Here is a 144,179-nt window from a genome sequence, read left to right as displayed (position 1 = left end):
GATCTTTTGTCCTGAGGTGATTGTGTGTCTATAAATAGCTGTGATATAAGATTGTAGCGGATGGATGAATGGGGATGAATGGAAGCCTGGGCAGAGGCTTAGTGGAGGTTAATCTGTTGGAGTATTTAATCATGTTTATGGTGGAGGCATGAGTGTGTTGCTTTAACGGTATCTGTCTGAGAAACACTCTCTCATCTCGTAGTGAGTTTGGTTAGTTTCAAGGTTACATCAATGGCTAAAGCAGTCTAGTCTTTAGGACTTGATGCTAATTGCATTATTTGCCTCTTTGCTCTCAAGGCTCTGATTGAGAATACTGTTGGGGGCGGGGGGGGGGGTCGTCAATACTCAGAATTGTAACAGACTGCTCATTATTTGCACCTTTTTACAGGCAATTAAGATTTAAAATTAGAATGTTCTCTCCATTTGCTCTGCAGTTTTCTCCTTTTGCAAACACATCTGATAACATAATTTTATGAATTGGACTCATTTCAATCCTTTTCTTTATAGTGGAAAATGCTGAGTACCTGGATGTCCATTAGCATGCCTCCTTGTTTCTATGTGTCAGAGGAGGGCACAGAATGGCTCCATATTAATCCCAGTTTATCCTTTTTTCTTTGTGTTAATCAGAAACTGGGCAGTGGCATGCAGTCAGAGGAGGGCACAGAATGGCTCCATATTAATCCCAGTTTCTCCTTTTTTCTATGTGTTAATCAGAAACTGGGCAGTGGCATGCAGTCGGAGGAGGGCACAGAATGGCTCCTGGAGCTGCTAATGGAGGTCCAGCTGCAGCAGTACTTCCTGCGTATCCGCGATGATCTAAACGTGACGCGCCTCTCCCACTTCGACTACGTCAAGAATGAGGACCTGGAGAAGATTGGCATGGGGCGGCCTGGTGAGTAGCCACAGCCGGGATGAGACCGGCCATGTTCCGGTTTACCGTCTTCAGGACCAAGATCACCTGACATCACACAAGAAAATGAATTGTGGTGAAAAGTCTGGATTTTTTAAGTCCTGACATAAAAACAAGCCTTTTCAGGCTTATGGTTTAGGGTCAAAGTTGGGGTTAGGGGTGTAGGTTTAGGCATACAGGGTTAGAGGTGAGGTTTTGACTTACAAGTTAGCTTATTGAGGTTTAGGGTTAGTAGTTAGGGGAAATTGAATTTGAGGTTAGCCCTGAAAATGAATTAAGTTTTGTGCATGGCGTGCGTACAGGGGTCTTTCTTTCTGAGCGTTATTGTCCCAGGTCATTTAGTCAGGGAGGCCTCGACCGTAGTCTGCCAAAAAGCCCCTATCCATGAAACGGAAGGCCATGCCAAAAAGGGCCATGTCTGGGTGTCGGAGGGCCTCTTGCTTCGATTGCTGACTGGACGCGCCAACGACCCGGGGAATGAATGGCAGCCTCAGACAAGGTAGGAAATGCCAGTCAGGGAAAACGGATGACTAACGCCAGAGTGTCGTAACGAGTCAGTCTGAAGACAAAACCTGGATTTGTTCCTCTGTGCCTCAGCTGTTATGACAAGGGCCTGTGGATGACATGTAGCTATGCAGCTCTACATAGCACAAACCTGGCAGAGTGGTTGTGTGCAGCTTGTAGGAAAATAAACTAAAACATGTAGCAGTGCTTCAGGCTGTCGCCAAATGGTCACATTTCTCAACCTTTTTTCATAGCTTTTCCGGGTACCCGTGACCTTCAAAAATTAAATCTTCTGGTTTATTTTTCTCCAGTTTCGTGGTTTGGTCGAATGGTATTGTGAAACATTGTTTTCCTGATATCAAACTCTCCGTCCCTGTTTTGAGTTATGTGTTCGGCTGGGAATGAACCATCCTCTCCCTCACTCACCCCCTTTCTCTCCCACTGTTACACAGAGCAGCCCCCCCCCTCCCCCCCCCGATGGGAATCGAACCCACAATCCACGGGTGAAATATCCTGTGTACCGTACTTCTAGGTTGTATGTGTTTGTCCTGAAGGTAGGCGTGGTTTTAAAAAATAAAACGACTTGCTTCTTTTGTCCCTTTCTGGACCCTTCCCATAAACCACCCTATTCCCTGTAATGGTTTAGTACTTCTGTCCTGAGATGGTCTCTGGTCTAAAGTAGTGCACAAGTTCCTTTTAAAATTGACTCGATTAAAAAGCATCACCTCAGGTGTCGGGGGGAGGAGGCCCCAGGGAACTCAAAAAACCAACTGCAGGAGAACAACTCCTCTCTTAATGTTCACACTTCTCTACTCTCTGTTCGCGGGGGGTGCAAGTTGGGGGAGAGAGCGGGTGAGGGTGGGGGGAGGTAGAGAGCGCGCCAGTTGCAGTGAGACACAGGACGAGAAAGAGATTCAGAGTAAAAAGGGAAAGAGCGGAAAGCCTGCCAATTTTATTTCCCTTAAGCCAATTTGACACGGCCAAGGGTCCTTAAGCATATTAGAGGGAGAGAAAAACAAACCCTAAAGCTCATGTATTTTCTGTTCCGTTCGTCACACTCCAAGCCCTCTCTGTATGCCTCTCTCCACTCAGATTTCCTGCCACACACTCCGTTTATATACAGTATCTCACAGAATTGAGTACGACCCTCAAATTTTTGCAAATATTTGGTTGTATTTATTCCTGTGACAACACTGAAGAAATGACGCTTTGCTACAATGTAAAGTAGTGAGTGTACAGCTTGTATAACAGTGTACATTTGCTGTCCTCTCAAAATAACACAACACACAGCCATTAATGTCTAAACCGCTGGCAACCCCTAAGTGAAAATGTCCAAATTGGGCCCAATTAGCCATTTTCCCTCCCCGGTGTCATGTGACTCGTTAGTGTTACAAGGTCTCAGGTGTGAATGGGGAGCAGGTGTGTTCAATTTGGTGTTATCACACTCACACTCCCTCATACTGGTAACTGGAGGTTCAACATGGCGCCTCATGGCAAAGAACTCTCTGAGGATCTGAAAAAAAGAATTGTTGCTCTACATAAAGATGGCCTAGGCTATAAGAAGATTGCCAAGACCCTGAAACTGAGCTGAAGCACGGTGGCCAAGACCATACAGCGGTTTAACAGGACAGGTTCCACTCAGAACAGGCCTCGCCATGGTCGACCAAAGAAGTTGAGTGCACTTGCTCAGCGTCATATCCAGAGGTTGTCTTTGGGAAATAGACATATGAGTACTGCCAGCATTGCTGCAGAGGTTGAAGGGCTGGGGGGCTCAGACCATACGCCGAACACTGCATCAAATAGGTCTGCATGGCTGTCGTCCCAGAGGGAGGCCTCTTCTAAAGATGATGCACAAAAAAGCCTGCAAACAGTTTGCTGAAGACAACCAGACTAAGGACATGGATTATTGGAACTATGTCCTGTGGTCACCATGCTGCAGCTCAATTTGGACATTTTCACTTAGGGGTGTACTCTCTTTTGTTGCCAGCGGTTTAGACAGTAATGGCTGTGTTGTGTTATTTTGAGGTGACAGCAAATTTACACTGTTCTCCAAGCTGTACACTCACTACTTTACATTGTAGCAAAGTGTCATTTCTTCAGTGTTGTCACATGAAAAGATATAATCAAATATTTACAAAAATGTGAGGGTTGTACTAACTTTTGTGAGATACTGAACATAGGTTTTCATTTCATTCTCTTATTTCTGTAGAGTGAGCTTAGAGTTGCAACTTGTGAGTAGATTCATATATTGGATAAATATATATATTTTTTGGTCTGTGTCAGTCATTAATATTAATTGTCTCTTCCAATATCCATGTTGGGTAACTGTTTGTAAACGTAATCAATCAATCAATTAAATGTCTGCTGAACAAAAACATGTGACAAAAATATTTTCTTGTGCGTACAGAACCATAACTGGGTTGTTTTCCAGCACTTGGTTTCATTCACGTGGTTAGGAGACGGTGGCATAGGTGTTAGCTGTACAGCCACTGTTTCACCCCAATCTCAATCCTTGCTTTCCTTGCATGGTGTATAAAGGTCAACAGATCTCCCCTGAAAACTAACATCCTGGAAGATTTGGGGCCCCAATCCTCCTTCAAGCTGTCGCTAATTAGGCCTGGCAATTTGACCACGGTTACAGGCCCTCCATTAGCTGAATCATAGGAGTCACAGTGCAACACTTTCGCGGCAAAATTAGCTAAATAGCCAGGTTTCCAATCTACCCTGCATGTAGATTGAAAATGGCAATTAGAATGATACCAATTGCTGCTAGTTTACACTGTTATGTACATGTATATTACTGCCGTACTTCACATATCTACATTTTAAATAATACTACCCAGATTGCTGCTTGTTTACAGTACTATTTTCTTTAAGCTGCTGCTGGTGTACAGTGTTATGTATATATTTTTGCATATATATTCTCAAAGTATGTAGTTTGTCGGGTGCCATAACATAAGAATGTCATTGTGCAGGATGAAGCTGCGTTCGGTGTTTTTGTCAAATAGGGTTAGGGTTAGGGTTGAAACTTCAAACATGCCATGGTGGTGTGAATATTAAGTCGACAGGTTTTGGAGGAGTTTCTGATTGTTGGTCTGTATAGTTGGTTCAATTATTTTGTTCTCTCTCTCTCTCTCTCTCTCTCTCTCTCTCTCTCTCTCTCTCTCTCTCTCTCTCTCTCTCTCTCTCTCTCTCTCTCTCTCGTCTGTCTGTCTCTCTCTCTGTCTGCTGTCTGTCTGTCTCTCTTTCTACTGTCTGTCTCTCTCTCTGTCTGCTGTCTGTCTGTATCTCTTTCTACTGTCTCTCTCTCTCTGTCTGCTGTCTGTCTGTCTCTCTTTCTACTGTCTGTCTCACTCTCTGTCTGCTGTCTGTCTCTCTCTCTGTATCATCCCTCTGTTTCCGGCTGTTGTGTCTCCAGGGCAGCGACGGTTGTGGGAGGCAGTCAAGAGGAGGAAGACCATGTGCAAGAGGAAGTCCTGGATGAGTAAGGTACTGGGCCCCGTCCCACGACAGTACCACACAACAACACACACATAACACACACCGTTCACCATCACTTACCACATCAGTACCACACAACAACACACACATAACACGTACTATCACTTCCAAAATTCCTTTTCAATTGGATTGGTATCACAACTGAACATATAATTTGAAGTGTTGAATTTTCACTTCAAGGTATAAAATGACCTGCATCTGATCTGGTTACTGTCTTAAGGCCTTAGTTCCTCTCCTGTGGTAAGTGGCAGGTGCTTACGTGGTTAAAAGTAGCCATTCAACCATTTTAAAGGACCGTATACAATTTAAAGGACCAACAAAATATTATCTCTGTGTGCTACGGAGTATGTCCTGAACGCCCCCCCAGATTATTTTCCATTTTATTATTTTTAATTGTCAGGAATTGTGTTTGATTGGTTGTTTATGACATTGTGGCGTGTACCAGAGAGTGACTAGGGGGTTATACATAAACCACTGCCCGACCCCTCGACGCCTCACCCCCGCCAACCTCCCATCTGTTGACAGCATGCCAGGGATCACACACCCCTCCAGTTGCAACCCAGCCAAGTGGGCTGACCGTGGGGCGCTGGATATAACAGAGCCCTGGTTCTCCTCAACACACACACTGCAAAAAAATATCTTATCAAGTATATTTATCTGGTTTTCTCTGAATAAAATCTAACCATCCTGAGAATAGGTAAAAAAAAAAATGTAACAAGCTAAAGTTGTATTACATAATACCGTTTGGTTTTAGAAAATGTGCCTTGAATTAATTTGAAGTAATTCGTCTTGTTCCATTGGCAGATAATTTTTGTCATTTCAAGGAAATATCTCCTTAAATTTTGTTACAGTTTTCTTATTTTTTAAAGAAATGTTTTGCAGTGCACCTGCCACCACACACACACACACACACACACACTGACTGACAAGGAGGGGGTGGTGGAGAGGGCAGAATGTGGGGGAGGAGGGAGACAAGAAGAGAGAATTTCAGTACCTTACTTCTTATAACTCCCATCACTGATGTCTACAGAGAGAGAGCCTTAAAGAACAAGAGAAAAGGGGGGGAGAAGGGAAAAGAGACAGAAGGGGGGGGGGGGGAAGGGAAAAGAGACAGAAGGGGGGGGGGAGAAGGGAAAAGAGACAGAAGGGGGGGGGAGAAGGGAAAAGAGACAGAAGGGGGGGGGGGAGAAGGGAAAAGAGACAGAAGGGGGGGGGGGGAAGGGAAAAGAGACAGAAGGGGGGGTGAAGGGAAAAGAGACAGAAGGGGGGGGTGAAGGGAAAAGAGACAGAAGGGGGGGGGAGAAGGGAAAAGAGACAGAAGGGGGGGGGGAGAAGGGAAAAGAGACAGAAGGGGGGGGGAGAAGGGAAAAGAGACAGAAGGGGGGGGGGAGAAGGGAAAAGAGACAGAAGGGGGGGGAGAAGGGAAAAGAGACAGAAGGGGGGGGGGAGAAGGGAAAAGAGACAGAAGGGGGGGGGTGAAGGGAAAAGAGACAGAAGGGGGGGGGGTGAAGGGAAAAGAGACAGAAGGGGGGGGGAGAAGGGAAAAGAGACAGAAGGGGGGGGGGAGAAGGGAAAAGAGACAGAAGGGGGGGGGTGAAGGGAAAAGAGACAGAAGGGGGGGGGAGAAGGGAAAAGAGACAGAAGGGGGGGGGAGAAGGGAAAAGAGACAGAAGGGGGGGGGGAGAAGGGAAAAGAGACAGAAGGGGGGGGGAGAAGGGAAAAGAGACAGAAGGGGGGGTGAAGGGAAAAGAGACAGAAGGGGGGGGGAGAAGGGAAAAGAGACAGAAGGGGGGGGGTGAAGGGAAAAGAGACAGAAGGGGGGGGGGTGAAGGGAAAAGAGACAGAAGGGGGGGAGAAGGGAAAAGAGACAGAAGGGGGGGGGGAGAAGGGAAAAGAGACAGAAGGGGGGGGGGAGAAGGGAAAAGAGACAGAAGGGGGGGGAGAAGGGAAAAGAGACAGAAGGGGGGGGGAGAAGGGACAGAGTTAAAGGCACAATCAGACACTCCTCCCCCTCTCGGCAGCCCAAGCCGCTGTCTCCCCGTTTACAAAGTGCCTCGGCAGATAGCACGTCTTTCAACTTCAACAGTCCTTGAGCTATCTGAGCTCCACGAGGCGCTGTGATCCGGACGCCCCGTGTGTCTGGAAACTGTGGTCGGATATCTGCTGGGCCGACCTAGCGACTCGGGGTGAATGGAGAGGCTCCCTTGGCGACGCCCCCCCCCCCCCCCCCCCATCCCCCGCCCCCACTCAGTCCTCTCGTCTCTCCGCAGGTGTTCAGCGGGAAGCGGCCGGACAGCGGGGACTTCCAGCAGGCCCCCCCCGCCTCCTCCTTCCGCAAGCTGTCCCCCACACCCCCGCCGGGGATCGACGGCGGCCCCCTGGCGCTGACCCAAACGCCCCGGCAGCAGGCCCTGACCTGCCTGATCGGCGAGAAGGACCTGGCCCTCTTCGAGAAGCTGGGCGACGGCTCCTTCGGCGTGGTGAAGCGCGGCGAGTGGTTCACGCCGGCAGGGAAAGTGGTGAGAGAGGAGCGGTGGTGGGAGGAGTGGTGGTGGGAGGAGCGGTGGTGGGAGGAAGGAGGAGGTCCACGCTCCTCGTCGACTGTGACAGCGTGGAAATAACGAGCCAAAAAAAAGACACCCACACTGGAACATCTGCTCAGGTCAAAACCCCTACCACTCGCCCAGCGGACTTGACTCCCTGTTGGAGGAGTCGGGGAGGAGTCGGGGAGGGACGCAGGGAGAACCTTGTCCAAACGTTCTCCCACCATTGACTTGAGTGGGATTTGAAGGGGATGAGATTAATGTCAACATCTGTTCAGCTACGCTGCGCTGCGGGATGGTCGTTAATAAATGCTAAGTCACATACCATGAACGCCCAGGGAAAACGTGGACCTTTCTTTATTAAAAAACGTGATTAAAGGTTGCGGTTAGGAATGTGCTAAACCGTGTTGTTTGGGCTAATGTCAGAGTAGGCTGCTGTAGACACGGATGACAACCTCGTACGGCCTCCATGTTCTCATCATCCTTCATAGTTACATAAGTTAGTACACCTTACATTTAGATTAGCATGCAGGGGCCAGCATGCTTGTGAACAAATCTGCCAGGCTGTTAGTTAGCGCCGTTGCTTCCATGTCTTGACCATTTAGCCAGCTAATCGGGTGTAGGACGTACAAAGGAAATGTGCTTGGCTGTGTTCACCAAGTGCCTGAAGGACCTAAGACCTAAATTAACGTCCTTCACCCGGCAATTCAGGCCTTCATTAGGGACTTCCCCTTGACCGGACGGACACAGCCAAGCGCTTTTACTTTGTCGGTTTTGACCTCTGGAGTTGATGTTATATGCTAATATACACCCCCCCCCCCTCGGCCCAGGTGGAGGTAGCCGTCAAGTGTCTGAAGACGGACGTGCTGAGTCATCCGGAGGCACTGGATGACTTCATCTGTGAGGTGAACGCCATGCACTCTCTGGACCACCAGAACCTCATCCGGCTCTACGGCGTGGTGCTAACACACCCCATGAAGATGGTACGCACACACACACACACACACACACACACACACACACACACCCCATGAAGATGGTACGCACACACACACACACACACACACACACCCCATGAAGATGGTACGGACACACACACACACACACCCCATGAAGATGGTACGCACACACAAACACCCCATGAAGATGGTACGGACACACACACACACACACCCCATGAAGATGGTACGCACACACACACACCCCATGAAGATGGTACGCACACACACACACCCCATGAAGATGGTACGGACACACACACACACACACCCCATGAAGATGGTACGCACACACACACACACACACACCCCATGAAGATGGTACGGACACACACACACACCCCATGAAGATGGTACGGACACACACACACACACACCCCATGAAGATGGTACGCACACACAAACACCCCATGAAGATGGTACGCGCGCACACACACACACACCCCATGAAGATGGTACGCACACACACACACCCCATGAAGATGGTACGGACACACACACACACACACACACCCACCCCATGAAGATGGTACGGACACACGCGCGCACACACACACACACACACCCCATGAAGATGGTACAGACACACGCGCGCACACACACCACATGAAGATGGTACGGACACACGCGCACACACACACACCACATGTCGTGTTTTGCGAGAGGTTTGTGTGTAGACGATGTGGCGCTGCCCACGTGTTTTGTCATGTTTGTCATCGTCAGGCTGACGAAGCTGGAAGTTTCCGTCTGCTTTTATGTCATATTATCAGCGTCACCAGCTGACCCTCGAACCCTGTTGACCGTCAAAGCTGACCGCGTCGAGTAAACAAACCGCTTCCTGTCCATGTGGTTCAACTCATATCAAAGTCAGAAATCTGGAGACCTCTGGTCCAGACCCGGCAGGATGATGGAGACAGAGGAGTCATATAAGGAGTTGGTGTTTCCTCAGTGCGCCATCAGAGTACCTCCCTGTACCTCCTCATTGGTATTTCTGATTGACACGGAGTACATGGAGGTTCAAGACAACTCTATGTTACATGTTCGTTCCCTCCCAAGGGCAGGTTTTTCCCCAAACGTCCCCCTCTTTGACGACGCCGTCGTTACCCCGCAGCAGTCAAAGATGTGAGCGCCACGGCGTCGCTGTCGCCCAGCTCACGACTCTGAGGGTCTTGTTTCGGGCTCGGCTCTAACAACAACCCCCCCCCACCCCCACAGGTAACCGAGCTGGCCCCGCTGGGCTCCCTCCTGGAGCGTCTGCGATGCGTTCGTGCGCAGGGCCCGCTGCTCATCCACACGCTGTGTCAGTATGCGGTGCAGGTGGCCTGCGGCATGGCCTACCTGGAGCAGCGCCGCTTCATCCACCGCGACCTGGCCGCCCGCAACATCCTGCTGGCCTCCGCGCAGCGTGTGAAGATCGGCGACTTCGGCCTGATGCGGGCGCTGCCCAACAACCACGAGCACTACGTGATGCAGGAGCACCGCAAGGTGCCGTTCGCCTGGTGAGAACGCACAGGGCGGTTGGGTACGGAGGGGGGAGGTGTCGCGAGTAAGGGGCTGGGGGGGGGGTGTGTGTGTGTTTGACCAAGGGAGGGGATCTTGTTCTCTTTGTGGTGTACAACCAGGAGCACATTGTTGTTGATAGATAGATGTTCTTTATAGAGCCAGGATTATTCTGTGGTCAGGAGTCTGACCTGGGTCTGGGTGGGTCAGGACTCTAACCTGGGTCTGGGTGGGTCAGGACTCTAACCTGGGTATGGGTGGGTCAGGAGTCTGACCTGGGTCTGGGTGGGTCAGGAGTCTGACCTGGGTCTGGGTGGGTCAGGACTCTAACCTGGGTATGGGTGGGTCAGGAGTCTGACCTGGGTCTGGGTGGGTCAGGAGTCTAACCTGGGTCTGGGTGGGTCAGGAGTCTGACCTGGGTCTGGGTGGGTCAGGAGTCTGACCTGGGTCTGGGTGGGTCAGGACTCTAACCTGGGTCTGGGTGGGTCAGAAGTCTAACCTGGGTCTGGGTGGGTCAGGAGTCTGACCTGGGTCTGGGTGGGTCAGGAGTCTGACCTGGGTCTGGGTGGGTCAGAAGTCTAACCTGGGTCTGGGTGGGTCAGGAGTCTGACCTGGGTCTGGGTGGGTCAGGTGTCTGACCTGGGTCTGGGTGGGTCAGGTGTCTGACCTGGGTCTGGGTGGGTCAGGAGTCTGACCTGGGTCTGGGTGGGTCAGGTGTCTAACCTGGGTCTGGGTGGGTCAGGAGTCTGACCTGGGTCTGGGTGGGTCAGGAGTCTGACCTGGGTCTGGGTGGGTCAGGAGTCTAACCTGGGTCTGGGTGGGTCTCGTCCCCTCCAGGTGTGCCCCGGAGAGCCTGAAGACACGGACGTTCTCCCACGCCACAGACACCTGGATGTTTGGAGTGACTCTGTGGGAGATGTGTACCCATGGACAGGAACCTTGGATCGGTCTGAACGGCAGCCAGGTACAGATACACACATACACATATACACACACACATATACACACACACATATACACACATATACACACACATATACACACAGAAACCTTGTTCCAGTCAAGGTTTCAGTATTTTATGTTTCTGTCAAGGTTTCAGTATTTTATGGTTTCTGTCAAGGTTTCAGTATTTTATGGTTTCTGTCAAAGTTTCAGTATTTTATGGTTTCTGTCAGGGTTTCAGTATTTTATGTTCCAGTCAAGGTTTCAGTATTTTATGTTCCAGTCAAGGTTTCAGTATTTTATGTTCCAGTCAAGGTTTCAGTATTTTATGTTCCAGTCAAGGTTTCAGTATTCAGTCCTGTGTTTCAGATTCTCCACAAGATCGACCAGGAGGGTGAACGCCTGCCGAAGCCAGAGGACTGTCCCCAGGACATCTACAACGTCATGCTACAGTGCTGGGCCCAGAGACCCGAAGACAGACCCACCTTTGTTGCCCTCAGGGAGTTTCTTCTTGAGGTACACTGTGTGTGTGTGTGTGTGTGTGTGCGCGTGCAAATGTCTGACGCACGTTTACATCCGTGTTTACATTGCATATGGAATTGGATGTGCTTGCATGGGTGTTTTTTTTATGCATGTGATCCGTGCGCAGGGTTTCTTGATATTTCGGGAGCCTTTCGTTTGGCTCAATTGCCCCACCTAGTGGATCTTCCTGTAATATAATGATTGTCATTCAGCAGACACCAAAACCACTGAACTGAAGGATCTGATTGGCGATCTAGAGAAGGGTCAGCTGGTGTACTAATGACGTCATTCTGAGTTTTAATGACTGGTCTACGTCCCCACTATTCCATCATGGAAAACCACTGCTTTAAAAAAATAAATATATAATAATCCTACATATTGTTAGTTATTGCAGTCGGGAAACACTGTTCAGTCACTCTTAACTGAGTTTATGTTCGCTACACATTTCAGTGGAGTGTCTGTAATTACATTCTAAAACCTCATGCCGCACCGTGTTGGAAATGTACTCAAAGTGTGTGTGTGTGTGTGTGTCTGTGTGTGTGTGTGTGTCTGTGTATGTGTGTGTGTGTGTGTCTGTGTGTCTGTGTGTCTGTGTGTGTCTGTGTGTGTCTGTGTGTGTGTGTGTGTGTGTCTGTGTGTGTGTGTGTGTCTGTGTGTCTGTGTGTGTGTGTGTGTGTCTGTGTGTGTGTGTGTGTGTCTGTGTGTGTGTGTGTGTGTCTGTGTGTCTGTGTGTGTGTGTGTGTGTGTGTGTCTGTGTGTGTGTGTGTGTGTGTGTGTGTGTGTGTCTGTGTGTGTGTGTGTGTGTGTGTGTGTCTGTGTGTGTGTCTGTGTGTGTGTGTGTCTGTGTGTGTGTGTGTGTGTGTGTCCGTTTCAGACAATGCCTACAGACATGTGTGCCCTTCAGGACTTTAAAGAGGCCGACAAACTTCATATCGAGGTGGACGACGTGATCACCATCATTGAGGGCAGGTGTGTGTGATCCGCTCATCAACCGTGTGTCCGTGTGGTCATTGTGTTTCCACTCTGCACGCACGTCCTCTCGGCGTCCCGCCTCACCTCCCCTTCTCCTCCTCCTCAGGGCGGAGAACTACTGGTGGCGGGGTCAGAACCAGCGCACGCTGAAGGTGGGCCAGTTTCCCAGGAACGTGGTGACTTCGGTGGCGGGCTTGTCGGCCCACGACATCAGCAGGCCCCTGAAACACAGCTTCATCCACACGGGCCACGGCGACACCGACCCGCACCGCGGCTGGGGCTTCCCGGACCACATCGACGAGTAAGACTCCCCCCGTGGCTCCTGGCCCGGCTACTGCAGCCGCGTGCTTATGTGCGCCAGCCGTTAAAAGATCCGGTCCGGGGGTTTTGGCCACTTGTGAAAGTGGTGCTGTCGAGACAAATATGGGTCCCTGACAATTGTGGTCAATATGCGCCCTATGTCACTTGAACCGCGAGTTTCCAAATCCTTATTTCATGGCTAACGGGGCTACGACGGTGATTGTGTTTATAGATGATGCGCATTATTACACACCCGGCCCGAAACCGGAGGTTTAAAAACATGTGTTTTGTTAATCGCGAAGTTCCAAGACCGTGTCTTCAAGTAACTGTGTGATACGACAGTTGAGTGAGAGCGCACGTTTTAGGTTTATTTTTTGTGTGTGTTTTTCTGCGCCACGCTCGTACCGTAACAGCTGAGATTGATTAGTTTGGCGCTTGACAAAAGTCTGTTTGCTGACCACCAGAGGGCAGTGGAGCGCTGTTTGTGTCGCTTGCCCGGTCCGGTCAGTAGCAGACAGGAGGGGTTCTACATAAGCAGTACCTGTAGACATTGTACACCTGATTTAAGCTAGCCTCGGGTAGTGACTGTTTTGGTGTAGAATGTGTCTCTCACTCTCTGTCTTTATGTCTCTCTCGTTCTCTCTTTACATCTTTCCTGTCTACTGTTTTTCTGCGTTCTCTCTGTCATCCGTGTTCTTTCTCTCTAGCCTGTACCTAGGAAACCCCATGGGCCCCCCTGACGTCTTGGGGTTGGACCTCAATGCGACCCGGCCCACTCAGCTACCGGGTCGGGCAAAAAGTGAGTGGCACCGTTTTCCAGTCCCCCCATCAGTGACTTTGGGGGGGGTGACCTCAGGATGTGTTTCTTCGTGGCTGAGCATTTTGTTTTGTCCTTACTTTGTTGTTAGTCATTGTTAGTTAAGTTGTATTCGGGCTTCCATAAGCTGTTCTGCTCAATGGGTCTGTTCTCCTCTCTCACCCACTGTCTCTTTATCTTACCTCTCTTCTTCTCTCACCTTTCTCTCCTTTCCATCTCACCCCCCCCCCCATCTCTGTGATGGTGGCGTGTTCAGAGGACCCTCCTCCTCGCCCCCCACAGCCAACAGGGTTTGTCAACAGTAAGTCACTCAGCCTTGTCCCGTTGCTCCTGTTCTCTCCTAGCTCCTCTCCTCAAAGGAACGCTGTGTACAATCGCTCTTCTTCTCCCACCTCTCCTTCTCCCCGTCTCCTCCTCTGTCCGTTGGCTCCGTTTCCGTCCACCCTCCCTAAACGCTGTCTTTTCACCTGCTCTCTTACTACTCAGGGTTTCTGTGGGCGGAGAGGCCTGTTGTGTCCAGAGGGTTGATATTTTTTTAAATAGTTATTTTAATAAAACGTGAATCCTGAAATGGACACACTGTAAAGCCTCCGTAACAGCTGTCTGCTTGGATGTTGAGGCCTCTCCTGGGGACCAAGGGGGATTGTGGTCAATGCCTGTACACTATTTCCCACACTGGAGTAGTTTATTTATTTTTTATTAAGTTAATTATTTGTATTAGGTTTTTTTTCCTACAGTAGGCTTTTGCTAAGAGTAGGGAAGCGTAGGCAGACAGATGAAGTGGAGACAGAGGCCCCCCCCCCCGTAGCACTCAAGATTGAACAAACAAGGTATTCTGTCAGCCCTTGGGGACTGTCGTCCTTAGAATAACTGCAGCACTACACAAGGAATTACTTTAGGGAGCTGACGCGTTGCAAGAACGCCCGAGTTGTGAAACCCGTCTGATGTCAAACGTCGTAGTCGTCGCTAAAGTTAAGTTTGTGTTTTTCTTCCTTTCATTTGTCCAGAGCCGTGCTATGACCCGGTCACCGAAGACGAGGACCTGACCACCTCAGGCCTCAAGAGGTTATCTCTGCGTAAGGCAGGCTCCATCAAAGGCCTTAAGCTGAAACCTGCTGCCTGGGTCTCCACCTCCAAACAGGGCTCCCGGACTGCGGGCCCAGGTAACACCCCAAGCGATGTGTCGCTTATCGACTTTGGGGAGGAGCATCTCCCGGCCACACCCTCTCCCACTCCGGTGGTGGAGCTTCAGGTTCCCTCATTGGCCCGGCTGGCCCTGGAGGCGGACTCTCTCCTGGACCGGACACCGCCACAGAGCCCGTGGCGCTCTCTGCCCCGCCCCCTGCACCCCACGCCAGTGGTGGATTGGGACGCCCGGCCCCTCCCGCCGCCTCCCGCGTACGACGACGTGGCGCAGGACGAAGACGACATGGAGGTGAGCTCTATCACCAGCCTGGAGCCGCAGGTGGAGACGGGCGAGAGACGGAGCCCCGCGGAGGAGGCGCCGGCTGGGCAGGAGGTGGCCGCGGCTGAGGCCGGTGACAAAACCCTGGAGGACAACCTCTTCCTCCCCCCCAAGCAGGGCCAGGCCTCGTCGTCCTTCTCCCAGTCGGCCGAGATCTTCGAGGAGCTCCAGCAGGAGTGCATGAGGAGGCTCAACGTGCCCACAGCGGGCGGCCCGCAGCTTTCGTCCCCAAACCCAGGCTTCCGCCAAATCATCCCATCGTCGGAGGACAAGCCCCAGATCCCTCCTCGTATCCCCATCCCGCCACGCCCCGTCAAGCGGGGGGACTACGCCCGCTGGTCCGCGGACCTCTCTCTGTCCCCCACGCCGGCGTCCGGGGACGTCCGGGACCGCCCGCCCCAGATCCCGCCGCGGGACCCCCTGTCACAGCCGGGCTCGCGCACCCCGAGTCCCATGGGTCTCCAGGTGGGCTCCCCCCAGCAGAGGACGATGTTGGGCCCCGGCGCCCTGTCTCCGCCCACGTACGGGTCGTACCTCTCCACGTCCCCGGGGAAACCGATGCCCACAACGCACAGCTTCGCCTCGGACCCCAAGTACGCCGCACCAAAGGTGGTCTACGCCCAAGGCCCCGGCAAGGACCCCGCCAAAGGGCCCTGCATCCTGCCCATCGTCCGTGACGGCCGCAAAGTCAGCAGCACCCACTATTACCTGCTACCCGAGAGGCCGCCGTACCTGGACCGCTACGACCGCTTCATCCGGGAGGCGGAGAACATGCCTGGCACCGGCGAGGAGAGGCGGCCGGCCAACACGGCCACGGTCAGGCCCATGGTGGTGAACCAGCCGCCGGCTGGGGAGCTGAAGGCCAACTTCTCTTGCAACAACAACAGCAGCCTGGATGTCCGGCCCGGCGGGAAGGCCTCCCTCTGCCTGCCCAGGGGCAGCTCGGACGGGCCGGCCGGCAGGATGGACGGGGTCACCACGGCGGGCCGGGTCAACATGGTGAGTAGTGGCACAAGAGCTGCTACAATCTGAGTAAAACCAGAGTAGTCGTGTTGCTGTGGGACATGAAAGAATGTTGTATTACTACCTGAGTAAAACCAGAGTAGTCGTGTTGCTGTGGGACCTGACAGAATGTGGTATTACTACCTGAGTAAAACCAGAGTAGTCGTGTTGCTGTGGGACATGACAGAATGTGGTATTACTACCTGAGTAAAACCAGAGTAGTCGTGTTGCTGTGGGACATGACAGAATGTGGTATTACTACCTGAGTAAAACCAGAGTAGTCGTGTTGCTGTGGGACATGACAGAATGTGGTATTACTACCTGAGTAAAACCAGAGTAGTCGTGTTGCTGTGGGACATGACAGAATGTTGTACTATTGTCTACGTAAATCCAGAGTAGTCATGTTATTTGTGAGACATGACAGAATGTTGTACAAGCAGACAAAATTGACTGCTGACTCAGGGAACAAAGAAAACATTAAAGTAAGAATGCAAAAAGAGAAAGTAACAATAAACGAGATGTGGCAGAGGATATAGAGAACAATTTATATTTACCATGTCATTTTTTGCTGGGTTTGTCATTTTGCTCTCGTGCTAAATCAAAACCTTCAGGGACTAAGGCAGTCAGATGTCATCCTCAGATGCAGATATGCCTTAACATTTTGCAACAATGCACAGAACTGACTACCCGATTGATCAAAAATCGCATTTGACGCCTCAACTGTCAGTCAAAGATAATATCACAAGATGAACATACACTCTGGAATGGGTTTTCATAATAAAATACATATTTGTCCCAACTCGTGTCATTGAGATTACACATTCTCTCGGCAGTAGCATGCAACACCTGGAAGATGTTGTGGGATAATTTGCAGTCAGAACTTAGATAGAACTAAAACCTGACTGAGGTGCCCTTTGAGCACTTGGAAGAAGCAGATCAGTGTACCCAATTCCCTCTGTGGTGCACCAATGATGGCCAACTCGAGTCAAGAAGTAGCGCCCTCTACAGGTACGTGGTGTTGAGCGCTGTCATTGAACAGCAGGGGGCAACAGAGGGAAGTGCTGGACTGTCTTTCCATACCGCTGACCGCTGGGGAATAAATGGCGTTCAGACACTCATTGGTTTCAGGCACTCACTCATTAAAGGAGCCATAAAGGCTAATTATTTTATAAAGGTCATAGGGAAGAGACATTATTTGACAGGGAATACTTACAAATGATTTGTTATTGTCACATATTCACATTCGTAGATTGTGGGTCCTCCTTGGGATTTTTCTCAGAGACATTGGGATAAAGCTCTAGAGACAACTCAAATAAATGTAGACTATTGTTTCATGCGATGGAGGAATACACAGGATCATATGGAGCTGATGTGGGCTGTTGGCCATATTTCTCCTCCAGTCACAGTCTCCACCTAAGTAGAAAGCTAGCCACCTAGCAGTAGTAGGATACTAGCAACACTAGCCTGGGACAAAGGTACATGTTTACTCTGGCATGACTGGCTATAAAAATTGGAATTCCTAACCACGTTGCATAACGTGTAACTTTTAAATGCCAAGCTAGCTAGCCGTAATATAGTTAGCTCGTAAGGCAAGGCTTGAACATGCCCTGTCTGTCCTTTGCCACTAGCCTACAACAGTTTACAAAAATATTTTATTAGCTTGGTTATAGGATAGGCTAAAAATCCCTGAATTCCTAACCAGACGTTATAATTAGCTAGTTGTTATTAAGCTAGCTGCTAAGGTATCTAAAGTTGTAAATACAAATGTTCTGCTATTCCCCATTGTAGACGCTGGAGGGAGGAACTTAGCAATTTCTCTTTTAAGGAACACATGCTTGGAGCTTGATTGGTTGAGTTTGAGCGCCGTGGGTTGTTCGTTGTAGCAGCAGCAGTGACCTGATAGGTTGTTTTGTGTGGCGTCCACAGGTACAGGAAGCAGTCCATGGTGTGACAATAGAGGAGTGTCAGACAGCCCTCCAGAACCACAACTGGAACGTGAAGAAAGCTGTGCACTTCCTCAAGGTGGGATCCCCTGGGAGCTATTGGCCCAGTCCCGGGGTGGCCGGGTTGTCTATTGGTTGGTGCACGTGGCCTGGGACTCAACGGGTGCTCGATCAAATCCCAAGGGGAAAGCACAGCTTGACCTGCTACTGAAATGGTTGTAACTGGGGCTTGAAATATTGAAAGAAATGTATCGGGACCAATGATGCTTCAAACGCAGGGATCACTGATGTCTAGACAGGTCACAAAATGTGTGTAGATTATACCAGTAGCTACTTCTAAAGCAACGTCATCCCGGGATGAGTTTATAGGTTGCCCTGAACATACAGGGCATTTGGTTATTATAAAAAGCTACAATGTTGATGGAAATACTGCAATACAAAGATACATGGTGTTGTTCTCAGGTTGAGCAGCTGTTCTGTCTTGGCCTGAAGACCAGGACAGAGTGCCTGAAGGTGCTGGAGATGTATGACTGGAACCTGGAGGTGGCCAGCACTCAGCTTCTGGACTCCTACGGCTCTGTCAGGCAAAGGTAACAGAGGGACCCCAGAGATCTTCAAGAACTCAGGGAACTCGTACAGCTCAGAAAACTCAGGAAACTCGTACAGCTCAGAAAACTCTGGGAACTCGTACAGCTCAGAAAACTCGGGGAACTTGTAGAGCTCAGATAACATTTGTATGTGTCTGCATGCAGTATAAAGGACATTGGAAGTAATTTCACACTAGCTGGACAATAAACTTCTCTAATGCTAATTACAAACTGTCTTGTAAAACTACTACCATACTGGACTCAGAGATTAATCATGTTCTGCATTTTTGTCTAATGAACCAAAGACTGATTTTACTAATCAAGAATCAGATGGATGTGTGTTGCATTATCCAAACTTATAACTAATGATTTACTCTGCAGTTCAATTAATTCAGCACCAAGTAACTTGAATTGAATTAAAACCAATGATATACTCTGTCTCCACAACTTAACTATGTTTTCTGTTGTACAGTATTGATGTTTTTCATTGCCGTTTTAAATGCATCTTCTATGGGAAATGTGCATTTCAAATCAAATCAAAAAGATTTTTTTGTGTAACGCAGGATCGTAATTAATGCCTCTTCTGATTGCAGGCGATGATGAACGTTGCTAGGAGCGATGATGAACGTTGCTAGGAGCGATGGCCGAGTCCGTTCAGGACTCTTGTAATTCATCAGCGGTCTTGGAAGGGGCGGAGTCTGCTCCCGTCTTTTTTATGACTCACCGGTCACATCCAGGAGGAAGCGTGGGATTTCGGCGTGGACTTGGGGCACATTTGATTGAGTTCTTGGCCATGACTGCGGTATTTCCCACCAGGGGCCTGGTCTGCCTGTGAACAGGATTGGAAAGTGTATCAGGAATGCAAATAGTGGACCTGTTCTCTGGAAAGAACCACACACCTGCTGGTCCTGGTACAATAAATCAGCTCTGAAGAGGAAAAGAAACAACACGTTCTTTCTTCGTGCCGGTCTAAACAATCCAGCTACATACCTGCCACACTACACCTTCGACCAACTAGGCCAAGAGGACCGTTTTGAAACCAGCTGAGACCGCAGTCCTATGAAACACGTGTACCGCTCTCTTCAGCCAATCCCTTACTGCTTTACAGTGTGCGCGCTTTGCTCGGGTCCTCGTGACAGGCTGGTTCTAGGGAGGACGGCGTCCCCCTGCTGTGCCATCTCCGACTCCCCAGGGTGCTCTACTGCTTTTAGGCAGAGGTCAATGTTCTAAAAGCCCACCTGGAACAGGAAAGAGAAAAACAAAATGGAGCCTGTCCACGTTTAAGTTGACACAATTATTTGTGTTGTTTTGTTACCATTATACAGATTTTTATTTGATTTCTATTCTGAGGATCAATTAACAGATTTAAAGGAAAAAATGCATATAAAAGCAGAGTTCAGATGTTTATACATTATATTTGTGACAAATATGCACAGAAAGTTATTTTTCTATATATTTCGCGTTTGTAACCAGGCGTTTTAAAACGGCTAGATGTGGAAAGCTTTGAAGTCTTCATCGGTTTAATCCATGTTCAGTGTGTCACGCTGCCTTGAGTTAGATTACGGCTCTAAGTACCATTTACACAATCCCCTCCAAATGTCAGTTTGCACAGGCGTGCTATACGACTCCCGACCAAGCACAGTGCTCCTCCGTCATCCACTTCACTGTACAGTAGCTCTCCAAGCTCCCCTCATGGCGGTGCCGCTGTTCCATTTGCTCCAGAGCATCTGACTGACGTTGTCAGCTGACCATAGAGTCTTTGACCAGTTCAGTCTGTCGAGGCAGTTGTCGGGGCTACGACAAAGCGACGCACATCCTGGTGGCCTTCGCGCTTTGAGAACCATCCGCCACAGTAGATTGGACTTTCCCTTGTTGCGCTCATGCCGTCGAGCGACCACCCAGTTGACAAAGCGGCCATCGGAAATGAGACAGCGGCTCGCTGATTTCAGAGCACATTGAGCTTAACGCATTCATTCAGTCCATTGCCAGCTCTCTGAGGACGAGTCGTCAACAAGCATTGATGACGGGCCCCGGTTTTATAACAAAGAACCGTCTGTCAGGTTCTATAGGTTCGTCAATAGGCCGCAGGTCATTTAGTGGGAAAGGAATGATGGCCCCTGATTGGTTACTCACGTCAAGCACACACAAGATCTATAGGTCACAATACTGGACATTTGTTTAGGCCTTTCTATACCTATAGCACAAGCTGTTTTGTAAAGTACTGTATGTCTTCAATACTGTTTCATCCTCTATATTCACCATTGACCAGAGCAACCCAGGTTCTGTGGTTGTTTGCCGCAGTCTGCTGCTTCTTCTTGGGTTACTATTCAAATGACATTTTTGGAAAAATGGAACATTAAACCAGAGACTTTTTATTGTGTGATCGGTTGCAATCAGGAAAATAATTCTTACATCGGAAGGGCTTTAACTGAGCAAAAAATCGGCACAAATTCAAGTACATACCGACGTGGTAAAACAAGCTGACTCCAAACTTGCAGGCTGAACCTTTTCCTGTCTTTCTGCTGCCACTATACATTTGGAGTTGTGTGTGTGACACCTGCCTGTCCTCTCTCCCCCCTGGAGAGTAGTTGTCATTGGTTTGGATCAGAAAAATGTCCAGCACTTTGTCAGAAAATGCACTGTACCGTCTTGTAGGCATTTTGGAGACATGCCAAACTCAAACTGTCTCCTTTTCCTCAGTCAGTTGTTGGACTCGACAGACGGGAAAGTTCTGGATAGGTGAAAACTATTTGATAAAACTGTCACACAGTCTTTTGCAAGATTTAGTGCACTGGAGCTGTAGGTCTCGACCATCTGCCGCTTAAGATTCACTCAGATTCTCAAAGGGCAGAGGTAAAGGGTATTCGTTTTTTGGTTTGGAATCCTGCCTCAGCTGAGCTTTTCTTGTATCCAATAATCAAGGCACATGTAATATCTTTCGGCAGTCAAGGCCAATTTATCCATGACAGAACAATAACACTTTGATTGCTGTAAACTTGATGCACAGAAAAATCTATGTAGCCAAGTGTTGAGTGACGTCGTCGGCTTCAGTCACAACATGATGGTTCTGTCCCCATGACTTGTTTATTTTATTCCAAGCTGCTGTAGTTTTAGAAGGACTGAAGCAACTTTGTGGTATAATTACTCAAACCCCTGTTCTCCCGTTACTTGGTGTTTACACACGTATGTCAACAAATATCTTTTTTGTTGTTGATTGAATCCAATGTACCTGTAACAATGTACTTTCCCAGGAAGTGTTTTACATTTTATTTCGTGGTTGTTCAGGGTTGAGGTTAATTGTTCCCGTTCCGCTGGGTGTTCTAAATATTGCAAGGCTGCAAAAATGAATGCTGCCGATCTCAAATGTATAAATGTATTTTTTATTAAAAAAGTAACTATTTTTTACCTTGTTCTCATTATGTATTTTTTTCCTCTGCGTGTCCTGATTAGGTTTGATTAGGTGACTGCCTAACGAAAACTATAACTACATTATCATTTTTAGGTTAGCGCAGATGGAGCTCTAGCACTGGGGTGTTTCACTTATGGCCATCATTGACAGGAGAAGGACAATTAACAAATAGAAATCCAAAGACGCGTTTTAAACTCTTACTTTAAAAAAAGTGACAAATTAGGCATATGATATAATTTAAACGCCATTTCCCAATTAGCTAATATCCACAGCATTCATTGTAAATGGTAATCTTTGTCAAATAGCCGCAATGCCTGTAATTCTCTTTTGGATTGAACTTCCCTATGCAGTAGCGTTTTTATATGTAAGAAATTGGTGGGGCACAAACCATTTATAAATATAGGACACATACCAGTAAAGCTACAAAACTTCCTCTTGCTACTGATGTGTTTATTTAACAGCGTGGCTCCACAAAACACGTTTAATGACAGAGCAGCTTGCTTCTACCAGGTGTTGTAGTACACATACTGGAGAGAGAGAGAGACCTTCTTGTGTAATTGCTCTCCTCTCTCACACACGTAAAATTACCACTGTCACATTTCCAAACTAAATTAGGAATGCAACCAAGCTCAGAACCAATGTGCCTACAGGGCCATACATGAACAGCAATGAGCTCAACACCACTGAAGGCCACAACGAAGCAGAAAGACAACATTTTAGGAATACAGATCCATTCTATGACAACAACCTTAATAGATAAGCATGGACACACTGACACTCGTCCCTATCTAGATCAATCGATCCAGCACAAAAATATGACCAATGCACGGACCAGCACCACAAAGGCAGGATGATAAAATATGCTTTCACTCACCAAGGCTGAGGGCTCACTTGAAGAGAAAGGTGGCACGGGGGTTCTTCCTCTGGGCAAACTTTTCGATAACTTTGGGAATTAAGTCATGTAGCTGCTGAATCAGCTGGCTTTCGATGGAAAACATGGCCAATGCGTTGAGTCGCGGCTGTCCCATGGTATTGCGAGTGAAGGTTTCTACCCCCTACAAGGTGGAAAAGTTCCTCTCTGACTCGGATGTCATCATAGGTGTTGTTCTGATAATTTTCAGCAGAGTGACGGTCTCAGCAAAAGCCTCCTCTAGGTTGTTCTCATGGATGGATCTTAACAGAGACAGGGCCGTCTTACCAGTGTGAAGCTCAGTGAAGTGGTACAGAGTGGTCATCTCAGACTTAAACTTTTCCTCATTTCCTAGAGGCTATAGTTTCAGCGCACAGTCAAGCTCAGATGTAGGGAATGACAGGACACATTGTGGGAAGAGCGAGCTGTCAACCATCTTGGCAGCGATCAGGTGGTCACTTTGTGAAGATGACCGTGTCGCAAGCCTCCTTCATCCCCGGTGTTGGTTACTCGTTAGCCTGGCTCGTCTGTTCCTTAGTGAACAGTGGCAGCCCATTCATCAGTTTGCTTCCGCATATTCTGGACATTCTCCTTGTAACGGGTGAGCGCACTGCTAATCCCAGATGCATCGATGCTCCGTTTTTGCAGAGTGTTGTATAAAACATCAACTTCTGGCATAAGGAAGAAATAAAATTCCAGCAGCTGCAGAAAGGCTTGGTCCCGGAGTTTTTTTGACAGGCCATATGCCTCATTTATGGTGGCCTCATCCCATCCTGGTTGTGTGCATATGTCCTCCATACGCAGGAGCAGCGCAACGCGGTTTTCCCAAACTGCATTGACATCGTACAGCGGGTGGCCTTGGAATGCATCTCTGTGTTGCCTCAGCAAGTGCCGCAACACGTTTTGGAGCGCCAGAGAAAAAGGTTGCGAAAGCAGTTAAAGCAGTTAAAACACCTTCAGGATGTTCATCCTTGCTGAACAAAGTTGCTGCAAGGTCAGGTTCAGCTGGTGAGCATAACAGTGAACAAACTGGGCATGTGGGCATGTCTCTTTCATTAGCGTCTGTACCCCTCGGACGTTTCCACTCATTAAAGCCGCACCATCATAAGTCTGAGCGATCAGCTTTTCTCCCAGCTTCAGTGGTTCCAGCACACCCTTGATGCTATTAGAGAGGCCTAGTCCAGTTTTATCTTTGACTTCCACAAACTCCAAAAACCTCTCTGTCACTTTATGGTCAGGTAACATGTATCGCAACACAACCACCATTTGTGATTTACAGGAGACATCAGTCGTCTCATCTGCCTGTATGGCAACAAATGATGTCTTGTTCACTTGCTTGACTATCTCCTATCTGTACACTTCTCACATATAGTTTAACAGTTAGTTTTGTACAGTACTAGATGTCCCATTAAAGATGGGCTGGGCGTCATAGTGCCTCTGAAGTCTCAAATTGCCCTCACACAATCTTGAAAATGCATCTGAATATTCAAGGATTCAGGGAGTCCACCGACTCTTCGTGTTTCACATTTTCCACACAGTTTAATACAGTGGGGAGAACAAGTATTTGATACACTGCCGATTTTGCAGGTTTCCTACTTAAAAAGCATGTAAGTATGTATGTCTGTCATTTTTATCATAGGTACACTTCAACTGTGAGTGACGGAATCTAAAACAAAAATACAGAAAATCCCACTGTATAATTTTTAAGTAATTAATTTGCATTTTATTGCATGACATACGTTTTTGATACATCAGAAAAGCAGAACTTAATATTTGGTACAGAAACCTTTGTTTGCAATTATAGAAATTATACATTTCCAGTAGTTTTTGACCAGGTTTGCACACACTGCAGCAGGGATTTTGGCCCACTCCTCCATACAGACCTTCTCCAGACCCCGAGGGCTGTCACTGGGCAATACAGACTTTCAGCTCCTTCCAAAGATTTTCTATTGGGTTCAGTTCTGGAGACTGGCTAGGCCACTCCAGGACCTTGAGATACTTCTTACAGAGCCACTCCTTAGTTGCCCTGGACCCATCTTCAATGCTCTTACTGAGGGAAGGAGGTTGTTGGCCAAGATCTCGCGATACATGGCCACATCCATCCTCCCCTCAATACGATGCAGTCGTCCTGTCCCCTTTGCAGAAAAGCATCCCCAAAGAATGATGTTTCCACCTCCATGCTTCACGGTTGGGATGGTGTTCTTGTTGTACTCATCCTTCTTCTTCCTCCAAACACGGCAAGTGGAGTTTAGACCAAAACGCTCTATTTTTGTCTCATCAGACCACATGACCTTCTCCCATTCCTCCTCTGGATCATCCAGATGGTCATTGGCAAACTTCAGACAGGCCTGGACATGCGCTGGCTTGAGCAGGGGAACCTAGCGTGCGCTGAAGGATTTAAATCTATGACGGCGTAGTGTGTTACTAATGGTTTTCTTTGAAACTGTGGTCCCAGCTCTCTTTAGGTCATTGAACAGGTCCTGCCGTGTAGTTCTGGGCTGATCCCTCACCTTCCTCATGATCATTGATGCCCCACGAGGTGAGATCTTGCATGGAGCCCCAGACCGAGGGAGATTGACCGTCATCTTGAACTTCTTCCATTTTCTAATGATTGTGCCAACAGTTGTTGCCTTCTCACCGAGCTGCTAGCTATTGTCCTGTAGCCCATCCCAGCCTTGTGCAGGTCTACAATTTTATCCCTGATGTCTTAAAGAAAAGGAGGGGTTCTTAAAGAAAAACGAACAGGTCTGTGAGAGCCGGAATTCTTACTGGTTGGTAGGTGATCAAATACTATGTCATACAAAAAAATGCAAATTAATTATTTAAAAATTCATACAATGTGATTTTCTGGATTTTTGTTTTGTCTCTCACAGTTGAAGTGTACATATGATAAAAATTACAGACCTCTACATGCTTTGTAAATAGGAAAACCTGCAAAATCAGCAGTGTATCAAATATATGTTATGATCCGACTGAGAACGTAGCTGTTTTCCTCCACCTGTTTGTTATGCTGCTCAATGGAGTGCCTGTATGCACTGTCAACTTGGGCTGCAACATTTACCCTTCCAAGTAAGCCCAATGTCACAGCATTGTCCTGATGACTCCCGCTGCTCTCATGTTTTGCAATCCTCTCAGAAAGATGTTTCAAATCTTTGTAACCCGTCCTCGACCAAGTCCCATTTCCACCAAATTGCAGACAAGGAAAACAGAAGAGTGCCTTCTTTTGTATGCTAACCGTTAGCCACTTCAAAATCCACTCCATGTTAAACCTGTGGTTACTTTTACCAGCAGTTTGAGTGATGACAATATCCTGTGGCTGATGGGCACCAAGTCGCTTCACTTCAAGTTTCTCCTCCAAATAAAGGGTTTCAAACCAGTGCTCGAGTATGAAATCCACTTTATTTGTTTTCTCAAGTTATCTGGCGTTTGTGAAGCTAATAAGCTAGCTAAGACAATCTACCCTCCTCGCTCTTCTTGATGACTAATGTTGGCGCTAGACAGACAGCCAATCAGGTCTGAAATAAGAAATTACGCTGTAGTGGGGCTACCAGCTGTCAGCCCCACTTGGCATCAAATCCTTGTGATCTACATTGATCACACTAACATTCTGAGCATGCATATTAATATTTTCACACATACAATGTACATTGCATTGTGAGAGAGGGGCTGGCCCCACATTCACGCTTAGCCTACGGCCTACTACTGCAAACCCGAATCGGCAGAACGCAGTCTGAAGCAGCAAGGCAGGGGCCAATGAACATGAAATAAAATTCTAACACAAATTATATGCAATTTAAGATGATGCTATATTCATAGATAATGAATTATAGATAATAAAGATAATAAATTATAGAGTTAATAAAAATTCTGTTGCAATTCTTTCTGTTGACAACAGAAGGCTGTGCCCCAACTACCCCTAATGACCTGTCACCCCTGCCCCTAATGACCTGTCACCCCTGCCCCTATGTAGTGAGCTTTGTTCGCATGAGGTGTGACAAAAAGGCTTTGACTAATGTCTAATCAATGTTCCTGGTTTGAACCGGAGATCCCCGATGGGCAGGAACAGCTGTCTCAGGCAGATAGCGATTGCTTTTGTTTTGACAGAAGAAAATCCAAACATCCAAAATCAGGCACATTTTTTCTATGAGAGTGAATAATCTGCAGTTCTATCTCGCCTGCAAAAGAACAAGTAAAACCTTTTTTCCTTGTTCGAGGTAAGTCAAGTCACGTTTCAAAGGGATGAGTCAGTTTCACTGCCATTGATTCCAGCTGTAATTTCAGTCTGCATGAAATATGTGCGGTGTTGTCCACATGTTCCTTGTTCTATGTTCCGTGTTCTATGTTCCGTGTTCGGTGTACGTGTCCACCTTCGTACGACCTTGGTGAATCAGTTATGTGGGTTTCTTTTGACGACTGACTCAACCTCTTGACGGACGGCCTCTATACAAGGTTTCCCCTGGACCTTGGGTCTATTGATCCAGGTTTTTCTATTATAAATTAGCATTTTCCTTGTTGTAAAGCTGACACTTATAATGAACGTGCCTTCATGTACTCTAAAACATGTGCGGTTTTTGACGGAGTGAGATTCCTAATGATTATTTAAAACGAAGTGGTTACATTTCATTGCGTAATAAATGTCAACGTTCTAGCAAACCAATTTGTTTCTTATTAATATCGGATGTTAACGCATCCAAGATGGAGGAGCTGAAAATACGTTCTCCTTTACTAGTGCATTATCTAATCCCCCCCACACACACACACACACAAACACACACATCTCTCAGAACTCCTGTTCGGGTTGCCAAACTTTTGCTAACTAATGAAAAGTCCTGGACCTCCATTTGTCTTTATGATGGGTCTGCACCGTATGGTTTCTGTTCCCAGGCCAAATTATTAATATCTGTCTTTCCGATCATTATGGGATAGGGGAAGCGTCAGCTTCCCCAGAGAAAAATAATTTTTCACCGATAAAAAGGACGGAAGGAAATGGAGGGAGTAAAAAGAAAAGGTTAAGAACTGCCACTTTGTGTGTGTGTGTGTGTGTGTGCGTGCATGTGTGCGTGCGCGTGTTGGACAGAGAGATAGGGCTAATCTATGGGTAATTTCTACCCTGTTTGACGCAGGCTAAACTCAAAATGGCTGTTAAGTCTATACCAGTAACAATAGAATCACCTGGCCGTGCCTTGATATATAAAGAAGGCTGTCTGGCATCGCGGGATTCAGTTACTATTTCACTGAAGGTCAAAATGGGCCACACAAGTGACCCAAGCAACTTTGACTGGGCTTTGACCGCCGGTGCCGACATTTCGTTGATGAGAGACGTCGAGGGAGAACGGCGAGGACTGCGCACGCCGGCAGACGGCGCATGCCGACAAACAACGGCACGGCTTATGAACACCAGTGCGGAACCCGTGAATGGCGTGTTGGAAAGCACAAGCCCACATCACGGACGGACTCTGGCGGGCGGTGACCATGTCGGGCTTGACTCCTGTCAGCGCTCCAGAGGGCACGCTTTCAGCAACACTGGACAAATGAGGAGTAGAATTCAGACCAGGGGTTAGACTGCGCAGGAGCCAGCAGGAGCTCCCGTATTTCCACTGGCCAGCAGTTTAACATTTGAGATATAACTGGAAAGTGGACAGTAAGGCTCCCCAACTTCCCACATCATAGAGTAACCCTGATATAAACTAGTCTGGTGAATGCAGGTCCAGTGAACTTGAGGGGTCTGGAGAGTCCCCAGACCGCATGCCAATCTTTGGGATATGAGTGAAAGGAAAGTTCTGCAGCAACTGTGCGACACACTCACATTGGCATTGGGACAATGTTCCTGTGGAACATTTCTGACACCTAGAATCCACAACCCTGGAGAATTATGTTTGTTCTGGAGGTAAGGGGTTATGAGCTGGCGCTAAATGAGTGGAACTGATTAACTGGCCACTTCCTTAGATCACGTTGTTCTTTTCATCCTGTTTCTTCATCCCTCTGTCATTTAGGGCCTTGAGGATTTGGCATCTCCCTGAATGGTTGATTTAGTAACGAAGGCCGATGCTCATAAGTCAGGCTGCTTCCCAATCCCCAAAATGAAAGCAGGGCTTATGGATTATTTGGAGATACACAAGTTAAATGTACGTATCTCTTAGTTGGTCTTTGGCCATGGCATGAGAACAGCTGGCATTGCATTTAACCAATTTACTGTAAAGATACTTACTCTGATTGACTTGTGAGTCGTTGCACTTTTTTTTTTAATACCATTTCCCCTTAGGAGATTCATCCAAAACCCTGACTTTGTAGCCACTGCTTTACCAAACGAGGCACTCCGGGTACCACTGAGCCATTGGGTCGGTAATGACGCTGATGAAATAAACTCTTCAGTAGTCCATGGATACGTTCCGTATCCGACAGGCATGGTCTGTCAGGTGGCCACCGTGCTGCTGGTCCCGTCTCCCGTCATCTGGGCCAGATCTGTCTGTATCATCTCATTCATACTCCAAAGGCAGTGTAATAAGCCATCGCGTTTCAATTTGCCTTGTCTTATTTTGATTGCATTTACTTTCTTAACTCCATTTGGTAGTTCTGTATTGTCTTTTTCTTCTTAGTATTTTTTCTTTATCTCTGCCACCTTTTCTCTGTCCTTCCCCTCTGTCCTTCTGCTCATTACATTTGTCTTGTTCCTGGAGGCCTTCGCCATGTCAACCAATCGCCTTGGGTTGTCAGCCCGTGAGCCCTCGTCTGAGGATCGTGTTGAGAGAGCGACAAATGGCTGCAAAGTGGACTTTCAAGTTGTCAGTGCTATAAAATAATGTTTTTCTACATACGCATATACAGAGGGAAACCAAGGATTTACACATCCAATCCTACAGTAACGATTACCCTCTTTACTGTGAACATCCAGTCCTGCAGTGTCGTCTACCCTCTTAACTGTGAACATCCAGTCCGTCAGTATCGACTACCCTCATTACTGTGAACATCCAGTCCTATAGGGTTATCTACCCTCTTTACTGTGAACATCCAGTCCTGCAGTATTGACTACCCTCTTTACTGTGATCATCCAGTCCTATAGGGTTGTCTACCCTCTTTAATGTGAACATCCAGTCATGTAGTATTGACTACCCTCTTTACTGTGAACATCCAGTCCTACAGTGTCGTCTACCCTCTTTATTGTTAACTGGCTGTTCTCTCTCCCTCACTGGCTGTTCTCTCCCCCCTCACTGGCTGTTCTCTCTTTCCGTCACTGGCTGTTCGCTCCCCCCTCACTGGCTGTTCTCGCTTTCCGTCACTGGCTGTTCTCTCCCCCCTCACTGGCTGTTCTCTCTTTCTGTCACTGGCTGTTCTCTCCCCCCTCACTGGCTGTTCTCTCTTTCTGTCACTGGCTGTTCTCGCTTTCCATCACTGGCTGTTCACTCCCCCCCCACTGGCTGTTCTCTCTTTCCGTCACTGGCTGTTCTCTCCCCCCTCACTGGCTGTTCTCTCTTTCCGTCACTGGCTGTTCTCTCCCCCCTCACTGGCTGTTCTCTCTTTCCGTCACTGGCTGTTCTCTCCCCCCTCACTGGCTGTTCTCTCTTTCCGTCACTGGCTGTTCTCTCTTTCCGTCACTGGCTGTTCTCTCCCCCCTCACTGGCTGTTCTCTCTTTCCGTCACTGGCTGTTCTCTCCCCCCTCACTGGCTGTTCTCTCTTTCCATCACTGGCTGTCTCTCCTCCCTCACTGGCTGTTCTCTCCCCCCTCCCTCTCTCTTTCTGTCTCTTGTTCAGTTTCGCTCTTACTCCCCTGTCTCTCTCTTCCTTTCTCACTCGTCTCCCACCTCTCCATCTCATATTCAGACTCGTTCTCTCCCTCATTTACTATCTCAGTGTGTGTAGATCCAAAATCAATATTGGGATTGACTGTACCCAGGGGAAATACTATACAAACTAGCATAAACTACAGGACTTTGTGGATCTAAAGGCAGTACTGGTGGGTACGCGTGCGTGCGTTTCTCTATGTGTGTGCTATCAGTGTCTAAGTTTATGTGTGTGTGTCTGTGTGTGTGTGTGTGTGTGTATATGTCTGTTGGAGTCCTCGTAGAACCCTCTCCAGGCCCAGAAATTGTCCGCGGGCCAGCCCCAAGTGAGTTGCAGTGGCAAGGGAGCCAATCAAGTGGACCACAGCTTAGGTTTCCAGTCGGCGCCAGAGGGGAAATTCAACAGAGATGTTGTTGGGACTACATGCTGCTGCCACTGCTGGTTTATTGATCAGGCACATGGTCAGGACCTGGGCACCCATTACTGGCCACAGAAACTGTCAATTAATCTTTGGGTACAAGAAAAGGTGAGTGAATCCCTTCTCCTGTAATCACACAGATCCCATCCAAGGACTGTTTCGCAGCTGAACGTATCGTAATGGGCTTTGTGGATAACAGTGACTGATGACTTAATCACCTCTTCATGCTGTATTAGGCATAATTTCCTTGTTCATGTTGAGCTAATTAACCGTTATAAATACCAGAGGTGTTGCTAGGATCACAAAACATTCGGGGCTTAGCCCACCCACCTGCCCCAGGACTGAAAGTACAGGGTTTTGAATGTACACGCGACAAATTTCCATGTACATGCTATCGGCCTACAGGTCTACATTGTCATAATGCGCAATAGGATTTATAGATGAATAGATCAGCGGCTATTATTATTTTCTGTTGGTCCATTTGAGATCCGGGGCTATTCATAAAAGATCCGGGGCTAAAGTGCCGGACGCCCAGGGCTAACGACACCACTGCTAAATACTACAGCTCCTTTTATCTGTGCTCAGAGGTCCCATGACCTGTTATTTAATATGAACCTGACACTTCCCCGCGACGCATGACTGGATGGGAAATTCTTTGTTGGATGGGATAATATCTCACGTAAGATTAGCTAGCTACAACACTTCCCTGCAACGCATGACTGGATGGGAAGTTCTTTGGTGGATAGGATATAATATCTCACGTATGATTAGCTACCACACTTCTCTTCTGTATCTGCCTGGATTCCTGCATGCGAGTTCCAGTGTAATGTTCCGCGGCCTGGATGTTTTCGGTGAAAAGTGTCTGGAATGTTCCCCGCGGATGCAGGTCGTGGTCGCTAGATGTTTTTTCATGTTTTTCATTGACATGTATGACCCGGGAGAGTGTGTCTGTTGTGTATGACCCGGGAGAGTGTGTCTGTTGTGTATGACCCAGGAGTGTGTCTGTTGTCTTCTCCCTTAATGAGCCCTCAGAGCGATTTGTGGCCAGTCTTGTCTTTGAAATGCAGATGGGGATTGTCCACCCTGATTTACCTCGTGAAGAGCCCTGCAGGCTGGAGGAGACACGGCCCCCTACGCCCCCCCCCCCCCCCCCCCCCCACGGTCCTCACGGCCTGCCACTGTCCAAGAAACTTTTTTTTTTCTTCCTGGAGTTGGAAATGTTCTTCCAGTCGGTTGATATCCACTCTGTAGTCTAATCACAGCAACTCTCGACAGGCTCGGGTCAATATGATGTGGGGACATGCACAGCAGGAGAGCGCTCTTCTAATTACTGACTGTACTCCCCCACCCCTAGAACAAGTCCCGAGAGTGTGATGTGACATGGAAACTCCAAATGGCCGTCTCAGGGTTCGTGGGACTCCTGGTCACGGCCGGTTTGGCACAGCTGTGTGGTTGATTTCCAGCTGCCATAGAGGAACCTTATTGCTGTGGAGGAACCATACTGCCTGTGGATGAACCTTACTATCCGTGGAGGAAGCTTACTGCCTGTGGGGGAACCTTACTACATGTGGGGGAACATTACTGCCCATAGAGGAACCTTACTACCCATAGAGGAACCTTACTACCCATAGAGGAACCTTACTACCCATGGAGGAACCTTACTACCCGTAGAGGAACCGTACTGCCCGTAGAGGAACCTTACTACCCATGGAGGAACCTTACTACCCGTAGAGGAACCATACTGCCCGTGGGGGAACCTTACATCGGCAGTGTATCAAATACTTGTTCTCCCCACTGTATTTTACATTTAAATGTCACTCTGCTGATGCTCTTGTCCAGAACAAATTACTGTATCGCAGTGTACCTGTATTTTCATAACGGTCCCCTGTGGGAATCGAACACACAACATTGGTGCTGCAACCGGAGCTACACGGGGGAAAACCATTAAATAAATATTTAGAACGATTAAATGGCGTACTGCATTCAGTGGTGAGAAAACAGAGAACATGGGAAACGCTTAGCATTTTCTTTCTGTATTCCACATGACCTTGTAGCCCTGACCGTACCCACCCAGATGTACTAGAAGGGCATAAACAGTGAAGACAGTGGCAAAGGTTCCCAGACTTCCTCTCACCAGTGTCTAGTTTCACCCCTGTCTCAGTTGTCGAAGGCCTTTCGCTGGAGATGAACCCAGCTCATCCGAAGATGGCGACTGGACCGTTGAGAATGGCACGTTTCATGGGATAACCCTTTTCCCAGTGGTCTAATTCAAGTTGTACGGGCTTAAGTGAACTAGCAACCAAAAGATATTGAACAGTGTGGTTTTGTTGTCCCGTGCGTTCACGCCTTCAAAGTCCCCTCGCGTTCACGTAAGCCTCGCCTTTGAGTGAAGTCATAGCCATGTGAGATGGGCTAGTTTCTGAAGGGATACCCACTTCGTGACCGGTTTTGATGTGCACCTTTTGTCCTGACGTTGCGCTGATAGTTTCACTCACCGCTAAAGAGATCTGATGATAGTGTTGTTTGTAAAGGATCCGCGCCAGCGTGGACGCATTCAGAATGTGGACACCAGGTATAAACGGGGGCCAGAGTGGAGACACAGGAGAAGGATTGAGTTTTTCCATGTAATCGGTATAAATGATGATAAGGCTGGATCTGATTGTAGTCAGCAGTCTTATTCTGGACTCATTCCTGAGGTAATCTTATTTTGCATATGTGTTCAATAAAAAAGATATGAAGCAAAAAAAAAAAAAGCAAAGAAAGAGGTATATTTTAGGTGTATTCACACCATGAACTCAGTCAGTGTGTAAAGAAGGCTTGCTGCAATTTCCTCATTGAGGCGAACCGTTTCTGGAAAAAGTTAATGAAACACTCAGATCCTCTGGCCATCACCCGCTACATCATACCACCCTGATAAGTTGTATAGTGGACTGTCAGATGAAATCTTAAAAGGTGCTAAACGTCAAGGTCAGAGGTCAATTATCAGATCCTAAGGCAGTCTTCCAGCTATTGCCCCTTTGGTGGCGATGCAATACCCAGCGAGCCCTGGTATCGATCGCTCGCTCCTCTCCCCTCTATAGCGCTCTCCCTTTTCTGGCTGCCTTCCCTGCTCACCTCTTCCTCTGTGCTCCGTTAAGGCTCTGAGATCCCCTGGGAGCTCCCATCAGAGTGGCCCACAGGCCGGGAGCAGACAGGGAGGGAGGGAGACTGAGCGGGGGGCAAGTTGAGCATGTGCTCAGTGGACCAGCTTTTCGGGTATTCACAAACAAACAGAAACAGATGGAGAGTGAGACACACACACACACACACACACATACAAACAATTCTAGTAGACAGTGAACAAAGATGTTGCATTGCTGCACCCCCACACTGGCGCCTCGCTCCCCCAGGAATACATTCTCTTGGGAAGTGCAGGCTGTGCTGATTGGGCGTTCCCTTCTACCGTTTGTCTATCTGACTGGCATATTGGTTAACATTTCTGAGAGGAGCCGAGAGAGAAAGAGTTCTGGATGGGAACTGTGTCATTCTAATCCAGTCATTGTTAATGAGTTCTCCTGGCTTCACTCCATATTGCAGTAAAAATGTCAAAAACAGTATCTTGTATACCTCATCTCTCATTTCTAATCTGTACTATCCTTTTTAGCTCTACTCTTGCTTATTTGACCTTGTGGTCTTTTGAATTTATCGCTGCTAATCTGGTTGATCTATAATCTCTGTCATATACTGGATAATCTATATAATCTCTAATATGTACCACCTCAGTCTCTAATCTCTATTATTACTTATTTCTAACCTCTTTATCATTCATGTCTATCATCTTTAATCTCTTTCACTTTTGACCTCCTTTTCTCCTGTTTCTCAGACTTCAGATAATTACTTCTATAACTACTTCTCATTACTTCTTTCTACCTCATTTTTTTAGACAATCTCTGACCTTGTCTCTCTCTCTCTCTCTCTCTCTCTCTGTATTACTCTCCTCCTCTCTGTACCTCTCTGTCTCTGTTGGTCTCTCTCCCTTTTCTTTTTGCCTCTCTCTGTCTGTCTCTCTCTCCCTGTCTCTCTCTCTCTCTCTGTCTCTCTCTCCCTTGCCCCTCTAACTCTCTGTCCCTTCCCTCTGTCTTTCTGCAAACCAATCATTGCTTCCTTTCCCTTCTGAGTTTGCCCTCTGAGGCCCTCACCCTGGGATACATCCCAAACGGCATGTTCTTCTTCTCACCAGGGCCCAGAGGGCTTTTGGTCAGCCTTAGTGAGCAACATCTAGGGAACACAGAGCCGTTTGGGATGCGGCTCGGCTATCAGAACGCTGCTCAATTTCCCTTCTTCTGTATAGAGAGAGAACATTTGTCTCCCTGTCAGATTAGCCAATACAGAGCTGAGAAGGGCACTTCCACTGGGGGTATAAGTAAGAAAAGACCACCGTAGCCCAGAGAAGACCACAGTAGCCCAGAGAAGACCACCGTAGCCCAGAGAAGACCACCGTAGCCCAGAGAAGACCACAGTAACCCAGAGAAGACCACCGTAGCCCAGAGCGGAGCACCGTAGCCCAGAGAAGACCACCGTAGCCCAGAGAAGACCACCGTAGGTCTAGAGACAAGCCCTTGACTCCATCTACCAAACCATGAATCCTTGACCCCATCCACCAAACCATAAATCCATCCACCAAACCATAAATCCATCCACCAAACCATGCACAGTCACATAAGATAACCGGTAGCGAGCAGTAGAGGATTTTAGTAAAGGTATATGCTCTATGGTGCTTGATGTTGAATGCAGGCCAATGTGATTTATTTACCGAGCACCGTTGTCGCTCTTTTTCATACCAGGATAAATAAACACAATTAGGACAATTCCAATGTCTTTAACATTGGTAAATATGCTGTTCTTTAAACCAGTTTATTTAACATTCACCCAAGGGCCTCCCATCCTCAACAGCTGCTTCATGTAGCCTGGGCACATATCATATAGCCTGGGTACATATCACATAGCCTGGATACATATCATGCATCCCTCTGCTATCTTGTCATCACATTCAGCAGCATCTTCTGAATATCTGCAAATTCAGTGTCAATCTGGGTGCTGTCTATTTCTTTCATTGTTTTCTGGAAACTCGCAATTCCTAAACAGGTGAACTCCTCTTGAATTCAGCCTGTTCAGCCATGTTGTATGGAAGGTGTACGGAAAGCGTTTTATGGGGCAAGTGTCGGCCGACTCGTCACAGATGAGATGCAAGGATGTGTTGAGGATGTGTTGAGGATGTGTTGAGGATGTGTTGAGGATGTGTTGAGGATGTGTTGAGAAGGGCTAGAGAACACATGGTTGTGAATGGGCATTAACATTCCCCACCAAACGATCCATACTGACAAGGATGTGTTGAGAAGTGCTAGAGAACACATGGTTGTGAATGGGCATTAACATTCCCCACCAAACGATCCATACTGACAAGGATGTGTTGAGAAGTGCTAGAGAACACATGGTTGTGAATGGGCATTAACATTCCCCACCAAACGATCCATACTGACAAGGAGGTGTTGAGAAGTGCTAGAGAACACATGGTTGTGAATGGGCATTAACATTCCCCACCAAACGATCCATACTGACAAGGATTGTTCTTGAAACGTTAATCAGTTATTTTTCTAGAATCGTTCATCAGTTTTATTATTCTAGAATCATTCATCAGTTACATTATCCTAGAATTAATGATTTATGTTGCAGATTTGGCAAGGGTATTGATGAGTAAACTGATTTGATTTGTCCTTGCTTTTGAGAGTATCGATCTAATCACACTTGTGGGGTTGAACGAGAGGGCATTCCCCTGGGAAAAGACCACACAGAAACTAACCAGACATCTGGAACTCTTCTCCATGAAAGCAAACCTCAGTCAACCTCACCTAAAAAAAAAAAACATGCAATCAAAATCAAACTCAAGCTAAACCTAGTGTTTGAATGTACTTACGTGTGTGTCTGTGTGTATATGTGTGTCTGCGTTTGTGTGTGTGTTTGTGGGCCCATACCTGACTGTGTGTGTGTGTCTGTGTGTGTGTCTGTGAGTGTTTCTGTGACTGTGTCTGTGTTTGCTTCGTAATCAGAAGATCCCACCAGTCACCTTAGGAAGTAAATCCTTCTTTTTGATTTTACACTTCAAATGGAAAGCAATTTTACCATGGTGGAGTCGCTTTCATGTGTTAAAAAAATATTGGAATATTTGTCTGACGGTTGACTCCGGGAGCATTGCCCTTTCCCTCCTTTAAAGAATGCCTTTCATTTGCGCTATCAAAGATCATCGTTTTAAAAGAGACGGTTGACTTTAAAGACTTCAGCGTTTAGGGGCGATAACTCATCAAAGACCTCAACCTGCTGAACGGATGGTTGACTTACACATTCACCTACGATATATGTTCATTTCAAATCAAGTGGGAAGCAGTTTTCTGAAAGTTATTTAGATCAAATCTGAGGTAAGTCAGTTCGCCAAGCTAAAATGCTGCTCATTATCATATTTCTGGTCATAAGCAAAAGTGTAGTGGGCTTGAATGATTCCTGTAGCAGGCCTATAGAGTCGAGGACTCTACACGTTAGTGCTGCGGCACCACTAAAACCTGGGTTCAATATGATCCAACTATACTATTTTTCCCAAATACGTCAAATGAGAACAAATCCTCATTTTCAACAACTCCAGTCGCCACGAGCATTAGAGTTAACTGCATTACTCAGGGACTGAATGAACGAATGACTACTATTAGTAATAATAACAATATTGCTCGAACCTGCCAACCCGAAAGTGGGATTTTCTTTAAAATTTAAGAACCAAATATATTAAACAATAATACATTAATCATACGCCAGATAGACTTAATTATTAAATACATTAAATAGCAATGATAACCAGTGCAACAGCTATAATTAATTAATAGTTTAGACAATAGTGGTCATGACAACAGATCAGGTTGATGTAAACAGGCAAAATGTAGTATTTAACAATGTGATAAAGTAGTCCAACAGTTAATCTGAACGCTTATCTGAAGTGATAAAGTAGTCCAACAGTTCATCTGAACACTTATCTGAAGTGATAAAGTAGTCCAACAGTTCATCTGAACACTTATCTGAAGTGATAAAGTAGTCCAACAGTTCATCTGAACACTTATCTGAAGTGATAAAGTAGTCCAACAGTTCATCTGAATGCTTATCTGAAGTGATAAAGTAGTCCAACAGTTCATCTGAACACTTATCTGAAGTGATAAAGTAGTCCAACAGTTCATCTGAACACTTATCTGAAGTGATAAAGTAGTCCAACAGTTCATCTGAACACTTATCTGAAGTGATAAAGTAGTCCAACAGTTCATCTGAACACTTATCTGAAGTGATAAAGTAGTCCAACAGTTCATCTGAACACTTATCTGAAGTGATAAAGTAGTCCAACAGTTCATCTGAACACTTATCTGAAATCTCGATAAAAGCTGGACCTTTGTGTGCACTGGCCTAAATTCAATGGAGGTCTTTGAATTAAACACTCAACAAACTAATGAGAACTTGCATGTCTGAATGTGTGTGTGTATGTGTGTGTGAATGTCTGTGTGTGTGTGTGTGTGTGTGGTATCCAGGGAGGATTTTCGCTGGCTGCTCTGTCTGGGGTGCTAAATTGAACGGTAAATGTCTAAACAGCAGTGCCTCTCGCTCCACTGTACCTGTCCTCGTTTTGACAAAGAGACTGGGGGTATTGAGATTTGGGCCCCCCAGGGGAAACCGCCTGCGATTTAATGAAAAACAGGAAAGAAGGGAAGAAACAAAGGAGTGTCATTGATGAAGTGCCTCGGGGAGTCATTGAATCTGGAGGCGCTCTGCCTTGGAGAAATCTAACAAAAACACTCTGGCTTGTTTGTGCATCTTTTTAAGGGCGACCAATATTAGTCACATGGATAACAGTCATGGAAGAGGTGTGTGGATCAGTGCAGGATGATGATTATGTTGAGGAGAAGCAGGATGAAGGTGAGCGGGGTACCTCTTTCAAATCCTCCATCAATGTTCCGGTCCGGAAGTAAACCAGACGTCCTGTCAGAACCACTGCCTGTCTGTGGCGTTCCCTTTGCTTATCATAAAATCCTGGTCCAGTACCGGCCCAAAAGCATCACAGACCCCTACCTCGATCGCTTGCAGTTTGCCCGCAGAGTAAAACCTGGGCCTCCACTACTACCTCAAATACTTATCAGCTGTGGGTTTCAAACCACCATCCCAGGAGGACTTCCAAGGCAAACGCTGGGTAATAGGTGAACATGTGAGCACACTTTCAGACTCTACATTTCACCACTGGAGTCCCACAAGGATTTAAGTGCTCCTCCCTCCTCATCCGTCCTCAAGTCACTCTACCCTGTACTTCCAACAATGCGTCTGCCATAATACTAATGGCTGCAGGTGAGTAAAAGCAATGAATCCATTTAAGGCATAGAGGTAGACTGGCTGTTGGCCTGGTGAACTATGACCTGGAACTTAATCTGGACGACAACCTGGAACTGAACCTGGACGACAGACCGCAAATGTGATGGTTGACTTCTACAAATGACAAGTGCCTGCCCCTCTTGCGATAGAGGGTTCGGCTGTTAGTTTGACTGAATCAACGTTGCAGCTTCAAACATCGGTCGCTGAGTCCCTTATCTCCTCCAAACTCATCTCCTCCATCCTCATCTCCTCCACCATCACCTCCTCCACCCTCACCTCCTCCACCCTCACCTCCTCCACTCTCACCTCCTCCATTCTCAATCATCCACCCTCACCTCCTCCATCCTCAGCTCCACCACCACCATCTGGTTTGGGTCTTCATCTGCCTGTCGGAGGGGGACACTGCAACACTTTGTTATATTCAGTAGAAATGGTGAACGGTTGCCACCTGCCCTCCATCGAGGACCTGCTTGACTCCAGGGTAAGGTAAAGTCCTCCTACCCTGACAAAGTATCCTCCGACAGGCAGAGGGTAGATCAGCAGTGCTGGTCAGTCGTGACCAAAAAGATTATTCAGTATGAACAGTTTCTTTCCACGCGCTGTGGACCTCAGTAATCAGCTGCCTGGCCTGCAGAGACTAAAAAGACTGTATGAACAAGACTATATTAATGTCCTTTACTGCACTCAAAACTCTGCTCGTCTTACCGAATCCAGACCGCTCTCATCACACATGATTCTTAACTCTATTCCAGCTCCGTTAACGTCGGATCACAAAACAAGCTGACACCTGTTATGTAATCACACAAGTTATGGAAACTCATCAGATCAAAAAAATATCAAAAAAATATTATTGGAATTGGGTCAAAACCCCCCGGGCGACTCCAAAAAGACCCGGGGCTGAAGTCTCGGGGGCCCAGGCCTTAGAACTCCATTGTATCACAGCACAACAATCCTTCAATTCCCATAAGTAGATAACTATGTAACAAAAAGTATTATTTTTATTATTTTTATTGCCACAAGAAGGATTGTTTCCCAATTTAAGAAAAGCTTGATCTTGGAGACTAGGGAGTCATGCTATACAGTTGTTGTGCTGTTATGCGTTAAGGTTATATTTTAAAGTTGTCGTGTCTGTGAGTTTACCTCTTTTTTGGCAATAGGGTACACTGGTGCAGCTATCAAGCAGATAAAGAAGTGAAATCCCATACTGTACTGCCTAACTTTAAGCATTCAATTTCACACAAAATAACAGATAGATGTACTTGTCAACATCTGATTTTGAGACATGACACATGTGTTTAGTAAACTGTGAGAGCCCTTCTCTTACTATGCCTCACCATCCCTCATCACGGTAATATCAGATCCATGTTCCCATTGCTAATCAACCACCCACAAACCCTAGGGATCCACAGTAATCCCATTAAAATCAATAGCATCGCACAGCCTAGACTAAATAAAATTGCTGAGTGCTGATCTAGAATCTGTCCATGTGATCTTATTGATTCTTTTTATCAGCTGATCCTAGATCCCATGGGGGGAAATGTCAGTGCACAATCTACTGCAAGTTGGTCTGTGTAATGGACCACTTCTATGGACTCTTAGATGCTTCCTGAAAAGAAGCACTGACCGCACCCTTAAAGGGGCAATGCACAATTGTCTCTCTAGACAGGTCGGGTGGGTAGGTAGCTTTTTACTTCAGTGGCTAGGGAGCTGGCAAATGTATTGATGCCATACACTCACCTAAAGGATTATTAGGAACACCTGTTCAATTTCTCATTAATGCAATTATCTAATCAACCAATCACATGGCAGTTGCTTCAATGCATTTAGGGGTGTGGTCCTGGTCAAGACAATCTCCTGAACTCCAAACTGAATGTCAGAATGGGAAAGAAAGGTGATTTAAGCAATTTTTAGCGTGGCATGGTTGTTGGTACAAGACGGGCCGGTCTGAGTATTTCATAATCTGCTCAGTTACGGGGATTTTCACACACAACCATTTCTAGGGTTTACAAAGAATGGTGTGAAAAGGGAAAAACATCCAGTATGTGGCAGTCCTGTGGGCGAAAATACCTTGTTGATGCTAGAGGTCAGAGGAGAATGGGCCGACTGATTCAAGCTGATAGACGAGCAACTTTGACTGAAATAACCACTCGTTACAACCGAGGTATGCAGCAAAGCATTTGTGAAGCCACAACACGCACAACCTTGAGGGGATGGGCTACAACAGCAGAAGACCCCACCGGGTACCACTCATCTCCACTACAAATAGGAAAAAGAGGCTACAATTTGCACGAGCTCACCAAAATTAGACAGTTGAAGACTGGAAGAATGTTGCCTGGTCTGATGAGTCTCGATTTCTGTTGAGACATTCAGATGGTAGAGTCAGAATTTGGCGTAAACAGAATGAGAACATAGATCCATCATGCCTTGTTACCACTGTGCAGGCTGGTGGTGGTGGTGTAAGGGTGTGGGTAATGTTTTCTTGGCACACTTTAGGCCCCTTAGTGCCAATTGGGCATCGTTTAAATGCCACAGCCAACCTGAGCATTGTTTCTGACCATGTCCATCCCTTTATGACCACCATGTACCCATCCTCTGATGGCTACTTCCAGCAGGATAATGCACCATGTCACAAAGCTCGAATCATTTCAAATTGGACAATGTGTTCACTGTACTGAAATGGCCCCCACAGTCACCAGATCTCAACCCAATAGAGCATCTTTGGGATGTGGTGGAACGGGAGCTTCGTGCCCTGGATGTGCATCCCACAAATCTCCATCAACTGCAAGATACTATCCTATCAATATGGGCCAACATTTCTAAAGAATGCTTTCAGCACCTTGTTGAATCACTGCCACGTAGAATTAAGGCAGTTCTGAAGGCGAAAGGGGGTCAAACACAGTATTATTATGGTGTTCCTAATAATCTTTTAGGTGAGCATATATAATAAGTCAGTGACAGCATGTGAAGTAGTTGTAAAATCATAAAATCATGTTAACAAACTACACTATCAACTTAAGAGTAAAAGAATTGACCATGTACAACTTGGCGAAGATCACATTTCTTATTTTAATCTGGGTTTATTAGGAAGCTGTAGAAAGTATTGCTAGGTTCAGTACAAATTACTTTCCCAATGCCCTGTGAACTTTTAGGAATCATACAATTTTGTCATGACGATAGAACAGTTTGCCCACATCATCTACTGGCTGATTTACTAATCTGGAATGCAGGACCGACTTTCTCTCAAAGTGGTAGGAGTTCAATGATTTCAGTTTCTCTGTGTGGATTGCCCCTTTAAGCATAACTAATTTGTAACATTTCACACAAATTGTAAAATGATTAAGAAAACGTTACGTGTTATCTACCACAAAAATGATGTTGTTCACCCATAAAAAGTATCCAGTTTTGGCTTGTGAGCTCTAATTTCAAAACTAATTTGCTGTTATTATGCAAAGGTGTGAAAGTGCATCTAAAGGGTAATTGGAGAAAGAAAATGGTATTGTATTGTTTTCAGGAATTCAATTAACCCCCCCCCCCTATAGTGTTAAGACAATCAAGTTACCAGTTGATTTAAATACTCCAGGGTTTTTTGACTCAGTGGTTTCACCAAGTTTCCCAGTGCAAGCGCTCCTTGTCATTTTACACAGTCAATTAGCTTTGATAAATCAAACCGATTCCTGTCAACATCCAGGTTGTGTTCATGAATACAAGCATGCTAGTTTTCGTTCAGCTGAATTGTGACATTATCTTTCTCTATGGTTACCTGGATTTAGTGTTACAGATATATTCTGGTTGCCATTTTTCTTTACTCGCTTGAAGACAATTTGTTTCAGTTACTAATGCCTGTTTTTCTTCACAGTTTTCCACCCTGTCTGCTGGCTGATATGTACTCCAGCTCAGTGGTTCTCACACCTCTCCCTTAGGGACTCCCAGCCAGCGCACCTCAATCCATCAACTAAACATCAAGCCTTTTGACCAGCTGGTTAAAGATGCCCTGCTTCAAGGCCACAGCAACCCTGTAAAACGCCTGGAGTGATTTGCTAACCACTAACTCATTCGCGAACTGCTAGTTAAGATCCTATCCTGCCATCAGGCAACAACCAGAGAGATCTCACCCATGAACACTGTTTCACATGAACTCTGTGACATCATTATGAATAACGTTGCGTTAAAGGTACCGGGGACGGGTGTTCCTCTGTACCGAGGTGGTCTTCTCATCGCCACCAGACAAGGTAAGGCTCCTCCCCTGATGGGACGGCCTAGCCAACTCTTTAACTCATCTTCTGAGGAGAGTTCCCCCCCCCCCCCCCCCCCTCAGTCTCTCTCTAGGCTGATGAGATGTGTCATAAAAAAAACAATGGGTTTTGGGTTTCTGCTGAGAGAGGCACATTAGGAAATGGAACTTGAGGCAGGGTACTCACCCCTGCGCGTGTGTGCGTGTGCGCGCACGTGTGGGTACATTATAGCTAATGGGTACCAGGCTTCGTTCTCCAAGTTATCTGCCGCGAGCAGCTGACTAAACCAATCCCACTCCAGAATGGCAAAATAACACGTTGTGGAATGTGGGGGTGGGGTGGGGGGGGGCAAACGTCTAGGAGCTTATTCCAGTTCCCCTCTGCCTGTGTTCGTTAAGAGGTGGCCCTAGCGGAGAAAGATTAACCATCTGTTTGCCAATGTGCATAACCATCCCCCCTGGAAAAAAAAGGTAATGGAGAAATTAACAGCAAGGCTGTTTAAGACTTGGGAACCATGTGACATTATCTTCCCGGGCCAAAAATAGGGAATGTTGAGCGGATTTGTAAAGCAACCCGACTGACCCCAATGCTGAACATGATAAACAGGGAGGATGAGACCGGGAGTGAACCCTGACCCCCATGCTGAACATGATAAACAGGGAGGATGAGACCGGGAGTGAACCCTGACCCCCATGCTGAACATGATAAACAGGGAGGATGAGACCGGGAGTGAACCTTGTCTAAGGGTCTTGACTTGACAAAGGCGTAGGTCTCACAGTCCACAGACACTGAGGACAACTTCCTGGGCTTTAGGAGGAAGGCCCATAGAAAACTAACTCTGTAATATAAGCCGTGCCTCCATGATCCATGCAAACCGGACCAGAGTGGTGGTGAGATTGGCATGTATTGAACAGAACTGACCGGTGCAAAGCCTCCTGGGCTAAATATCACAGTGTCCAGGATTTCCCCAAAACGTGTTCCCTGAATTACAGAGAAGCAAAAGTTTGTATATTCTGAGGACACAAAACCCTGACACAATCGAATACACACAAGGAATGGTAATGGATGCTGTTAGAATGCCGCCCAACACAAATTCACAGCACAAACACGTCCCTTGATGACACTGCTTTCATAAGCATTCAAAGCGTTAGATCTCCTCTGATCAAAAGGGAAAGCAACAGTGCATCAGAAGCAGCACTGAAATAAATATGTACACGTTGATGAATACAGGTCAATACATTTAGCTGTTTTATATGTAAATATTGATATGGACCAAGGTAATGTGCTCTTATAATCTTCACCCAGCACAATTAGGAGAGTCCTATCCTGTTTAAACATTCTAAGTTAACCCTTCTCATGGACCCTGCCTCCATTACAGTTTGAAGGTCGAACAGAGTACCTGTGTCCCCAAACCACCAACACGCACACACACACACACACACAGAATATACACAAAATATGTGTTATGTAGCAAACGGCGACCACGGCCCTCAGTGAAGGTGACAGGCATCTGAACAGGGCTGTCAGTTCGCCCGGGAAGTGTCTCTCCAGGAAGTTGGTGACAGGGACATTAATCGTCAGCCACTCCACAGTTGTCATCCCTCCACAGAACATGCCAATGTGAATTACGGTGAGGAAGGTCGTCCATTAATATTTCAGTGTTCGTTTTACACGTCCTGTTCTTAATGGGACTGATGGAAAAACGACACAATCATCTGCGCAATCCGCCGGAGGCCGGTGCGAGAGAAAGATCGCTCACAGTAACGACTGGGGTGGAGAGAATGGAATGGGGTCAAACAGGCCAAAATCCCGGCGTGGGACGTGTTTGACACCATTCCAGTTATTCCACACCAGCCCCTTGCTATGAACCTGTCCTGCCCAATGTAGATGATGGCAAACTGCTGATCCGTTTATGTTTTCTCAAATTCAAGCACAACGTTTTCAGGGATGTCACTTGTCTGTGGTGAGCCCTCTGGCGCAAGATATCGTTCTTACAGGGGACTGCGATTAAAAACATTGTACATAATGACTGGCCCTGGATTTTGATTTGCTTGTGAAGTTGCCCTGCACCCCAACCAAACTTTACCTGAGATGTGAATCAAACTACCCCAGCCCAGACCAACAATGTGTTTTAATATCCCTGGCCCCATGTCTGGTCAAGTGAAACAAAAAACACAGAGTTTGCAACTAGGATATGGTCAGATGTTAGCTAGCTATTTAATCCACTGGCTGCTGTAAGCAAACTAGCTAGTTAGCTAATGTTAAATGAAGCCTGGTCCTCAACAGCAGCATTTGACTCAATTCCAATATAGGCTAGTTATAATCTGATCAAAAAATAGATGGCTATATATTCTCATAACAAATGACTTTGCTTAACAGGGTGCAGAGAAGCAGACACACACACACACACACACACATATACACACACACTGAGAGGAATCAAGCAGAGAAAGAGAGGTTAGTAGGGCAGCAGAGAGAGGGTCCCCTGAGGAAATCCGTAATCCTATGAAATACATAAACAACTACATTTCATTTCCAAAGAGCTGTCCTAACACAAAAAGAAAACACTTCATAAAGAACAAAAAAATACGAATCTAAGCAAAAAAACAGGTGTCGTCAGAGACAGCAGGCCAGCACCTCTGCATTTCTGCCGGTGAGTATAATTGCAGTCCATAGCCAACGAGCCACACAATTCAAAGTCCTGTCATCCATAGATTTTAGTCTGCCAGAGGGACGGGACAATTTTCTAGGACCATTTCAGACCTTGGGTGTCTGAACAAAAGGTATAACATCACAGACCGAGAGCGTGACATGTCAAAAACTTTTCAGTGCCTCATGTCTTCAAACAAACCGCCCAGACACTTTTTATGTAAACTTTTGGTTTGCTCTGGGGGCCTGTGGCGGAAGGAGGAGAAGAATAGTGGCTGAAGGCGCAGATGGAGGTTCTGAACTGAGTTTGATGAAAAAGATAATTTTATATAATTTCCCAGTCTTTCTTTCTCCCTGGGGAATTCGTTGCAGTCAGTGAAGTTCCGTCTCGCTCCCAGCCCAGGAAAACATTATGAAGCGCGCCAATTTTCTGTTGAGGGGGAATTAATTTCATCCAAAGTACACACATCTCATCCCAGGCGAATGGGAGCCTGTTCCATATGCATGGCTAGAGACGGCGGAGTTCTGTGGCGTTGTCAGCACCTTTTACGATATCGCTGTGCCCGTGTCCTCGCTAATATCGTAGTGCCTCATTACCTGTTAAAATGACCTCCTGCACACACATGCACAGACCCGGAGAGATGCATCAGTCTAGACTGATCCTGTCATTGTGTTGCCAGCGCATTAGTGGGGAACGCAATTAAAGGATTTCATCCTGGGTTCCGGTCCCGCATCGTACTTTGAAGGAGTGTCAAAAAAAATTATTTGTTACGTTTTGCCGGGAAAGTATGCTAAGGACAGATTGCTTTTTTACGGCAATGACCCGGGAGCAATCAGCGTTAGCTGTCTCTTGGAAACAACACGGTTTTTCACCTCGTGGTCTCTGGGATTACAAAAAGCGACATTTCATTAATGGGCAATGCTCCTGACCACTAGGATATATTAATAACCCTTCATGGGGATGAGGTCTAGTGTGGCTGAGAGGCACGTGGGTTGTCTTGTCTGAGAGGAAACAAAGGCAATTCATACTTTCTGGCTCTTTCTATGTCAAACATTATTTTATTTTTTTGCCTTTTCCATCTTCCTTTCTTATCTCTGCTTCTCCCTTAACTCCCTCCATTCCGAGATGAGTAATGGCCTTTACTGCAGACTTATCAGAGCTCCCTTCATGGACCAAATGTACCAATGCATTCCCTCTTGCACTCCAGTTAAAGCCAGTGGGAATGGCTCATGTAGTGCCCCCAGTTGCCGGTTGGATGGTCTTCATGCTGACGAACCATGTCTTGTCTGTTGGATTTGGGCTTAACTCCCTGCCTGACTCCCTAGGGAAGCTCTCAGAAATGTAATGTGTAAAACCCTGTATTTGGCTTGACTAGTGTTTTATAATCAACGATTTGCTCAAAATTTTCCTCTGCAGATTAAACCCAGTGTCCATCTCCCAAGTTTTTTCTAATTAGTTTCTAGGACACAGATCGGCATAAACGCAGACATGGAGTAGGAAATTTTTCAACTGGGCATTTTGGTCCTGGATATAATCTGTTTCTGGGAAGATCGAGACCAACTTAAGGAACACCATTACAGCGGGGCACCGGGGGCAATATCTCAATCGACATTGAAAGGACCAAAACCAAATCAAAACCTGTGTAGAAATGATAAAAGACCTACATTCAGAGTCTGGTCACGCTGTCCAGCTTGCTAACAGTCAACAGTCAGGGAGCATTGGACATACCAGGAGTGATTGCCTGGGCATTTAATCGACAAATATTGACGTTGAGGAAATATAATCAGTTTTAAGCGTATCCCTCCGGACCTTTGCGAAGAGGGAGTTTGGCCGGCGAGGCAAAAGGAATTTGTCACCACCGTATTCACCAATACTGTGGCTTCTACAAGTCATTTTCAAACTTTACACGGTTATTATGGGATACATAATTACATACATCGACTCTGGCTGACTTAGCGTTCTTCCACCTGCTAGCAGGCTGTCGGTAATTGCCTCGTTAACCCTCACCGGAAGTTCCGGCAAGAGCGTCGTAACCAGTGGCCTTGGCTGCCCTGACAGGAAGTGGAAGTTCCTTTCCTGTCCGGCTCGTGCTCGTGTGACGTCTGCCAGCATGAATTACCAAGCTAAAGTTCATCTGAGGAAGGAGTCACCTTGACCTGCTATTCTTTAGACAATATGACTCCAAGCTAATCGACAGTTGTTTTATTCCAGGTTAACTTCAATTCTACTGGAGCTGCATTTCATAATCGGTTGGCATTTACCTCGACTATCAGGTAACTCTTCCACACGGTTACCTATTTAAAGTAGTCTACAAGTGTCAAATGTTTCTCCTGCTCACCATTAGCTCACTGTTTTATATTTTAATATTTTAGCAGATTCTCTTATCCAGAGTGACTAACAGTAGCAATTAGGGTTAAGTGCATTCCTCAAGTCTTTTCAGGAAATAGAACCAGCAACCTTCCACTTGACCTACTACTTAAAAGAGCAGCAGGAGCAGGAGCATAAGGCACCCAAATTAACAACTCTTTCCAACTATTCCAGTAATTTACCAAAAAGGTCTGTTAAAATGGGAGCAATTTTATTATGAATAACCTGTCACTAATTCAGAACAAGCACAGGCATTTGCCTTGTGTGATGAATACTATTCACTATCGATTCAGAAATGTTGTTTCCCCTTTAACCTAACTTCGTCTTTTGGGTTACGTTTCTAAAGTCATTCTTGATAGACATGACAGAAAAAGACGAGACATTGCAAAGGTCTTTGAGCTCTGGGATGATTGGCGAGAAATAAGGGACACAAAACACTTCATACGAAACTCTGTTGCAATAACAACACAACATCCTTATCAAGAACTAATCAATAATAGTTCACAGCAGCTGTAAGCAAAAAAACAAAAAAAATACTCTGTAATATGACAAGGCCTTCATAGATCTTCAAAACAAAACAAAAAAGATGACAAGGTCCATTACCATGGAAATAGATATTATTCACAATAGATTATGAATCATCCCTTTGCCCTTAGATAAAACCCATTTTGTGGTTTCCTTGTGTTTTTCATTTGCAGTGATGGATGGCCATGAACTGTTGATCTGATATCTGTCCCTGGGTTAGATGGGGTGTCATCCCTAGCATGGAAGACCTTACACCTTCCATGGCTAAGGGGTAATTTGCATAAGGTTAGAGAGAGTTTGATGAATGTCTGTGCGGTAGTCTGATGGCCCAGGGAGATCGTATGCGCAGCCTATTCTGGCCCTAATATATTCTAGGCAGAGTAACCTGTCTGAGGTGGGAGTCCCTGGAGATACTGTGAAGGGGCTGTCTTCGAGTTTGATAAACAATAGAACTGAGAACCTGTAATTTTCCTGATTCAGGTAATGGCCTGTATTTTTCCTGTAAGAATGTGTTTTCACACAAATATTCGGTGTGTAATGTAAAGATAAATTACAGCAATGAGGCATAAGGGGGTGTGGTACATGGCCAATACACCACAGCTAAGAGCTGATCATAAGCACAGCATCACAGAAGCCCTGCACACAACGAGCCGTGGTACATTGACACTGTATTACAAAATACAAAACCTCCAAGATGCCTCATTGTGATTATAAACCGGTTACACATGCAATAAAAAAAGAGTGAAAGGTAGCATGTGCTGTGATGTCATACATGGGGTATTAGTCTTACAGACCATGGCTATCTGCCAATCAGCATTCACAATATAAAACCACCTGGTTCATAATTGAATATAAACTATATACAACGGGGGACTTCCATTTCCAGTCCTTCCTAGCTACAGTGTGCAAGTTTTCTTTTCAGCTTGCTACGTATAAAATACAAATCTGTAAAACATTTACAACTGTTGCTTTACAATTACAAGTGTTGACTTACATTTACAAATCTTAGGTATCTTTTTTTGAATGTTATATTTACGCATTTTTAGACACATTTTCCTTCGTTCTCGTGTGCGTGGTTTCAGAGGGCTCGCTTGGTTGGATTTATGGAATATCCGGACTGGAGCCTGGTAAATTGGAGGCTATAGATACCTAGGACACGTTTTTCCTGAAATGTAGGTATAACATTTATTTGTATAACAATGTTTGACTGCATCACCAATGGGTAATACAACGCCGAGCGTGTTTTCGACTTCAGTCAACTAAAAGCACACTTCGTTATGTCAGCCTACATCTGGTTGGCTAGCTAGCCAGCTAGTAGGCTACTGTAGCTTAACTAAAGTAATGAAGGTATCTAACTTAGGGTAGCCACCCGTCCCGTATAATACGGTATTGTCCCGTATTGAAAAATAAAATGCACTGTCCCATACATAATCAATACGGGGCGCGATTTGTTTCGTGCACACCCTACTTTCTGCTTGGATTGATACGAAAAATAATAAAACCGAAAGAGTTTCATGAAACATAGCTGAGAAGTATTTAATCAGACTGACAGACGACGTTCAGTCGGTCACTGAACATCATCGTTGCCCTGGTTACGGAGACATCAGCAGTGCGGTTCTCCCAGATACACAAGTTAACAGTTCTGTAAGCAGAATATACGACCTTTAACCAATAGAAATGTAACCCATAGTCCACTTGGTGGAAAGTCAAGTCGCTTTTATTTATATAGCACATTTAAAAACAACAGGAGTTGACCCAAAGTGCTTTACAGTCGAGGCAGATGGATTAACATCTGCCTCAAAACAGGTATATGTGCAGGCGCTAGAACAAACGCTTTGGTCGGGCTTTTGATTGCCATGGACGGGCACATTTGTCCTACTTATCAACATGGAATAGTAGGTAAAGCACTACGGACGGAAAGCAAATAATCTTTGCATGCATGGCTTGCTGAGGCTATATACTAGCAAAATACACAGCTGTCAATTAAATTTGAAAGCTTTAGTAACTGCAGTAGTTACACATTTTCTGTAGCTTAGTGATCACATCACTTAAAGCACATCTTCGATCGCATTTGCAGATTAAGTCAAGAGAGCTTGCCTACATACCCAACATTAATTAGTGAAGTACAGTATTGGGAAGCATTTTACCCAAACTATTTTTGGGGGGCAAAGAATTCTTGCTGGGAGGTAATGCCGGGTCAAGTATTTGATACACTGCCGATTTTGCAGGTTTTCCCACTTACAAAGGATGTAGAAGTCTGACATTTTTATCATATGTACTCTTCAACTGTGAGTGACGGAATCTAAAACAAAAATCCAGAAAATCCCATTGTATGATTTTTAAGTAATTCATTTGCATTTTATTGCATGACATAAGTAACCTCAGACTGAACTAAAAGCAAGAGAAAAAGTTGGGTCTTTACATTTTATTTAAAATTGCAATGGTGGAATGGGAATGCATGTGTGATGGGAGATTATTCCAGAGCATGGGAGCAGCAACATACAAAACTAGGCTACCCCATCATTCCTGGAGAGTGGGTTCTTTCTTCTTCCAAATATACCAAATCGTTTATTTTGAAAGACCAAACATCTTGCCCATGTCTATGATCTGATGTTTTAATCCTTAATATAATTGATGAAACTGTTCTTTACTCTTATTTCCTGTATTTCCATTACATTCATGTTCACAGTAGCAGAGTACTTTGAAAATGATGCATAAAAGAACAAATTGGTGCATAGAAATTCACCAGAATGCAGGAAATGAAGCATCTGACTCTCATTGGGGAGAACCCCCAGACCTCGCTTTATTTGTGTCCCCCAGGTTTGGGGCCACTGGCAAGGTGTCCCTTATTTTTCCAAACTGAAGGTGGCAACCCTAATCTAACCCCACAGCGTGATATGTTGTTGACTTGCACAGCTGCATTTGGTTCATTCAGTATGTCTTGCACATCTAGCTAGTGTTAGTGGTTATACAATTGTGCTCAGAAGTTTGCAATTTCAAGGATAGTGATCATATGAAGCCATTTATTATCACATAGTTGTTTGGCTACTTTTTAAATCATAATGATAACAGAAATCATCCAAATGGCCCTGATCAAAAGTTGACATACCCTTGAATGTTTGGCCTTGTTACAGACACACAAGGTGACACACACAGGTTAAAATGGCAATTAAAGCTTAATTTCCCACACCTGTGGTGTTTTAAATTGCAATTAGTGTTGAAAAAGGTGAAGGTCCTGGAGTGGCCATCACAGTCTCCTGACCTTAATATCATTAAGCCAATCTGGGGAAATCTCAAATGTGCGGTTCATGCAAGACGAACAAAGACTTTGCATGACCTAGAGGCATTTTGCCAAGACAAATGGCCAGCTATACCACCTGCAAGAATTTGGGGCCTCATAGACAACTATTACAAAAGACTGCATGCTATCATTGATGCTAACGGGGGCAATACACAGTATTAAGAACTAAGGGTTTGCAGACTTTTGAACAGGGGTAATTCCATTTTGTTCTTTATTGCCAAGTTTTGTTTTATGATTGTGCCATTCTCTTATAACCTACAGTTGAATATGAATCCCATAAGAAATAAAATAAATGTGATTTGCCTGTTCACTCATTAAGAATGGTACATACACTCATCTAAAGGATTATTAGGAACATCTGTTCAATTTCTCATTAATGCAATTATCTAATCAACCAATCACATGGCAGTTGCTTCAATGCATTTAGGGGTGTGTTCCTGGTCAAGACAATCTCCTGAACTCCAAACTGAATGTCAGAATGGGAAAGAAAGGTGATTTAAGCAATTTTGAGCGTGGCATGGTTGTTGGTGCCAGACGGGTATTTCACAATCTGCTCAGTTACTGGGATTTTCACGCACAACCATTTCTAGGGTTTACAAAGAATGGTGTGAAAAGGGAAAAACAGTCCTGTGGGCGACAATGCCTTGTTGATGCTAGAGGTCAGAGGAGAATGGGCCGACTGATTCAAGCTGATAGAAGAGCAACTTTGACTGAAATAAGCACTCGTTACAACCGAGGTATGCAGCAAAGCATTTGCTGCATACCTTGAGGCGGATGGGCTTGAGGGGATGGGCTACAACAGCAGAAAATCCCACCAGGTACCACTCATCTCCGCTACAAATAGGAAAAAGAGGCTACAATTTGCACGAGCTCACCAAAATTAGACAGTTGAAGACTGGAAGAATGTTGCCTGGTCTGATGAGTCTCGATTTCTGTTGAGACATTCAGATGGTAGAGTCAGAATTTGGCGTAAACAGAATGAGAACATAGATCCATCATGCCTTGTTACCACTGTGCAGGCTGGTGGTGGTGGTGTAAGGGTGTGGGTAATGTTTTCTTGGCACACTTTAGGCCCCTTAGTGCCAATTGGGCATCGTTTAAATGCCACGGCCTACCTGAGCATTGTTTCTGACCATGTCCATCCCTTTATGACCACCATGTACCCATCCTCTGATGGCTACTTCCAGCAGGATAATGCACCATGTCACAAAGCTGGAATCATTTCAAATTGGTTTCTTGAACATGACAATGAGTTGACTGTACTGAAATGGCCCCCACAGTCACCAGATCTCAACCCAATAGAGCATCTTTGGGATGTGGTGGAACAGGAGCTTCGTGCCCTGGATGTGCATCCCACAAATCTCCATCAACTGCAAGATGCTATCCTATCAATATGGGCCAACATTTCTAAAGAATGCTTTCAGCACCTTGTTGAATCAATGCCACGTAGAATTAAGGCAGTTCTGAAGGGGAAAGGGGGTCAAACAGTATTAGTATGGTGTTCCTAATAATCCTTTAGGTGAGTGTATATTACCAATTCTTCAAGGGTATGAAAACTTCTGAGCACAACTGTAATAATTGCTCATTGACAGTAGTGAATGGAGGATCACATCAGGCATTTTTAAAGTATTTTTGGATACATTTCTGTAGGAAACATTTCTTAAGACAACAGTGAATCTTATGACAATAAAACATATACCATTATATGTACTGTAACAAGGATACTCTAGTATGTAATTACTAATTTGCATTCATGAGTATTTAATAAATACAGCTTATTTTGTACAATCATACTGACAACATGATGTCAAACAAAGGTTCATAACAAAAAATTCAAATAATAATGATAAAAGCAATATTAATAACTATACAGTATATTTTATAGTCTCCTCTCTGAGAAAGAATCCTTAGTTTCAGATGACTTGGAGACAGATACATTTAGGAGTTCAATGAGGGGCCATAATTGGATAGTGGTGGCAAAGAGGATGGTCGTGGAAACACGTTGCTGAAAAAAGCAAGATAGAGAAGCAGGTTAATGCCACATGATTGATGGATATTTTTTGTGCAGTTAAGTGAGAGTATCAAATCAATGGTAAGAACACTGAGATTCAGGTACCGTAGAAGTCAGCAGAGATCACTACATGCACTTAGTAACTTTAACACTTTGAATATTAGGGAATGTCATTCTGAAAATACTGCAGTGAACCGAAGACTGTTCACCTATTTCCTTGAGGTTTGTGAGGGACATTGAAGGACATTGTGAGGGGACATTGACCCAAGCTACAGTAGAAGGGCAAAAAAAGAGAAAGACAAACACATTATATTAAGGGTTACCCTTGATTTAAAAAAAATCCAATATTCCAGTTTGTTTTAAACTTGAAGCATCATGGGAACCCTTTTCAAATAACCTGTGTGAGCCAGAAGTGCACTGAGTGAAGTCTCTGAAGTCTCTGATTGGATTTGTGATGAAAGGTTGGCAAGTGGCCACCAATACCTGCCAAATAAAAAGTACATACACTACTAACAAACAAAAGATGTAGTTGGACCATGATGTTGGTGTACTTACACACATTCTAAGGACTAACACCTGCATACAGTTTTCCTTTTATAACCACTAACGTTCAGACTTATACTGAATGAACTGAATGCAGCTGTGCAAGTCAACGACATACCGTTATCTAGTCAGTTGCGTTGTCGGGATAGATACCTTCATTACTTTAGTTAAGCTACAGTAGCCTACTAACTGGCTAGCTAGCCAACCAGATGTAGGCTGACATAACGAACTGTGCTTTTAGTTGACTGAAGTCGAAAACACGCTCGGCGTTGTATTACCCATTGGTGATGCAGTCAAACATTGTTATACAAATAAATGTTATACTTACATTTCAGGAAAAACGTGTCCTAGGTATCTATGGCCTCCAATCTACCAGGCTCCAGTCCGGATATTCCATAAATCCATCCAAGCGAGCCCTCTGAAACCACTCACATGAGAACTTGTGGACTCAAAGGAAAATGTGTCTCAAAAGTGCGTAAATATAATATTCAGATCCGTAAATAAACTTAAGACTTGTAAATGTAAAGCAACAGTTGTAAATGTTTTACAGATTTGTGTTTTATTTGTGAAATATGAATACATATTTACAGAATGTTTTTATTTACAAAATATTTTTTCACATTTAGAAATCCTAATATTATTTGTGAGTTGTGATGAATATACACACAGATTTTCTAGATATATTTATGAATATTGACACATCTAACTCCATACCAACTTGCTACAATGTATCATTCAGGTGAATAACCAAACCATTTTTCTGTGTTTCCAAGTTGCTAGTAAAGATCCAGGTTTCTCCACAAACTCTTGTGCGACTTGATTATTTCACTTTGTATGCCGGCTATGGCTTAGCCTATGCACCAATTGATAATAAGTGGAGAAGTTGTCAGTTGTTTGCCATGAAACAATTCACCTCACGCTCAAAGTAGAATCACAATGAACCAACAGTGACTTATTTTCTGTTTCCTTTCTGAGAGGTGTGCAGTGCTGTGAACAAGGTTAGACAGGAGAGGTCGCACCTCGCACTTCACCTTCCAGACTCCTCCCTAATCACTGTCATCATGCAGCTGATTGGGCAGTTAATCTATCATGGATAAGTTTCACAGAAGCTGCATTCACAATGAAAGCAGGGTGTGATGTTGTGGTGCGAACGTGCCCACACCTGCGTGAGTGCCGCAGCAACACCCCCAGGAATTAGCTGGCGGGTTCCGAAACCTTCCAGAGGCACCCAGCAGGGCTGGCCGGATGCCTCTCATCGGGGCCTCCACACGGGAGCTATGTGAAGGCCACTGCAGAGCAGTTTTGGGAAGAAGCCAAAAGAGGAAAAGAAGGCAAAAGAAGATGCATAAAGCTATGTTGCCATTTATGCCGTTCTGTCCTAACAACATGGGAGCTGGGAAAGTAGGAGGAAGACAGCCAAGAGAAGAAGGGTGTGGAGCATGTAGACACTGCAACCGCTCGCACCCAGTCCTCCCAAACCGCCACTGGATGTTTGCCGTTCTGTTTTGGAATATTTGCTCATCTCCTCCCCTGCTGCCACTGTTCAATAAAACACCCTCCAGGAAAACTGTTCAATAAAAACACCCTCCAAGGAAAACTGTTCAATAAAACACCCTCCAGGAAAACTGTTCAATAAAAACACCCTCCATGGAAAACCTCCCAACTGATACTTTAGAATGAATTCAAACATGTGTCATTCACTAATTTATTGCCTAGCCTAGTATAGAAATATCCTGGAGCGAGAGCCTTCTTTTTCAGAGACATTTGTGCTTGTGTTTCAAACACATACAAGTGGAGTCCATCAGGTGTTTGAATGCTTCCTTATTATATATTTTTTTATATATAGTTTTGGGGGGTATTTTGTTATTTGATTGACCAAACAGCAGGAAGGAGAGTCTAGGGAGACATATGTAGAGGGAGACCGAAAGGCCCAGAAAATCGGGCAGAGTCGGGGCTCAAACCCTTGTCATCAAACTGATTGTGCGGTCCATATTATTGACCAGACAAATATCCAGAGATTAGGTTTCAAGTCAGAATTTGACCTCCACAAGTATTGGATTCATTAAGTTGATATAAAATGAGGATGCATTATATTGTTGGAAATTAAGTGACTGGCAGAGGCAACCAATCAAGCAATACAACTTAAAAATCCCATTGTGAAGGTCACTACAGCGGTGAAGCATATCGCTTAATACCGTTTTCAACAAACCAAAGTTATTCACAAGAATATTCTGTTGCTGTCCAGGCACTGACAATTGATCTAACAGCCCGGTTCTCTTTCTCCGTTACTGGGCCCGTACTTGCTTTCCCCTTCTCTTCCTCGTTCCCTGCTTCGTTCCCTGCGGACATGATTAAAAGGGTAGGCTTCTCCCTGTAGGATAGCCGAGTTACTGGCTGGTGTGACGCCGGTGGGCAGTTTCTCCGGCACACAGCTGGGTAAATCACTGAGCAGACTAAACCGGACCAGGACGACAGATGCCATTTCAATGTCCTCAGAGTAAAATAACCTCTTCCACCTTTTCAGCTTTATGAATAATTGCTTCCGATTCCTCTCGTTTGCCATGGGGTGGAGAGAAAGTGCAACAGTTTCTTACTTAAGATAGTTTATCTTTACTCTTTACCACATGGTGGAAAGATATTTGCTGTGTTGCTACCATGATATCTGACTAACAAAAGGGACAGTGATCCCTGCAAGCATACTTACCTGGTTGCTAAAGCTAAACTAATTTACCAACTGAATACATTCAAATGTGAACACACAAAAAGAAACCAAATGCACGCGCACATTGTACATCCCGCTATTCAAATGTTGATTCCTAATTTTTTCTGGGACGCAGGTGGGGAGCGGTGTTGTATTTAAATGTATTTATAGATGTGTATTCCCTACATGTTACGCTTTATTAGATAGACGAGAGGGAACGAAAGGTAGAGAGTGCGCCGAAATAGTTGTGGGCTGGATTTGAATCCGTTCTGTTGTGGTAGCGGGGTCAATGACCATATCACACAGGGCCACGTCTTATAGCCTAATCAGCACTCGACTTGGGACAAAACAAGTGCCGGGACTGACATATCGCAAATTAGACTATGTTCATGAAAAGGCATGTGTTAATAAGGCTTGCCTAAAAGAGGAACCGGAACGCTGTTCCGGCCCAAGTCAAGCGCTGGTTAAACTTTGTTTTAATTCCTGCTCCCTACCCAGCAGGAGGTGTCCTGGGCCTTGTCAGGAGTCATTGTAAGTAACTATTTGTTCTTAACATCAGCTGCCTGGAACAATTAAGGTAAAATAAGAACATTTTGTCAAAACCCTGACAAAAATGTTCAGCAGAGCAGTGAATTCTGGGAACACTTAGACATCTGAATTGCTGTCTCCCAAACAAACTTTTACTCTCAAAGGGGAAGTTGTGAGAACTGCTGAAGGAATTTATAAACTTCATATTTCACTTACCAGGCCCACATTCTTGTAATTCATGGGATTTAGTGGTCCTGAGACAATTTTATTTTTATTTCCTTTGGCTAGACAAAAGTGATCGTATTGAAAACCCCCAACCGCTGTAAAGTGCCACACAATCCGTCAGCTCAACTGACAAAAGAAGCAAAATGGCTGTGTGGGTATAAAGCCTTCAGTAAACAGTGATTCCAATAGCCACAACTTCCAGGGAAGGCTGGGGAAGCAGTCGGGTTGGTTCGAGGGCAGGAGCAGGTGCAGAGTAGTGGTGGAAGGGCAGGGGGTCGCTACACAGGCTGGCGGTGGTCGTTCTGGTGGAATCCTGTGGTCGCAGGGGAACAAGTTAAGCAACAGACACAAATAAGGGCTTAAGGCATGAGGGCTGTCACCAGGAATCCTATGACCCCCTGAAAATATATGAATGCCTGTGCCCTCTCACTTATATACGAAATCACTAAATCATGCTCCTTTCCGCCTGTTAGCCACAGGGTTCAAGCCATGTTCCATTGGTAATTCCAGTATGTCCACTTACCCAAATGACATTCAAACATCCATTGGGTTTCTAAAACAACCACTTATGAAAGGGTGTCATGGTTTTTTATTCCCGTAAGACTTGATGTACTCCTTTAAACATTTAATTTGTTAACTCCCTCACAAATGGTGCCTTCCAGTGAAATACTTCCACTAGGTATTCCCGCCGTCATTTTTATCACGTGGCTCAAGCATGATATTTAGTCCTCTCCGGGGTCACTTGACAAACAGCCCACCAAGCTGTTAATAAGTGAGCTTGTATAACACGCATGCCCAGATAACCTGGGCGCAGTGCTTGTTGTTCGGAGCTTGATATTAAATCTATATGCTCTGTGGAACTTCATCTGTACATGTTGGGCCCCTGTAGCATATCAAGTTGCAGGATAGCGGGCTCTCGCTCAAGGTCAATGTCACAAAAGTGTTGTGACGATTTTTCAGGAGAGGGATAGAAGTGAGGCTGTCAGAGAGAGGGAAACGTCTTTTGAAATGGACCGTCTGCCTGCCTTCGTTCTCTCTTCCTAATGAAATATACACTCACCTAAAGGATTATTAGGAACACCATACTAATACTGTTTGTCCCCCTTTCACCATCAGAACTGCCTTAATTCTACGTGACATTGATTCAACAAGGTGCTGAAAGCATTCTTTAGAAATGTTGGCCCATATTGATAGGATAGCATCTTGCAGTTGATGGAGATTTGTGGGATGCACATCCAGGGCACGAAGCTCCCGTTCCACCACATCCCAAAGATGCTCTATTGGGTTGAGATCTGGTGACTGTGGGGGCCATTTCAGTACAGTGAACTCATTGTCATGTTCAAGAAACCAATTTGAAATGATTCGAGCTTTGTGACATGGTGCATTATCCTGCTGGAAGTAGCCATCCGAGGATGGGTACATGGTGGTCATAAAGGGATGGACATGGTCAGAAACAATGCTCAGGTAGGCCGTGACATTTAAACAATGCCCAATTGGCACTAAGGGGCCTAAAGTGTGCCAAGAAAACATCCCCCACACCATTACACCACCAACACCAGCCTGCACAGTGGTAACAAGGCATGATGGATCTATGTTCTCATTCTGTTTACGCCAAATTCTGACTCTACCATCTGAATGTCTCAACAGAAATCGAGACTCATCAGACCAGGTAACATTCTTCCAGTCTTCAACTGTCCAATTTTGGTGAGCTCTTGCAAATTGTAGCCCCTTTTTCCTATTTGTAATGGAGATGAGTGGTACCCGGTGGGGTCTTCTGCTGTTGTAGCCCATCCGCCTCAAGGTTGTGCGTGTTGTGGCTTCACAAATGCTTTGCTGCATACCTCGGTTGTAACGAGTGGTTATTTCAGTAACTGAGCAGATTGTGAAATACTCGTCTGGCACCAACAACCATGCCACGCTCAAAATTGCTTTCCCATTCTGACATTCAGTTTGGAGTTCAGGAGATTGTCTTGACCAGGACCACACCCCTAAATGCATTGAAGCAACTGCCATGTGATCGGTTGATTAGATTATTGCATTAATGAGAAATTGAACAGGTGTTCCTAATAATCCTTTAGGTGAGTGTACATCCATGGGATAGGATCACTTAACATACACATTTTCTGTAGATCTTCACAGTTGCCTCACTCAAATATCGACATAAGTCTTATTCTCTTTTGCGGAGAACAATGTCATATTCCTATGTATTTTGCTGAGGGGCGAAGTGTCTGTAGGACTGCATTTCCCCCTCGGAGACATAAAATGTCATCCTATCCCATCCTGCCATAAACTTTGAGTTACTCCGATGGATTTAATGATCCACCCGAAACCCATCCAGATCGTTCAGCCACAAACTCTGCTGTACTGGAAGACTTAGGACCTGAAACAACTCTTAAAGTGCCTACCCAGTGACAATGAAGGTGAACATACTCCTGCGCGTTCTGCCACCTCCGCTTGTCACCTAAACAGCTCAATCCTAACCACATTTGTTGAATGAGAATCTCGGCTTCGTTCGGGAGTCTTTTTTATCACGCCCAAATTTAGATTAATGGCTGTGTAGTCGTAGTGTTGACGGTAGAACCAAGGACATGGCGGGGATGAACAGGGCTGTGAGATTAGAAATGCAGGGGCTGCTCAGACGACACAATAAAGCAAAAGGCTGTATTTAGTGTGCGTGGCCCGGCTCATGCAGAACTCCAGTCTCTCTCTTTCCTTTATTACGTCAGTGTACGGCAATATATCAGTGTTGTTCTTTAATGCATGCCGTTCTGTATTAGGTACTGCGCCTGTTGATCAAAACATGTGGCTATAGTGTGCATAACACGAGTAGGTCTGAACTACTGTATTAGAAGAAGGGAAGGGAAAGTTAGCATTGTTTTAAGCCTCAAACTGAACCGCGCAGTTTTAGCAGGGGGAGAAGGTTGGTCTACGCAGGGAAGATGAGCAGGTCTTTCGGTGGTAGGCAGGCAGTTCGCCCTCCATTAAAGGCATCTCTCTGGTATCTTTCTGCTCCTGCCGTCTGACTGAAACTTCCCCGTATAGTCGCTGCCTCTGTCATGTATGAGATGACGTTCATTGGTAAGTTCCCAGTCAATTATGACAGCCCCGCCAAGCTTTAGAGAAATCCCTCAGGCAGAATAGGGGCTTAATTAGGCAACTGTCAGTAAAATGTTGAATTATTTCATCATTATGCTTACTGAAATTCTGTTGTTGATGGGATACACACCATTCAGCACAAATACTGCTTTTAAAAAAAAATCTATTTCTGGAAGGAAAACAATGTCACTTAAACTGCGTGTCTGACCACTTGGCCTTCAGCCAGAATTATTCCGGGGAGTGCCTGAAACGTTCGGCAGCAGTGTTTGTCGGATGATGGCATCCGAGTTTCTGCTGATTGGACAATGGTCTATTCCGTTATGCTGTCTTGGGTTGAGATGTGAGGATTCATCCAACCAGTCCATGTTTATTTCACTCCCCATTTGTCCGGTGTTTATGATGGAGGGGGGGGGGGGGGGGGGGCGTAAAATACATACGTTGAACTTTTAATGTTGTAGGTATAAGGCAGGACACAGGTGCAGGGAGAAGGAATTTAAACAGGTACAGGGATTAGGGACACAGGTGCTGGGAGAAGGAATTTAAACAGGTACAGGGATTAGGGACACAGGTGCTGGGCAGTGACGACAACCAGGTGGTCGTGCTCCAACTGAGTGAGAGAGGAAGTTGGATCTCCCCGCAAGCCTGCCGAGCCGGGGTGTGTCACCACTGACGCTTATAGATGTTTAAGTACTCACTACTCAATTACTTTAAAGAGTCAGTCAGTTATGTTTGACAGGGCATTAAAGACAGGGTTTGTACTTATTTTTTCCCCCTGTAGTATGAAAATGCATTTCTTAAAAAAGAAAAAAGAATAATTGATTGCAGAATATAACCTTAGCCTCCCTGGGAAAGTCTACTCAAAGGTACAGGAAAGGAGGGTTCGGCAGATAGTCAAACCTCAGATTGAAGAGGAACAATGCGGATTCCGTCCTGGTTGCAGAACAACCGACCAGCTCTTTACTCTTGCAAGGATCCTGGAGGGGGCCTGGGAATATGCCCATCCTGTCTACATGTGTTTTGTGGATCTGGAGAAGGCATATGACCGGGTCCCCCGGGAGATACTGTGGGAGGTGCTGCGGGATTATGGGGTGAGGAGGTCCCTTCTGAGGGCTATCCAATCCCTGTACGTCCAAAGTGAGAGCTGTGTTCGGGTTCTCTGTAGTAAGTCGGACTCGTTCCAGGTGTGGGTTGGCCTCCGCCAGGGCTGCGCTTTGTCACCAATCCTGTTTGTAACTTTTATGGACAGGATATCGAGGCGTAGTCGCGGAGGGGAGGGGTTGCAGTTTGGTGGGCTGGGGATCTCATTGCTGCTTTTTGCGGATGATGTGGTCCTGATGGCATCATCGGTCTGTGACCGTCAGCACTCACTGGACCGGTTTGCAGCTGAGTGCGAAGCGGTTGGGATGAGGATTAGCACCTCTAAATCTGAGGCCATGGTTCTCAGCAGGAAACCGATGGAGTGCCTCCTCCGGGTAGGGAATGAGGCGTTACCCCAAGTAAAGTACCCCATGTATTCGCTTTACTGCCCTGTTGTGACGAAAAGAGAGCTGAGCCGGAAGGCAAAGCTCTCAATATTCCGGTCAATTTTCGTTCCTACCCTCACCTATGATCATGAAGGCTGGGTCATGACCGAAAGAACAAGATCGCGAGTACAAGCGGCTGAAATGGGTTTTCTCAGAAGGGTGGCTGGCTTCTCCCTTAGGGATAGGGTGAGAAGCTCAGTCATCCGTGAGGAACTCGGAGTAGAGCCGCTGCTCCTTTGCGTCGAAAGGAGCCATTTGAGGTGGTTCTGGCATCTGGTAAGGATGCCCCCTGGACGTCTCCCTAGGGAGGTGTTCCAGGCACGTCCAGCTGGGAGGAGACCTCAGGGTAGGCCCAGGACTTGGTGGAGAGATTATATTACGACACTGGCCTGGGAACACCTCGGGATCCCCCAGTCAGAGCTGGCAAATGTGGCTCGGGAAAGGGACGTTTGGGGTCCCCTGCTGGAGCTGCTCCCCCGCGACCCGATACCGGATAAGCGGATGAAGATGAGAGAGAGAGAGAATATAACCTTTCAGTGGTATTTATTAAATTAGTTTATGAAGTGTTATGTCCTTTCAGTGGTATTTATTAAATTAGTTTATGAAGTGTTATGTCCAAATAATGTAAAAAAATACACATTTCCAGGTGGTGTACTTACTTTTTCACATGTACAGAAGTTAATAACTAATTATATGTGGTATAAATTTGGTAAATCTTGGAACAATGGGCAATCATTGTGATTTTTTTAATGTACACTATCTCTCCCTTCGCCCTAAAATCACGTTCTTCGTAGCTGTAACCATCTCGTCACAGAACAGGATTCCGGAGAGTTGAAAATCGGGGGCATGATTTCCTCATAGGCCTCCACGGCAAGTCATTATCGTTTGGCACATGCTGCTCCTCTTCCAACCAGGAGGTCACGTAGATCACAGTGTGCAAGTCCAGCGTCTCTAATCGAACCACGTCAGTCACCTGAGTTGCCTGAGGGACTCCACTTGGCTCGATTTGGATTATGACTGAATTTCTGACTCAGTTGATGGCCTCATTGATCTATTTCAATAGTCGGCCTACTAGCCTACTTGCACAGCGCAACTAGAGTTGGTCTGACTGCGAATGATCTATGGGATTGAAATAACTTAAACTAGCCTTCATGTCACCATTTCTCATGTAATCTTTCACACACTGTGGATCTCCATTGCAGGACAGTTTATTTTGGGTTTTCTTCAGCGACGTTTGAATATTCTCGCCCGGCACTACAATGGCACTGTCCATCTTATCGTGCAAGGATAAGAAAGTAAGAAAGCAATGCACCACATTTAAATGCGGCCTTCTTCCAAGTAACGGGAGGTTGAAGTGAAGCTGTTCTTGTTTTAGACAGGAGAGGTTTGTCCGACATCAATTTCCCATGTTGGCAACAACATGACATCTGGAACCACTTCCATGTTTCTTAATTGCAATCTCAAAGCACTTCAAGCAAAGAAAACGTTAAAAAGAAGGACATGCAGAAACAACCGACCAGTTAGTGTCAGAAGCAAGGCCAGAGTAAAGGGAAAGGGGAAAGAGAAAAAAATGTAATGGTCACTTCCAGAGTCTTCCGACAGGTCCAGAGTCTTTCATCAGGGCACCCTATCACAGCCACCTACCATGGGAACCTCACTGCTGCCATCAGGGCACCCTATCACAGCCACCTACCATGGGAACCTCACTGCTGCCATCAGGGCACCCTATCACAGCCACCTAACATGGGAACCTCACTGCTGCCATCGGGGCAACCTATCACAGCCACCTACCATGGGAACCTCATTGCTGCTATCCCTGGATCCCGGTTGCACATGTTACCTTACTCCTTCAATTTGACATTTAGAATGCCATTTTGAATTGCAATTTGTACCCGCAGAATAATTTATAACATACACTATATATGCCTCGATTGCACATTTAGTATTGCCATTTGTACAGCATTTGCCTTCATTGCACATCCATACATTCCACTTGTAATATACATATATTTAATACTTGTACATTTTATGCCCTTTTCTATTTGCACTTCTGGTTAGATGATAACTGCATTACGTTGTACTGTACTTGTACTTGCTCAGTGACAATGAATCTAATCTTATCCAGTCTTTGTAAAAGTGTTTCTCAATGTCAAAGGCCTGGCCTGCTTTGCCAGTAAAATCCAACACCTTCTCTCCCTCACTGGGGACACCTGTTTGTGGTGGATTTCCTCACCTGTGTTCCTCATCTCTGTCCCTATTTGCGTTCCGTCTTCCCTCTTGAATGTTGTTGGTCATTGTTTGTTTTTCTCACACCTCTGTAGCGTTGTTTCTGTTTTTGTGCGCAGTTTCGGTTTTTGTCATTCCGCTCTCCCTGCGTTTGTGTCATGCCTCACACCTGTGGTGTTACGCTCAACCGTAGGGGACAGCTCCTGAAATCAGTTTCCATGGGTGGAACTCCGGTGTGAGGCCCCCACCTGTGAAGACATCAGAAAAGCACAGTTCACATCAGTCCAGCAGGAGTACACCTTGAAGACCACCACTGGAGAAAACGACTTATATGAGAAAAAAATCTTATATGTAGGACATGTGAGGGCTGTCGATGCAATTTTAAACGTTAAACTTTATCCACTTTGTTCTTACTTTTCTTATAATAAATTTTTTTTACCGCCTGCAGATTCATTATATAAATATTTACATTACCAGTAAAGTTTTTGACACCCAAGAGTGTTCAAACTGATTGTCCAAACTTTTGCCTTGTAGGCTACTGTATCTATCTATCTATATATATATATACACACATATAAATTCAAACACACCCACGCACACTCTATAGGCAACATCTTTTTACATGTGCAGTGTACACTGAAAGGTAATTAAAGGATAACTCGATTTTAGTCATTGCAAGAATTCCCAGCAACTCTCTCCAACTCGTCAAATGTCTGCTCCGTGCAGCCCGCCTAATGACGAATTCGGTGGTAGCCAGGCAACCATCCAACCTAGCTGCTGATCTTTCAAGAGAGGCTGCTTGTTTTTACGACATACAAATCATGTCTTGTGTGGATGTAATGTGATTCCAATCAGAATGTCATTACGGCCATGTTCGAATCAGTGTCTATGCAACAAATCATCCGAAGTGACGGTTTAAATCATGCCGGGAATGCAAAGTTTTCAATAGCCTATGGCATAGGCCTATCAATAGCCTATGTCACCATGGACAGATAACTTATCGGGGGCTAGTAGCCCAGTGGTTAACAGTGTCAGGTCAGAAAACAAAAGGTTACTGGTTCTAAGCCTGTGTTGACACAAATACAATTGCTGTGCCCTTGAGCAAAGCACTTAACCCTAATTGCTTCAGTGAGTCTCTCTGGATAAAAAAACATATGTTTAGTGACTTATAAGTGTATATAAAAAAGCCAAGAAAGTATTCAGATAGAAACAGTAGACGGTGTATGCAACTTTTGGGATACAACCCCGAAAGAAAAATGTATAAATTCAATAATAATTTCAGTGTAAAACTGTAATTAAAACCATGACAAGTCGGTGACATACGATGTATGTAAAATTCTGGCAATACATTTAAGTTGATTTTGACTACGATTGGAATAATCCCAACATGTTTACTAGTAGGCTATTGGTGTCGATGCATTACTTTCTCTGACTCTGTAAATAAGATCAGAGGTCTTAGAACTAATTAATAGACTAGTGGATTTACAACGATACCATTCTTTTATACAGAAAGTATCAATGAAGCTGACACACTGATTAAGCAAAAAAACAAGCATAGACTAACGAACATGGTCGTGTCATTTAAGAGTAAGTAACTGCACGTGAAAAAAAAATACAACCAAAATATGGAAAAAAAGAAGATATTTTGGGCACATTCATGAAGCTAAACTCATAAAGGGGACATTTGCAACAAAGTATCTGTCCAGTAGATTGGCGATATTTAGAAAAGTTATGTAATTAAAATGTCAAGGACTTCAGCACCATGGACAGCGTCAGCGCGTGTCGCCGTCACAACTGCATAGAATAACAGTAGCCTAGTACAGAAAGTATCAATCAGTAAATCTGCAGTTGCGGTTGGATTACAGTCTCCTGTGAATACTTTTACTCCCTCGCTTGCTTCTGCGTTGTGGTAATAACCCGCATCGCATTCTCAGGAACTGTGTCCTTGTGAGGATGTGCTCAGTTCCATGGCGCAGACGTCAGTTGTGGAAGTGGTAGGCTACAATAATATATAAACAGATACGGGGAATCTAGTCCGGTTGGTGTGTGTTGATTTTAATCCCGCCCGGTTGAAGACTGCCTCTTCAAACTTAGTGTTAGTTTCAAACCCTCAACTGGGAAACCAAGTTCTACATTCCCAACGAGCGCGTAGACTATATTGTTCCACTTTCGGAATTCATATTTCTCAAAGCAACAGTTGACTCTGCAATACACTTTAATGGATTGTTACGAGGATTCCCACATTTTTCGTCTCTCCTAACAATGCCAACCACAGGTTAGCCGTCGTTCAATGCACAGCGCGCGCTTGTGCGGCGAAAAGAGATCGCGATGATCTTGTCTAACGTGAGTCTCAGCGGCTGCACGAGGGCCAATAGCGCGCTGTGTTCGGGCGCGGGAGACGTTCACCTGAAATCTGCACGCGGTACCACCCTCAGTCCGAACGGGAACCTGATAGTCGCTTTGTGTTTAGGCCTTATTAGCACATTTGGAATTCTGAACAATCTACTTGTTCTCATGCTCTTCTGCCGCTACAAGGTGCTACGCTCGCCTATCAACCTGCTTCTGATTAACATTTCCTTCAGTGATCTGTTGGTGTGCATGGTGGGAACTCCGTTCAGTTTTGCGGCAAGTACGCAGGGAAGATGGCTCATAGGGAAAAGTGGATGTGTATGGTACGGCTTTGTCAATACACTATTAGGTAAGTTTACTGTGAAGTTGATTTATTTATGCGCTTGATTATGTTACACAAAACTGGTTGGCTACCCTTGATCTAGTGTGTTCTTCTGGAATCTGTCAAGCACAATGGGTAAACGGATATGCTTTGTTCTAAATTGTTAGCCAATATTTGGAAACTATAAGTTGATGGGCATTGCCTGTTATCGTAGCATGCGGGTCTGGGTGAATGACAGGGTCGTCTTTATATAAGAACGTTCATATAGGCTCACGCCTATAACAACTTAACCATACATCTTGGTTTCTACCTCCCTTCAGTCTCGGTACTAATCGCCCGTTTTGTGCCAGTTTTCAATCAGTTACACTATTTTGTCTTAGACATATCTAAACATTCTAATATACGTGTCGCATGCGGGGAGTTGCAAATGTATCTCCGGTCGATCGATCAACAATTTATGGCTTATATTGCAAGTTAACTGCATGAACATACTGCAATCCATTGACATTCAGGCGCATCAAATGACTAATCTTGTTTGAAAACAGTATTTATGTTGCTCAGTCTTTATGAAGCGCAAGACCGCCCGTGCCTTAAGTCAAATGGGTAGCTGAATCTGGTCAGCTAGCTCAGTAGTTCCTAAACCACAGAGAGTGCCCTTGGGGACCCATTGTGTTTCCATACATTTGATCTATTCCACAGCGAGCACACATTCAAGATATGGGTTTGGTGATCAGTTGAACTTGTCCAGGACAACAACAATATAGTTAAACACCTGAGTTTCCTCTGGATTCTTTTAGAACCAGTGAGTTAGCTATGACCTACTATCAAAAATAGCTGTGAATAATAAGGAGCCGTTGGAGACCACTCATAGGTCCGCAGTCGTGTCACCTCTGTGAAGTCCCGCATAATCATGCTTTTCTACAAATGTCGTAGTGTATATTGCATGGTGGCAGTAAGGGTATGCTTCAATGAACTGGGTGTCGTAACTGTCCATTTATTTACTAAAATTTCCATGTGTAAAATGTGTGGATCAATAGGGGACTCGTAAAACGCCTGCGTGAAGTCTGGTCATTTACGGTGTAGCTGGTAATCAATTTGCGTGGACTGATAAAGCACTTCGGTAGGGCTGTCTGGCGTGCAGGGTTGCCATATCCGCGATTTTTAGGCAGAATTGGGCTACATTTCAAACAACGTCGCGAGTGGTGGTTTTTTGGGCTACTTCTGAACTTCCCAGTTGTCGCGCCATTTCTGTCTTTGTATTCTGCATCGTGTGTTTCTATGATTCAACTGCTGTAGGTAGTTTCTTCAAATTCGGATCCGCGGTTTCAAATGAGTTTATACCGCATCTTGAAGTTTGTTCCCGGGGGGAGGTTTCAAAAGTTGGACTCGTTTTCAGGCATTTGGGTCTAGTTTTGAGCAGTGGTTGTGCTGGAAATATTGTTTAACAAACACTGCTGGCGTGCTAGCAGGCAGATGTTCTCGGTTCGAGCTCCGTTATAAACCGAATCAAGTAGAATCGGAACTAGCTAATAATATGGCATCCGTAACACATTCATTGATATGCTCACTGCCCTCGAGTCCAGAAAATCAGGACATGCTTGACTTATTTTTATCTTCATTATTTGATTTAGAACTATCCCACGCTGGCTTAGTGTCAAAAGATAAATTGCCTGAGTGTTTCTGTTGTTTTTGAAATACCTCCGCCTGGCTATTCTGAAATCTCGTAGAGCACAGTCCAAACCTTTGGGGTTTTTACCGTGTTTTTTTGGAGTTAAGGCACCCTCTTTAATTATCCTAATCACCCGAAGCCCAGCTCAAGCGCTAGCTTACTCATTGATTAGACCGAAGTGCAATTTGTCCATAAAACCTCAATCGGCTGATCTGTCTCTGCGATCTGCTTGCTGAAATATACACGGCATTATGCCAGCTTGTGTGTGCCATAGCCAAGGGAAGCACAATCCCACTGACTTAACACGGAATGATAATTGTCCAAGGAATTGTGAATGTGGGGCCATAATAAACTCATATCAGAATCCTTTTTATGGACGATGGTAGGGGGTGTGTCAGAGCATCATTATTCCTGTACAGCTTGCCTTTGGGTGCAGATAGCAAAGGAAGTTATTTGCGCTGTATATCTCTCTGACCTTTAATTCATACACAGAAGAAATCTGCACAGCTTACGTTAGGCTTTGGGATTTTGTTATCTTGTCAATGATCAATCAATGAATCAATTTTATTTTATAAAGCCCTTTTTACGTGAGCAGTTGTCACAAAGTGCTTTTACAAAACACCCAGCTTGAAATCTAGTTCACCTGTAATGCCTTTTAAATGCGTGCACCTCTGCTGGCCTTTTAAATGCGTCCACCTCTGCTGGCCTTTTAAATGCGTGCACCTCTCCTGTCCTTTTAAATGCATGCACTTCTGCTGACAATGCATGACAGATAATGCACCTCTGCTGACCTTGTGACAGATAATGCACTGGTCCCCAGGACTGGCAAATGCTTTGTGTTCCTGGTCTACACTCACCTAAAGGATTATTAGAAACACCTGTTCAATTTCTCATTAATGCAATTATCTAATCAACCAATCTTGAACTGCAAACTGAATGTCAGAATGGGAAAGAAAGGTGATTTAAGCAATTTTGAGCGTGGCATGGTTGTTGGTGCCAGACGGGCCGGTCTGAGTATTTCACAATCTGCTCAGTTACTAGGGATTTTCACGCACAACCATTTCTAGGGTTTACAAAGAATGGTGTGAAAAGGGAAAAACATCCAGTATGTGGCAGTCCTGTGGGCGAAAATGCCTTGTTGATGCTAGAGGTCAGAGGAGAATGGGCCGACTGATTCAAGCTGATAGAAGAGCAACTTTGACTGAAATAACCATTCGTTACAACCGAGGTATGCAGCAAAGCATTTGTGAAGCCACAACACGCACAACCTTGAGGCGGATGGGCTACAACAGCAGAAGACCCCACCGGGTACCACTCATCTCCACTACAAATAGGAAAAAGAGGCTACAATTTGCAAGAGCTCACCAAAATTGGACAGTTGAAGACTGGAAGAATGTTACCTGGTCTGATGAGTCTCGATTTCTGTTGAGACATTCAGATGGTAGAGTCAGAATTTGGCGTAAACAGAATGAGAACATAGATCCATCATGCCTTGTTACCACTGTGCAGGCTGGTGGTGGTGGTGTAAGGGTGTGGGTGATGTTTTCTTGGCACACTTTAGGCCCCTTAGTGCCAATTGGGCATCGTTTAAATGCCACGGCCTACCTGAGCATTGTTTCTGACCATGTCCATCCCTTTATGACCACCATGTACCCATCCTCTGATGGCTACTTCCAGCAGGATAATGCACCATGTCACAAAGCTCGAATCATTTCAAATTGGTTTCTTGAACATGACAATGAGTTCACTGTACTGAAATGGCCCCCACAGTCACCAGATCTCAACCCAATAGAGCATCTTTGGGATGTGGTGGAACGGGAGCTTCGTGCCCTGGATGTGCATCCCACAAATCTTCATCAACTGCAAGATGCTATCCTATCAATATGGGCCAACTTTTCTTAAGAATGCTTTCAGCACCTTGTTGAATCAATGCCACATAGAATTAAGGCAGTTCTGAAGGTGAAAGGGGGTCAAACACAGTATTAGTATGGTGTTCCTAATAATCCTTTAGGTGAGTGTATATAACTGAACATCAGTCAGATGTTTATTTATTCAGTTGGACAGCCATCATCGTCATCATAGTTATAAATGTGTAGCTTCTCTGTACATTTCAATTCTCTGCCTTAACTCAAATTGTTATCCACGGGGCTCCATTTGTTCTCTTTCTGATGCTTTGTGGAAATTTTTCAGGAACTTACTGAAATATGAGCCAGTTCAGATAAGGGTTTAAGTAGGGTGTATGCAATAAAACTTTATGGTGAAATATGTTTAGCTCTTAAGTATGTATTTTATAGGGAAAGTTCTCCAAGACTTTGCACTGATTAAACAACTCTAGATGTTTAGGTATTGGCTGTAATGGAAATCAGAAATGGCAGTCGTTATTCAGCAAGGTATCTTTCCATGCTGTGTTTGCTTTAATTTCATTTGGCTAAGTGGAACAAACTAAATCATGTACTTTATTAAATTTTTCTGTGTAAGACAAACATGACCTGGACTAACCCAAAAGGAGGGAACTGCTTAACTGGATTTGATGTAATACTCAACATTCAGCTTAGAAACAACCAGAAACAACCTTTAGCCCTCAGGACATTACGCAAATCTAACAGTATTTAATGAAAAAAATAAAATAAAATAAACAAACCTATGACCACTGGACGAGCCTATTCCTCCGACCGAGTTGGGGCAAGCCGCCCAAGTGGTTTTTAGCTTATTAAGTAAATTTGAAAACGTTTCAGATTGCATTTAGCTGAGCTCTCTGATCACACAAAAAGGTCCTACTTGAAGTAAGCCATTCCTTGCTGAATACAGACTCGCCAGCCTGGTCCCTCTTGGCCAGAGGGATCTGCCTGACTAACTTACATAATCTAGTTCAGCCATTTAAAAGAAAAATCAACCTTAAATAAGATTATGTTAAGCCCCGAGGGGCCAAGGAGCGGGCCTACTGCCTACTGCTGGGAGTAATAGATCTCAATCTGTGTGAGTTACGGAAGAAGAGCTTCTATTTGATTTGAGTAATTCAGTGTACAGCTTTCAAACAGCGGTGTTTTTCGGCTTTATGTGATGGTTTGATTAGATGTTAGGTTTCACTGTTTCCTGGGATCCGTGCACAGAAAAGTTACAGTCAGGACTTAATAATCTGGACCATCTATTGAAACCGTGACTTTTAATACATCACAATATCAGAACTCCAGAAGCCACGCATCTTACCGCCAAATTTCTTTAAAGTGTCGGCACAAGCGAACGGATTTGAATCCAGTAGCCATCGTATGGTGAACCTCATATTTGTAAGATGGTGCAAGTCCAACATATTTGAAAAAAGAGATGTGCATCAGATCTAATGTGATTGCATTGTATTCAGTGGGGAGCCTGTTTTTTTTAACCCTGTCTTATGTGTCTGACCTCAGACAGTAGGTCTGAAGTGAACCATGGGTTGGAATTTTGTTTTTTTGTTTAAAGTGACACGCTTATCTGCAATAGCATTGAAACCCTTTGAGGAGTTGCTTAAAGTGAATTCAGGTTCTGGTACGGATGAGGTATGTTCCATGTCACTTTGATACATTTTATGCACAAAGACTTGTTCACTGAAGTTTTGGTCCATCCATCCATCTTCTTCCGCTTATCCGGGGCCGGGTCGCGGGGGCAGCAGTCTAAGCAGGGATGCCCAGACTTCCCTCTCCCCAGACACTTCCTCTAGCTCTTCCGGGGGGACACCGAGGCGTTCCCAGGCCAGCCGGGAGACATAGTCCCTCCAGCGTGTCCTAGGTCTTCCCCGGGGTCTCCTCCCGGTGGGACGGGACCGGAACACCTTCCCAGGAAGGCGTTCCAGAAGGCATCCGAAAAAGATGCCCAAGCCACCTCAGCTGACCCCTCTCAATGTGGAGGAGCAGCGGCTCTACTCTGAGCTCCTCCCGGGTGACCGAGCTTCTCACCCTATCTCTAAGGGATCGCCCAGCCACCCTGCGGAGAAAGCACATTTCGGCCGCCTGTATCCGGGATCTTGTCCTTTCGGTCATGACCCAAAGCTCATGACCATAGGTGAGAGTAGGAACGTAGATTGACTGGTAAATCGAGAGCTTCGCCTTGTTCTGAGTTCAGAACACATACTGAGCGATCCCACACACAAATCATGTTTCTAGCATCAGTTGCTGATCAGGTCACTTAAACACGTATTGACTCTAGGTCAGATTTGAAGTGAGGTCTGTGTTTCTGTCATTTTGAGGGAGGTAGCGCAATTTAATAAACTGTTGGATTAAGGTTAGAGTTGAGTCAAGGATGATGGCCTTAGGGCAGTGTTTCCCAGTCCTGGTCCTCGGGACCCAAAGGGGTGCACGTTTTTGTTTTTGCCCAAGCACTCACACACCTGGCCCAAATGAAAGACTTGAAGGTAGGTTGATTATGTCAATCAAGTGTGTAAGTGGTAGGGAAACATTTGAATCAGGTGTGTGAATCTCTGTCTGTGAGAGTATATGCCATTCTGTCTTTCTGTGTATGTCTATCTGTCTATCTGTCTACATATGTATGTCAATATCCCTGTCTCTCTGTTTGTCTGTCTCTCTGTCTTTCTCTGTATGTCTATCTGTCTGTCTGTCTGTCTGTCTGTCTGTATATGTCTATCTCTCTCTCTCTGTCTGTCTGTCTGTCTGTCTGTCTGTCTTTCTGTCTGTCTGTCTGTCTCTCTGTCTGTCTGTCTGTATGTCTATCTGTCTGTCTGTGTATGTCTATCTCTCTCTCTGTCTGTTTGTCTTTCTGTCTGTCTGTCTTTCTGTCTATCTCTCTCTCTGTCTGTCTGTCTGTCTCTCTGTCTGTCTGTCTGTCTGTCTGTCTATCTGTCTGTGTATGTCTATCTCTCTCTCTGTTTGTTTGTCTTTCTGTCTGTCTGTCTGTCTATCTTACTCTCTGTCTGTCTGTCTTTCTGTCTGTCTGTCTGTCTCTCTGTCTGTCTTTCTGTCTGTATGTCTATCTGTCTGTCTGTCTGTGTATGTCTATCTCTCTCTCTGTCTGTTTGTCTTCCTGTTTGTCTTTCTGTCTGTCTTTCTGTCTGTCTGTCTGTCTTTCTGTCTGTCTGTCTGTCTTGTATATATCTATCTGTATATCTGTCTGTAAATGTGTCACTGCTGTTCATTCATATCTATACCTCAGAACCCTGACTGTGTAGGTGGAAGATTTCCAAAAATATGGAAGGGAAGGATCAGGTGAAGAAGGGGGGAGGAGAGAAGGAAGGGAAGACAGAGAGAGAGAGATAGAAGAGAGGGATGGATGGAGGGGGTTTAACAGTCATACGGTCTCAGACTGTTGAGGTGGGAGAGAGAAAAGAGATATAAATGGGGAGGGCAGAGAAGAGAGAAAAAGGGAGAACTTGAAGGAGGGAGGGAGAAAGAGATAGATGGAGGTGGAGAGGAACATTGAAGATGCTCACACACATGCGCGAATACTAACTTAATTTGAATATTAGAATTAGAAACAGCCATTATTAGAAACAGAAGGCAGGCAAAAGGAGCGAGGGCAGAGAGATGGGACAGAGAGGGATAGGTTGGGATAAGAGAAAAGAGAGAGATGGGACAGAGGGATAGATTGGGATAAGAGAAAAGAGAGAGATGGGACAGAGAGGGATAGGTTGGGATAAGAGAAAAGAGAGAGATGGGACAGAGAGGGATAGGTTGGGATAAGAGAAAAGAGAGAGATGGGACAGAGAGGGATAGGTTGGGATAAGAGAAAGAGAGAGATGGGACAGAGAGGGATAGGTTGGGATCAGAGAAAAGAGAAAGATGGGAATGTCTGGGGGGAAAAAGCAGTGGTAATTGAACGGAATACCAGGTATTTAATTATCCACAATTCTCTTAACACTCCAATTGAAGACAGCGCACTCATACCATCCTCACAAGGTTTGAAGCATATGTTTCTGCAAAGTTGACTCTTTGCAGACTGACTCTTTGCAGCAGGATATCATGGTGGTATGAGGTAAACGTGTGACTGGCGGCCCTGGGCTATACAGTATCTCCGACTGCCCTTCAGAGCTTGACATGGGGAATACAGCACATATGTGAACGGTCATGGCCCGCACTTTTATATTAAAGTTCTGGCTGTGTCTATTCCATTTGAAATCAACTCATGTGAAGGGTCGTATCATTGATAAAATTCACTCCAAACAGTGAACAAGAAACAGGTCAAAACCCCCAAGACTGGGTCAGGTTTCAGATAGCAGAGACCGGATTATGGATACACCTTGGTCAACACCGCTGGGTGTTTGTGTACTGGTTTGCCTTATGGTTATCGTTGTTATATTGGAATGTCCCATGGCAAAAAAAAACACTCTTAAGTGTTAGGATATTTGGGGTAGTGTTATTTAGTGGACGCTCTCATCAGGAGCGACCTACGTGAGCAGTTGGGGTTAAGTTTCTTGCTCAAGGGCACCAGAGTATATTTTTAACCTTGCTCAAAAAGGGATTAGAACTTGTCTGAGATTTCCCGGCTGCATTACACAAGTGTGCTGTGTGCATGCATGTGCTGTTTGTACCAGCTGTCTTTCTAAACGCATAACAAAAAATAAACATGGTGGAAGTAAAGCGCAAACTCTCCAAGGTTGAGCTTTGACAAATTATAAATGAAGTGAGGAAAAGGCTGCCCTGTGGAAAGGTTTTGATTTGGTTATGACTTAATTAAGATGCCAACTGGCCATATTCAATTTTGAACTTGACCACTTGACCCGTTTTTAAGAATAACTGTGAGACAATTGGCATCCCTGTGGCGTCAGATCGATGCCAACGGCTGCTTGTATGGCAAGATTATACATCACAGAGAGAGAAGAGAACATGCTCATTGGTGCCAAGTTATTGTGAACTTGGCAACAAGATTATATCAGTTGAGTTAGGGACGATGTGTCAGTGTTCTGAGTGTTCTGAGTTTTCTGAATGTCAGTGTTCTAAGTGTTCTGAGTGTCAGTGTTCTGAGTGTTCTGAGTGTTCTGAGTGTCAGTGTTCTGAGTGTTCTGAGTGACAGTGTTCTAAGTGTTCTGAGTGACAGTGTTCTAAGTGTTCTGAGTGTCAGTGTTCTAATTTTTCTGAGTGTCAGTGTTCTGAGTGTTCTAAGTGTCAGTGTTCTAGTTGTTCTGAGTGTCAGTGTTCAGGTTTTCTGAGTGTGTGTGTTGTCATCCCCAGGCATTGTGTCCCTCATCTCCCTGGCTGTGCTCTCTTACGAGCGCTACTGCACCATGATGGGTCCGACCGAGGCCGACTCCACCAACTATCGGAAGATAGCACTCGGCATTGCCTTCTCCTGGGTCTACTCCCTGGGCTGGACCCTGCCGCCACTGTTCGGCTGGAGCCGCTATGGACCCGAGGGGCCCGGCATCACGTGCTCCGTGGACTGGACGGCCAAGAATGCCAATAACGTGTCGTACATCATCTCTCTGTTTGTGTTCTGCCTCATCGTCCCCTTCGCGGTCATAGTCTACTGCTATGGCAAGCTTCTGCACGCGGTTAGACAGGTGAGTATGGAACCGCCATGCTCACTTCCTGCCACTCGTTCATTCCCCTGGTCGTGTCAGTTGTCATCGTGGTGGCCTGTGCTCACCAGCCCCCATTACGGTGAAAACTACGAAATGAACAGACTGCTTTCACCCCAGACCTGTTCCTCTGCACTGGCAACGAAACCACAAGGGCAGATTTTAAGGCTGAAGTCCTGTTGCCGACACACAACATGTGCATAACAATATCTATGGACATTTTAACAAGTGCTTTTATCCAGAGCAACATCTTTTTTTATAATTTTTTTTTTTTTAAAAGAAGCTGAGACCGAGGTCTCATTTACAGTGGAGCCCTGTATTACAACAAAAAAACAATAAAAACATGAATATGAAAAGATTTTAAAACTTACATAAAACAATGAAAAACAGCAAGTACTGTAAAAAAGGTAATTCAGACACTTTTTAAAATGTGCTATATAGCATCGTTCAACCTAAGGTCATCCTGTAGATCATCACAAGTTTCGGGGGCACAGAAGGAGAATTATGTTGTACCTATCTGAGACTTGGCCCAGGGTGCCCTGGGAACTATCCAACCTTGCGATCGTGTTTGATAAGATCTGTTTTTCAATTTAATTTTGGAGGTAAGTTTCTGCAGGATGGCTTAATAGTATATCAACATAGTCTAACACCAGCATAAAAGTGCCCTGAACAATTTCATTTCTATGTCGAATTGACAAGCATGCTTTATTTCCATAGAAGAACCCAATTCTGATCTTCAATGTATTTTTAGCAACTCTGTTATGTGGGTTTTAAAAGAGAGTTTATTATCTAACAAAACCCCAAGATACAGTATTTATATGGAGTAACACATTCTGAAACCTTCTGTCAGACATACAGAAGAGCATCGATATTTAATTCTTTATGGAGACTCTTTCTGTCCCTCCTCTATCTATCTCTTGTGGTATCTCTGTCTCTCTTGCTCTGTCTTTCTTTCTTTCTCTCTCTCTCACTCCCTCTCTTGGTATCACTCATTTTTTTTCAGGACTACACCTCACTGAACTCTTAGGGATTATTGACATTACAGTACATTTTCAGAGACACAGCGAATTCTCTATAATTTTGTTGCATGTATCGATAGCTTGACACACCACCTTCTTAAGTAGCGTGGAGACCCCCCAGAGGATTGCATGTGTGAGACAGTTGCGTTGGAACTGTATAAAGTTCCTGTGCAGTACGCACGCATATCACCCGGTTTTCCCTTGATTGATGGCCACAATCCTGCATGGTACGTCTCCAACATGTCGGTGTAAATTCAAACGCCACGTAAATGATTATGCAAACTAGATAAGTCTATTTAGGGTTTTATTCTCTCTCAAGTAATGTACATAAGCTCTTAGTGCTCATGTACGAAAGTAAAAAAACATTTGGTGGCTTGTCAACAACCATTAGGAATTTGGCCAATCATTCATCCAAGTTCAGTAAAATCCGACTAGTTACTATGTAGACACATTCCAGAGCATGTGTGCCAAAATCTATTATATTCTAAACCGAGTCAAGAGTTGTAAATGCATGATACATGTGGCAAGATTTATCATCCATTCCAGTTTTCTCAATATCTTGTTATTGGTGTTTGACATGTGATTAACTTACTATATACATTCTGTCCTCTCCACTTGCTGATTTTACTGTGCCGGGCAATAACCAACTTTTCCCAACAGATCACACCTTTATTTATTGCTTATATTTTCTCCTCTTTTCCTAGCTGGCTTGGTACTTGACCGATAATGCAGAGAAGCCGACAACATTGAATTTCTCACTCTAACAAAGTGTAATTTAAATTAAATTATCTTCGGCCTGAGCTACATAGGGATGGAACAAAATCAATGAACAAAATCAATGAATCTGCTTTAAGCTTTGACAGACTCCACAATCTCTAATTTATCAATGATAGATAGGGAATTAACGAAGGTGAAGAGTGAGAGGGAAGCCTAGGATGAAGGAGGTTCCCCTTTGTGGGCGCTATCTTCTTTTTATTGACTTGTATGAAGTATAGGGGTGTTTATCAGTTGGGTATTTTTGATGCTGGGACTAACTCCCTCCCTTTGTACACACATGAAAAATACTTACTACAAAAGCTTCTCGTAAACCAGGCTGGAAAAGACCTGACTGTTCCAGTCCTCGGGACTAGAAGCTCCTGTCTCTAAAAAGCCTAGTTCTGAGGTATTGAGCATCAAAGATTTCTCATCTAAGATGTCAGAGTATTTTCTATTGTGAATTTTTCTTTGATAATCCAATAAGCTTGTCAAATGTAACTATAAGTTAATGGTTAAATACAATACCATGTGTTCTTTTTAATCACATCTTTAAATAAATTAATAATGCTTGAAGCAATATATAACTTAAATTACATATTGATTAAATACACTTTATCTTATGGAAAACTAACATCTGTCACGGTCAGGGGTAGACAGGACATTGAGCACTAGTGGGAAGTCATGACTAGAGACACCTCTGCGGTCAGACCCTGACTGTGGCCCCCAGACACATAGAGGTTCCTAGAGGCCCCCAGCCAGAACCTGACAACATCACTGCCAAAGCTTTTCTCTGTAGGAGTCACCTGGTAGATTTTGTTGAGCTCTGACACCCAAAGTAGGTCAAACAGGCCTACTTATTTTGTAATAATAAAATGTGGTATTTGGTAAATTGTGAAATTCCCATCTCAAGAATGAATTCAACACAAGGTTGAACTGACATTTGATACTCACTTTAAACATTTATGTTAACTACACATTTCTATATAACATACCATATAGGCAGTATATATACTTTTCAACACATTATTTCCTCCTGCATTTAAGCTGCAATGGTGTTTGCAGCAGCACAGGTTTGTATGGACCTTGCTGTTCCCCACTCCGACTCTCTGAACTGGGTCTCCCGCATGGAGAGTTAAGCTTGGATCAGACTTCAGCTCTTGTTCTGGCGGTAGAAAACCTGCGGCAGCATCATTAATACATACATGTCAATACTGAAGAGGAAGAAGAAATCAATCAGGATGCCGGTCGTGTTATTATCTGAACAAAGGAATCTACTGGTTCCTGTCCTGCCTTTATGGAGCAGCATGTCCATGGCGTTATCCTTGACAATCACTGATCCTTTCAAACATATGTTTTGATGGATAGTGTGCTGCCCAGGGGATGTGGAGGAATGATTGCTGAGCGAAAGCCTGCTGCCACAACACTAGACTCCAGAAGGAGAAAAGTAGACTGAACAGATTAGACGTTAAGGTCCACATTGGTAGTTTCACTGAGATGAACAACACTTGATACAAGATTCTGGTCGCTATACAGCATTTTTAGAATGTCAACAGGGAAAAGAATATGTATCCTTTTTGGCCATTCACCCAAGTTCAAAAATCGAATCAAAAATCGTTTTTTCTAAAGATAGCCCCAGGGTTAACTGCATTGCATCGCCAGGTGTGTATTGTAGACACCAGACAAGATTATGAAATTCATTATTACAGTTTGAACGCTATACTTTTTACATGAAATTCATTCACAGTTATTGACCATGTTGTCAAACAAGGCTTTTCCATAAGAGAGAATAGACTTGTAAAGTACAAACGATATTAATAGTACCAGCAAATGGCCCGTGCATATAAACATGGGTTATATATTAACAGTTTGTTAGCTAGTTTTTGGCGGAACATTTTCAGCAACGTTATGTGGGCTGCACTTGGTAACGTTATTTTAAAATGCCAATTAGTTACCTTTGCACGTGATCTCTGGGAAGCTCTTGTACTGTTTTTTTCACCCTCATTGTATCTACTATCTTGGCTATTCTCTCAATATATTTACCACCTTTTCTGTGTTTGTGTCTCTATCATTCTCTTTGTCTCTCTGTGCCGCTCCATCTACATAAAGATGCTTCTACCCACACAGTGACTTCTTAACCTATAGCTAAGAGGCCTTGAATCAGATTCAGCCACTAGTTCTTGATTAGCAGAGGGAAAATGTGGGTGTTTGCACCAGGGGAGAATTATATGTTTTCTAAGAAAACATTGAGCAGCTGGCAGAGAAAGGATTCACATCTTTGTTCATTTTCGAACTAGTGTTTGTCAGTCGCTGAAGAAAAGGCAACTGCCAACCACGGCCTACCAACTGCCCACCACGGCCTACCAACTGCCAACCACGGCCTACCAACTGCCAACCACGGCCTACCAACTGCCAACCACGGCCTACCAACTGCCAACCACGGCCTACCAACTGCCAACCACGGCCTACCAACTGCCAACCACGGCCTACCAACTGCCCACCACGGCCTACCAACTGCCAACCACGGCCTACCAACTGCCAACCACGGCCTACCAACTGCCAACCACGGCTTACCAGTTTCCAACCAGGACCTGTGTGGCCTGTTGGCTCTCGCCTCGTTCCCTCTGACTATATGTGAACATTGGTATTCAAAGTCAGGGCTGTAACCACCTTAGGGGAATTGCTGTGAGGGCGCCAACATTCCATAATTCGAGGGGCAATATGCAAAGGTTTTGTGAGAGAGGGATAACTAAAAAGAGCCAGTTGAGTAAATGTATTTGTTATTTAATTTGCCTTTGAATATAATTGAAATCTGAAGTGTTGTCCTGGGGGTCAGTGGCTGATGTAACCAGGGGTCAGGAGGTGCTAGCGCGTGACAGTTTGCTCGCCGCCGGGCAGCCACGTCCACCAGACACGCACGTCCGCTATCAGCGTCCCGCCAGACCCGGCCAAGGCTGCCCCCCTAATGCAGCAAGTGAAAAAAATTAAAAATAACCGTAGCTTTATTAGTCGTTGTTATTTGTTCATATCACAGCCTCACGGTTGGGGGAAGGGTAGTGAGAAATAAATTGGTCTGTAGCTTTCAATGATTTCAGTTAATTTGATTTTGATTTGCAGCTCTTGTTTAAGCCCTCTACTGTATTTAATCGGTGACATGCTGTATAATGATTCTCCCATTTGCCTCTGCAATTACGCCATTGCCGGCCCTTCCACCCTACATATATTTTGCTAGCACTGCGCCCAGTCAGGCTGCCTCATTTGCGGTAATTGGCCTCCACTGACTGTATTCACTGCTGAAGGGTTCAACCCCCTCCCCGTTATGTGCAGAATAATTGTATATTATGGCTGTTATAAAACTCAAAAAAAACCTGGGTGTGTGTAATATTGGTGTTATAAACAGAATGGATCCCTGGGTGTGTGTAATATTGGTGTTATAAACAGAATGGATCCGTGGGTGTGTGTCATATTGGTGTTATGAACAGAATGGATCCGTGGGTGTGTGTCATATAGGTGTTATAAACAGAACGGATCCGTGGGTGTGTGTCATATAGGTGTTATAAACAGAACGGATCCGTGGGTGTGTGTCTTATAGGTGTTATAAACAGAACGGATCCGTGGGTGTGTGTCATATAGGTCTTATAAACAGACAGATCTGTGGGTGTGTGTCATATAGGTGTTATAAACAGACAGATCTGTGGGTGTGTGTCCTACAGGTGTTATAAACAGACAGATCTGTGGGTGGGTGTCACATAGGTGTTATAAACAGAACGGATCTGTGGGTGTGTGTCCTATAGGTGTTATAAACAGAATGGATCCCTGGTTGTGTGTAATATAGGTGTTATAAACAAATCGGATGCCTGGGTGTGTGTGATATAGGTATTATAAACAGAACGGATGCCTGGGTTGTGTAATATGAGTGTTATTGAAGGGTTATCTAGATTAGGGTTATCTAGGATAGGATTATCTAGGTTAGGGTTATCTAGATTAGGGCTGTCTTGGTTAGGGTTATCTAGGTTAGGGTTATCTAGGTTAGGGTTGTCTAGGTTAGGGTTGTCTAGGTTAGGGTTGTCTAGGTTAGGGTTGTCCAGGTTAGGGCTATCTAGGTTAGGGTTGTCTAGGTTAGGGTTTTCTAGGTTAGGGCTATCTAGGTTAGGGTTGTCTAGGTTAGGATTGTCTAGGTTAGGATTGTCTGGGTTAGGGTTATCTAGGTTAGGGTTGTCTAGGTTAGGGTTGTCTAGGTTAGGGTTATCTAGGTTAGGGTTATCTAGGTTACGATTATCAAGGTTAGGGTTATCTAGGTTAGGGTTGTCTAGGTTAGGGTTGTCTAGGTTAGGGTTATCTAGGTTACGATTATCAAGGTTAGGGTTGTCTAGGTTAGGGTTGTCTAGGTTAGGGTTGTCTAGGTTAGGGCTATCTAGGTTAGGGTTGTCTAGGTTAGGGTTGTCTAGGTTAGGGTTTTCTAGGTTAGGGTTGTCTAGGTTAGGGTTATCTAGGTTAAGGTTATCTAGGTTAGGATTGTCTAGGTTAGGGTTGTCTAGGTTAGGGTTATCTAGGTTAGGGTTATCTAGGTTAAGGTTATCTAGGTTAGGATTGTCTAGGTTAGGATTGTCTAGGTTAGGGTTGTCTAGGTTAGGGTTATCTAGGTTAGGATTGTCTAGGTTAGGGTTAGTGTTGTCTAGGTTAGGGTTGTCTAGGTTAGGCTTAGGATTAGGGTTAGCTTTACAGTTAAAGTTGGGAAAATAACACGTTGTATAATAATGGTCCCCACAAGTATATTAAAATTGTGTGTACATGTGTGTGTATGTGCGTGTGTATGTACGTGTGTATGTGCGTGTGTATGTACGTGTGTATGTACGTGTGTATGTACGTGTGTATGTGCGTGTGTATGTACGTGTGTATGTGCGTGTGTATGTACGTGTGTATGTGCGTGTGTATGTGCGTGTGTGCACATGTTGGCATGTACGTTTTGGCATGTATTACTGTACTAGACTCAGGTCCAGATGTCCTCAAAGGAATTATCCAAAGGCAAATCATCACTGAATATTTTGCCTGTCCTTAATTATATAAAAGTGTTTTTAGGCTTGGGGTTGAGGTTTGGGATATAATGGGTTTATAGGGGTTACAGTTAGGGTGAAGGTTTAGGTGTTAAAAAGTATTTTTTTAAGAAAATGTATTGTGATCTCAAAAACGTCCTCACGAGTACAGTATAGTAAAACAAGCATAATCTGTACTTGTATGTATATGTGTGTGTTCCTGTCTTAGGGGACTAAACAAAAAGAAGTGGAGCAAAAACTGTGTGTGCATAACTGAGTGAAATTGTACCTGCTTTGTGGGGCTGTGCAAAGTGAGCTCTTTGGAGGGCCGTGTTACGTGAAAATCACACCTACTTTTGAACCTAATTAGTTTGTATAAGCCGAAACATGAGCAGCGGGGAAATTGCCTGTGCCGTTTCAAAGATGCGAGTGTAGGCGGAGAAACTGTCCTTGTTTCCTGTCACTGTGATTTACACAAGCACACACGTTTGTCTTTCTATCCTGGTGGGGTCCTGGGACCTAGCCCCAAACCCAGCATCCCCTAACATTAACCGTAGCTGCCTCTGCCTATCTCTATCCACAGCTGTCAGGCTGATTCCACGGTGGGCCTAGGGTATGCCTGTTTTGTTTTTTTCCTTTCAGTTTGTGCCCAACTGAGACCTTTACAACCAGGTGAGGTGAGGGGAGATCCTTACTAATTAGCAATATAGTTAATTAATTAATTAATTAATTAATTAGGGGAAAAGGTAGAAGCGAATACCTGCAAACACTCAGCCCTAACCTCAGCAACCTAATCAAGCAAACCCATTCATGCCTGAACTTAACCTTGCCCTAAAACCTAACCCTAAACAGTAACACCTGAACCTATTATTAACCCCAGTTATAACACTAATTGTAAGTTGTTCCCTAAACCTAACCAGAGAAGACATTTTCCCTAGTGAAGACCTGGCGTAAAACCTTGTGACGACTTCAGAACGGGTACATATGCTAGTTAGCAATTATTACCAAGAGAGACTCTACAATTTTCATTACTTTGCATTGTAAAACCCCATTTTAGAGAAGAATTCAGCTGCAATAGATTTCAATTTGTCCTTCTGCTTTGTAACAAGTGAGTAGTTTCCAAAGGGGCAAACTTGGTTTGTCGTAAGGCATCCTGGGAACCGTGACACAACCTCCTGACGTTCTGGCAGCATCCTAATGACTCATTTGTGTTGGCAGGCTTATTTGTATATCATAGTAATAAAATTCACTATTCTCTGTAATCTACATTTAACTGTCCCTTATTTGGGGTCTGTAATTTCCCAGAGAGAATTGCTTTTGTTTAGTCATTTTGTCTGCGCTACCTGATTATACTCTATTGTGTACACATACAGAGGGAGGAGAGATTGCTTTCTCTGTCTTATTCTGTGGTATAATTACTTAATTTTGTGATAAATAATGTTCATGAAACCTTTTAGGTACTTTCTCATTTAAATGAATAATAATGATTAAATAACAGCTATTTTTCCTGTCCATGTTGGCTTACGTTTAAAGGTTATCAATTAATGACTCCCTATCCAACCAGCACTTCCTATAAAGTATCACCCCAAAGAAAATGTCTAACCTCCATCACCCAATCTCAGGTCAGTTTTCACCATGGCTTGTTTCCAAAGGCATGCAACATATGGCTTATTCATAATTGATATCATCTAGAATATTAAAGGGGAAATGTGTAAGATTTTCACTATACTACTAGCGTACAAATAAACAAAAATGACCAGTAGACATATGCAGTTATTGTTTTAAGTTAGTGTTTCAAATAATCCTTTTATACAAAATGTGTCAGAACAATTAATCAGATTAACCCCATTTAAACTTTCTCGACTGTCCGTCTATCAGTTTTCAATGACCTGTAATTGCCTTATACTCGCTTTAGACACTCGCAGTAGTATCTGTTATTGCCGGAGTTCACGCGCCCATAGATTTGGCTTCACAATGTTTTTCTCTTCTTTATGTTGGTCTGGATTCTGTGCTTTGCCCGTCTCCTGTAATTCATTGAGGAATACGTCCGTGTTCGATTGGATTTAGGGAATGTGTTGATGATTGAATTCAGACTTCAGAGCTGCAATTATAGTTAACAATTTGATCAATTGTGCACGTCCAATCAAAATCGTTTATTTAGCTTTATACCAATCTGTTCAAGATCCAGTGATGACATCTAAACATTTTTGCCACAATACCTTTTTAGGATTCAAATGAACAACACTCATGTTTCTGTCCAGCCTCTCTTAATGCTAAGTCACTTCACCAGGTGACCCTCCAGGTATAAACCCTGGACCCATTCATTATCTTTCAGTGGCCAGGTTGCAATGGTAACAGTGCATGCATCTCATTTTAAGCTTTGTATTGTGAGTTTTTGGAAGGAGCCATTTATATAAGAACAAATTCCTGATGCAAAGTTTAATCTTTTGAATTCATATTTTTGCTATTTTTGTTTATCGGTCTCTCTATGACTCTTTCACTGTCCTTCATTCCCAGCAAGTCTTTTCTTTCTCCTCTCTGTGCTATTGCATTACCTGTCAAGTCCTAATTTTGTGTGGATCCGGAAACCATTTTGTCTGGATGGAGGGTTATGAGAGGAGCTCGCAGCTGTCAAGATGACACCACAAACTGGTTGCATTACAGCACAGGATCTTTCAGTACTGACACCAAATTATAGTATTTCAGATTTTAATTACACATTTGAGGTAAACATGTCACTCTTTACAATGACACCTCAATAATTATACTTTTAAGGTGCCAGTGTGTTCCGTATTTCTGATGAATGTCACATCTAACTGTGCGTGTGTGTGTTACATGTAACGCTGCCGTACGTGATATGATGGTAAAAGCTTTTCCATTCACCCCCCAACACACCGATGATGACACTGTGGACAGCCAAAACAAATGTGCAGTATATGTTCACTTTTTGCCAGACGGGTTTCTGTAAAATTTTAGTAAGAGCAGCTTTGAGGCGAGGGACATGACACACATTTATCCCGTAGCAGTGAATATTGTTTTAGATTTAGTCCGCCGGCCTCTCAGATTAAGGAGATCATCATCTCTGCTTTGACACATCTAAAGTGGCTGTGATGTCACTTGGCAGGGCCTGCCACATCTGTCCGGCCCGCGGGGAGCACTGAAATACTTTGCGCTTAGTTCCAAGTTTTGCCGCCAGATGCTGGAGGGCTCTGGCTTTCGCCAGTCGCTCGGCGCTGTACACCTCACTGCGGGGCTTGGCCTCCGAAACCAAACGGGGTCGGTCCAGGTTCGAAGACCCGACACTGCTGGGCGACGTGTTTCAGGGCCGGAGAAAGAGTCCTCTGGACTTAAGAAAGATCCCGGAGTACCAAGGCAATCATGGGGAACCTGGCGTTTCTATGTTTCAGAGTTCAGGGTTATTGTCCGGACTCTGAGGTCACTGAAGGCCCATGGCGTATGTTTGAGGAGAAGGATGTCAACCTTGCTGCGATGGCAACGTGTCCAATCTGGCCCTCGTACAGTAGCAGTGTGCCCACCTAATAATCCTCAGCCACCAGCACTTTCAAAATGTTCTATTGAAGATTGGCAGACTGTTATACAAAATGAAAAAAAGGTGGGTCAACTGTCTGTGACTATGCCCCAGGTCACTACTGTAAATGAGAATGTGTTCCCATTTTGGTACATTTTGGTTTCAATAGGAAATCCCAGGACAGTGTCTCTAATACTCTGTCAAGTGCACATATTGTAGTCCCAAACTCCAAACTCTACACTGTTGGCGCTGATTAGGTGGATGTTTATTTCAGAATCTATTGTAGATTATTTCTGTATCTATAGGATTTTTTTTTATAGTTGTTTATCACATTGTTCATTTTTCATTAGACCCCAGGTCAAATGGTTTCATATTCTACTTTTAGCTTGGTTTGTCCCAAGAAAGTGGTAAAACTCTTGATTCTAAGGCTAAACATAAAGGAGGATCAAAGAACACTTTTTGTCTCTGGGACTCAGTTTTAGTCTTGTGACTTGGTCCTCCAAATCAGCTCTTCATGTCACACCTTTCAAAAGTCAATTTTACTGTTTGGTATTGTTGAGCAAAATGTTAGCCGTGAAGTGTTTCACATTAATATCTACCCTCACCTTTCCATTTTATACTTGCTGTCACGTTATTTTGTTTTTTAAATGGATGTTTTATCTATACATCAGATCCTTATGTCTTCTCCAATTGAACAATAGCAACAAAACCGAAGAAATACAATTGAAGTCAACACAAATAACTTCTATGGGAGAAGTCTTAAACAGATATATGTAGGGAAGAACACAGCAGCAGAATATTTTTGTTTCAGTCATCAGACTGACTGGTGTTATGCTTCAGTTGGAGTCTCTATAAGCTAAAATAGGAGGTCCTAAATCAAGCATGAAAGTGCTTCGTTGTATTTGAGTGGGCAAATATGGTGAATATGGTTGTTTTACTGGTCCAATAGCATTGTAAATTGTAGGAGTTGTTGGCAGAGAGGTTGGGAACACTTTATTATTGTTCTAGTATCCGATTGACAGCATGGTGACATCAAAATGATAAGCATAAACCCCAGCCCATGCAAAGGTCCTGTGTAGGTTGCATTTTCAACCAGAATCTGTCAAGAAATATCAGTAGTAAAAAAACATATTTTTACAGTGTTCATTTAGTCAGCTGTTGTACAGAATGATACAAAACAAAAACAAATAATATTTTTGGGCAAGTTTTCAAAACAATCTTTTTATGATAATGACTTGAACATTTCGGTAGGCCGTTTATTAAATGCGTGATTCACGTGTTGATTCACGCTAACTCACTTACTTCCTGACTCTATGACAACAATTGCAAACATTGCCAAAGAAACTTTTAACATTTCCTCTTGACCTACAAAAATCTAATTGAACAATTCGGATCTTGTCCTGCCCTGCTTTAGCCTTTATTCGTGCAACGCGTAGCAGCTCATTGAGTGCTCTTACATTCAGTCAATTACAGCCAGGTAATGAGCGGATTGACCCACAAATACAATCTACAATAAGACATATCGAGGAACACTAATGCGGCTCTCACTCTCGACTACACCTCTGCTGTCTTATAGGAGTATAAATCTTCATCCCCCAGATGCTTCTAAATTGGAATTGGAGCACCGGTCTAGCTGATCATCCGATTTTTCTTGTCAACCTATTTTCATCTGTACGCTTACATCTGCCCTGTTTCATGCCTGTACAGCTGAGTGTTGCCTGCTTTTCATATCCCAACTCCCACTAAGATTCCAAAGATTCCAAAGGGTCAACCATTATTGGTGATGACCTCTTGGAGACCTTTGTCCCGAGACCACCGATGTCATTAACTATGACAGCCATGGAAAATTACGGCAAGCTATTAAATGAGTAAACCCTAAAGATTTGCGTATTGTTCTCAATACACGAATAGGCTGATATCTACCAAAAGCAACTCTTCAATTATTTAGGGCAGATGTTTGAATCATTCAAAGATTTGTTTCAATGTACCGTACAGTGTGTGACACTACCAGGCAGTTACAGCATTGTCGGCAAAGAAAGCTTTCTTAATTCTGTGGAGTGTTTAAATGTCAATTAAAAAGTGCTTTACATGTATAACAGTGCTTATAATGTAGTAAATAATTAATAGGTAAACATCTGCAAAACATGAAAACCTCAAAGACAATGTGAAATCTTTATTTAAATCTTTAGCTAGCCAATGGTCTCTAGCAAGCTACTGATCTATAGTTTGGTATTGATTGTTAGCTAGATACTGATCTTAGTGTTTTTGCAGCAATGTCTATGATAAAAACAGGCCCCCTGAAAACAACTAACAGCTAAAAAAAATATGTTGTTCCAAAGCTCACAATGGGTCTGATTTATAATTTCACACCTGGATTTGGTCTTGCTAGATTAGTTTAAATATTCCTGCATGTAATTAATTTGCTGTTGGAATTTAGCATCTCTACAGTTCTGTACCCAGATATTTAATAATGATGAATCACTGATTTAAAGCTAGATGACAGAGATTCTAATAGGTATCCTTGGCTATATTTAGGTTTTCTTGTTTATACAGCTCCAGAAAAGAAATGGAGACCACTGCACCTTTTTCTTTCCTTTCCAAAAAAGTTGAAAAGGATAGTTTTGAGTGAGGAACAGAAGTGTTCAATTTGCAATGGTCTCTTAATTTTAGCCCTTCTGTTCCTCACTCAAAACCTTCCTTTTCAACTTTTTTGGAAAGGAAAGAAAAAGGTGCAGTGGTCTCTTCATTTTTTCCGGAGCTGTGTATTTATGAATGCATTTATTTTCGTGTAATTAGAGCAATATAATCCACACCTTTAAAGAACATAAAGACTTGGCTTTTGTGTTAATCAGTTCATAAGCTTTTGCCCTACGGAAGCTCTTGAAGACCACTACTCATCAGGTTGAGAATATTTTAAACAGCAACATCGGGCTGGTGAAATTCAGAGTACATTTCATCTGTGAATGTAAAAGATGTAAGACCTTCAATTATTATTAACAGCTATTTTATTATGAACAGTAATTTAAGATATAGGAACATAGTACATTACAATGTCAATCCTCCAAAAAGTTATTTTTTAACATTTATGAACTCATCAGCCACCTCTGCTCAGCGCGTGGATACGGTTGGTGCTGACTCAGGCTTTAACACCCAAAGACCCCTTGAAGGTTCCTAGGTGCTTTATGAAAGTGAAATGGCATTATCCAGATTTTTTAATCTCCCTGCTTTTTCAATATGTCACTTAAGCCTTTTCAAGTATTATAATAACTTTATTGGCCGAGAGCTGGCATTCATGGGGCCAGAATACATCTAAGCTGTGTTTCATCCTGTGTGTTCTGGCTGCCTGATGGTGAGAATTCAAAATCAGAACCTTCTAAGTGATTTTCGCTTTTTAGATGAAGATAATAAAAGGCACCTTTGCTTCCTGGTGCAAAAAAAACCTGAACCGCCGCCCCCAGGTGCCTTTAGACTTCCGACCTCAAGCGTTTCTTTGCCTCAGCGTAATTATTTAATAACATCTGGCAATTTCTATTCCCCTGCGTTCATTTTCTTGCCTCTCTTTTGGTAAAAGCAACAATCAATCCCCGTGTGATTTTGCAGAGCCGAAATACTCTGGACGGTGTGAAAGGGATGGGAGGAAGAATTGGAGAGGTTTGTAAGCATTTGTGGCTCGAGGGCAGTGGAGCGTTCAGGCTTCTTGCTGAGAGGGCCCTTTTACCGGGCGACATGCTAGTCTTGGCAGGCCACTGGAGCCTCATGTAGGCTAATGCGGGAGACACAAAGTGTACGATCAATCACGTTTAGCCCTGGCAGCAGCTCCATGTGGACTCAGAGGTTGGAGTGCTGAAAGGAAACAGGCAGTCGAAAGTGCTGCATGCATGCCTTTATGAGGTTCGTGGGAATATTGAGTCTGTGGTGTGGGACACTGTAGTGTGTGAGTGTGTGTGTGTGTGTGCACAAACAACACAACAGTATGATTACTTAATTTGTTTAATAAGTGCTGTACAACCCTCAGTTCCCCTGTCTGATAGGTTGCCAAGTTACATGTGCAGTATAACTGGTTGCAACACCTTTGAGGTGACAGCAACCAAAACGGTTCCTTTAGTTTTTAATCAGTCTCTTGTGAAGATATGTTGGCACAGTCTTTCGTGCCGTAGTGCTCTAAATTATATTAGTGGGTTTTCCAGCATGAACAGGGTGCCAGCCGGCGCAGCTGTAAGAGCGTCTGTCCAGAAACCGAAAGGTTTCTAGTTTGAATCCCAGAGAGGTTTCCAGTTTGAATACCAGAGAGGTTTCTAGTTTGAATCCCAGAGAGGTTTCTAGTTCCAGGTCACTATTGTAAAGAGCAGGTGTTCTCAGTCATTCTTACCTGGTAAAAAACATTAATCACTTTGACTAGGCCTTTCTAAAATGTTCAGCCATTATCTTGTAGAATTGTTTGTGTGTTTCCAATAATTTTCTCACAACTTAAACCAGGCTTCTCCGCTTCATCCCACTCACAGATTGTTTGACATATTCTACTTTAGAATTCTCCAGCAGAGCAAAACGTATGGTTCCTTCAATGGTGCCACGTCTTCCAGGTCCACCGCAAAGTGTCCCTTGAATCACACTCGCCACCATTCCTGACCATCAGTACGTAGTTCTCACTGTGGAATGCAGGGTTTTCACCAAACACAACGCAGCCTATGGCATCCAAAAACGTCTACTTTGGTTTCATCTGTCCGTAGACCATTCTACAAGGAGTATTGATCCCTGAACATTCTACCGCAAGTTCTTGCTTTCATTTAAGATGTTAAAATGCATCTTGTCCGATTCTTATCCACGTTCTGATTGTACCCACATTGTAATCGATGCGTCCGCTCAAGTGGATCTTTGAAATGTGTTTGTGTGTGCGTGTATGTGTATGTTTGTATTCACACTTATTTTCAACACATTTCAAGTATTTCAGTAGTATTTAAGTATGCCAAAATACGTATGACTTATTTCATATCAACTTTACTTCTTAGCAGTATAAAAGAATTGCCACATTTTTGGGGGGGCACAACCAGAAGCCATCCAGCAGTACGGGTGACCGGTTTGTCAGTTGTTTAGCAAGGCGTGCAGCAATGTCCCCAAAGGTGGAGGAGGCCTGTTTGTCTTTCCTTGGCAAACTGTACAGTTGATTTGCTCTCGCTTCACTGCCCGGTGACAGAGTCCCACCCCCTCCAAGGCTGGTGAACTGGCGACACAAATCTCAGGCAAATATCACTCGCTCCATCGTCTGGGTTATATTCACCGCCAGGCCCGGAGTCTGTTCACCGCCAGGCCCAGAGTCTGTTCACCGTCAGGCCCAGAGTCTGTTCACCGTCAGGCCCAGAGTCTATTCACTGCCAGGCCCAGAGTCCATTCACCACCAGGCCCAGAGTCTGTTCACCGCCAGGCCCGGAGTCTGTTCACCGTCAGGCCCAGAGTCTGTTCACCGTCAGGCCCAGAGTCTGTTCACCGTCAGGCCCAGAGTCTGTTCACCGTCAGGCCCAGAGTCTGTTCACCGCCAGGCCCAGAGTCTGTTCACCGCCAGGCTCAGAGTCTGTTCAATGACAGGCCCAGAGTCTGTTCACCACCAGGCCCAGAGTCTGTTCACCGCCAGGCCCAGAGTCTGTTCACCACCAGGCCCAGAGTCTGTTCACCGCCAGGCTCAGAGTCTGTTCAATGACAGGCCCAGAGTCTGTTCACCACCAGGCCCAGAGTCTGTTCACCGCCAGGCCCAGAGTCTGTTCACCGTCAGGCCCAGAGTCTGTTCACCGTCAGGCCCAGAGTCTGTTCACCGTCAGGCCCAGAGTCTGTTCACCGTCAGGCCCAGAGTCTGTTCACTGCCAGGCCCAGAGTCCATTCACCACCAGGCCCAGAGTCTGTTCACCGCCAGGCCCAGAGTCTGTTCACCGTCAGGCCAAGAGTCTGTTCACCGTCAGGCCCAGAGTCTGTTCACCGTCAGGCCCAGAGTCTGTTCACCGTCAGGCCCAGAGTCTGTTCACCGTCAGGCCCAGAGTCTATTCACTGCCAGGCCCAGAGTCCATTCACCACCAGGCCCAGAGTCTGTTCACCGCCAGGCCCAGAGTCTGTTCACCGTCAGGCCCAGAGTCTGTTCACCGTCAGGCCCAGAGTCTGTTCACCGTCAGGCCCAGAGTCTATTCACTGCCAGGCCCAGAGTCCATTCACCACCAGGCCCAGAGTCTGTTCACCGCCAGGCCCGGAGTCTGTTCACCGCCAGGCCCAGAGTCTGTTCACCGCCAGGCCCAGAGTCTGTTCACCGCCAGGCCCAGAGTCTGTTCACTGCCAGGCCCAGAGTCCGTTCACCGCCAGGCCCAGAGTCCGTTCACCGCCAGGCCCAGAGTCCATTTACCGACAGGCCCAGAGTCTGTTCACCACCAGGCCCAGAGTCCATCGTGGTTGACGAATCCATTCAGGTTGTCCAATCAGTAGGAGCATGTCCTTTGTGTCATCGATGCATTGTTACAACCCCATGTAAATGGCCTGTCAAACTCAGTCAAATGTTTGTGCACACTCAATCAAGGGTATTTCTTTTGTTTTAATATTTTCCGCATTGTAGAATAGTAGTGAAGAAATCAGAACTACATAATAGCGGTTATTGCACAATGTGGAATTGTGCAATAACCAAAAAACATCTCAATTGGTTTGCGTTCGGATGATTGGGGAGGCCAGGTCACCTGATGCAACACCATCACACTCCTCCAGACTGGGACTGAAGTAAAGTTTGTCTCATAGTGAAATATGACACCATGGGCCTTCAGACACAACCAAAGGTCAGGGGGATTCCACTCAAGTTTAATTTTAGATTGACTATGCATTTAAATAAAAATGTGTTTGGATATAAATCGTTCAGGGCCACTGAGTGTCTGCAATGGTATGCCCTGTGAAAATCATTTGTTCCTGAATAATGGTTTTGACTTGACCCACGCTCACGTTGGAGGCAAAATCATGAGTTAGAGAAACAGCACTTCAAAAACTTCATCTCAAACATTGAGGGATAAGCTGACCAGTGACTGGTCTATGGTTGACTGAGCTTGCCAGTCAGGGTTCTACTCACGTGACAGTTTTTAATGACCACTATACTGTTGATGGGTAATGTACGCACCATTCCAACACAAAAAAAAAGGAAAAACATTTCACTCCAGCAATTATATGTCGTGTCGCAAATAAATCTGGGAACAATGGGCAGTTACTTTAACATGGGACAACATGCTGTTATTAAAATGAACAGCCTTGGTCACCCACTGACATTCAAATTACAACTGTCAATGCGACACTGAAGACCACCCGCTTTCAGAGCTTTTTGTGACCAGGATCACTTGTTGAACACGTGCAAATTATCTAGTTTAATTCAATTAGTGTCGACAACAGTGAGACGGAGCCCTTCTACTTGGCACACACGGCACAAACAAACAGCGCCTGTATTATGTTTTACGTGTCTGTTGGCATTGACAGTACTTCTCTACCTGGTTGAAGTGTTTGCTTGGAGACATCCGCTTGGGGTCAAATGGGAAAACCAGACCCCTGGTACTGAATATGATATTTCTGCTGTGTGGTAGTGTTTACAGGAACTGGTAAATATCTACAAAGTATTTCCGTCAGTTTGGCTAATGGTCCATCTTTTTTCAGAATGGGCTAATTGTTTTAATGGGCCTAATGGACATCCACCTTGTTTTACATTGGCTAATGGTCATTCATCTATTACACATGGGCCATTGGTCCTACATCTTATTTTGTTGCCATTTCATCACTTTGGCTAATGACCCTCCATTTTGTTTCATGTGGACTATTGGTCCTCCTTTGTTTCACATGGGCTAATGGTATTTTGTTTCATGGTCTAATTGTCCTCCATCTTGTTTCACATGGTCTAATTGTCCTCCATCTTGTTTCACATGGTCTAATTGTCCTCCATCTTGTTTCACATGGTCTAATTGTCCTCTACCTTGTTTCACATGGTCTATTTGTCCTCTACCTTGTTTCACATGGTCTATTTGTCCTCCATCTTGTTTTATATGGTCTAATTGTCCTCCATCTTGTTTCACATGGTCTATTTGTCCTCCATCTTGTTTCACATGGTCTAATTGTCCTCCATCTTGTTTCACATGGGCTATTGGTCCTCTCGTTTCACATGTGCTAACAGTATTTTGTTGCATGGTCTAATTGTCCTCCATCATCCAGCAGTTTAAACATTTGACCTATCTTGCACTCTTCCTTTACCCCACTCTTCCTCTACCCCACTCTTCCTTTAACCCACTCTTCCTCTACCCCACTCTTCCTCTACCCCACTCTTCTTCTACCCCACGCTTCCTTTACCCCACTCTTCCTTTACCCCACTCTTCCTCTACCCCACTCTTCCTTTACCCCACTCTTCCTCTACCCCACTCTTCCTTTACCCCACTCTTCCTCTACCCCACTCTTCCTTTACCCCACTCTTCCTCTACCCCACTCTTCCTTTACCCCACTCTTTCTGAGTGAGACTGCAGCTCACATCGACAGATGGCCCGATAACACCAAGTCAGAGATGTTTAGTCACATAGACCGGGTTCCAAAATATGTTTTGCTCCCCTTTGAGCACATGGGATAATCGTTTCTAGCTGAGTGCAAAGATGTTAGGAGGTGCAATCCCACGAGGACACTGTTTAACGGCTGTTGTATCTCAGCCTTTGGCTAAATCGGCCCCTACCCCGAGGCAGAGCTGCTGAAAGTTGTTTGTAATGCAGAAACCTGAACAATATTGTTTGGGGTTTTTACATTTTCGAAATAAAAGCACATTAAAATGACATCATATTGATCAGAAATACAGTGTAGAAGTTGTTAATGTTGTTAATGATCGTTGTAGCTGGAAACTGCTGATTAGTTATGGAATTATCTACATGCCCATCAAGCTAATCAAACTTGCGGGAGGTGCTTCAGGAAGCATGGGATGAAATTGCGTTAGAGATCCTCAACAAATTGCCAACTAGAATGACAAAGGGCTGCCAGGCTGTAATTGCTGCCCATGGAGGATTCTGCGATGAAAGCAAAGTTTGAAGGACACAATTATTATTTCAATTAAAAATCATTATTTCTAACCTTGCCAATGACTATATTTCCTATTCATTTTGCTATATTTCCAATTGAAACTCATGTCATTTATGTTTTCATGGAAAACAAAGAATTTACTAGGTGACCCCAAACCTTTGAATGGTAGTGGACAGTCCCAAGCAGTGCAAACTTTAGTCGATAGTCCAATTTCTTCAAAATTCCCACTGTAAACAAAATAATGAGATCAGTAGTAATTGATTGTTCATTAGTAATTGATTAAGAAATCTGGAGTGTGATAGCAGTCCCTGGTGAGTAGCTTGTTCTCCCACAGACATTAACCCACATTACAGAGCGGAGCTGAAAAAGAGCTGCAACACGTTTTAAATAATCACTAAACTCTTTGTGGTAAAACAAGGGGAGAGAGACATCAAGTGAATCTCTCCGCCAGAATGGTGATTGACGGCTAAAACCTGCAAATTTTTTTGTTCAATAAGTGGTTTCCGTTGTTGTTTGGGAGGGAGGAACTCTTGCGATTCCCTAAGCACTGTAGGCTTTTAAATCTAGGTTTCTGCCCAAGTGTGTTTTTTTTCACAGGCAATATGAGTGACGGGATGATGTGCGGCCCTGGGGAAACTCGTGTTTGTGCAGAACAAGAAGCCTGGCAGGTTATCTCTGTATTAGATATGTCTGAGTGTGTGTTTATTGTATGCGTGTGTGAGCGGTTTCCTCAGATTTCAGCCGCGTAGCCCAGGGTGATGTAGCGGTCGATGAACGTGTACGGCTGCAGAATGGGTTTGGTTCTGGCTTACTTCTGTTGCAGCATTCACGGTGGTTTTGGTTCTGGCCTACTGCTGTTCCAGTATTCACTGTGGGTTTGGTTCTGGCCTACTGCTGTTCCAGTATTCACTGTGGTTTTGGTTCTTGGCTACTGCTGTTCCAGTATTCACTGTGGGTTTGGTTCTGGCCTACTGCTGTTCCAGTATTCACTGTGGGTTTGGTTCTGGCCTACTGCTGTTCCAGTATTCACTGTGGTTTTGGTTCTGGCCTACTGCTGTTCCAGTATTCACTGTGGTTTTGGTTCTGGCCTACTGCTGTTCCAGTATTCACTGTGGGTTTGGTTCTGGCCTACTGCTGTTCCAGTATTCACTGTGGTTTTGGTTCTGGCCTACTGCTGTTCCAGTATTCACTGTGGGTTTGGTTCTGGCCTACTGCTGTTCCAGTATTCACTGTGGGTTTGGTTCTGGCTCGCTCTCCACACTCTTTCGCACCTCTTTAAGGATCCACCTGTGAAAACACGGTTGACGTTTCGCCCCAAAGTCTTTCGGTCTTTCGGTCTTTTGGTCTTTTGGTCTTTCGGTCTTTCGGTCTTTCGGTCTTTCTGTGGCTTCAGATAGAAATGTGGAGATTCTGACATTGTTTTGTTAAAAAAAAAAAAGAAACGAGGACCGCTGTCACACACCAGTAGCTAAACAGACAATGCCATATGTGTTTATTTGTCAGGAACGGAGGTCGGCTATGGCCTCTTACAATGATCCATGTTACCTTGTCTCTCTAGTGCAGAGTGATTACTGTTTTGATTTCATCCTTTTATTGTTATATTTATTCAGTTTTTGATGAAATGTGTGTATTTGGTTGAGGTCGTTACTGCAGTGTTTATTGTCCAATGTATTCACATTATGTTATTAACATGTTTTAAAGTTGTGCAATACAATTATATAACATATTTAAGTAAGCAATCATATCCTCCCTGCTCACATTGGCAGCCAGACAGAGAAAGGTTCCGAAAGGGTTCCTCATAGGAGAGCCCTTTTTAAAGAACACTGTTTGGTTTTATTTGAAACTGTTATGGAAATGTTACTCCTCGGATGATTATGTATGTAAGCGTTTGACGCGTCTCTCTTATTTGCAAATAATAAATGAACTGTTACTTTGTGCCGAGAGTATTTCGTCTCTGTACTTCCTTCTAAAAGAGTTCTGATCGATAAAATTACCGTCACAGAAACCTTATTTGGTTCCATGTTGAATCCTTTCTACAGAGGATTCTACATGGAACCCAAAGGTTTTATAGGTGGGTCTACGGGGACAGCATACAGGCTAGGTAGTAACTAACAACCCAGTGCAACAGCAGAGCTCCTTACTGCATGTTGTCTGAAAAGATATTTGCTACCAATAACTACTTCAGTTTAGTAGACTAAGCTTTTATTTAGCTATTAATTGTGTATTCGAGCGACCTTTTGGGTTCTATCTCACCCTCATACTTCTTAAGAATGATTATTCCAGGCATTTGATGGGATGTTGTTACCAATGCGTGAAGGGCCCCATTTTGTTGCAGCTTTTAGCATGTCTCTATTACCCGTTACTCATCTCTTTTTCTCTCGCCGACTTAATATTTATTTCATGAACTCCTCCCCTGCTTCTCCTCCCCTTCTTCTTCCATCCCCAGGTCAGTGGCATCAACACGGCTATGAGCCGGAAGAGGGAGCAGCGTGTTCTCTTCATGGTGGTCGTGATGGTCCTGGTGTACCTGATTTGCTGGTTGCCCTACGGCGTTATGGCCTTGCTGGCCACCTTCGGGCGCCCCGGCCTGGTCACCCCCGTGGCCAGCATTGTGCCCGCGGTCATGGCCAAGGTCAGCACGGTCGTCAACCCCATCATTTACATCTTCATGAACAAGCAGGTGAGAAAGACATTTGTAGCAAGTGGCTTATTGCAACAGTCACATTTCCCCGGTTTTCTTGAAATCCTGATTGGGGGATTCCTTAAACATTTCTGAGAGAATCTGTGAAATGTTTTGCTACCCAGTACTACTTTGGTGTAGCTGGATCACCATACTTCAGGGCCCCCTGCAAGACTGTCATGATGTTGCATTTGCCCAAGTTCTTATGCATCTTCAAAATTGTGGTGACAATTGTCCATGAAGGAAAACTAAATTGAGAGGAACCCCCACAACCATTCAGTGTACTTAATCTGTTCCAGAGCTGGCGTCTGACTCAACTTTGTTCCCTGATCATGAAGCCTAGTTGCCTAGTGTTTAAAGCATCTGACCACTACACAAAAGGTTACATTTATGTCCTCTCCAATTATTTTTCAGGCCAAATCTACTGAGGCATTTTGTCTACTTTGTTCAATCATTCATCTAAGCATTAAAGCTTCTGAGAAAACAGTGTATCCAAGACAGTCAACACAAAAAGAGGAGGTTCTTTAGATCCTATGCGAGAATGATTAATTGGACACTAGTGTACACTTTTATTTATTTTTTGGGATCACTTTGGCTTCATTTTCATGCTATCAAATAAGTCCTATTTGTTCCCTTATTAGTCTCTTAGTGATTCAGATAATCAGCTGGTCTTACTGTGCACAGTGAAGGTAAACCATGACGGTAAACTGAGCGGTTTAATGTCCCGGCACAGTCGGCATGCCCACGGTGTGCAGGGGTCTATCAGCGTTTTGGCTCCAGCACGGGAACCCTGTGGAGTTGGACCCGGTCGTAGGAGGAGCCTGGTACATCAGGCGAGGGGCCTCTGGTACATCAGGCGAGGGCCTCTGGAATTTGCACCTCTGCTCCCTGTTCTGTTGTATTGTTAACTGCATTCTCTTTGGACTGATCACGCCCCGTCAGTCTGTGGAATTATTCCATCAAAAGGTTTTTACTTGCCTCCAAACACAAATCAGGATCAAAAGTAAAAAAAAAATGAGAATAGAGCAGGCAGGTATATCCATATCAATGCCTTTTTTGTGTGAGTTGGATAACAGAAAGGCCAAAGAAGAGAACAGCGTTTCCATTGCTAAGATATTTAAAATGAGAGGCGTTTTCACTGCAGGTGGAAACATCCCAATGTCCCTCAGGGAATATGACCCTTTGCCATTCCCTGTTATTAATAGCCTCGGCATGACAATACCTCTATGTGCTTTACAGGGTTATTCATTATGTTAAACAGCTAATCCTCAAGAACTGGATCATGGTGCCATAAATTCAGACTACTATTAATCAAATCTTTTTTCACAGATATTTTTTTTGTCTGAAGCATCTGAAAAACATGTGAGAATGGCGCTGTCAGTGGGTTTTCGGTGTGTTAAAATCTGAAAAGCTATTTATCTTATGGAATATGGTGGATTGCCAAGGCAGAACGACAGAACAAATGTCTATCGGGCACTAGCTTGTCAGGAGTTGTGATTGGACAAGTTTGTGTTGTTCAAACGTTGTTTAGTCAACAAGCGCATGTTGTCTTGTCCTTAAGGGAAGATGTCACTGCCTGATGAATTTTTTTATTTTCAAAACCCACTAAAAAAGTTTTTCCTAATTATGAAACTTTATAAGCTATTTCGTGTTTCTCAGCATATCTTCAAGTATTTACTGAACTAATCATTGCCTTATGTAACTGTGGTCTTATCATGTACCCCTTGAAGGCAACTTGTTCTGGCAATAATATAATCCGCAAAATGACTGAAAGATGCCCCCAGGTCAGAGCGTAAGATGCCCCCAGGTCTAACTGACTTTGTGGTTGTTCAAGATTATTGTACAATCTGAAAGTCCCCCCTGCTAAATTATTAAAATGTTTTGTAAATGTACGGAGACGACCGATAAAAAAGATAATTGGCCATTCCAATCCCAGGTTTCTGGGAGAAGTCTGTCAGGAAGTGAGCTGCCCGGAAGAGTCTTGAGGTCTGGATCCTGGCCTCAGTCCAGAATTCTCTGTATTATTTGGGTATTAAGCCACACTTACTCAACACTGAAACAGTGGTGTTGGATACCCTCCCTGTTCTCTGTGGATGTACTTGTTGTTCACAAGTTCGACATCAGTCCAAGACATATTTAGGTACTGTGAACTGCTGTTTAAGGGGATACAGTCAGATGCTGCGATGGCCCATCCTGCCACTGTCAATCGTATGCCACCAGCGGCCCACATTTCAGGACATTTTGAGGCCACTCGTCGGAGACAAGGACATCCTCCTGTATGTCATTTTCAGTCTTCAATTCCTCCCAGCCCGTTACTATGGAAACTGTGAGTTGAGGCGAGTTGAAGACTAAAAATGCTGTACAGATACAAGTAACGACATGCCTGCCCCTGCCCCTGCCCCCCCAACCCCCGCTGAAGGACTGTGGTAACAGGCATCAACTGAGACGTGTACAGTAATTGCCCTGTACACTCCGCTAATGGTGAGTACAATTTTCCCAGTACTTTTGATTTCCCTTGTCGCAGAGGAGGGGTTTGTTAGAAATGAAAATCAGAATTAAGGTAGACTAGTGGCACGGCTGGACCTTTAGCCAGCGTCTGCATAGCAGTGGCTCTGATGATGTCCAGGGAATTGCGGACACGACCATTGGATGCGAAAACAGAGGGCAAGATCAGGACTGATCAAACAAACACTACACCATTAAGTTGCTTTTAATTTCAAAGATCCCAGCTACCACTAGAGGTGTAAATGAATTCATAGTTCTGGCCTTTAACTATAAACTCTCTGGTGCTTACATCTTTGTAATTTGTGCGGGCCCGTTAATGCACAGTGTATTAATCTAGGTAATATTAGATCAGCCGACCGAGTTCTTTAACAAAAGGTGGGGGGTCCCTGGGTGGTAACGGTGGTGGGGGTCCCTGGGTGGTACTTAGATCAAGACTGTCCAAAGCATAGTCCTTAAAGCAGTTCAACTTCCTGTCACGCTGGTTGCTTTAGCAGGCGGTCTGGCAGTGAAACTGGGGCCATGAATGGAGCACTGGTGAAAGTACTGTTAGTAAGCTGTGTAGCTGCATAATTGTGAGACCAGCGTCTGAATCCTTCTGCGCTGCCTGCTGTGTCACTCCCGGACATGGTGTGCAGACAACAAAACAGGAGCCCAGTCTGCAAAGGCGCAGCGGCAGTGAGATGCAGCGATCCGGACCCCCCAACATTATAGTTGGCAGGAGGGATTCGAGGCACAGCTGTAGAATGCCTCACTCATTCAAGTGCTGAAGCGCGTTAAAAAAGAAAAGTAGCTGACTCTGTAGTCATTACGAAAATACGCGAAGCCACATCTCTGCTGCCCTGGAGAGGCATGGGAAAGCATGACATTATTAAGGGCCTAATGAATGTTCAGGTGGATGCTGTGTTAGTGGGCCATGACATTATTTAGTTTTTTTACCCGGGTAAATTGACTGAGAACACAGTCTCATTTACAGAAAGGACCTGGGGAACAATTACGGGGGGGCGGAGGGGGGTGAATGAGCCAATAAGTGCTGTGGGCTCTTCAGAGACCGCATAGAGTCAGGATATACATTTCCATCCTACCTGAAACACGACAGCGTACACAGGGCATGAAACAGTGCTGTGAGGTAATCATTTAAGTTGTGTGACGACCTGTCATGAAACAGTGCTGTGAGGTAATCATTGAAGTTGTGTGACGACCTGTCATGAAACAGTGCTGTGAGGTAATCAATTGAAGTTGTGTGACGATCTGTCATGAAACAGTGCTGTGAGTGAGATAACGAGGAGTATTGTTTCTGACTGAGAAAAATCTAAATTCTGCAGGTGGTCGTGTCTTTTGAGTTTCAATAGGGGAGGGGATGTGTGGCCTATAGACTTGCTCAGGGAGAGGGGTGGAGCTCATGGTTCCGGTTCGGCTGTCATAATGTATGGACGCTGAATGTAAATGAGAATCAGAACCATTATCAGCACTGTCGATCAGGAACACAATCCCCTTCCTGCAGTGTCCTGTACTCACCACTTTTCTCTAGGTTTGCGTCGTTATCTTTACTCGCAGTGCTCTCTTCATCTGTACTGTGATTGTAAATGTATTGAAACATTCGTTCTGGCGGCTTACCCGACTCTTCTAGAATGACCAGTATGTTAATGTGTTGGCGTCTCGAAGAAAATGGTGAGTAAAAATGTGTGTGTAACGGTCCGTACATTGTTTGTCCTCTTTGCTGGTTAAAAGGTGAAATTCGAAACAGTCTAAACACTGCTTCAAACTAAATTGTATTGCAGTGTAAAATTTGCAATCTTTAGTAAATCACTGTGTACTTCATCTGCAAATAATAGCTGTTTGTGCAAAAAAAATAATAACTAAGAAAATGAAGGAGACAAATGAATGGCTCTTTTCATCAATGCGATTCACTTCCCAACATTCACCAAAAAGTTGTTTATTTGTGAACAAACCATCACTGCTCTAAACTCTGTGGAAATATTGTTAAATTTCTCTATGTCTTCACCTCATACAGGTTGTATGTTTTCATCCAACCAGAAGTCAAAGTTCGTGACAAAAATCTTTCTAATTCTCATGTCTCACTCTTCACCCTGGACTGGCTTTTGTGCAGCCCTACATGAGCTGTGCCTCCTGCTGCCTTCTCCAGGTCTCAATCCGTCCGACCAGTCCACACATCCCCAGTGCAGAGTTGTTTTTGACGGCTGACAAGAACCTGGAGACGCTCAGCAGGACCAGATGTTCGGCACACCTCCGTTTTCTGCCCAGTTGTTATGGGATGCGGATAGTGTGTTAACCCAACCAACGTGCTGCAGTTTAACACCAGGTGGACGGGTCTGTGTGGCCGCGTCTCCATCCGCCGTCTCAGTGGATCCCCAGCAAGGAGGCGATTGGCGCCATAGGGCAACACCTTTTTTGTTTTTACGTCTCGTGAGAAAATGTAGTAGACTATAAGTATACCTGAAATATGGTCTGTATACTAAGTACACTACGTTTTCCCAAGGGAGGGGAAGTTACGGCCAGGGTAATAGGGCTTCTGTACAAAATGCCTTTGTCCCTGTATCTGTATGGGTGTACGATTGGAATAAAAAACACACCTGATACCCTCACTGCAATGTTGTGTTTTCAAAACTGGATCTGAACTTTTTTTATTTTATTTTTTATATAATTCACTGTGTGTGTGTGTGGGTCTGTCTACAAAAACCTATAACCTTTCCAAGCTCTTAATAAAGGCTTTTTTCAGATGTGCAAACTTCACTGTCATGGTTAATTAAGGCAGTAGCCGGTTCACATTGCAAATGTGACCTGATTTGCTTGTTGTGTTATGAGTTTTGAACTCTATATGGAGCTACGTTCCATCCCATAATACCACGCAGTGCCCTGAGCCCCATCACGATGGCATGGTAGGGGTCAGGGCCCAGACTGAAAGAAAAACCTGGCATTACTGCCCACTTACTGAAGCTGACTTCTGTTGAGCAAGTCCAGGTTTCCAATGACTCACATCAGCCAGCACTTATTCAATTGAATATGCAGTTATTGTCTCATTCCTGATTGAGAGTGCAATTAGCTCAGCTCTTAAAGCCATTTGGGTGATTTGCAAAACCTTACAGGCTCCCTTTAATGCGAGAAAATACGAAGCGAGACAGCATAGCTAAAGCAGAGGGAGCAGGTTCAGGAGGTCTCCAATCAGACGGCTCTGAATTACTCGTAATTATCAACCGGAAAGGGAGAGTGGAATCAGGGGCCATGGGAGCGATTTAGTTTCACCTTGTGAGAAAGATCAGCTTGTTTCTCAGCAGGAAGTAGGAGAGCTCAATGTAGATGATTGTTCTTGCAGGGATGGGATGGCGAGAATCTGAGAGTGGTCTTTGTGGAGTTGAGGTAGGGGACAACTTGGAGTAGGGTGCATTAGTATAATGAATTAGAGTCTTATTACCAGAGTTATATATTTATATTTAAGTAAATATATATACAGTATCTCAAAAAAGTGAGTACACCCCTCACATTTTTGCAAATAATTTATTATATCTTTTCATGTGACACTGAAGAAATGACACTTTGCTACAATGTAAAGTAGTGAGTGTACAGCTTGTATAACAGTGTAAATTTGCTGTCCCCTTGCTGTCAAAATAACTCAGCACACAGCCATCAATGTCCAAACTGCTGGCAACAAAAGTGAATACACCCCTAAGTGAAAATGTAGTTTAGCCAACTTCAAGCACTGGTGTTTATGTCTTAATGAGAGCAAAGGCTTTTTTTCTGGAAAGACTGAGATCCAATTCTCATTTACAGTGACAAAAGTAACGTCGACAGCAAGACAACACTTAGTAACACGCTAGACATTGAAACAATGACATGTGTAATGAAATAAGTCAGAGGTTGGTAACATAAAACAGATGGTGCATATTAAGAGATGGATGAGGTCCATATTTACTCACGATAACCTTGTTTCTTTCTGTCTGTATGCTGGGGGCGCGTTTGTATGTGTGTCTGTGTGTGTGTTTGTGCGCTGGTGTGCCAGTTCTACAGGTGTTTCCAGGCCCTGCTGAAATGCCGAGAGCCCCAGCCGGGTTCCAGCGTCAGGAACTCCTCCAAAGTGCCGACCAAAGCCGTTCGCGGGGGTATGCGCCGAACCGCCGACCACAACTTCACGTTCGTCGTGGCCTCCGTCGGGCAGCCGACCAGCGTCGCCCCCCAGCAGGGGCGCACCCACGTGGACCCCCCCGCAGACTGTGACACGGTCAAACCCCACGCGGTGTTAATAGTGGCCCACCACAACAGCGAAGGCCTGGGGTCGTCAGGGGTCACAACCCTCACGGACCAATTACGGGGAAGGGAGAAGGAAGGGCCCCCCAGGTGGATTTAGCGGTGTTGCGACGCTCAGCGGACACGCCGGACTGGTCGGCAGGAGCTGCCAGAGCCTCTGGAGGAAGGACATCAATCTGCCTCCGTCGACGCTGGCTTATTCAGTGGTTGTTCGCTATGACAAATATGCCTATGGACCAAGGTTGATGAAAACAGGGAGAAACACTGTTTGGGTTTTTTCTTGCTGATGTTTTGTAGATTAGTTCCATGAAGTGTAATGCTTTGATTTACTCCACTGTCAGTGTACCTTCTCAGCACAAACAGGGCGAGACAGATGAAGAGAAGTATTTTTCTACTGATCAGTCATAGATTGGGGGAAACCTACGTATGGTGTTTTAAGTGTTTTTCAAGACTGCTAATGCGCTAGAGACAAGGTATGCAGAGCATATTGCAGAGAGGAATTAGCATCTTCAGAGACAGTATGCAAACCCGTGCAATTAGCAGCTCTTTCACATGTCATGTGGTTCCCAATATACGCCAACAAGATTACTTTAAAAACAGCTGTTTGTTTACAAGTAACCCATCACTGGTAAGAAAATCCAGGCAGGGCACTATTGGCCTTTTTAATGTCTGTTTGGCCAGAGACTTCACTAATTGGGGTTTTAGGTAAGAATCAATACCCAATTGCAGAGTACCAGTCAGTATTTCTGGCCTTGGAGTCTGGCCGCACGGTTTTGATCTTTATAATTTTCAATAATGTATCTGTCAAAGTATATCTGTGATTGGCAAAAATAACAATTTGTGGGGAAAATGTCTGAATTGGGATGCTTGTGTAAATGCACCCATGTTGTTTCATATTATATCGTCTCTCTACAAGCACTGTAATCCTTAAGTGACTTGAGTAGAGCTATCCTGTGTCGTTGAAACTGCAAAGCCTATGTACAATCATCTGTTCCTTTTCATGCAAAACATCATGGCCCATGTTTTAAATCAGGCCACGTATTATCTAGGTCAGTGGTCAAGCTTTCTTGGTAACTGTACCACCCACTGAGTTTTACCCTGCACCAAGTACCTCTGGAGTTCCCCAGAAGTTCTGCTTACAAGTTGACTCTGTTTATAGGTCAAGTACTGTAGCACTGATCCAGGTATTTCCAGACAGAAGTTTGTTTACTGTATTGATCTGAATTATAATTGCTAATGTCAGCATGTTTGTTGTTCACGGCCCATTATCTCATTTGGGAATCAATATTTACCTGATTATTTTTTTCACTACAGCTACATACTTGGCCTTAAGCCCAAAATGACAATGATATTCAATTCAACAATACTTCAAAAAAAAGCACATGCCTAATCTATGCAGAACAAACTTATCAAGAAGAAGCTATGACATTTTTGAATGACCTGGAAATGACAGTGTAATAATTTTTGAATTAGCAATGCTGTAGGTATCTACTTCTACTGCTAGCTATGTTGTATAGTTTGGCTAATGGGTCAGTTTGAAAGTCAATGTAGTTCCCCAAGGACATGAAACTATCAATTAATCACATTTGTCTCATGCCTTATACTAAAGGTTCATAGAAAATGAAGGCACCCGTGTCTTTCCACAAATGCCTTGTGTGCTAAATGTGCTGCATTATCATTGCAATCCGTAAAAAATGTTGTTGTCCTAATGTTATTTGCTCGATACACATTATGCATTTTTCCAGTTATTCCAGCACCAAGTAGCTAAAATAAACAGGTTTACTGGTGTTTTTTTTATGGGCGCATTGTCACAAATCGTGGTGTAATAGTGTAATGCTACAACAATCGCGTATGTCTGACGTCCAACATTTTAATGTACATGAACCGTTGAATCTGCGGAATGTTTATGTGCATGGCTTCTTATGACATCATAGTCAAGTGAAATTAGAGGACATGTAATGCATGTGATAAAATCAGTTGTTTTATGGCCTTGAGTCTAACAATCTTTTCTCCACATGTGTATGTTGGACCACAGCTTTGGGGGCTGTGCTAATTGCATCTGGTGAAAATTGACCTTTACTCTGGTGCAGCAGTAAGCCTTCTGGCGAATGTGATATAATGTATGAGTGTGTGCACACTTTGGGAATTTTAAGTGAAGCACATTCTTGTTCAATTCTGAAAATTCACAGTTTTTCTTCTGTATTTCTTTCCTACTGGTCCCCACTGGGAATCAAACCTACATCCCTGCCATTGCGAAATGTTCAACCGGCTATACCACATGGGATATTCTTGAAATGTTCTTGTTTGCAATTTTCTTTTTTATATTGAATTTACAAAAGTTGATGTTTACATTTTTTTTGTTAACAGTACGATGGCTTTGTAGTTGTGAAAGCAGTTCTCTAAAGGACTTACAATGCCTGTATAAGTGTAACTATTGTTGGGGTGATGTCTTCTCTCTGGGGATATCAATTTGCATTGGCGCGCTGGTGTGTGTATGTGTGTGTGTGTGTAACTGTCTGGCCACAATGACTGGGCAGCTGAAGTATGTCAATAATTTTAAACCAAAGCAAGAGGAATTTCATACTTGTTTTTTTAAGCTTGCAGTTTAATAAAGACTTTTAAAAACAATGGGCAAGGTGTTCTCTATGGCTGACGTATTCTGTAAAGAAGCGTTGGCGTTAAGTGGTCCTGTTGAAAGCAAAAACCAAGTGTCGGGTAACTGTAAAGTGTTAAGCATCATGCAGATGTACGATAATGAAGTTGCCTGTATCTGCACTACAGCAGCCCATAGGCCGTGGTCTGTCTGCTGTTGCCGTAGCATCAGGCAGGTCGATGTAAAGACATCCCCGAACTGATCTGGTCTGTTCCAGGACGTCACATCCAATCCATCTCCTTAATGCTGTGGGGGAAGCAGAGACGTGTGAGGCCCCAACTTTAGAGCCACTGGAATGACTTGACCAGGTAGTGAACACCCCCCCCCCCCCCACGTCAAGATGGCGGAAACTCGAACCACAAGGCCAATGATCAGTGTCTCCTTCCATTGAACAGATCTGTTGCGGTTGAAGAGGATGTGTGAGAAATTCAAACCACCTTTTTGAACTTCAGCTCCATTTCATGTGAAGGCCATTTTTCTTTAGATTCAGGTAAGGGTTACAGGCAATATAACCTACAAATATGTGTCTAAAAGAGCTTAGGGGCCAGCTTAAAACTCGCATTTTGTGATTAGCTACAGACGTGCCACATAAGCTGAGTGTGAGAGAAGAGAAAGCCACAAAACACTGTTACATCCTCCTTGACACATCGTGTTCAGTGTTAAGTCATATAAAGCCACTGTGATGGAGTGTTTATAAAGGATTCATTACGCATTAATACAAACTTAAATGGGTATCGGCAAATTCATTATCACTATTTTGGTGTGTTATCCCAATTAAGCTTTCAACAGTTAGTGTTGCGTGACAGTCACAGGGAAAAGGGTGCACAAGTTAGCAAGATCAGAAAACTACCATAGACAGAGGCAGAGGGGCCTATCCCCCTTGGGGTGCTGTCGCGCATGGTCTACATATAGTGTACTCACTGCAATAAACCTCTGATGTAACAAGGACGCGCGCCATCCCCCCCGACGTGGTATTCGGCGCACGTCATCGCCGGCCTTCCAGCCACGCCGCTCCTCCTCCCACGGCACTGTCATGTCTTGTTATTGCGCACACCTGGTGTCCATTCCCTCATTAGGTTGCATATATCAGTTCCTGTGTTTCCGGGTGTCTTTGTGTGGTATTGTTCCTTGTTCAGTGTTGTTCTGGATTTGCTGTGTGCAGTTGTTATGCGCTTGTGCGCAATTTGAGTACTACATGCCTTGTTTGAAACAAGAACGCAATACATATACTTTGACTGCCTACCTGCATTCGACTCCTTTTTTACACACACGCCACGAGGGCAACCTGTTACATCTGGGTTGATGGAATCAGGAGCCAAACTTCTGCTATCATCCTGAACTAAAGCAGACCTTTAGGAGTTTTGCAAAGTGAAGCTTCAGACACTTGTGCTGAGAGAGCCTCTGGGGAGAGAACTAATAAGAGCCACTTCAAAAGTCGACATGGCCGGGCACTGTGACATGAAGTTGGACGACCAGAAGTTTACTGGCTGCTGTTCAACCTCATGGACAGCCTGATGATGTACGCACCTCCTGAGGCGACGGCAAGCCTGAATATAATCCGAATTAGCCTTTTTTTTTTTAACCACTTTGGTCGGTGGTTCAATAACCCAACCCCCGTGTCTACAAAAGCAGTCGACACCTGCTGGGGCAGGTGGTGATGAACAGGAGGAGGTCAAAAGATATTCTTCGTTGTGAGGTCCTGTGTTTTTACAGTGGAGGAGGAGAACTGACCCTACTCCCCTGGCACAATAATATAGCAGCATAAGACCTTTGGGGCTGAGACAGGGGGGGTAATCCTACCAATAACTAACAGCCAAAAAATATAGTTTTTTCAAGTTAGGAAGATAAATAAAACCCCTTTTACTCTGATTTGGCCACAGTTTGGAGGCATTTACACTCACCTAAAGGATTATTAGGAACACCATACTAATACTGTTTTTGACCCCCTTTTGCCTTCAGAACTGCCTTAATTCTACGCGGCATTGATTCAACAAGGTGCTGAAAGCATTCTTTAGAAATGTTGGCCAATATTGATAGGATAGCATCTTGCAGTTGATGGAGATTTGTGGGATGTACATCCAGGGCACGAAGCTCCCGTTCCACCACATCTCAAAGATGCTCTATTGGGTTGAGATCTGGTGACTGTGCAGGCCATTTCAGTACATTGAACTCATTGTCATGTTCAAGAAACCAATTTGAAATGATTCGAGCTTTGTGACATGGTGCAATATCCTGCTGGAAGTAGCCATCAGAGGATGGGTACATGGTGGTCATAAAGGGATGGACATGGTCAGAAACAATGCTCAGGTAGGCCGTGGCATTTAAACTATGCCCAATTGGCACTAAGGGGCCTAAAGTGTGCCAAGAAAACATCCCCCACACCATTACACCACCACCACCAGCCTGCACAGTGGCAACAAGGCATGATGGATCCATGTTCTCATTCTGTTTACGCCAAATTCTGACTCTACCATCTGAATGTCTCAACAGAAATCGAGACTCATCAGACCAGGCAACATTCTTCCAGTCTTCAACTGTCCAATTTTGGTGAGCTTGTGCAAATTGTAGCCTCTTTTTCCTATTTGTACCCGGTGGGGTCTTCTGCTGTTGTAGCCCATCCGCCTCAAGGTTGTGCGTGTTGTGGCTTCACAAATGCTTTGCTGCATACCTCAGTTGTAACGAGTGGTTATTTCAGTCAAAGTTGCTCTTCTATCAGCTTGAATCAGTTGGCCCATTCTCCTCTGACCTCTAGCATCAACAAGGCATTTTCGCCCACAGGACTGCCCCATACTGGATGTTTCTCCCTTTTCACACCATTCTTTGTAAACCCTAGAAATGGTTGTGCGTGAAAATCCCAGTAACTGAGCAGATTGTGAAATACTCAGACCGGCCCGTCTGGCACCAACAACCATGCCACGCTCAAAATTGCTTAAATCACCTTTCTTTCCCATTCTGACATTCAGTTTGGAGTTCAGGAGATTGTCTTGACCAGGACCACACCCCTAAATGCATTGAAGCAACTGCCATGTGATTGGTTGATCAGATAATTGCATTCATGAGAAATTGAACAGGTGTTCCCTAATAATCCTTTAGGTGAGTGTATATCCCCATAATATAGTTAGGATAGAAACACATACACATGAAAAATAGGTCTTTTTAATGTACAGTGACATTACTGGCAATCTTTAGAGTAAGGTGGCCGAGTGGAAGCTATGGCCATCTAATACCCTATCTGGACATCATCCTAACGTGTCTTCTGTCCTGTCCTTGTCCACATGCTGACGTCTCCAAATTCATTTGACCGGTCAACCGATTTAAAATAAACATTGTAAACTGACTGTGACCTGACCTCGTACGTGTAAACATCTGCAAGGACATACAATCCCCAGTTTTATGCTCTCTGAGATGTGGAAGTCTGTAGTTCATAGACGTTCATTTACAAACGAGTCGTCCGATTCATGGACACAGACCTGAGCATCGTAGGACAGATGAGATCATGTGACTTGTTATTTTCAACAAGACTACTTTTACAACTATGCACCTGTGTTGTGTGCAAGTCTCCGTGATACAGAGGAATAGTCAAGCAAGCCAAACTTGTGTTTACCGGGAATCGACGGGCCCTGATCAAAGGAGGTGCGCTGTAATATAATGAGCGTTCCAGTCGGAACACATTGGAAGACAAGCGGCCATGTTGGAACAAAAACGTGTTAAATTAAATAAGGTGTCTGGCACTGCGCTTTTGCCAGGGTGATTTATGCTCAGGTCACACTCAGTTTCACATTCCCACAGTGTGGAGCTGGCTGATTAGAGAATTTAACGATATGGACAATGGCTGATGAAAAATTAGCTGAATAATATACAGAAATGGGAGATGATTATAATAATAGACATACATGAGAGATGATTATGCAGGGACATGCTAATTGCCCTGTCTAGTTTAATGCCCCATCTCCCTAAACTCAAAATCCGAGGAGCCCAAATTATTATTGTCATTTGTTTGTCTGCTGTTTTTTCTTTCCATCTTTGCCCTGAGTAGTTGTATGAGATTTTTTTGAGATTTTTCTTTCTTTTATTTTTTACAATCATATAGAAAAGAAAATACACCTCCAGGAAATATGCCTTTTTTTTAAATGTATTTTGTGCAATTGGATATCTGAACTAAATTTCAAACACATTCATTGATCAAAGTAACCCTATTTAACAAATCACACACAAAATCAAATAATTGAAACCACAGCCAGTCAAATTAATGGAATTACATGGAATTTCAAAGTGCAGAAAAAGTAAGTACACCCCTAAATCTAATATAAAATAAAATGGCCAAAATTATAATCAGGTGCTCTGGAGAGATGAGATGAAGGTGGAGATGTTCGACTGTAATGCCAGACGCCATGTTTGGTAAAAGCAAAACAATACATTTGAATTGAAGAAATGCATAGCAACCGTAAAGCCCGGAGGTGGCGGCATGACAGTTGGGGACTGCCCTGCGGCATCGCCGCCTGGTCAACTGGGCAACAGTGAGTCAACCATGAATTCCATATTGTACCAGAGGGCACCTGTCAAAAAGCCAAAGCTGAACCGAACATGGATCTTGCAACAGAACAATGATCCAAAACACACAAGCAAAGCTACAAACGGAAAGGCTGAAAAAGACGAAACGGGGAGTTATGCAATAGCAAAGTCCTCAAACACCACAAGGTGTGAATTTTGCTCAGACAGCCAAGTGTCCAGATATGTATGAAAAGAGAGTAACTTTCCACTAAGCGTACTTGCTTCTTTACATTATTGTACATGTGGTTTTACACTTTCAGTTAATGACAGATGGAGAAAGAAGATATGGCTGACGTGCTGTTACTCTCTCTGTTTTTAAACTCCATCGATTGGCTCCGGCTGGAGGTGAAATGAGCAGCGGCCCAGTCACGAGATTCAGAGAACAGTAAGTCTTATAACAAAATGTGGACCTAGGGTGAAAATGGGATGTCACAAAGAGAGTTAGCGAAAAACTTGGTAAAGTTCAATGTGGGGTATTTATTTATAATTGAAAATGATATTTTATTTAACCTCCACTTTCCTTTGAGAGTGCCTGAACATCCTCTTTAGAACCAGTTCTTATTCATCGCATGTGGCTTCTTTGAACTGCGGTCATGACCCAAGGAAATGTATGTATAGGCAGGATCAGTTATGGATATTTGAGTACCTGGGGTTCATCAACCCTGTTATTGCTTGCTCTTTGAGATTTCAGGCTGGATGTTTGTAAAAAGCATTTTGATGTAAAAAGGCCCTTAAAAAAGACATTTGATTTGATAGAAGAAAAAAAACATGTTTCAGTTATTTTGCAAATTATTTAAGTGTACAATTCTTTAAGATGTAATATTTGTTGAATAGGATTGTTTTCACAGGCTGTTGAAAATCAGAAAATGCAATTGCTTGGTTGTGATATGAATTTGTTTTGTTTACTAATGACTTGATAATGAACAGAATATGTCTGGTCATTTTTGAGTGTGCTGATATACTTTATTCTTGATCACAACAACAATCTCTTATTTTAAATGTAAGCCTGAGTTGACAGCTAAGGAGCCGAAATATCAATCCAGCTGAAACTAAGTGAGTGTTGATATCTTTTGTAAGCGTTTTCCATTAAACACGCTGTGCGCTGTAAAAGGGTTAGGTTAAAACACAGTATTTTAGTGTTGAAATATGTATTATGGGTCATGTGCACTGGTTGGGTATTGACAATGTGCAACTTGTAAGGCTGAACAGTTTTATGATTACATTCACTTTACTATTTACCTCATACACAGACTTTGACTCAAAGCTTTTCCTGTTGTCATAGTATTAAATTCACTTCCAAAACATTAAAGTGAATCTTCACCCAAAAAAAAAAAAAATTGCAGAACCAAACCAATTTCATGGTTCATGAAATTCAATTTTAAAGTTTATAGCACTTTCCTTTCAAAAATCCTTTCTGTTTTCCCCAGTTTCCTCGCAGATCTTACAAATATGACCTCACTCCAAAATGTTTTGTATAGGTAATCAAAAATGTCCACGGGGACACTTGATGATTCCATAATCATATTTTAAAAACCCTTTCTACACAGCTCAATGCCGCATGTGGAGCACCTGACTTCATGTAAAATAATTATTCTACCAAACAGTATCAGAAGAAAGCTAAAGGGCTGGGAAACATCAGCACCATGGCTTTTACAGAGGTAAATAGGTTATTGCAACACACTTTGGCATATTCTACCTCTGCTCTGACTCTGCATGGTGATTGATTAATGCATTCTCCTCATATTCTCTTCTCCACCCCTTCCCAAGTCACTCCAAGGTAAGTTGATTTCATGAAAGCCTGCCATAGTTTTGTCCATGGCCTTCATTTCATATCCTTTTTCCTTGTCTTGCGCAAGCAGCAGTTATCACATTCACCAGACCACCTTCATCAGGCCAAGTTAGTTTCCTCTCCTGTTTCTGGTTGGGTACCGTCTGAAGCTCTGCTTCTAATAGATTTGGTGCTGTCTGTCTTTAGCAAATGCATGCAGATATTTTGTAGCCTTCCTGACCCAGGGGGTGGGGATGGAGTTGTCTGTGAGATTAGAGGTAACAAATAATTGAGGCCAAGCCCAGCTCTCCCCGGATATCTTTGTCCGGCATGGCAACATGGGCATGCTTTCCAGAAACCTTTGTCGATTGCATTTCCCATTCATGGCAGTAACACCACACAGTGTTACTGTCAATCAATAGAGCAGGATATGTTTCCTGGACTCTGTCTCAAAATGTCCAGGAAATTCTACAATGGAGGAACCATCATTCCACAGCTCTATTGTAGAAATGCTCTGTCTCTAAAATGAACTCAGATTTGTGTCAATTTTTTAGGGCAAAAAAATTTAGCATAAAAAAAGCTGCGTTACAGCAGAACCCTTGCCCATACAGAAAGCAAACCGTAGCGAGAAGCAAATATCAGAAAATTACCCAATGGGGCCAAACTACAGTACATTTTAGTTTATGTCAGTTTGTTGAGTTATTCCCACATATCTTCTAACTACCCTTCATTTCTATCCCCAACTAAATTAATTCCCACTTTAGGGCTAATTAATAAATTCACACCAGTTGGCTCATTTTAGTCTTGGGCTCTCAGTCACAAATATCTCTCTTTCAAAAAAAGTCCCTTTGGATTTTTCCAGTGACGTCTACGGTGACTATTTTAGGTTGATTCCCTCTCGCGCTCTTCGATCACATGGCTCACACCAAGGTTTAATCAAGCGCCACTGTTGGTCCCCTCTCTCAACCCCCCTTTCCCCTTTCACCCGCATTTCTCATTTGGCTCCACCGCCGGTCCCGCTCCCTGAAAATGTGAACGGAATGGTGGAACGTTCCCAAATCCTTCTGGGGGCAGATAGCAGTGGAAAGACATGGAAATAGAGTGAGAATATTCAACATGGTATCATAAAAAATTTCTCCCTGGGACGTTTTTGCAACCAAAAAAATATGTTTTCTGTTGTACCTCATCATTTATTGCACCAACCTGGTGTCCCAAGTCTAATAAAAGATTGAGTGGAAATGGCTTCAAGGTCCAAATTTGAATAACACAGCATTACACTACACTGGGAAAAAAAGAATTCCGGACATTGTATAATATATCTGATGATTCAAAGAATGTTAGATGTATTGGAAATGCATTTCATCATACATTTTCACAGAGACTTAAGTAGAACACATCATTTTGAATATATCAACTATTGCTTTAGTAAATCCAAAACAAAACATTCCAGAGCAAGAACACATAATGTGGTGAATATACAGCCTCTGAAGCAAAGCTAAATTATTGTCCAGTTATAAGGTACAATGACATTGAAAGATGGTTACCAGCTATACAGTTATATACATAGTTATATATAAATATTTGGACACTGACCCATTTTTCTTAATTTTGACATCATCAAACGTTGGGTTTCCTCCTTTGTGATGGTTTGCCAGGCCTTTACTGCAGCTGTCTTTAGTTGTTGTTTGTTTGTGGGTCTTTCTGCCTCATGTTTTGTCTTCAGCAAGTGAAATGCATGCTCAATGGTTTGAGATCAGGTGATTGACTCGGCCATTGCAGAATATTCCAGTTCTTTCCTTTAACTCCTGGGTTGCTTTTGCAGTATGTTTTCAGTCATTGTCCATCTGTAAAGTGAAGCGCTGTCCAGTCAGCTTCACCATATTTGGCTGAATCTAAGCAGACAATATATCCCTATACACTTCAGAATTCATCTGGCTGCTTTTGTCCTCTGTCACATCATTAATAAACACTAGTGACCCAGTGCCATTGGAAGCCACACATGACCATGTCATCACACTGCCTCCATCATGTTTTACAGATGATGTGGTATGCTTCGGATCATGAGCCATTCCAAGCCTTCTCAATTTTTTCCCCCCATCATTCTTGTACAGGTTGAACTTAGTTTCATCTGTCCAAATAATGCTGTTCCAAAACTGGGCTAGCTTTTTGAGATGTTTTTTGGCAAAGTCTATCTGGCCTTTCTAATCTTGAGGTTTATGAATGGTTTGCACCTTGTGGTGAACCCTCTGTATTTGGTCTCATGAAGTGTTTTCTTCATGGTAGACTTGGATAATGATATGCCTACCTCCTGGAGAATGTTCTTCATTTGGCTGGATGTTGTGAAGGGTTTTTTCTTTACCATGGAAAGGATCCTACAATCATCCACTGTGGTCTTCCATGGACGTCCAGGCCTTTTTGTGTTGCAGAGCTCCCCAGTGCGTTCTTTTTTCTCAGAATGTACCAAACTGTTGATTTGGCCACTCCTAATGTTCCTGCTATCTCTCTGATATATAGTTTTGTTGTTTTTGCAGCCCAAGGATGGCCTGTTTCACTTGCATTGAGAGCTCCTTTGACCGCATGTTGTGGATTCACAGCAACAGCTTCCAAATGCGAATGCCACAACTGGAATTAACAGACCTTTTAGCTGCTTGATTGATGAAAAGAATACGAAGGAATAGCCCACACCTGTCCATGAAACAGCTTTTGAGTCAATTGTCCAAATACTTTTGGTCCCTTGAAAAAGAAGGGCCTACATAATAAAGAGCTGTATTTCCTAAATCCTTCTTTCAATTTGGATGTGAATACCCTCAAATGACAGCTGAGAGACTGCACTTCACCCATATTCATTATTTAACTGTAACTTGAATATATTTTGGTAAACAGCCAAAATAACAAAACTTCTGTAAGTGTCCATTTATTTTATACCTAACAGTAGATCATATTAAACACGGATGAAAGTTGGCTCTACAGAGAAAGTTTCAAAATAATGTCATGTAGGAAAAAAGTTACCTAGCCTCTCTCAGTCCCTGACCTCCAATCTTTATCAGACTCAAACTCTAGACACTTCAATTTGGTCTGCACTGTTTCCGTGTTATCTCATCTTCAAAACTAACACTTGGCAACAACACAGTAAGATCTTTCTAACATCCATGAAAATGTGTTGAAATAACTCTTTTCAGTCAGACACCTACGGCATAATGGCCAGAATGTGTGCACTCCACGGAATAGGCATTTTAAAACATTTACTCCGGAAAATCACACGTCATTTTCGGATGATCAGGTTGAGCTTGATGTGGATTTTTATTTCTCAATGCACTGCATTTAAAATATTTGCTTTAAATCAACTCAACAGCAGGTCCAGGCCTACAGTGAAATGCTCGATTGTGGGTCACTTTCCTCTCCCAAAAATATATCCATAATGTTTTGAAGTGTCTGAGGTAAATTAGGGTAACTTACATAAAGGTAGGAGCAGCAAAATTGTGTGATGAGTTTGGAGTATGTGTGTTTGTAGTGTTAGTGTGTGTTGTGTTGTCTGAGGATGATTGTGTTGTGGAGGTGTCTGAGGATGATGGTGTTGTGGAGGTGTCTGAGGATGATGGTTTTGTGGAGGTGTCTGAGGATGATGGTGTAGTGGAGGTGTCTGAGGATGATGGTGTTGTGGAGGTGTCTGAGGATGATGGTGTTGTTGTGGAGGTGTCTGAGGATGATGGTTTAGTGGAGGTGTCTGAGGATGATGGTGTAGTGGAGGTGTCTGAGGATGATGGTGTAGTGGAGGTGTCTGAGGATGATGGTGTAGTGGAGTTGTCCTTCACCAGGTGTCCCGACCGTGTTCATTCCTTGGTGAAACTCTCTGCTATTTCAGCTCTGTCAACGTGGATGGGGGGAGACAGGGGACGGGGGGAACTTCACCTGTCTCTCCCCACCTCCTGATTTTTCCCCTCCTTCTCTCAGTTCCTCCCTCCTGTCGTTCTCACTTCCCCTTCCTGCTTGACTCTCTCTGAGAAGACCTAAACAATCGCCTTCCTCTTTCTGCCTTCTCTCTCTGCTCTCCCTTCTTGACCCTCTTCATCCTCTCTGTCTCCACACTCTTCCTCGCTCTACCCCTTATCGCTTCACCCATTGTGCCTCCCTCCTTTTCCCCCAGGCTTCCCGTCATTTCTCTCCCTTCACACTGTCCGAAGTAGCATATTTGGATATCAGTTCTCATTCAAACCTGAAGAGGAAAATCCCAGGCAAAACAGGCAGATGACAGAAAAAAGCTTGAAGTTTGTTTGTCAGCACCATCTTGTCTGACTAGCCTTCCTTGCCTTTTCCAACTGTGACTGAATCTTATTTTCAAAGCACAATTTTGTCACAGCCTGGACGAAAAATGTACATATCTCTCCATCCAAAAGTCAATTTGGTTTCTCCTAGTCTAATACTACTAACTTCACTGCCACTTGAACTTGAGCATAATATAATGGCTTTATCATGACTCCTTAAACGATGTCTCCCCCTTTCTTACTCTCCTGCCTTCCTTTTTCACCCGCATTTCTCATTAGGTACCACTGTGAGACATCTGAGCCCGGTAGGGGGGAATGGAACGATGGAACAATCCCAAGTCATTCTGGGACCAGGTAGGAGTAGGAAAAAAAACTGTAGATGGAGTGAGAATATCAGTCGTTGGATTACTCACGTTGGGGGAGAAAACTCCCAGGGAAAACAGATGGCTTTCCATCCTTCATTATTAATCTCCCACTGGCTGACGATGGGTCTAAATTAGCGGCGGCGCCGCAGATTCGCTCTCACCTCCTCATCTGCTAACTCCTCCAAGCACGCCTCACTCCGCCACCACCTCCCTGCGCAGACGAAACCCTCCACGACAAAATTAACGGAGGGAAGTGGGGTAGGGTCACGCCTCTTAAATTTCAGGGAGGATTTATGTATATATTATTTTTGTCCCGACCACGGGTCGTGTCAATCCGTAATAAGATTCTATTTCAAAATCGCCCCATGTTTTAAAGTAAGTTGCATTCTTTCTCAATGTGTGGATCTGGCATCGTTCGTGGCATGAATACAAACCAGAGCAAATATTGCTGTTTAAAAGGAAATTGTTCAAAAACAAAGGTGGGGAAACGAATTGCTCCGGCATAAAAGCGAACTCAAAATGTTCAGCAGGTCACCAACATATTTGAGTAACTCCAAAACAGGTATATTGAGCATGGTATAAAAGAGAAAGGCATTTGCCATCACCGGTGACATCAGAGTATTCCAAAGTTGACGAGTCAGTGAAACAGGAAAACTTTTCTCAGGAAAAGTATTTTACAGTATTTTACTTATATTGTAGGCTACAATATATATGACTCCACAAACACTGGCATAGGTTATGACGGATTCAAGACACTGTCATTTCTATTGATCTCTGATCTACCATGAATTGTGGAGAGTCAAACCAGAAATAGTTTATAAGAGGGAGGCATTTGACATGGCTGTGACAGCTGTGTAGAGCTAGTGAGTCAGTGAAACAGGAAAGCTGATTTCGCTGCATGCCGCATTTTCCTATATAGAGTATATTTGGCCCAGGTTACTGATGGATTCAAGACACTGTCACTTACATTGAGCTCTGGTCCGCTGTTTGTCAGCACACAACGTTTTTTATCAGGAGGAAAAAAGGCCGCTTGGTGAAAACACATCAGACCACTGGTGGGAACGTGGTGAGATTTTAGAATACTTTGCTATGAAATAAAGTGCATCGCAGCTCGAGTGTTACGAAAAGTCCTAATGAATGTTCAGGGAACTTTAAAATAGCATGCTTAGGTCTTCTCAAACAGAGGAGGTAGCTAAAACAGAGGCATAAATCATAATTAGGCTTCTAAAAGAGGGCTTGGAGTGTAGTACTTGTACGGCGAGGGATTTAATGGCTTACTATGTGGAAAAAAACCTGTGATGAGGAACTGTTAAAAAATGCTCGCTTTTCCATGACGTCTTGTGTCTGTTTTGTACATTCTACCTGCGTGTGTTGTCAGTCACCCGTGGTACCATCATGCCACACGTTACACCAATTCTGAGCATGCCAGTGACAAATTATGGCTAGATACTGGCTAACACACCAGACCCCCCCCCCACCCACCCCTTTGAAGACCTCCATTATAAATAGCCAAATGATTATTCTGCGCAAATCCCAGTCAATTGAACGTGCCCAGTGGGCTAACGATTTTCCCCAAACACCCCTGTGACTAGTTAATCTTTGCGTCAGCTTGTGTCCTGAGGTGAGGGAATTCAAATGTGCCCCCTTTGACTCGATTAATTAGAACTTGAGTGGTCAGTTTCCCAGACACAGATTTTTCTCTGACAGAGATTTTTCGTTGAGCTTGGTTATGAGATGTTATGCTGGGCTTGATCTGTGACACTATGGGAATATATGCAGCCTTTCAAATGTTTTCTCTTGTCAGCACTTGAACGGAACAACAAAGTGTAAAAGGCAGAGGGAGTTGGAAACTCCAGTCTTCTATTTGACTAGGCCTCTTTCTCACCTTCAGAAGCCCCCACATAACTGAATACTGTGATGTTAATTACAAATAAACTGGTTAATTGTAGCAGTAATTTACTTCTAAATGAGCACTGACAATGATGACGAGTTAGCTTGATTAAGACATTTACAAAAAAAATGCATTCAAGAAAGACCAGCTTTAATGAAACCACTACCTCTTTGACCAATGCACTTGATGAAACCACAGTTTAATTCCCATTTAAATCATTAGTTTTTTCTTCTCTGGTTTGCATGTCTTCATGGTTCGCGGAGGCACGAATGCTAATGACGTTGCGTGTGTTGACGCTCCGGTTAGCACACCCACACATCCTGATCCCGGAAAGGTGTCAAATATTAGATCCGGTATAAACTGCTACTGCCCTAGGTCTGCTAAAGCCTGAGCGACATCTTACCCATGCACAGGTCATAACAAGAAAAATATAAATCATGGGTTTGAGAAAAGTCAAAGGTCACCTTTCATTTTTGCTCAAGTCAACAAGTGCCTTTCACTGGGCTGAACAATCGTATCTTTGCGGTCCAGACCCGTTAGTGTTCTGCATTCCTGAGCGAGTCTGACACGGGAAGTCTGATCACCTAGCAGGACGCTGAGACACTAACAAGGACAAGCTGTCTCTTATTAACCTTCAGGTCAAAGGGTCACATCCGAGGCAACAGCTGAACTGACGGTTCCAACCTCTAACATAGCATCCTTGGCATCCTACACTACCACCCACGCACATAAAGAAATGTAAACACGGAGCCAAAAAAAAACACACACGCACAATCTGGTTGAATCCAGGCCTCCTCAATCTTTCAGCAGACAACGAACTGGTCCCTCAAACACACAGCTGACTGAAAAAGTACCTGAGCAGTTATGGGTGCCAGCAAACTCCTTTATGGCTGTGAGGCGATAAGAGTTCCTAGCGTGTAGATGGTGCAGAGTACCTGTTTGGATGTGAATGGAAACAGATCAGCAAGACGTTTGACTCCCGCGTCTTTTTCCTCACGTAAAGCAGCCAGGGGTTGCTCCAGTGAGACAAGGCTGTTATGAAAATAAAAGACCAGAGCCGTTGTACCAGTCTCCTTGTTCCCGGCACTCCACGAAGGCATCCGTAATCACCACTGATCCTGAGCACCTGTACCAGTCTACACACCTGGAGGCCTGATTGCCACTCTCCCTATAAATAGGAGAGTTCTGCTTTCAGTCCCTGCCGGATTATTGTACAGCCACGTAATTATTACAGTGTTCTCTACCTAATTAAGCAAGCTATCCGAATTCCCCTAGTATCCTGTTTTTGTTATCTTCTGCTCACCGTGTTTTTTTTCCCCGTTCGTTTCCAGCCCCTTGTTCCGAGACCCGTCCTGTACCTCCCTCCCAACCACCTATCTGCCTTCCCGTTATCGACCTTCGCCTGGACTGACTCCCCGCTCTGTTGACCGAACCCTGCCTGACCTTCTGACCATTCTTGCCTCCCGGACTTCATACCACTGCTACCCACTATCCACCCTCCAACAATACATTCATGCCCGCCTACGTAATTCTTACGTATCTCCACTATCATCTCAGACTACTACGACAAACATCATCATTGTCCTTTTACCCCGGTGTCTGTATCTGCTTCTGGATCCTACCTCCTCCTGAGTCCCGGGAGTCGTGACATGCATATTGAAATCATAATGCTATTTTAGTGAGACCCACATGTGAGTCTCACCTATCTTTGAGATTTTCCGTGCTACAGTTTCAATGATGAAACACATTGCATTCTCTTAAGTGACCAGTGTTGGGAATTCACAGAGTGTACATCCTTTGGTAAATGTTTAATTGAGGGGATTGAACATAGTCACATTGTATTATTGAATAATAATAAAATACCTCATGAAAAATAAGGCATGATGATGAGCCATACATTTATTCGGCTAGGTCTAGTGGGTTAGCTACATCCCTGGCACATACCCAGACTCTCTCAGGTCATTGGTCCAGGGGATCACCGATATGCCATTGGAAAGACTGCTTCTTTCACGCTGCCCTTATTTGGGATATTTATCAAAGCATTCAATTCTTTCAGTCAGATCTTAGATCAGGGATAGTTTGTAAACAAAGCATATGCTTGTGTGTGTTTACATTTACGAATTTGTTTACTACATTTACATATGTTTTGGCTAATTTACATTACTGGTAGAAATAAATGAGACACGCACACTTCCAATAATGTCCAGTATTTAGACACCAAGGTTCGATATGGCTTGCTGGGATTTTCTTCTTTTTTTTGATAGTTGCAAAGAGTGCATAGACATGGCCACCACCGGTGGTACAGAACCAGTTGATTAGGTCACCGGTGGTACAGAACCACCTGATTGGGTCACCGCTGGTACAGAACCACCTGATTGGGTCACCGGTGGTACAGAACCAGCTGATTGGGTCACCGGTGGTACAGAACCAGCTGATTGTGTCACCGCTGGTACAGAACCACCTGATTGGTTCACCAGCGGTACAGAACCAGCTGATTGGGTCACCGGCAGTACAGAACCACCTGATTGGGTCACCGGAGTTACTCCAGACACCACAACGCCTCGAAAGTCAAAAAATTTAAAACAAACAAAAACAGGTTCATGTCGGCTAATTTGCATGTCCGTGTGGGATAGCGTCTGATTAATACACCCCGCCCTCATCGCAGTGGCCTGGAATGTCTTCACACACCTGCTCGCCTGGAATGTCTTCACACACCTTCACACACCATGAGTCAATGACTCATTCGGCGTCCTCTGTTGCTGTTGTTCGTCAAACACACTGTCATTTGGCAGCTTCGATGACATGGCAGAAAACACCAGTAGACCACCACCTACACTGAGCACCAGGATGACAACCGCTGTGGCAGAAAACAGCTGCCAAATGACAGTGTGTTTGTAGTAGTATGCAGTGGTCTAAGGCTGCACACTGAAGGGCAGAAGCGCCATTATTACCTGGGTTCAATTCCAGGTTGTGCCACAGCCGGGGTGACCAGGTACAACAGCAACGGCTGTGGGTGGATTGGCTGACGGAGCATTCCGTGTCTCATCGGACGGTCGGGATCAGGTGGCCACTGGCAACTGACGGAGGCTGATAACTTGGCTCGTCTAGCTCCCTGGTTAAATGAGCAGCGTGGTAGGCAGCACGGCTTGATGAGGCATGTTTCCTGAGCATGCGTGTGCCCATCTTCAACTCTCTGGAGCCCATTGGGACCAGCTGTGAGAAGACGAGGGTGTAACTACAGACCGAACTACACAAAATTGGGTGAGAGAGGGGTTAAATGTGATGGGGGGGGGAGAAAGAATAATCATAACATGGATAATAGTGTAGCAGTACTGTGATTGGTTAGTTTTGCCGTTCTTGCTGTCATGGCGGAAACATCTAACCTCTGTAAAAAACGGCCATCACCCTCCCCCACCACCCGACTGAATAAGCCAGAGCACATTCAGTGGTGACTTTTCCTCTCCAACTGACTAATTGAGCAGAGTTGCTGCGTTGTATTTCATACGGCCTGATGAACAGCAGGCAGGCCAAAGGGCAAGCTGAACGAAAGCGGGCAAACTGAACGGAAGATTAAATGAGAAACACGGCACTGGTATGTTTATTCCTATACATTTCTTAACTATAAATGACATTTCTGAATATGCGTATATTGGTGGTCTGCAGATCACAAAACCCCCAATGGAAGATCCTCTTCTACAGCAGCCTATTGCCAGGCATGTGGCCTCCTCAAAGTGCCGCTGCAGAAGTCCTTGCTCTGCCAGGTGACCTTTCTCAGCAGGCGAGAACAGGAGGGGGAGAACAGGAGGGGGAGAAGAGGAGGGGGAGAACCGGAGGGGGAGAATAGAAGAGGGGAAAAGAGGAGGGGAGAATAGAAGAGGAGGGGGAGAAGAGGAGGGGACGCCTTGGAAAAAGCACAGGGGGTTATTGAAGGGCCTTTGTTGACAGTGACTATTTCCGCCCCCTCCCTCGTCTCCTTTCCGCCCCCTCCCTCACCCCCACTCGTCTCCTTTTCGCCCCCTCCCTCACCCCCACTCGTCTCCTTTCCGCCCCCTCCCTCACCCCCACTCGTCTCCTTTCCGCCCCCTCCCTCGTCTCCTTTCCGCCCCCTCCGTCACCCCCACTCGTCTCCTTTCCGCCCCCTCCCTCACCCCCACTCGTCTCCTTTCCGCCCCCTCCCTCACCCCCACTCGTCTCCTTTCCGCCCCCTCCCTCACCCCCACTCGTCTCCTTTCCGCCCCCTCCGTCACCCCCACTCGTCTCCTTTCCGCCCCCTCCCTCACCCCCACTTGTCTCCTTTCCGCCCCCTCCCTCACCCCCACTCGTCTCCTTTCCGCCCCCTCGCACTTCTCTCTTCCTCCGGTCCCCTCAAGCAAAAAAACGAACAAAAAAAACTTCCCCTGGAAGACATGGCTGCAGAAAATTAGATAGCAGGGAAATCAATGCGTCATCCCTGGAGTCCAGGGGGCAGGACCGCTGGCGGGGCGAGGTGGGAGAAAGCGCCTGCCATTTACTGTCCTTTAATACATTTCCCGGGTCCCTGAGGCTTGATGATTTCAGAGAGAAAATGTAAAGAGTATGGTCACAGGTAAAGGGAGTTATTACAGTGCTTTTGGTTAGTCGATACGCCTTGCTGTTTGTTTATTGCTGTTGAATAGAGTTTCACAAATATGATTACACGGCAAAGAACGAAACTCATTTTTCCTGGCCAAGAAAGTGTTTGCATATTGGCTTAAATGTCTTTATTAAAAAGCAACGCTAGTGTATAGTACATAAACGCCTACGTTTGATAACAGTAAATTATAGAGTTGTGCGTTCTTCATTTTATGCTTCCATCTGTCAGTTCAGTTGGTTAAACATCTAAATCAGGTCTGTCAAACCTGGTTCCTGGTGATCTACTGTCCTGTAGGTTCTCTCCAACCCATGATGCCAGTAACCAGAACTTGCTTTTCATCCAGTTAATAATTACAATCAGGTGTGTTAAATTAGGGTTGGAAAGGAAATCTACAGGACTGTTGATCCCTAGGAACAAGGTAGGGCAGCCCTGATCGAAAATCATTCATGGATCTCACCTCCAGAACTAGACGGAGACCAGCCATTGGTATACATTAACCAATCACCTTCTGTGTAACTCACAGGAAATGAAATCCTCCGCGTTGGACCAGTGTCCATTGCCTCTCCTAATATTCTTATTCTCTACTGTCTAGGACACCCACACTTGGAATGAATCATACACCCTGTTAATCCATTATCATTTGTTTTAAATGCAGCCCTAAGTCACACTTGATAAGACCATCTGGTAAATAACTGCAATGTAAAGTACAAGAAAAAAAAAGTCAAAAACAGAATGAAACAGGTGGACATTATTTCTGAATGTCAATAAGAAGCTCTTTTTCAGCCTCGGTAAAGTTGTATTCTTGCAAACACCACTTTACATTTAGACCTGAGAGACCTGATTGGTGGAATACAGCAAATTATTGAGCTTGGTCCATTAGTTCAGTACTGAACAATCAGTGAACAACAGAATAAGGACCAGTGCCTAGTTGGACCTGAACAATTTATCATTCTGTACCGATGAACCTTCTGCACTGGGTGGCCCGTTGCTTCGTCTTTGGAAGGTTATGGGTAACAGTTGCTCAGGTGGAATAAATGAACACGCCAAGCATTTGGAAGTAACTGCTTTTAAGATTTATTAATTCAAGAGTGCCAGCAATTCCTTTGAGCGAGAAACTTTTTGCAGTGATAATCGGAGATCTCTTATCAGCGGGAGACGTTCAGCGGCCTCGTTCGTGATCTGCATTCAATGCCTGCTCTCGCCTTTTGGGGACCCGAAGCAATATTTAATTTGGGGCCCCCCCCTCCCCTACCAGTCAGGGGCACACTAGCAGTCGGAGGCCCCGTAGTGGTTGGGGGCCCTAAGCGACCGATTATGTCGCTTATGCCTGGAGCCGGCCCTGACTGCATTGGACATCAAAGTTAATTCCCGTCTTCCAGCGGCATTTGAACGTCTGCCCAAATGAATATGAAGAGCACACTTGATTTAGCTAATGAAATTAAAAGTTAGTTTAGCGAAAGTGACCATTATTCAGACATCATACCACTGTAGTCAGTGTGGATGGGTGTTTGGTAGAGGTCTAAATTTACCTTAGAATTGAGTACTTTTGTCATGCGCCATTTTGCTCTTCAATTGCTCTTCAATAGCATTTGTAAAATTCCCCATCGGTAAGTGTTATCTGGGCCAAGCATGTCTGATGAGACAGTACAGACAATGTTTATAAATCATGTCACAATGAACTTTCTATGCATTCCCGAGTCATTCTTCCCCATATCGTGTCACCTTAATGGCACCTAACTCATTTTACATTAGAATGTACTGTATGTATGTTATGTTAACCCCTTTGTGTGTCTTCAATGAATTGAGTCGTGTGATTCATGCAATGATGCCATGGTAAAATGGTTTTCTGTCGAGCCAGGTTCAGGTGCTCAGTGCAGTTTAGGGCCTGGTGTTGTCCCATTGTGATCCAGAACTTGTGACCTAAAGTGTCTGGATTAATGGTAATTGTATCTGATATTTTATGTGAATTAATGACGTGACGGCGAATTAACAGAAAGACTGATTTAATTTTGTTTTGACATTCTTTGTAAAACATGTTCATATTTACTGGTAATTTCTTATAACAACACATGGATGTTGACTAGCCTTGACTGTGAAAATAACGTTACCTACAATAGAAAATGCAGCTGTGTATTGACCCTGGGATGTCACATCATTTTATGCACTGATGCTTTAGAGGGATTTCCTCTTGGGGCATGTGGGGTAAAAGGCTGAAACACCTTAGGTGTGCTAAATTATTCTGCTTATCAGAGTAATGGGTTTATCAATGTATTGAGCTGTGAAAATCTGGTAATGGAACGGCCATCTCCTCAGCTACTGGATAAGAATTAATGACAGCCAAATGGCGTTAGTGTTCCCTGTCCCAGCAATGTGTCACGCTGTTGTCGACAGCTGTAATTAAGTGACAAGGCCAGAGCTAGTGGGCTATGTGGTGATCAGCAAATGGAGGCTGTTCAACCAAAGCATCCTCCAAACAACCCACTGCCACCATTTCATTCTGGACCGTAGATACGGGTTACATTCTGTGGAACCAGACTTAACAGAACCCATGTCCTCTCCAGCTTCTGACTTGTCTCTCTACAGAACATTCCTTCCTGGAGTCTTGACGGGCCTTGATGGGATCTTTCAGTATGGTACCGTTATGTAACTTCCATAGTTTGGGTCTTGTTTCATCTCTCAAATACAGTATCAAATCATGTAGTTCTGCTGCACAAAAAAGCTATTTTAACAGTTCTACAATGGACGCCATTAAAAACATTAGGAGAGTGCGTCCTACATGTGTCAGATGCAGTAATGAACATGAGGATGTCGATGTATTGTCTCCTCAGGGGCCCCAGTTCAATGTTCATCACATTTACGTGAACCTTTTTCTCTCTTGTACAGTTTTGCCCTAATCGGACAGCATCCACAGCCCTCTCTGATCGTAACCACTCCCAACGGATTCAGGTCTGGAAGACCATGGCTTTCTGCTTATTTCAGCTGGGTCACTGTGGGACTGGAGGTCTGCAATAGTCAGATTGTAGTATTTGATACCTTGAAGGGAAATGTATGTTGTTTTTGAGGTTGGGCTGTAACGCTTTTTCATTTGTCAATGAAAGCATGCATTTTTGTTGCATGCGACAGCTTGATAAATCCCAGTCATTTGTTGGAAACGCAATTTCCATGCATGGATGCCAGTTTGGTGGAGTTTGGTGGGATAAATGCATACCCACAGAATAATAGGAACTTGCTGTGTCAATGTTTGTGTATACAGTGGATATAAAAAGTCTACACACCCCTGTTAAAATGTAAGGTTCTTGTGATAAAAGAATGAGAAAGATAAATCATGTCAGAACTTTTTCCACTTTTATTGTGACCTATAATGTGAACTGAAATCTTCAAGGGGGGTAAATGAAAAATAAAAACTTTACAATAACCTGGTTGCATAAGTGTGCACACCCTCTTATAACTGGGGATGTGGCTGTGTTCAGAATAAACCAATCACATTCAAACGTATGTTATATAGAAGTAATTACACACTTGCCATCATTTAAAGTGACTCTGATTAATCACAAATAAAGTTCAGCTGTTCTAGTAGGATTTTCCTTACATTTTCTTAGTTGCATCTCAGAGCAAAAGCCATGGTCCTCAGAGAGCTTCCAAAGCATCGGAGGGATCTCATTGTTGAAAGATATCAGTCAGGAGAAGGGTACAAAATAATTTCCAAAGCATTAGATATACCATGGAACACAGTGAAGACAGTCATCATCAATTGGAGAAAATATGCCACAACACAGACATTACCAAGGACTAGACGTCCCTCCAAAATTGTTGAAAAGACAAGAAGAAAACTGGTCAAGAGGGCTACAGCAACATGAAAGGAACTGCAGGAATTTCTGGCAAGTACTGGCTGTGTGCTACATGTGACAACAATCTCCTGTATTTTTCATATGAATGGGCTATGGGGTAGGGTGGCAAGATGGAAGCCTTTTCTTACAAAGAAAAACATCCAAGCCGTCTGAAGTTTGCAACAACAAAAATCAAGTCTCCCAAAAGCATGTGGGAAAATGTGTTATGGTCTGATGTAACCAAGGTTGAACTTTTTGGCCATAATTCCAAAAGGTATGTTTGCCGCAAAAACAACACTGCACATCAACCAAAGAACACCATACCCACAGTGAAGCATGGTGGTGGCAGCAACATGCTTTGTGGCTGTTTTTCTGTTCCAAATACCAGGCAATTTTTGCACAAAACCTTCAGGCATCTGTGAGAAAGCTGAAGATGAAGTGGAAGTTCACCTTTCAGCATGACAACAACCCAAAGCACACTTTCAAATCCACAAAAGCATGGCTTCACCAGAAGCAGATTTACATTTTGGAATGGCCCAGTCAGATCCCAGACCTGAATCCAATTGAACATATGAGGGGTAATCTGAAGTGAGCTGTGCACAGGAGATTTCCTCACAATCTGACAGATTTGGAGCGCTTTTGCAAAGAAGAGTGGACAAATATTGGCACGTCAAGATGTGCCATGCTAATAGATTCTTACCCAAAAAGACTGGGAGTTCTCTAATAAAATAAAAAGGTGCTTCAACAAAGTATTAGTTTAAGGGTGTGCACACTTATGCAACCAGATTATTTTTATTTATTTCTTTTTTCCCCTCAAAGATTTCAGTTTGTTTTTCAATTGAATTGTTCACGTTATAGGTCACATTAAAGGTGGAAAACGTTCTGACATGATTTATCTTTGTATCATTCTTTTATCACAAGAACCTGGTATTTTAACAGGGGTGTGTAGACTTTTTAAAACAGTACAACCATATCTTAAAAAGAATTGTTGTTTTGAAACTGTACACAAAGTACAATAGCTGCAATTGTGTTAAACTGTTGTACACTGCAAAATCAATCCAATCGTAAAAACAAATATTTTGGAGGCTGTATTTCAACATACTTCAGTTATACTCTGTGATTGTGATTTGTTTCCCTGTTACAGGATGTGATCATTCTGGGAGTGTACCGCGTGTTCCAGCTGATAATGACATCCTGTAGATGTCAATAGGTAATGGAGGCAAGCACCAGGACTGGTGGAGGGATGTCACAACCAGTTGGAGGTAACCGCCATGTGTTGCACCGCCGGGCACATAACAACACGCTACTGAGGGAGAACAGCCCTCGCATCTTCAGGCCTCAGAGCGGAATGTACCTCATTTTTCATTCTCTCTACGAGGTGTGACGTGAATGTGGATGAGGGGATGAATGGTTGGAGTTGGAGGACAGGTTTAGAGGAGCGGCTCAGTGCCAGGTCTTAAGTTAAGGCTCAAGGATGTTTGCATCGGCAAAGGTGGATAACAAAACCGCAACGCTGTCGTGTAATTTGTTACAGTCGTTACGCATTCACCATTTGTGCCGACCATGGAATCGTTAGATGGGTGGACATACGCAGGCAGGGCCGTGGCTAGGAAACCTGGGACCCCTGAAAAGATATATGCCTGGGCCCCCTCAATTATAGATGACATTGACGTTAATAGGATTAGTGGATGTGATTCACGCCATTCACAAGCCATGGCCCTGACCAATGGTGAGAAGAGCTGTAGCTCTAAAAATCGTCCGAGACAGTAGAGGACGAGAAAGAGAGAGGCGACAAGAGACTACACCAATGTCATCAACCTGGGTCTGGTGCTTCCTGGGAAATAACAGGCTGTAAAGGAATCAGATCAATAGAGTTTGTGGTAGAAGGTAATGGAGAATCAAAATATGATCAGATTAAAGAAGAGATAGTAATACATAATATATATATCAATATAATATACAATATATACAAATATACAATATACAATATAAGGGGCCGGTGCGAAGAGGATCGGGCGGCAGTCGAAGGCAGGGGCCTAGACAACCCGATCTCTGGACATGGAAACTGGCTCTAGGGACGTGGAATGTCACCTCGCTGGCGGGGAAGGAGCCTGAGTTGGTGCGTGAGGTTGAGAGGTTCCGATTAGAGGTAATCGGGATCACCTCTACACACGGCTTGGGCTCTGGAACCACACTCCTTGAGAGAGGATGGACTCTTCACCACTCTGGAGTTGCCCATGGTGAGAGGCGGCGGGCTGGTGTGGGTTTGCTCATAGCTCCCCAGCTCTGCCGCCATGTGTTGGAGTTTACCCCGGTGAACGAGAGGGTCGTTTCCCTGCGCCTACGGGTCGGGGATAGGTCTCTCACTGTTGTTTGTGCCTACGGGCCGAACGGCAGTGCAGAGTACCCGACCTTCTTGGAGTCTCTGGGAGGGGTGCTGGAAAGTGCTCCGACTGGGGACTCTATTGTTCTACTGGGGGACTTCAACGCCCACGTGGGCAACGACAGTGACACCTGGAGGGGCGTGATTGGGAGGAACGGCCCCCCGGATCTGAACCCGAGTGGTGTTCAATTATTGGACTTCTGTGCTAGTCACAGTTTGTCCATAACGAACACCATGTTCAAGCATAAGGGTGTCCATCAGTGCACGTGGCACCAGGACACCCTAGGCCGCAGGTCGATGATCGACTTTGTTGTCGTCTCATCTGACCTGCGGCCGTATGTCTTGGACACTCGGGTGAAGAGAGGGGCGGAGCTGTCAACTGATCACCACCTGGTGGTGAGTTGGATCCGATGGCGGGGGAGGAAGCTGGACAGACTCGGCAGGCCCAAGCGTACTGTAAGGGTCTGCTGGGAACGTCTGGCCGAGTCTCCTGTCAGAGAGATCTTTAACTCCCACCTCCGGCAGAGTTTCGACTGGATCCCGAGGGAGGTTGGAGATATTGAGTCCGAGTGGACCATGTTCTCCACCGCCATTGTCGAAGCGGCCGCTCGGAGCTGTGGCCGTAAGGTCTCCGGTGCCTGTCGAGGCGGCAATCCCCGAACCCGGTGGTGGACACCGGAAGTAAGGGATGCCGTCAAGCTGAAGAAGGAGTCCTATCAGGCCTGGTTGGCTTGTGGGACTCCTGAGGCAGCTGACGGGTACCGACAGGCCAAGCGGGCTGCAGCCCGGGTGGTTGTGGAGGCAAAAACTCGGGCCTGGGAGGAGTTCGGTGAGGCCATGGAGAAGGACTATCGGCTGGCCTCGAAGAGATTCTGGCAAACCATCCGGCGCCTCAGGAGAGGGAAACAGTGCCCTACCAACGCTGTTTACAGTAGAGGTGGGCAGCTGTTGACCTCAACTGAGGATGTCGTCGGGCGGTGGAAGGAGTACTTCGAGGATCTCCTCAATCCCGCTGACACGTCTTCCATTGAGGAAGCAGAGGATGAGGGCTCAGAGGTGGACTCGTCCATCACCCGGGCTGAAGTCACTGAGGTGGTCAAGAAACTCCTCGGTGGCAAGGCACCGGGGGTGGATGAGATCCGCCCTGAGTACCTCAAGTCTCTGGATGTTGTGGGGCTGTCTTGGTTGACACGCCTGTGCAACATCGCGTGGCGGTCGGGGACAGTGCCTCTGGGATGGCAGACCGGGGTGGTGGTCCCTCTTTTTAAGAAGGGGGACCGGAGGGTGTGTTCCAACTATAGGGGGATCACACTTCTCAGCCTCCCCGGGAAAGTCTATGCCAGGGTTCTGGAGAGGAGAATACGGCCGATAGTAGAACCTCGGATTCAGGAGGAACAGTGTGGTTTTCGTCCGGGCCGTGGAACACTGGACCAGCTCTATACCCTCTACGGGGTGTTGGAGGGTTCATGGGAGTTTGCCCAACCAATCCACATGTGTTTTGTGGATTTGGAGAAAGCATTCGACTGTGTCCCTCGGGGCATCTTGTGGAGGGTGCTTGGGGAATATGGGGTCCTGGGTCCTTTGCTAAGGGCTGTCAGGTCCCTGTACAACCGAAGCAGGAGCTTGGTCCGCATTGCCGGCAGTAAGTCAGACTTGTTCCCAGTGCATGTTGGACTCCGGCAGGGCTGCCCTTTGTCACCGGTTCTGTTCGTAATTTTTATGGACAGAATTTCTAGGCGCAGCCAGGGGCCGGAGGGTGTCAGGTTTGGGGACCACACAATTTCGTCTCTGCTCTTTGCAGATGATGTTGTCGTGTTGGCCCCTTCTAACCAGGACCTTCAGCATGCACTGGGACGGTTTGCAGCCGAGTGTGAAGCGGTGGGGATGAAAATCAGTACCTCCAAATCTGAGGCCATGGTCCTCAGTCGGAAAAGGGTGGCTTGCCCACTTCAGGTTGGTGGAGAGTGCCTGCCTCAAGTGGAGGAGTTTAAGTATCTAGGGGTCTTGTTCACGAGTGAGGGAAGGATGGAACGGGAGATTGACAGACGGATCGGTGCAGCTTCTGCAGTAATGCAGTCGATGTATCGGTCTGTCGTGGTGAAGAAAGAGCTGAGCCGCAAGGCGAAGCTCTCGATTTACCAGTCAATCTACGTTCCTACTCTCACCTATGGTCATGAGCTTTGGGTCATGACCGAAAGGACAAGATCCCGGATACAGGCGGCCGAAATGAGCTTTCTCCGCAGGGTGGCCGGGCGATCCCTTAGAGATAGGGTGAGAAGCTCGGTCACCCGGGAGGAGCTCAGAGTAGAGCCGCTGCTCCTCCACATCGAGAGGGGTCAGCTGAGGTGGCTTGGGCATCTTTTTCGGATGCCTCCGGAACGCCTTCCTGGGAAGGTGTTCCGGTCCCGTCCCACCGGGAAGAGACCCCGGGGAAGACCTAGGACACGCTGGAGGGACTATGTCTCCCGGCTGGCCTGGGAACGCCTCGGTGTCCCCCCGGAAGAGCTAGAGGAAGTGTCTGGGGAGAGGGAAGTCTGGGCATCCCTGCTTAGACTGCTGCCCCCGCGACCCGGCCCCGGATAAAGCGGGAGAAGATGGATGGAATATAATATACATAATACATACAATGTAATCCTGTGTCTTGTCCAACTAAATGACGTCAAATCAATTTCTCTACTTTTATTTAATGTGCTCTAAAACTTGTATTTGCCCCTGTGATGAATGTTGATGAATATTTCACTGAAGGGATAGGCTTCAGAGGAGGGGCAGGCTTCAGGCGAGGGATAGGCTTCAGGAGAGGATTAGGCTTCAGGTGAGGATTAGGCTTCAGGAGAGGATTAGGCTTCAGGTGAGGATTAGGCTTCAGGAGAGGATTAGGCTTCAGGAGAGGGATAGACTTCAGGAGAGGATTAGGCTTCAGGAGAGGATTAGGCTTCAGGAGAGGGATAGACTTCAGGAGAGAGATAGACTTCAGGAGAGGATTGGGCTTCAGGAGATGGATAGGCTTCAGGAGAGAAGTTTGTTTTAGGTAGTAACCGAATGACATGTAGCCTAGCCCAGTGCACCCCACAACAACAAGTTCCTGGAGCGCAACGTGTCAAGGCATCCATAGACAACCACCCACCAACCTGGACAATGCCGTTCCAATCTGCCCACGGCAGTGGTATGTAGGGGTTCTGGATGCAGCCCGACACAGCCTCCCTGACCAGATTCCGGTAGTCTGTTTGTCAGTTGGTGAGACGGCCGTCATCTGTCCGTGCCCTAGGTTGCATTATTATGGCTGGCGGGCATGCACTGTCCGTGCGTTCGTTATTCCCCTGCCCAACACACCTTCCCATGGCTGTGACTTTCATGGGACTCCCGGGCAGGATTGGTGTGCCGCTACCAATGACCTAACCCGAGTCGCAGCTGCGCTTAGACCGTAATTCGAGATTTTGAAGAACATAAAGACCTATGCAAGAACAGGCTTTATTGAAATTCACCAACAGGAGCAGTGGAGAAATGGTAAATTAAAGGGGTGTCTTCCATTCCCATTTATCTACTGCTCCTGTAGCAGATACCAGAATGTATGTGCATAGCCCCCCAATAAAGCCCTTCGCTGTCAAGAGAGCCCCGCAACTAAATCTTCCTTAGAGCTCCCAAAAAGCTCCAGCCGAGCCCCACTGAGGCTATGAGATTGAGGGGGCGGTTGATGGAAGCTGTTGGAAGGCAGCCAGCTAGCTGGGTAATCTATATTAATGTGCTGATGAATATACTTTGAAGCATCAAATGGGAGCAGTACTGAATTTCACACCTCCACTGATTGAAGGTACAGTTGAAAATTAGGCTGCAGAACCAGGTGTCTCAGCACACGGGGTTCAACTTATGTTACACGGCCCGAGAGGATGTGGTGTATATTTACTGTACCCCAGACATTATAGCGCTCATAACAAGCCAATTAAAAATGCTATTAGAAAAGTGATGTGATGTTGTACCTGTGGCAATAAGATCATTTATTAACCTGCACTAAAACTACAATTTGCCATTTCTATATTATATACAGCTCTGGAAAGAAATAAGAGACCACAGCACCTTTTTCTTTCCTTTCGAAAAAGTTGAAAAGGAAAGTTTTGAGAGAGGAACGGAAGCGTTCAGTTTGCAGTGGTCTCTTAATTTTAACCCTTCTGTTCTTCACTCAAAACCTTCCTTTTTTCGACTTTTTTGGAAAGGAAAGAAAAAGTTGCAGTGGTCTCTTAATTTTTTCCGGAGCTGTACATGTTCCTATTATTAAAATTCTTAATAATCCTGTTTTATCGTGACTCACTGGAGAAAGTCATTTCTTACACAGGACACTTTTCAAAAGACAGACTGGCTCTTGCTTAAAAATTTTGTAAAGTTTAGAAGTATGCCCTGTTTTCTCTGTTTTCCTCAACCCCTCACTCTACTGACATCTCTTTTCTATCAATCCTCCCTTCCTACTGCCACATTAGCCTGGGAGACAGCAGCACAGGTGTCTTAAAGTGAAATGGCTTCCCAATCCTGCCCTACGTCCAAGCCAAAGAAGTTAATGAAAGAAAGTTGGGCCACAATACGTAACGTCTGGCCTGTGTTGGAAGACATTGTAAATAAAGGTCCGAGCTGAGCTAGTTTCTCAGTTCTGCGGTTCTCAGTTTTACTTACATCAGGGTGGTCTTGGAGGATGGCCAATCTAATCAATATTCTCTTGGCATTCTCTTATCTTCCTTCTACCTGATCTTGAGAGAATACCAACCAAACCCAAACTCAGAGCATCCTAAATATTTCAAAGTGTTGAAACTTTTATTAGTTCCTAAAGCAGTCCTTTGCTTTGTTGGGGCTAAAGTATGAGAAGGCGGGAAATGTATGTCTATCAAACCCAAATGAAAGAAGAAACACTTGAAAGGGTATTGGACAAGGTAGGGAAGAAATGTCCAACAGTACAATGAAAACCGGAACTTTAAAGTGGTACTCCATTCTCCTTTTCACCTCGTTCAACACCTGATTTACATAACTAACAGCACATCTCAATTGGTGGACCAACTCCTTGAAGTTAACAGTTAAAAACACTTGTGTGTGTGTGTGTGTATATATATATATATATATACTCACACTACTATTATTTATATATTTAAGCTACTTATACCATATTTTGACTTGTTTTTTACTCTAGTGTGTGTACCTGACTGACTTTAATAATTCTAAACATTATACTGACTGACTTTAATTATACTGGTTTTCCACAGAAAACTAATAAAATCACAGAAGGACGTCCTTAATGTTTTTAGACAGCCTAGTGCTTTACTGTTAACAATTCACGTCCTTGGGGAGTAGTGTGAGTACATTTTGCCCCTGGGTGGCTAGCGTGCACCCCCCCATCCTAGCAAACCTGACAGATCAGCTGTTTGATTAATGGTGTCTTCATACTCACAGAGAAAGTCATGACAAAAAAAGGATTGGACTGGCTGCACATGTTGGATTAGGGATCAAAGTTGTGGCTGGACACATTTCAGCAAAAATCTGCTCAATCTGTCTTGAGCAGAAGAAAATAAGTGCTTTTCTTAGAAAGTGACATAGACATCTAATGAACAATGTCGTGATACATTTTCTTTGGCAAGACCTACAATATTCAGGGCATACTTAACTTTATAAGAACTGTGACCCAAATCAGTTAGGCTCAAACCTCTTAGACCCTGGAAATTTGGAGCCTATGGTCCACCGTGTTAATCCTCCATGTTGTGCCATTGTGTGGGTCAACTGTGTTAATCCAACATGTTAATCTCACATGTTGGTCAACCATGTTACGCCAATATGTTAATCACACATGTTGGTCAACTGTATTAATCTAACATGTTAAACCCACGTGTTGGTCACTCGTATTAATCCTACATGTAAATCCCCCATGTTAATCCTGCGTGTTGGTCTACCATGTTAATCCCACGTGTTGTTCTATCGATTTAATGCACCAAGTAAATGCCATGTGTTGGTCTCCCATGTTAATACCGCGTGTTGGTCTACCGTATTAATCCTTCATGTTAATCCCACGTGTTGGTCCACCATGTTAATCCCACGTGTTGGTCTACCATGTTAATGTCACGTGTTGTTCTACCGAGTTAATCTACCATGTTAATGCCATGTGTTGGTCCCCCAAATCAGTCCCGTGTGTTGGTCTACATTGTTAGTCCATCATGTTAATCCCACGTGTTAGTCTACTTGGTCTACCGTGTTAATCCATCATGTTAATCTCACAAATTGGTCTGTTGTGTTAAACCACAATGTTAATCCCACGCATTGGTCCTCAACGACTGTGTTGGTCTCCTGGACTGTTTATTAGTGCACCCATAATCCTGCAAATTGTTTACACTGCCTTTTTCGTTTGCTGTTTTGTGATGAATGTCAGCCTAACAGTGAACAAGAGCATGTTTAATGTTTTTTGTTTGAAATGGAGGCTGCACTCAGTTTGATGGTGGGCCAAGTTGGAGCTTGTAGATAGTGGCAGAGGAGCACAGAAGTGTCAGGGGGAGACAGTTTTCCGAGATTTACGTGTCTGTTGCCATGGGAGCATTGGTTTGCCTAAACCCTGAAAGACAACAGTGTTGTTTCAGCTGAAACAACTTTTAATTTAGAGTCCAATGAATCACACACCTTTCTACTTATGTAGACCTGGCTGTGTGAGAACCAGGGTTGTGGCAGAGATCTTGATAAAATCGCAAAAAAATGACCACCACAGTTTAAATGCATGGCTTGATGGGAAATGTAAATCACAAGGCTTGAGTGCCCACAAATCTGAGTTAGGTTGTCAAGTGACTGAGGGTACAGTCACACACATTTAACCAGATGACTGGAACCCGAAAGCAGAATGGCTTGGTATGGATGCTTATGAGGAAGACTTGCTGTGATCTTTAGGTGTCCCAAATCCGATGCTAGTTGTTGCAAAGGCCTCAAACACAACTGGAATAAACAAAACATAAACTTAGTTCCAGAAGTAATTGGACACTGACACAAGTTTTGTTATTTAGGCTGTTTACCAAAATATATTCAAGTTACAGTTAAATTATGAATATGGGCATAAAGTGCTTGTCCCTCAGATTGAGTTTGAGGGTATTCACATCCAAATTGGGGGAAGGGTTTAGGAACTTCAACTCTTTAAAATGTTGCCCATTCTTTTTCAAGGGACCAAAAGTAATTTACTCAAAGGCTGTTTCATGGACATGTGTGGGCTACTCCTCAGTTATTTCCTTATCAAATAAGCAGGGAAAAGGTCTGCAGTCGATTCCAGGTGTGGCAAGCTGTTGTTGTGAACCCACAACATCCAGTTAAAGGAGCTCTCAATGCAAGTGAAACAGGCCATCCTCAGGCTGCAAAAAAAAAACATCTATCATAGAAATTGCAGGACTATTAGAAGTGGCCAAATCAACAGTTTGGTACATTCTGAGAAAAAAAGTATACACTGCAACACAAAAAGGCCTGGACGTCCACAGAAGACAACAGTGGTGGATAATCATAGGATCCTTTCCAGGGTAAAGAAAAACCCCTTCACAACATCCAGCAGAAGGTTCAGGAGGTAGGCATATCACTATCCAAGTCTACCATAACGAGAAGACTTCATGAGAGCAAATAGAGAGGGTTCACCACAAGGTGGAAACCATTCATAAGCCTCAAGAATAGAAAGGCCAGATTAGACTTTGCCAAAAAACATCTATAAAAAAATACATGCTGGAACAGCATTCTTTGGACAGATGAAACTAAGATCAACCTGTACCAGAATGATGTGAAGAAAAACATTATGGAGTAGGCCTGGAACTGCTCATGATCCAAAGCATACCACAACATCTGTAAAACACATTGGAGGCAGTGTGATGACATGGGCATGCATGGCTTCAAATGGCTCTGGGTCACTAGTGTTTATCGATCATGTGACAGAATACAGAAGCATCCGGATTAATTCTGAAGTGTATAGGGATATATTGTCTGCTCAGATTCAGAGAAATTCAGCAAAGTTGATTGGATGCCACTTCACTTTACGGATGGAAATTGACCCAAAACATACTGCAAAAGCAACCCAGAAGTTTTTTAAAGCAAAGAGGTGGAATATTGAATCAGAAATTGCCAAATCAATGATTTCATCTAAACCCGATCGAGCATGCGTTTCACTTACTGAAAACAAAACTTAAGGCAGAAAGACCCACACAAAAACAACAACTGAAAACAGATGCAATAAAGCCCTGGCAAAGCATCACAAAGGAGGAAATCCAATGTTTGGTGATGTCCATGCATTCCAGACTTCATGCAGTCATTTTAATTATGATTGTGTTAAGTTGTCCAATTACATTTGAGCCATTGAAATAAGGGGACTGTGTATGAAAATTGTTGCAATTCCTATACGTTTCATACAATGTTTTTGTTCAACGCCTTTAATTAAATCTGAAATTAAATCACTTGCATCTCGGTTGTTTCATTTTAAATCTATTGTGGTGGCGTACCGAGACAAATGTATGAAAATTGTGTCAGTGTCCAAATATTTCCGGACCTAACTGTATGTAAGAAGATAAATCATTAAAAGAGAGATTGAAAAAGATATATATATATATATATATATACATACATATATATATATATATATATATATATATATATATATATATTGAGCTACTCTATATCATATGCTCAGAATAATAATTTGTTTACATTACAGTTTCTCTTGACAATTTAACTCAATGATAGGTCACAAAAATATAGATCTAAAGAATAAAATAAATAAAACTAAATAAAATATGCAATAAACTGGAAAATGAAACATAGCTTCAGAAACTGTATTGTGGTATAGAAATTAGGTAATTATATAAATCACCAACCAAAAAGAGAACAAATTATTATTGACCTTCTTAAATCAGGCACTCATAACTTATAAACAACATGAAATATTTCTGGGCAATAACTAGGAAGTTTAAAACCCCGGGAAAGAGTAGTAAAATTGCATGCCGGAGGACGCACATGTTCTAGTCACTATTGAGGAAGACTGTTCGGTTTCTAGCAAGAAAATGACCCACACGCACACAGCTAAATCAACAAAGAACTAGTTAATTGATCACAAAACAAACATTTAACAGTAGCCATCTTTGTCCCCACACTTGAGCCTGTTGAGTATCTGCGGTCCAAGAAAAAGAATATCAAGGTGACTGAGCAACATCAGTATTTGGAGGTTAGTTTGTGGGGTAACGGCCATATCTCACTCTCTTTATTTCTTACCTGATTATGTCCTTCTCTATGGACTGTACAGATGAATGATGGAACGTTGAGCAGACATCAACTTTAAAATAAAAGTAGTTCAAGGCTGACAGGAAAATACGAGTCATCTATCAACCACTGGACTACTAACACAGCATGTCAGAGAGTCACTAGGTATCTCAAAGTGTTGTCTTTACACAGTTCAAATCTGGTAAGGTGAAGCAAATCATACACCCAATCCAACTTGGAGCTGTAAAAATTAACAAAGAATAAAGTCATCTTTTACACGCCCTGTTTTACTAATGTACCATAGAGAAGTGGGGATGAGGTGAGAAAGAATGGACATTATTCATATTTTCATCTACCTTCTGGAATCAGACGCACTCCTTCTCCAACACTCAACTACTGACAGAAACAACTTTTTAATCAGCCACTTCACACTTGACGTGAAATCACAGCTAAATGCGAATCAGTGGGCCACATAAATGTGTCCTCTGTCAGAGATGTAAAAGATTATAGAACCAGCCCAGGAAATGTCAAATGCAATATAAATATAGTAGCAAAACAAGCAGGCAGTGGGCGGATTTACACAGGAGCTGGCGAGATCCTATTGGCTAGGAATTTGGATATTTCAGTTTGGGAAAACTCTAAAGTGTACTGCTGCAATAAAAACATTCAAGCTTTCACACCTATATAATGTAATATATACACTCACCTAAAGGATTATTAGGAACACCATACTAATACTGTGTTTGACCACTTTCGCCTTCAGAACTGCCTTAATTCTAAGTGGCATTGATTCAACAAGGTGCTGAAAGCATTCTTTAGAAATGTTTGCCCATATTGATAAGATAGCATCTTGCAGTTGATGGAGATTTGTGGGATGCACATCCAGGGCATGAAGCTCCCGTTCCACCACATCCCAAATATGCTCTATTGGGTTGAGATCTGGTGACTGTAGGGGCCATTTCAGTACAGTGAACTCATTGTCATGTTCAAGAAACCAATTTGAAATGATTCGAGCTTTGTGACATGGTGCAATATCCTGCTGGAAGTAGCCATCCGAGGATGGGTACATGGTGGTCATAAAGGGATGGACAAGGTCAGAAACAATGCTCAGGTAGGCCGTGGCATTTAAACGATGCCCAATTGGCACTAAGGGGCCTAAAGTGTGCCAAGAAAACATCACCATTACACCACCACCACCAGCCTGCACAGTGGCAACAAGGCATGATGGATCCATGTTCTCATTCTGTTTACGCCAAATTCTGACTCTACCATCTGAATGTCTCAACAGAAATCGACTCATCAGACCAGGCAACATTCTTCCAGTCTTCAACTGTCCAATTTTGGTGAGCTCGTGCAAAGTGTAGCCTCTTTTTCCTATTTGTAGTGGAGATGAGTGGTACCCGGTGGGGTCTTCTGCTGTTGTAGCCCATCCGCCTCATGGTTGTGCGTGTTGTGGCTTCACAAATGCTTTGCTGCATACCTCGGTTGTAACGAGTGGTTATTTCAGTCAAAGTTGCTCTTCTATCAGCTTGAATCAGTTGTCCCATTCTCCTCTGACCTCTAGCATCAACAAAGCATTTTTGCCCACAGGACTGCCGCATACTGGATGTTTTCCCTTTTCACACCATTCTTTGTAAACCCTAGAAATGGTTGCGCGTGAAAATCCCAGTAACTGTGCAGATTGTGAAATACTCAGACCGGCACCAACAACCATGCCACGCTCAAAATTGCTTAAATCACCTTTCTTTCCCATTCTGACATTCAGTTTGGAGTTCAGGAGATTGTCTTGACCAGGACCACACCCCTAAATGCATTGAAGCAACTGCCATGTGATTGGTTGATTAGATAATTGCATTAATGAGAAATTGAACAGGTGTTCCTAATAATCCTTTAGGTGAGTGTATATATATAATGTAATATATATATATAAGTGAATATGTATATAATGTAATATATATATATAAGTGAATATGTATATAATGTAATATGTATATAATGTAATATATATGTAATGTAATATGTATATAATGTAATATATATATATAATGTAATATGTATATATTGTAATATATATATAATGTAATATGTATATAATGTAATATATATATAATGTAATATATATAATGTAATATATATATATATATATAATGTAATTTTTTATATATATAATGTAATATGTATATAATGTAATATATATAATGTAATATGTAAATAATGTAATATATATATATATATATAATGTAATATATATATAATGTAATATGTATTTAATGTTATACATATATATATATATATGTATTTAATGTTATATATATATATATATATATATATATATATATATATATATAATGTAATATATATATATATATATATATATAATGTAATATGTTGTCTACTAGGCACAGTACACAATGTGTTGTGATCATTTTTAATCAATTAGACTTGTTTTGCCTCATCTTGTAACCCCATCTTCCCCCCTCTCACAATCTTGTGATATTCAATTCACAATCATGGCTTTAATTAGTAGCAACAAGTTCGCATCTAAACACTCTCTCCTATAAAGTCGGGGGAGAAAAGCATTCACCAGCCA

At 44.3% G+C, this 144,179-nt stretch overlaps 2 protein-coding genes across 8 annotated transcripts in view; both read left to right on the top strand.

Moving 5' to 3' along the window:
• The window catches only part of tnk2b (tyrosine kinase, non-receptor, 2b), a 59,486-nt gene extending 37,575 nt beyond the window's left edge, over nucleotides 1-21,911 (top strand). For 5 of the 7 annotated variants that reach the window (XM_034290420.1, XM_029117649.2, XM_034290423.1 and 2 more), the window contains 15 exons: nucleotides 715-892; nucleotides 4,833-4,903; nucleotides 7,186-7,434; nucleotides 8,289-8,441; nucleotides 9,672-9,955; nucleotides 10,794-10,920; nucleotides 11,268-11,414; nucleotides 12,295-12,389; nucleotides 12,499-12,693; nucleotides 13,400-13,491; nucleotides 13,766-13,810; nucleotides 14,517-15,973; nucleotides 17,903-17,998; nucleotides 18,382-18,509; nucleotides 19,100-21,911. In XM_034290420.1, the coding sequence (XP_034146311.1) occupies nucleotides 730-892; nucleotides 4,833-4,903; nucleotides 7,186-7,434; nucleotides 8,289-8,441; nucleotides 9,672-9,955; nucleotides 10,794-10,920; nucleotides 11,268-11,414; nucleotides 12,295-12,389; nucleotides 12,499-12,693; nucleotides 13,400-13,491; nucleotides 13,766-13,810; nucleotides 14,517-15,973; nucleotides 17,903-17,998; nucleotides 18,382-18,509; nucleotides 19,100-19,106 (3,309 nt within the window). In that variant the 5' untranslated portion in view covers nucleotides 715-729 and the 3' untranslated portion in view covers nucleotides 19,107-21,911. The remainder of the gene's footprint in view (nucleotides 1-714; nucleotides 893-4,832; nucleotides 4,904-7,185; nucleotides 7,435-8,288; nucleotides 8,442-9,671; nucleotides 9,956-10,793; nucleotides 10,921-11,267; nucleotides 11,415-12,294; nucleotides 12,390-12,498; nucleotides 12,694-13,399; nucleotides 13,492-13,765; nucleotides 13,811-14,516; nucleotides 15,974-17,902; nucleotides 17,999-18,381; nucleotides 18,510-19,099) is intronic. The other 2 variants (XM_034290416.1, XM_029117658.2) reach the window with 1 other exon arrangement.
• A 45,768-nt stretch (nucleotides 21,912-67,679) lies between these two features.
• On the top strand, nucleotides 67,680-108,743 carry LOC105025021 (vertebrate ancient opsin-like). The gene is made up of 4 exons (XM_013131995.4): nucleotides 67,680-68,076; nucleotides 76,873-77,201; nucleotides 99,048-99,281; nucleotides 105,802-108,743. Exons 1-4 carry the CDS (start codon nucleotides 67,707-67,709, stop codon nucleotides 106,144-106,146), a joined length of 1,278 nt encoding a protein of 425 aa, XP_012987449.2. The 5' UTR covers nucleotides 67,680-67,706; the 3' UTR covers nucleotides 106,147-108,743.
• Nucleotides 108,744-144,179: the final 35,436 nt, after the last annotated feature.

Source organism: Esox lucius, chromosome 3 (assembly GCF_011004845.1).
Source record: "Esox lucius isolate fEsoLuc1 chromosome 3, fEsoLuc1.pri, whole genome shotgun sequence".
Lineage (NCBI taxonomy): Eukaryota > Metazoa > Chordata > Actinopteri > Esociformes > Esocidae > Esox > Esox lucius.
The sequence above is the reverse complement of the archived record's forward strand: the minus strand, read 5'-3'. Positions and strand labels throughout refer to the sequence as shown.

Excerpts from the sequence above, each read along its gene's own strand:
- LOC105025021 (XM_013131995.4), top strand. The coding sequence starts at position 67,707 with ATGATCTTGTCTAACGTGAGTCTCAGCGGCTGCACGAGGGCCAATAGC. Across the intron at positions 68,077-76,872 it reads CTTTGTCAATACACTATTAG|GCATTGTGTCCCTCATCTCC; the intron begins GTAAGTTTACTG and ends TGTCATCCCCAG. Across the intron at positions 77,202-99,047 it reads TTCTGCACGCGGTTAGACAG|GTCAGTGGCATCAACACGGC; the intron begins GTGAGTATGGAA and ends TTCCATCCCCAG.